The sequence below is a fragment of the Telopea speciosissima genome, chromosome 9, assembly GCF_018873765.1.
Source record: "Telopea speciosissima isolate NSW1024214 ecotype Mountain lineage chromosome 9, Tspe_v1, whole genome shotgun sequence".
NCBI classification, from domain to species: domain Eukaryota; kingdom Viridiplantae; phylum Streptophyta; class Magnoliopsida; order Proteales; family Proteaceae; genus Telopea; species Telopea speciosissima.
Window position 1 is genome coordinate 58,262,429 of NC_057924.1, and position 144,179 is coordinate 58,406,607.

General features: G+C 40.4%; 9 protein-coding genes across 10 annotated transcripts; 1 reads left to right on the plus strand and 8 right to left on the minus strand.

Annotated features, from left to right (window-relative positions):
* Window positions 1-2,156: 2,156 nt before the first annotated feature.
* Window positions 2,157-9,101, minus strand: LOC122640594 (probable transcription factor KAN3). 2 transcript variants are annotated; one of them, XM_043833815.1, is made up of 5 exons: window positions 8,639-9,101; window positions 8,312-8,388; window positions 6,099-6,268; window positions 2,988-3,111; window positions 2,157-2,531 (listed from the first exon to the last, which is right to left on the minus strand). In XM_043833815.1, exons 1-5 carry the CDS (start codon window positions 8,760-8,762, stop codon window positions 2,265-2,267), a joined length of 762 nt encoding a protein of 253 aa, XP_043689750.1. In that variant the 5' UTR covers window positions 8,763-9,101; the 3' UTR covers window positions 2,157-2,264. The 2 variants fall into 2 exon arrangements, with proteins under 2 accessions (XP_043689750.1, XP_043689751.1); XM_043833816.1 differs by having other exon boundaries at window positions 6,099-6,265; window positions 8,639-9,093.
* Window positions 9,102-17,054: 7,953 nt separating this feature from the next.
* LOC122639183 (probable receptor-like protein kinase At1g30570) lies at window positions 17,055-21,045 on the minus strand. The gene is made up of 4 exons (XM_043832006.1): window positions 19,347-21,045; window positions 19,116-19,295; window positions 17,275-17,371; window positions 17,055-17,179 (listed from the first exon to the last, which is right to left on the minus strand). Exons 1-4 carry the CDS (start codon window positions 20,763-20,765, stop codon window positions 17,055-17,057), a joined length of 1,821 nt encoding a protein of 606 aa, XP_043687941.1. The 5' UTR covers window positions 20,766-21,045.
* A 6,706-nt stretch (window positions 21,046-27,751) lies between these two features.
* Window positions 27,752-28,258, minus strand: LOC122639184 (disease resistance protein L6-like). The gene has a single exon (XM_043832007.1). It carries the CDS (start codon window positions 28,256-28,258, stop codon window positions 27,752-27,754), a length of 507 nt encoding a protein of 168 aa, XP_043687942.1.
* Window positions 28,259-28,571: 313 nt separating this feature from the next.
* On the plus strand, window positions 28,572-32,872 carry LOC122639185 (ubiquitin-like). The gene is made up of 2 exons (XM_043832008.1): window positions 28,572-28,648; window positions 32,536-32,872. Exons 1-2 carry the CDS (start codon window positions 28,572-28,574, stop codon window positions 32,870-32,872), a joined length of 414 nt encoding a protein of 137 aa, XP_043687943.1.
* Window positions 32,873-37,758: 4,886 nt separating this feature from the next.
* LOC122639187 (LRR receptor-like serine/threonine-protein kinase SIK1) lies at window positions 37,759-102,173 on the minus strand. The gene is made up of 2 exons (XM_043832009.1): window positions 101,636-102,173; window positions 37,759-40,009 (listed from the first exon to the last, which is right to left on the minus strand). The coding sequence occupies exons 1-2, from the start codon at window positions 102,124-102,126 to the stop codon at window positions 37,759-37,761; spliced, it is 2,742 nt and encodes a 913-aa protein (XP_043687944.1). The 5' UTR covers window positions 102,127-102,173.
* On the minus strand, window positions 56,800-57,324 carry LOC122639490. Its single transcript, XM_043832357.1, has 2 exons — window positions 57,181-57,324; window positions 56,800-57,143 (listed from the first exon to the last, which is right to left on the minus strand). The coding sequence occupies exons 1-2, from the start codon at window positions 57,305-57,307 to the stop codon at window positions 56,851-56,853; spliced, it is 420 nt and encodes a 139-aa protein (XP_043688292.1). The 5' UTR covers window positions 57,308-57,324; the 3' UTR covers window positions 56,800-56,850.
* LOC122639489 (toll/interleukin-1 receptor-like protein) lies at window positions 82,215-87,811 on the minus strand. Its single transcript, XM_043832356.1, has 2 exons — window positions 87,274-87,811; window positions 82,215-82,653 (listed from the first exon to the last, which is right to left on the minus strand). The coding sequence occupies exons 1-2, from the start codon at window positions 87,762-87,764 to the stop codon at window positions 82,233-82,235; spliced, it is 912 nt and encodes a 303-aa protein (XP_043688291.1). The 5' UTR covers window positions 87,765-87,811; the 3' UTR covers window positions 82,215-82,232.
* A 17,040-nt stretch (window positions 102,174-119,213) lies between the features above and the next one.
* Window positions 119,214-137,366, minus strand: LOC122639188 (probable receptor-like protein kinase At1g30570). The gene is made up of 4 exons (XM_043832010.1): window positions 137,019-137,366; window positions 134,186-134,190; window positions 121,688-121,826; window positions 119,214-121,265 (listed from the first exon to the last, which is right to left on the minus strand). The coding sequence occupies exon 4, from the start codon at window positions 120,528-120,530 to the stop codon at window positions 119,214-119,216; it is 1,317 nt and encodes a 438-aa protein (XP_043687945.1). The 5' UTR covers window positions 120,531-121,265; window positions 121,688-121,826; window positions 134,186-134,190; window positions 137,019-137,366.
* On the minus strand, window positions 120,881-122,188 carry LOC122639189 (disease resistance protein L6-like). Its single transcript, XM_043832011.1, has 3 exons — window positions 122,019-122,188; window positions 121,688-121,921; window positions 120,881-121,265 (listed from the first exon to the last, which is right to left on the minus strand). The coding sequence occupies exons 1-3, from the start codon at window positions 122,186-122,188 to the stop codon at window positions 120,881-120,883; spliced, it is 789 nt and encodes a 262-aa protein (XP_043687946.1).
* Window positions 137,367-144,179: the final 6,813 nt, after the last annotated feature.

Consider the following 144,179-nt stretch of genomic DNA (forward strand, 5'->3'; position numbering starts at 1 on the left):
GGTCATGGCTTATAGATATAGTCTGTTTGCACTCTATACAATGAAAGCATATAGTCTATCAGGGTCAGGGTCAGGGTCAGGGTCAGGGTCAGGGTCAGGACCAGGGCCAGGGCCAGGGTCAGGGCCAGAGCCAGGGTGAATAGGCCAAGCCTGGCCCAATCAGGGCCAATCAAGGTGGGCTTGGGCTGGGCTTGGCCCGTCAGGGTCAGGGTCAGGATTTTTAGGCTCTGAGTCAAGGTCAGGGCGGGTCTGGGCCGAGCTAAGGGGACTCAGGGTTGGGCTAGGGTTTTAAAAAGCCCGACCCAACCCGACCCTGTTGCAGCCCTATGTGCAAGCATCCCCTGGGTGGGATTTCCATCTTTCCATGGGTTAGTGCACTTCTGTGTTTAGGTGCAGGAGCCACACATACCACACAACCAGGTAACGTTCTTTCCATCCCCATATTTATATATAGAGCCAACATTCTCTATGGGGGGAGTGTGGTCCCTACATATATGCGGGGACCAATGAGAGTGCACGAGTTAGCATCATAGGGGTATATATTTAAGGGATTTAGGTCTTGTTCAACACATATATCGGATTAATAATCTGATATTTGGTTATTAATTAATCGGATTAGGATATGAAGTGGTACTGTGGTAGCATGTGAATCAGGTAGATATTTAATAGGATACAAATATGTTAAATTCCTTAATGGACCAAACACGTAGACTTGCATATCCATTTTGTAGTCGAGCTGTTTACAGTTGCAAGATTTGCCACATGTCAAATTTCAGATTTCGACCAGTTGAATCATATAACCTTTCAAGTATTATCATGCACTCTTTCAATGGTTTTGAATTTTTTTACTACGTTGCTTTGCCAATTGGTTGACTCCATTTGAGCTGAAATTTCACATGTGAATAGGAGACCTTAGGCCTATCTATCCCTTAATTTGCATAATCCAAAGATATTTAGATTGCACGAATCCAAGATACAATTCCATTAGGCTGTGTTTGGTTTGTATTCTCAAACTATATTTTAAGTCTAGAATATATTATGAAGCAAGAATATAGAAAAGAATCGGATTTCAGAATGCATTCTAAACTTAGAATCTGTTCTGAGAATGCAAACCATCAAAAACATTCTTGGTAAATATGAAAAATGAGTACTGTTAAGGGTATTATTTGTTATGTGTGTCTCGAATTCTTGTACGCCTCCTTTTGAAGTTTGCCTTGCTTTGATCTTTTTTGGTGGGGACTTGAAAATGATTTTTTTTGTGATCTTGTATGGGGGTGTGGGGGCTTTGCCCTGCGATACGGTACGACCCGACTAGATGGATCAAACTGACTTGGTTGCTGAGTTCTAGTGCCTCGTTGTGTAAGCAAAAGAGAAAAAGTGAGATTTTGGGATCTTCGTATTAGGGTTTTGAGAAAAGAGTTCTTGCTGCGACTTTTGGTGTTCTTGAGAGATTTCTATTGTATTTTCTTCTGTTACGTAGTGAATCTTTTCAGCTTCCTCCATGGATGTAGCACATCACATTGGTATTTGAACCACGTTAAATCTCTCTGTCATCTTTGCTCTATTTTGTTTTTTTTTCCTTCGTGTGTCTTGGTGTTTGCGTTAACATTATTTGTAAAGTGCTACATAGTAAAATGCAAGAGGCAATGATGCTGACAAGGCTAAGATCGTTGTACAAGTGGGCTAACTTGGCCACCCCCCCCCCCACAGGAAACATGCAAACCTCTATGTCACAAAAATATTTCGAATATATGTGAGGCCTCAAAGCCTGTTCATTGTTAAAGAAAATGCTCACCCTAGAAGAAGTTAAGATTACATATCAATCTTTAACATTGTTGGTTTTAGTTAAGAACAGGTTCTCTAATCATTTCTAAGTAGGAAATAAATATGAAAAAACAGATCAAGAAAACCAAAAAGTAGATGAGAACAGGTTTTTCCAATTATCACAACCCAAGTAATAAACAGTTTTGGTTCAGATTGGCATTTCTGAGTCTAATTATAGACAATCTAAAACCAACCCAATATGACACTTTACAAACTACCCAGCTGATCCACCTAGTATTTCAAGGTTCAGGTTGGTATTCTCAACCTAATTACTAAAGGGGTCCTAGAGAGTTTTCCAAATCACAATTCCCTGTTGTCACTCTCCATGCTTATGCTGTAATTTCAATTAAATTGTAATAGTGATAAGAGAGAACAAAATTTATGAGGAGTGCCAGTAGCAAATTACAGTATACAAGTGCACAAATTTATAGTTTCAGTTTCTAGTTAGAGTTGGAGATGGCTATTGAGATGTTTAGGTCTAAGTTTATACAGCTTTCCTCAAGGGATTTAAAGTCCATAATATCTCTCTCTTTACTACTATTGAACTGAGGTATATTTTCTTCCAAAGGCCACATTTCTCCTTCTTTTTCACTTCTTTCCAATGGGGAGGGAGTGAAAGATAAGGTCATTTCATAGTTTTGATCATCAATTGGGTGACCAATATCTTCTCTCTTGGATATCCCACCAACTGAGATCATTTGTGCAAGCTGCCACAAAATTTATACATATATAAGAAACAGTAGTAGGAAAATTTCAAAATCCTGTGAAGCTTAACAAGCAATTAAGAAATTCAGGTGGGACTTCCAATCATAAAAATTATAGACATAAGGTCTTTGCAGGGGCAGTTTCATATTTTCTTTTTCTTTCCCAAGGAAGTTAGGCTATGTTTGGATACCAAGAAAAGAAAAGAAAAATTCAAAAAACTTTAAATTTGAGGAGAGAGAGATAGACACAAAAATCAATTTGAATCATGTTTTTTGTTTCATTATGTTTTTTCTTTTCTTGGCATCCAAACATAGCCTTAGGTAATGGGAATTCCATCATATCCCTACATTGCTGTTCAAAGAGTGTCTCCATCATTTTGTCCCTAATAGCTTGTTTATGTGTGTGGTTCTTTTGATATTTTCATTACAATCAGCAATTTTAATTGTTGATTTAAGTACCTGATTTTCATCTTTTTCTATTTCTTTTCTTGTCAGGAGAACTTCATTGCTTTCTGTCGAAAAGCTTTCATGTCCAGAAGCTGCCCTTTCAGATTCCCATGTCATCAATTGAACTCCTAAGGGCCTGCAAAACAATGAAAGCTCAAAGTTCAATCAAAGTGGGATGAAGTGAGACGTTGTTACTTTCTTTTCATTAACCCCTTATTTTATTTTTAAAAGTTCTTTAAGTCGAGTAAAAAAAGTTTTCAAAAGAATAGAAAATGACTTATTATTATGTCATCCATATGAGATGTCATCATCCTGCATATGTTTTGGGTACATATGAAGCGACTTTGATTGTATCCTCCTCACAATTTTTTTGTTCACTTACTTTGATTACAACAAGATTTTCTTACTTTTTAAAAGACAAATATTGATTTCACAATCCACTAAGAGAAGCTTTTGTTTGCGGGAAAAAAAAATATTCTATCCCTTTTTGCATTTATTGATTTACCCTAAAATGTTGCAACAAAAAAAAAAACAAAAAAAACAAAAAACCCTAGAATAAACCATGGCTATCCATTGAACATGAAACCTTAACTCCTTACATCTTTGATTTTTTCTTCATCATCTTTGGCCAGCAAAACTTTGACTTTAAAAGTGAGTCTTTAAATTGAAACCATAAAATTAATTAAACCAGAATAGAGAAAAGAAAGTACCATGAGAGAGAGAGAGAGAGAGAGAGAGAGAGAGAGAGAGAGAGAGAGAGCTATGTATTTGGGTGAGATAAATGTGCAAGGAGAGAAAGCGGGAGGGAATTGCTATAGGGAAGAGGATACCTGTTTGGCATTGGATCATGGGATCACGGGTATTGCTGTTCAAATCATGCCTTATATAGTATCATAGACTTAAACTTTTTTTTTTTTTGGCAAACAGATGTAAATTAGTTATGAGCTGAAATCTTATGGAGGAAAATTGCCAGACGTTGGACCAAGAGGCTGGAGTGGTCCAGGGAATTTTGTATGTGGTTAATGTAAAGGATGCCTTCTGATGATAGGGATGACCTGAGCCTCATATGATAGCTCTTCCTGTGGCAACATGAAGAAAAAATTTCCCTAAAATATTTTCAGCCATTCAGCCATTATGAGAGTCTTACATTGGATGAGTTAATAAAATCCAGCGATTGAATTTTCGGCTGCATAGCATATGCTAGCGTCTCCCTGTATTTATATCTCTCCTCCCACAATAGAAGGCTGATATGCCATTTTATACAAGGTATGAAAGATAGATACAAGGAGATGCTAGCGTACACTACGTAGACTGACAGCATTTTTTTTCTCAATCCTAGATGATTTGTATCTGCATAGATTTACAAGTGTTTTTGGAAGCTTGTGTTGTTGATTTTCTTGTTAAATTTCGTATGTTAAAGTCATTTTAAAAATAGGAAGAACAAAAAGAGTAGGTAACAATTTTTTTACTTTCCCAATTTCATTGAAATGAGTCCATAGCATATTACAACAACCCCCCCAAAAAAAAAAAAAAAAAAAAAAACAAGTCCATAGCTGATTCTTTTATTAGGAAAAACTTATTTGAATGGTCCGGCCTTGATAATTTTATCAAGGCAGCCTTGTGAAATAATGATGTGTTAATTCTGATCATTGGATAGATAGTACATACGTTGAATTAGTCATGTGTCTAACTTTAGAGTCGAATTCAATCAATTAAATACACTCCTATGTATTGACATGCATCTGGATGTATGTCATGCAAGCTTATGGTACTCCAATCATTACTATGTACTCTCCCATAGTCCTGATTTGATTTTGAAGTCTCTATTCTACCAATTAACTCTCTTTGGGCTGAAAGTTTAGATGTGAGCAAGGAATCTTAGGATCTACTAGTCCACAAAATTTTTCCCCATCAGATCTGAGACGAAAAAAATATATGGAATGCCTTGATAAGGCCATAATTTTTGACAATTCTATCATCATGGCAGTCATAATTTCAGTAATTACAAGCATATTTGAAAAGGTATCCTCTTTAAATGATTCACTAATGAATTGAAATCCCAAATTATGCAAATGGTGAAAGTTTTCATTTATCTGTAGAGTAGGGTTCACCCACCCATCTAGTAGGGTTCCCTCCACTCGGACCTATGCAAACTAGGGGACTCAAGATTTATCCAGTTGCAAAAATCTATCCATCACATATATAATTGTGGGGAAAAAGAACTCTGTCCGCGAGTGTGGCCCAGCACTCTCATGAGTCTATCTCTCTCCTCTCCATATGAAAAGACACCTTGCCTCCTTGTGTTGAGGAAGAGAGAGGTAGAAACATAGAAGTGTTGGCATAGGCCACACTCCTAGATAAAAAACTACTTCCCATAATTGTATTAGCAATTTAGTGAAATATCTATTAATTTTGAATGCTTTGTTTAGTAGATGCCTGCAATGAATAGATTATTGCCTAACATACCCCCAAGAAACTTGATCTTGATAGAGAATGCAAAAAGGTCCATTTTATCTTTCTACTTATTTTATAGCCTTCACATAAAAGCTACCTACTTTCCTAGTGTCAGTATGCCTCTCAGCCCCGAACTGCACCACACTGTACTTTTAGGGAATTTGAGAGGATTTTTTTTTCCACAACCAACTGGTAAGTGGTTACTTACTAGATAAAGTAAAGGAGTTCATTTGGGAAATCTACCAGCTCTCCACAAGTTGCTCAATTAAATAAAAAAGGTATTGTTTTAAAACAAGAAATTACAAGGTAAACCAAAAGGCAATTTAAAAAAAAAGGGGTTTGTCAGAAACCCTAACCTTGAATGAATACACATAGGAGATTTGCACTAGAACCAGTAAAATTTTCAGAAAACTCACAACCAAGGAATTATCTATATATCCATTAACAACTTGAAATCCATTTATATTTTTAAATCCTTATTAAAAAAAAAAAAAAAAAGTGGCCTGCAAGGTGGACAAATGTATAACTTGTTTGTGGATTTGCAGCAAAACTCAATAGAGCATTTAGAGTTATTAGTTTCGATCAAAGTAATAGATATCATATTTTCTGCACAAACACACAAAACTTTACATTTGATTTACACTAAAATTAAGGATGTCTATTGGTTACCTTTGTAGAGAGAAGCATTGTGTATGCTTGGGGCTGGAGTGAGTGTTTTCCACAACATTTTGTTGATAAAAGCTGTTGAGATCACTAAAATCTGTCCTTCCATTACTTGGTGGTCGCCTAGATAAAAGAGACTTAATGTTTGTTCCTTTCTTCATGCTTCTGTACATCTGCTGATAAGGAAGAAGTTTAATAAGAAAAATAATGAATACTAAGTTGCAGTAAATATCATCTTTATGTAATTGCAATATATTTATTGACAGATTATTTAATGAGGTGGCTCAGAAAAATTTTCAGGTGGACTATGGAGTACACTAAATAATAAGTAATTTGTTGTTGTATATGTTTGAAAATTGAAGAACATTTCATCCTAGAAGACTTGAAATTTTTTACTTCACTTGCATCCCAGAAGAGTTGCAAGACTTCGTTGGAGATGCAATCATCCTAGAAGAGTTGAATTTCAACCCCATATCTATCCATATTCATATTTTTGAGTTTCAGAATCTGTCTAGTGCATATGCCTCTACTTCAAATAAATATTTGGAGATCCTACATTGGTTTTCTGAAGAAGAGTTTGTTAGTAAAGTTGTAGATCCAAGGGTCCTCAAATTTTTGGTTTTGGAATCACCCCAAACAATCTATATTCAATAAGTTATCCTCATTTTACTGAAGTCACGTATTTCCAGAAATTTCTGTATCCAAGTTGTGCTTTCTTGGAAACTTGTTTGATCACTTGATTCAAGTTCGACAATCTCCTTTGGGGGCTTGCATCATTAATGATGCAAGGTACACCCATTCTCATGTGGCCGACGCTTGACCAACTCTCTATGCAATTGGGTCAGCCACATGCTCTTCGGAGGTGTGGCCCAACAAGTACATTCCAAGGCCATGCCCTTAAGTTCTTTTGACTTTGGGGCCACACCTTGGGGTTGGTCTTTAGAATGTACTTGTTGGGCTTGAAGTTAGGCTGGTCTCCAAAGAGCATGTGGTTGGCCCATTTGAGTAGAGGGCTGGTCGGGGTCGACCACATGGGTATGGGCATGGCCTTGGTCTGCATCAGAAATGCATGATAATTCTTCTTGTTTATTATTTAAGGAAGTTGGCTTTATCTTTGGGATTCAATGTGAACTACCAAATACCAACTATATTCTCTTCTCCACCTCCAATCCCCACCCCCTCGCCCCCAAAAAAAAATAATAATAATAATTAAAAGGGAAAAAGGAGCCTGTTCCTGTGTCTTGGCCAATGGGTGAGCGCACATGGGCATAAACCAAGAGGGGATTAGGGGGCACAATGGTCATTTTATGCATCCCAGTGTCTGAGCATAGGGCCATGCTCTCCCCAAAAAAATTTGTTGCGAATATATAGAGTGATAAATTTCAAAATTTAAGTAAAAATAGTGAATGGTCTAGGCCTAAGCAAATTTTAGAGGTGAATTGCCATTTCTGGCCGGAGCTTCAACAATGTAGACTAGCTAGCTCCACTATGTTCACGCATTGTGTATTATTTGCTTTTATTTTTCTCAAGGTAATTAATTAATCTTTGATCATGTTATGTATAAACTATGCAGAAATATGCCAAGGAGTTTTTATTTTATGTAGTTAATTTTCCTTTTGAGGGGTAAAGCTTCTATGTCACCCACCCCCTCTTCAGTTTTTTATTTTTATTTTGATATACTCTAATCAAACAATATCTTTGTTCCTCTAGAAAAGCCATTTCAAGTTTGATCAAATTCAACTAAAACCATTTTTTGGTGGAAGGTATTGAGATTGGTAAGAAGTGGTTTGGAACAATTTCTCTTGAAATTCTTAAATTTGTTCATCTATTTTTGGTCAGATTAAAAAACTTTTAGTGCCTTTTAGATAAATATATCCTGTATTTAACATATTAATACACCTTCAACTATATATTATCATTTGTACCTCTAAATCTACAAGGTTTGGCCATCTTCTAATTTATAGCCAAAATGCATGATATAAAAAAGAAAAGATATATCCCTTTTTAAGTTTTGTCCCCTCTCTCTCTCTCTCTCTGCCCTTTTGTTCTTTTCCTTTCTTTCTTGGGGGGTGGGTGGATAAGGGAAGAGGGACAAACAAATTTCCTTGATATCAAACACAGAAGAAATTTAGCATCTTTTAACAGTTGTGAAGTTTCTTAAAATCTCTAAGAACACTCATAATTTTATTTTTCTTAGTAAAGAAAATTGGAAAATGTACCTGAAGATGGCTCTTTACATGAGATATCACCAATCCTTTCACACCCATCAACTGTATAATTCTCTTTGGTGTAGCTCCTGCAAAAAACCACAGTTCATCAGCCATCCATCAATGGAGATTTAATTGATCCAAGCTTCAATTAATTCCTTTTCTTTTTCCTGTTTGCTCATGCTAAGTAAAAAGCCTTCTAAGCTACATATTAAAATTTTTATACATATATTTTTTTTCCTTCCTTAAAAATTAGACACTCTCATTAGATTGCACTCAGGAGAGATCTTCTCTGTAAAACTTCATCCTATTCAATCATCTACTGCAACTGAAACTTACTATGTTTTCCGCCGAGTCTTTCGACAGCTTCCTCAAAGGATTCATGAAGATCTGGTGTCCATCGCAGCCTAGGAGCTTCAGATTTCTTGTAGTGTCTAACTCCAATTCTTGAAGAGTCTCTCATTATTTCTTGTTCAAAAAAAATGAGAATAGTGTTTCATTACAACAGTTTAGATAATCATATATGTTTGGTTGTCCTTTTTCCAGTATGAACACAAGGAAGCTAAAAGCCATACAAAGGAATAAAAGTGTTGGGTGTCTAAGTCTATGGAATTTTATGAGTAGGGACAGTCAAAACATACCCAGTTGCTTGACAACAGAGAAAAAGTTAAATAAAACCCTAATGGAGACATGTACTCTTGCTCATGTTGAAGTCTTTAAGTCATAAATTGCTCTGTCAAATATCTAACTCATTATCTCTATTTGGACCACAAAACCACCCTTTTCTCTTCTTTGAAACCTTTCTAGCAATTTGAGCTCAACTATACTACCTTAGATGACTCTTACAAACCTAAAAAATCTCTTGGTTTGGGATTCTAGGTCTCATTGAAAGGTTTAATGGTGCAAAATATAGGACTCATGAAACCCTAACTAGACTTGTAATTGCTATTGTTCAAACTAGAAAGAGCAAGAGGGAATGAGAAGAGGAAGTGCTGTGAAAATTGCTATGGGGGGTTTTAGGCAGATTGCTCATCTTAATCACCCTATATATTGGTTTAGTTGAATTTAGATCTGTGTATGGACTAGATTTTATACTTTCCCAAACCTAAAATATTCCAAAAAGCTTTGGCATGCGCTTGACATTCTATTTAATCAAAAGAAGTGTGAAATAGATGGTTCTGTACCTAATCTTCCAAACAATGGGGACTTTATGGCAAGTATTCCTTTGTTCTTCTCCAAAAAAGCACTAGAATTTGAGCTTCATGAGTTAAAAATACATACCCTATCCAAAAGTAGAAATAAAAAAATAAAAATAATAACAGTAGATCAGGAAGCAAAGCCAGGAGTCCATTAAATTAGACTGAAAAGTGAATGATATAGTCAAAATAAAAAAAGAATTTTACATTGAGAATTAGTTTTCCATGTGTTTGGATAATGCAATTCTTTTAAGGTCCAAGGGTCCATCATTTATTGTTTCTCTGGAGAAACTTGGAGAAATTTTATTTGAACTGATCTTTTTAACATTTTCCTCTGAAATATTAAATAAATATTTTTTAGAACAAAAATTGTTTTTCATTTCAATGACAGTTTTATTACATCAAGATATTATAATAAAAATTTTTGGAAAAGTTTTCCTTTCACCAATTGTTTGGAAAACTCGGATTTTGATCCTCTACGGCAGGGTAAGGGAGCGGCCATTGTGCGGCCCACACACAGGCAGGGGCAATATGACCGTCCTATCCACTGCCCGAGCACCCTGTCCAGGTGGGGTCCATGCCTTGCCTGTGTAAGCTTCCCTGCCCAGCCGTAGATGATCCAAATTGAAAAAACTCCCTTACTCACTGGTGATGTGACCAACAAAATCTCATCCCCTATTAAGTCGAAAATATTCTTCTCTTGATCATCTGATGGTACCGATGGCCATGGCAAAAGATTTTCATAATAAAGGAAAACTTGATCCAAAATTTTTTATATCAGGAACTGTTTAAGTCCATAAGTTCTCTTATTTTGGAATACAATCCACTTTTTAATATTGTAAATTTGGTTCTTAGAGCCAGCAAATTTCCATAAACTTTGTTTCTTGGTGAAATCTTTATCCGTTATTCAAGTTCACAGTGAATTAATTGGTCAGTAAACGTCAACCCATTCAGATAACTAACGTGAGACACGACTCATGCTGAGGCATTATTGGTACAATTTTCAAATTCTTTCTGTAAGGTTCTAGAACACCTGTAGTAGTTGAGCTCAATGGATTATTTCCTTTTGCAACATCATCAACTTTTTTTTTATTTCTTGCTTAATTAGTTCCTCCACCCCTTAACTCAAACCCATTTCCCTGCCCGGTCAGATGTGCAGGTTCCTCTCATAGAAGGGACGGAAATGATGACCTCACCCCCTGCCCAAACACACAGCCTAGGTGGGGTGAGGTCATCATTTTCGCCCCTCCTATGAGAAAAACCTACGCACCTGACCGGACAGGAAACCTCAGAGGAGAAAAATTCAAACCGATTATCCTAACAAGCACCATTGACTTTACCAGTTGTTTAACTATCACCTTCCAAAGAAGCCCTTTGAAGCACTATCAATATGGTTAGAGAAGCTTAAGCATCTAAATAATCCAATAATATTATTAGGTTTTTTAAATGTGGGTTAGAAAGTTAATAATATTAGTTGGTTATTACTAATATAAAGGAACTGTCAAAATGACTCTTTACATGCGTATTTAGAACTTGACGTGTTCTTTTGATTGTCCCTTGTTTTCTTCTGAAAAGAATTATTTAAGTTAGAGAAAAAAAAGTTTTCAAAATGTCATTATGAAAAAATATCATTATTTTACATATTTTTTGAATATATATGTGAACTGATAGGATTTATGCTCATTTTGAAAGAAAAAAAAATATTTTACTAAAAGAAAAAAAAATGCTTACAAACTATTTGATACTTTAAAAGATGGCAATAAGAAAACCACTGATATAAATAACTACCTTAATACTAAGGGTATTTTAGTCATTTCAATGCGACTAACCTAATGATTAGGTAATATGCTCACACATCTATGATTATAGGGGTGCACAATTTGCTAAACCTGGATATAATCCGTTTTTGCTTTATGTCCTAATGGGCTAAGTAGAGAGGCCTAATAGTTAGTCAAGGAAAGAATTTATAGAAACAGTGGAACCTCCTTTTTTTATAGATCTCATGTCAACAAAAGACGGTGCCTACTTTTGGACCCATCTTTGCTTTGTTGCCGTGTTCAACACTACACTACATTCTTCCATCCGTGTTTAACACAACACTTCCCCATCTTTGAATGAGTAAGAAAAAGGAAACCCTAGAATTTCATGGCAAAAAAGAGCAAACAATCAAAGCACAATTAAAAAAGGTTGCCATGCAATTAAGGTGCAGGTCCCCCACCTTTCACATCATAAGTAAATGCCGCATACGAACAACTTTTTGACAAGCAAGGCAGTATATTAATTGATGGAAAAGCATTATTCATAAATCATTTGTTTATCTTACCTCAACCGGATTTGGTCTAGTTTGGTTGTTGGGCCGGTTTGATCGAACGGTTTGAGCTCCATCATTTTGGTTGAATTTGAAAAGGGCATCACTTTAGTAATATCGTGAGCAGCAGAACCGTGATGGTTTGTTATGTGTCTAATGGGGTTCATTCTAGTGTATAGGCGTTAAATTGTGGTAGCCTCTAGTATGTAATAAATTAAAGGACTTGATTTAATTAACGTGTTTCATCAGTTTTGAAGTTTTTGACGTATCAGTCAAGTACCTAATATTTGGTATCTGAACCAAACACCACGTCATGGGTTCGAGTTACGGAAAGGGTTACCTGGAGTAGAGTGAAAGCTGTCAAGAAAGAGTTATTTGCTGATAAATAAAAACCCTAGAACAGAGTGGAGTCTCTTGGAAAGGGCTATACCTACCGCTAGAGTAGAAGCTACCTAGAGTGAGAGACACCATTGAGAACGTTGGCTGCAAAAGCATAGTGGTCTATTTTGTGCCTAATGGGGTTCACTCTAGTGTATGAGCGCTAGATTGGACCAGCCTAGTATGGTATAGGTTAAAGGGCTTGATTTAACGTGCTCCATCAGCTCTGGAGCTTTTGACGTATCGGTCAGCTGTTATCAATCCTTATTTGGGTTAGTTCCTTATTCCTATTTCAGGGTTAAGGCCCTCTTTCCCTCTACAATTTTTTCTTCCTCTTTAAATAGATTTGATGTCCGATGTAGCAAGTTCTACCATCTGGAATGAAGAAAAGAAGAAACTCCATGAGCGAACAAGCAATGAATGATCTTAGTTTATTGCTTATGCTCGGATCCCTTCCGTTTCATAAACTCTTTTGATGCACTTTTCAGGAGTCAAACACTTGACCTCCCTGTTCTAATACCATGTTGGCTAGCATTTTACCCAAAACCTCGAAGCATTAAGAAAGGGCAACGTCAATATATACATCAACAACTAGAGCCATTATGATGTATGCATGACGAGTGGCGGTCCAACTGGTTTGACCAAACTGTCTGGTTTAATTCGGGTCTAATGAACATCAATACAATGAATTCATTTTGCGATGCACCCATTAAATATTCTTGAAAGGTTAGGTTCAACCACTTAGATTTGGCAGAAAAACACAAAAACAAAAAACCTAAATTGTGAACAATGAAGTAATAGAGGATCCCATCGTCTTCATGCACGTAAGCCTAGAAGACTACTATATAGGGTCTTCAAATACGGCACTGGTGTTTTTTTTGTCTTTTTGTTTTTGTTTTTGTTTTTGTTTATATTTTAAGCACGTGATTTTTTGTTTTTGGAGAAAATGAAGATGAACGAACCTGGCTTCTTTTCTATGTACCATTTTTTAACTCTTTAGCTAAAGAAGAAGCTCGTAAAATAGTGGCTGTTCTTGATCTTCATTCTTTCTTTTATTCCATTCCTTTAGAAAGCGATAAGGATAATGTTGTTAATTAACTAAAGTCTGTTAAACTGATAAAGATTCCACTTTGTCTGCTAATCTTTCTTCTTATCTCTTTATAATTTCGACTGTGCAGTGACTCTTTGTCACAAATTGGGCATCTTAAGTCATATCCCACTAATAACTGTTGTTCATCATTTTAAATTGTAGTGCTTTCATGTTTAAGTCTTTAAAAGTAAGGGAAAATTAACTTTTATTACCTAATCATTTTGCTGAGCTTAACAACACTCGAACAACAGGGATTTACTTCATGCACGTACGGTATCGGTACCGGTATCAGTCACTAGTGAAATCGGTATTAGCCGGTAATGGACAATTTTGCATTCAAAGAGACCGATACCAATATTATTTTGACCAATTTAGTCTCTGACTGTACTGTACCACCAATTTGTATTGATCAGGTATTGGTATCGGACATGGCCGATATGCCTAATCTAATATCGATTCCTAAAACCGGACTGGAGTCACATGTAAATGGTTGATCTTGCCAAGTTAACGGTTTGGATGGATAGTAACACAGTAGAATATATGTAGGCTAGATATCGTTCAAGCACAAACGACCCTCGAATTCACAAGATAAAAGATAAGGATGAAAATATCAATTTTCAATAGATTTCAAGTTGAAGATTATAAACAGTAAAGAGTTCTTAGTCAAATACAATTCAAAATTCGAAAAAATGCACTTAAGTTCAAAATCCAAATATTGCATCAAAATTCCAATTTCAAAACTTCGACAGGCTTTTTCGCCTTCGAAACACGCCTTAATACTTCTAACCCCTCTAGGTGGACTTCTGCTAGTCCAATCGGCTCAAATACTCATTTAATATCTCCTCTACATCAGATATTATCCTTACAAAGCTAGAGTGGCCAACTATAAAATTTGGTCAACCATATTAGAGAGGGTCGGCATTCTCTGTGTGCATGCGACACTAATGAGAGCACGGGCGTTGGCATCTTGGAGGATGAGATTTCTGTCTTTTATGGGCACGGGATGATAATTTCGCCTTCCTCTGTCTAGGCGTGGGCAGTACACCACCCCAAAAGGAACTTTCTTCTTTAGTGATTAATTGGATTCAAGTAATTTTCCAGCCACTTATTGCCCAAAAGAAAACTTTCCCAACCACTTTACTTTTCATTAATTTCTATCTTAGAACAAAATTCTTAGTTTGACTTTGTTATAATTGTACAATCTGTTTGTGCAGAAAAAGGATGGGACCATTTTTTTTTTGGGTAAGAAAATGATGGGACCTATTTACAATTTTACAGTTTACACACCAAATTTGATTGCCATTCATGAATTACTAATTAAGAGAAAAAAAAAAGCCCCCTTAAAAGGGCTTCAAATAAAAGGTGTTGGTATGATGAGATTGGGTTGGAAAGTCGTCCATTGTAACCAAACCGGTTAATAAGAGTTGGGCTTTGATTAACCAAATAAAACATGAAGAGATACTTCAGGAAGGGATGGATTTTTTTTAATAGCAATAAATATTTATTAGATGAATTTTTTTTCTAAATTGTAAAAAAAAAATTAATAATACGAAGGCTATGTTGGGTTGGATAGAAAAGAAAAATAGGGCGGGGACTTATGTTTCTTTGGAGGAACCATTGGGTTGCAATGGAGCAATCTTACTGTTGCATCAAAATGTGCTATCCATTGGAGGAGAAGTGCATGTCTTGATTTTTTGAACAGTACTTTTGCTCCAAAATTATGAGAGAATTATGAGATTTCTCCATCTATAATTTATTCGTGGACAAGAGATTGCTGCTTGATCGTGTAGTCCCTGCACTAGTGTGGAGCTAATGAGAGTGCATGTAGGGGCATCAACACAGATGATATTTTTTATTTTAGGAGGAGCTGGTCGGTAATTTTGTGCATTCCTGTGTCTAGGCACAGGAGCCATGTGATCAAGCCGAGTTCTTTTGCACTTTATTTAAAATTTAGGAGAAAGAATGCCACCCGGTCGCACAACGCCACCCCTATGCCTAAACACAAGGGTGTGCAAAATGACCGTCGCATCCCCTGGAAAGATTGAAATGACCAGGAGTGCGACGATCACCTCAGGCCCCTATGTCTAAACGCAGGGGTGGCGTGTGCTACACGACCAGGTGGCGTTCTTTATCCCTTAAAATTTATGGAAAAAGTTCTTTTAAGACATTGGGTAGGGTACACTAGAACCTCTGCGTCTATCGCTCTCCTCCTCACATGAAATGACATCCCTGTCTTCCTATAGTGGATACCTTTTTGTTGCAACCCATTGGTGTGCTCTCCTATGCCATTTGCTCAGATTACCCTCTCCCTAAAATGTGATTTTATTTTCTTTTGATGGTTTTCTTATCTTCTACTTTTGTAGATCCTTCTTTCCTTTAAGTTTCCATTGTTGTGGGACACTTAAATGGGCTGGGCTCAGGCAAACCAAACCCTTTGCCTACTTAGTAAACAGAATCGCCCAGGCCCGGTAAACACCCCAAACCTTCAATTTCACATGAACATGTCCAGTTACCACCCCTATATGGATACATTACAATGTGGCAGTCATCATGACACAAGAAAGTCTGAATTTAGCTCGTCTCTAGGGAGGCATTCGCCCAAGGTGCTGCCAGGGGGAATCCAGCTGTTGAGCTATGCCGCACACATCTCGATGCACGCCTAGGGATGTGTGCGGTACAGCCCGACAGCTGGCAGCGCCCTGGGCGTTCCCTGTTCCCTGGAGACGATCCTGATCCATATAAGGAACCATGGAAATGGGCTGATAACCATGGTCCAGAAAATTTCGACCATATAATGTCTATTGCCTAAACAGAGTTTTGTTCCCTTGAAAAGAAGCGCTGTTCCAGATTGCACTAGTAGAGAGCAGTGAATTTTCCCTTTCCTTTCCCATTATTGAAATTACAAATACAGCTTTCCAATTGAAAGCCAAGTAGTGTTTGTCTTTCTACAATTAAATGAAACTGGGAATTTACAAAAAAAATTAGCTTTTTGTGCAGCAGAAGAAATTTTGAACTCATGTTCCTTCCAGACCAACCATTTTAGATGGTCCCAATAGTGCTCTGGTGTAGGTTAGCTTCAATTGCATCTAATATTTGCCAATATAGCAACAAGGATATGCCCAAATCTGAAAATCCAGTTTGATGAAACACATAAACAAGGTGTTATGGGAATTTAGTTCTTCTATCATATTAACGAAAGATTTACTTCATACAGGCCATCCACTTGTTGGGTTCAACTCAGAAACACCCGTCTCAGTTTTGTTAGAAAAACAACGTCCAAAAATGGGGATTTTGCAGAAGAAACGAAGATATAGAGAAGAACAAACACACAAACACACAACACCAAGGATTTTACATGGTTCACCCCCAAGAAGGTAGGCTACATCCACGGCCGACGATAGAACTGATTTCACTACTTGTTTGAAGAAAAATTACAAATCTCTCCTATCTCTCTCACACCCTCTCACAAAGATAAGAACACTTTATAAGATAACCCTAACCTAGAAAGTACAGAAATGCCTTTGAAAGCTCAAAAGATCCATCTGGTCTAGTTCGGATTTGAACCTAACATATGTCGATATACATATCATTTTGAAGGTCTCGACGAGCTCTAGAGGAATCAGCGCTTATGACACTGTTATATGTACTTTTAGGCCTTTCTAGCACATTTCGAAGGTGAAACGGTCCTTTGAAGATTCCCCACAGCACTTTCTGGGCTGAGATCAAGCTTCACCAAAGAACATTATTGCTTGTCATTGCTCATAAAATTCCTCCACTTCTCAGTCACTTTCCCATGGAATTGTCATCCTCGGAGAGATCAGCACATTCCAACTCGTCATAAGGAAGGTAAATTCTTTCCTTCCTTGCACTGATGCAAGGGAAACAGAGGAAAACCATGCGAGTAAATACTGTAAATTGTTCCAAGATGATTCAACAATCATAGAGAACAGAGGAATGAAAGCAACCAGAGGATGAAACACAAAATATTTTAATCTTACATCACAACTAACAACCACTTTTCCCAAATACCCAGAATTCATGTTTTGCAAGTTATCAAACAACAAAATTCCAATAGAATGATCAAAAAGCAAGAAACATTTCTGCACCAAAAATTGAATCAGCAATACAAGAATAAAGATTTATTAGTGAACTCTTCAGCAGGAATTAGAACCCAAAATAAATAGAATATAAATAAAATCCTCCATTAACTCAAAAAAGGGACATTACCAATGTACAGTGCTCCTCTCGCCTATGTGGGATTCTGGGAGGGATGAGTTTGGCCGGAGTCAGTCTCAACCTCAAGCATTTTTATGCAAATTGGCCGTCTTCTAGACTTCAACCCGGGCTTTTGCCTCGGCAGCTCGAACCTTTATCCAAGCTCCATTAATTACATTGGACATTATTAGGAGCTTTTTCATGGTTGTCTCTCTCAATTGCGTAATATGTACATAGTAACAAACTTCAAAAGTTCCCATGAGTTTAGTGGAAGAAAATTTTTAACAATGTAAACATCTGAATCCAGTGATTGAAAATTGTGCCTCGTTCCTACCTGCCTTCATGACCCAACTATATCAACCAATCCAGTACTGGTGGATTCTTCACTAGCATTGCTTCTTAACCAAGCTTCATGCAGCTGCAAGATATACTCCAAGTCTCACAACACTTCCCCCATTGTAGGTAATTAAGTTACTTTCTTACAGTTTATTAACTAACAAATATTATAAAACAGGGTAATGTAAACAATGGTTCTCAGGAAAAAAGAAACTAAGAAAAAACGATGAACATGAATGCAAAACTGTTTTTCTTTTCTAGGATATGTAGGAAACTTTAAAAATTTAATGTTAACAGATATATCCATGCCGAAGGGGTTGAGGTTTATTCATGCTGTGTATTGGTGTATATGATAAGATCTAAATGCCAATAGACCTCTAATAAATTTTATTATTTTATTTATTTTTTGGTTCGAGACCTCTAATAAAATTTGTATGATGTTGTTCAGCTACATATAAGCATATAGGGTATGATCCTTAGTCACTAGACAATTATCTTGTCATTTTGGCAAAGATTATCAAGATCTATTAAACCAGAAGCAAGCTCTATTTCAAAAGCTGCATCAGTAGTACTTTGTAGATGTTTCACCTAAACTCGTAGGTTGCTATCATTCTTAGTAACAATTAATCCCTTAATTAAATTCGGACTTGTAAATTAACAATCTATTGACGGTCATTTTTACCCACTCTCCGAATAGATTCAGCAAAAACCTAAAACACCAAAGACGTAGCCCTTTCTATCCATTTTAAAACCCTTTTTGAATCACCCCTTTCTAATACTCCAGTGAAAAGTTATCATCAAAATACTAACCGGATGTCAATCTGCTAAAATTTTTGGTTTTTATTTAAAAAGAGTACTCTCCCGATTTGTCTTCAAGCAATCCCGTAGGGCTAATTGCATCAGATTTCAAATTTACATTCTTATTTTCATTGTCATAGTCTTTTGAGTTGTTGTTCGTAAGGTGTTTGTAAAAAAGTCTAAAAAGAAGTAGGTACTCATAGTTGGGGGTTATGAGTGATTTGGGTAGTTGCCCCTTATCTTTGTACGATCAAGGACCGAAGCCATAATTGTTGTTGCAGTGATGGAGAGTATTGTGCAAATACAAAACCCAATATGAGTATTACACCGTGGATATAGGTTTATTGTCGAACCACGTATATTTGTGTGTTGTGGATTGAGTGCTTGTGATATTTGATAAGTTGTAGTGTGTACAGAGTGCATGCGTTATTCCAGGTAGGCCTAACCAATCTTGGTGGTTAGTGGGAGAATACACAAACTGCTTATTAACCAAACTTCATGCAGTTGCAAGACATACTCTAAATCCAACAGCACTTCCCCCATTGTGGGTCGATTCTCACCCTTCTCGGCAAGACATTTCTTTATGATCTTCCCAAATTTCTTCAATGATTTTGGAGAGTAATTCCCTTCAAGCCGTCGGTCCACAATGGTTTCAAGTGATCTCCATCTTCGGCACTGGAGTGCAAAATTTATAGGATTGTACTAAAAAATTTCTCCATCTTCAACCTGTCGACCGAGAACAATCTCAAACAGTACTACACCAAAAGAGTAGACATCTGACCCTTTAGACAACTGCCCCCTACAAATGTATTCTGGAGCCATGTATTCAAAGGTTCCTGTTATAATAGAAATAAAAATGGTATCATCTAATGTTAATGATAATCCAAAATCAGATATTTTTGCTACAAAGTTCTCATCCAATAGTATGTTGGATGGCTTAACATCCCTATGGATTATACCATACTCTGACCCTGTGTGGAGGTAATGGAGCCCTCGTGCAACACCTATGCAAATCTCTAGTCTCTGCTTCCATGTTAATGGTGGGAGGTCACTCCTAAAAAGATGATTCCTGAGATTCCCATTTGCCATATACTCATATACCAAAATCATCTCATTCTTTTCCTCACAGAACCCAATCATGGAAACCACATCTCTATGCTTGAGCTTCGATAGCATCCCAACCTCTATCACAAATTCTGCTGGGCCTCGTATAGATTGCGGTTTGGCACGCTTGAATGCTGCCAGAGTCCCGTCATCCATTACACCCTTGTAAACTCTGCCAAAGCCACCAACTCCGATCACCAATGATTCATCAAAATTCTTTGTTGCAGCACGGATCTCTGCTATTCTGAACCGCTTATCGACTCTATCAGTAACTGTAGAGTCATTTGGATTCAAATATCCTCCGGTGAATTTAGATATTCCAGCTCGAATCTCTACTGTTGTGAAGCACTTATTACCGACTATATCACTAGCTATGAAGCCATTTAGATCCAGACATCCTTCGAGGACTTTAGATACTCTAGCAACCGTGTTGCTAATTCCAATGGTTCCATGAAGTTGTGGGCGCCAACCAAGAGGATTGTCTTTTATAGGACATGTGTTCTTTCTCTTGCTGCGTAGAGACGCAAGACTAGAGATAGAGGTTTGACCTGTTTTCAATTTTCGCAATGTACTTTTCCACTCTTCTTTGTTACTTATATCCAATAGGTAAGACCCCAACACCTCTAGAATTGAAGGCAACCCTCCCGAATAGAGTACCATATCATGTGAAAGTTTCACATACTCTAAAGGAGGTTCATCCATTGAGAAGGCATGCAAGCTAAATAGTTGAAGAGATTCCGCACAGTTTAGAACTTGAGGCCAATAGATTTTATCTTTATCAACTTTAGCCACATTCAAGATATGTTCATCTCTGGTTATTATTATGACTCTACTTCCTGCACCAAACCAACTGTGCTTATTGGCCAAAGCATCTACCTGTTCCTTACTATCCACATCATCAAGAACAAGAAGAACATTTTCTTTGCAAAGCATGCGTTTAATCAATTTTTTCCCTCTATGATAATGATTTATGTCAAAGTCTACTTTGAAGATATCTTTAAGAAGTCGCTTCTGCAAAGACGCAAGACCCGTGCAATGCATTGCTTGTTTGTTGACATCTGAAATAAAACTATGCCTATTGAAGGTTGAAAGGATGCGATTATAGGCAGCCTCAACAATTTTTGTCTTCCCGATGCCACTAGGACCACAAATTCCTACGAATTGAACATCACTGGAACCAATATTTAATAAAGATAATAGATTTTTTACACAAGAATCTATACCAATAGGATATTTGCATTCATCCAAGTGTGTGCTACTGACTAGTTCATCCAAAATCCTTTTGACAACTAATTCAATTATCTTTGCCTGATCCCTGCCATCATTTCACATAAAAAAGAAAATCATAACTAATGAGATGAAAATATCTAAAATAAAAAAAAACATAAAAAGTTTAAGTTCTTATAGAATGAAAAACAATAAGAAATAAACACTAGCGAGAATTTGCTATGAATAAAAATTAAAAATATTCATTGTTACCCACCAAGTAGGGGTGTGGCGGCTTAAACACAATATTTAATGCACAGTGCAGATGGAAATGTTTGTGTGTTGGTTGTCATTGTTGTCAACATAGTGCATCTTGGTGCAGTTCAGTTAGTAAAGCAGCAGTTCAAGGAAGTTACAATGATCACTACAACGCATGCAACCTTCTGGTTGAGTTGGCGGACTTATGGCAATGCAAACAGTGACTAGATAGTTTCCCAGCATCCCCAGTAGTTCTTAAACAGTTCACAGTGATAGTGATAGTATTACATGGGTTTGGCAGTGCATATAGAGAGTGATTGTGAGTCAACTAGGGGCATTTCTGTCATTTGCAAGCATCCCTAGTAGTTCTTAGACATGTCGCAGTGGTACTGATAGTGTTACATGGGTTTGGCAGTATATACAGAGGTTTGACAGTGTATACATGGATAGTGTTATAGGGGCATTTTTATATTTTTACAGGGTACAAATGGCTTAGATGGATTAGAGTCAGCATATAGGGTTTATTTGGTGTGTCGATCACAAAGGTCTGTTGAATATTGACACAGCTCACAGGGGTATTTTAGACATTTGATAGTGATGTGGCATTATTTTAAGGTTTTTGTCAAATGCCCCCTTCAAAATACTCATTTGTCTAAATGCACCCTTACAACTTTACAATTTACATGTACCCCCTACTTTCAAAACATTGCAACATTTTAGTTCAGTCCGTTAGTCTGGGACGTTAGACGTTAATTTCAAGGAACCTAATGACCAAAATGCCCTTGTGATAAAAACCCACCAAAATTAAAGAGTAAAGTGGCCAAATTGCCCACATCTTCCCCAAATCGTGTAGGGTTTGAAACTGAAAATCAAACCCTAAAACATTTGGGGAAGATGAACCCTAAAATCAATGGAGTATTAACAAAGGGCATTAAACAGGCTCATAAATTTGATCTACAGCCGAAAGAAATTGGAGCTGAAGCAAGGATTTACTACTTTTTGTCCCTCAACCCAAAAGAGATGCTTGGCCGTGGACTAAACTCCTTTTACTTCTTGAACTTAATACAATTGTACAGGACGAAACAAAATTTCTGTTAACCGAGTATAGTTCCATAATTTTTTGGTTGACCAACTTTGCTAATTGGTTTTATAATATATTTTTTTCTTTTCTGCATAAAAAAAAGCAGAGCTGCAAATTCATTCGGGGAAAGAGAGGGCGAGAAACAAGCAATAAAAGCGCTGCAAATGAAACCCAACTACTTTAATTATCCTTCTTTGTCCGTTCTTCTTCTATTGTCTATAGTGTTTTTCTTCTCCTCGTGTTGTGACTTAGGGTCTTACAGTGACGATAATCTGTGATCAAAATGGAGGAGGAGATCATCGTGGGTGGAATTCGTGAAGTTAAGGGGTTTCAGAACAGTTTGGAGATCGATGAACTCAGCCGTTTCACTATGGATGACCACAACAAGAGAGAAGTATTTTCATTTTCGCTGAAAAATCTTTCCATGCCCTCTCATTCTTTTGTTTTTTTGGATGAATCCTTCTCATTCTTTATTCATTTGCATTTTCTGGGTTGTTATGAACTCTGTTCTTGATTTCTGGGTTTGTTTACTCATGGAGAAAATCCTCATCTTTCTAGCCCTAATTCAGTCTGTTCCTTTTTCATTTGATTCTTCTCTTGTTTTTGGATTAAATTTGCATAAAATTTCTTCTAAATAAAATATCGTCTTTGTTAATTTCTTTAAATACTCCATTGATTTTAGGGTTCATCTTCTCCAAATGGTTTAGGGTTTGATTTTCAGTTTCAAACCCTAAGCGATTTGGGGAAGATAAGGGCAATTTGATCACTTTACTCTTTAATTTTGTTTGTTATAAGGGCATTTTGGTCATTAGATTCCCTGAAACCAATATCTAACGTCCCAGACTAATGGACTGGACTAAAGTGTTACAATATTTTGAAAGTAAGGGGTAAGTGTAAATTGTAAAGTTGTAAGGGTGCATTTGGACAAATAGGCGGAGCCATTTGACAAAAACCCTTTTTCTTATTGCATGGTTTCTCAATGTTAGGCAGACTTGGACAGCCTCAGGTTAAAGCTAGATGCCTCCAGAATAATGGTTTCATAGGATCTCGCACTGGCAAGGGGTGGTTGGTATTTTCTGAGAGGTAAGTGGCAGAACTGAGCAAAGTATTCTGTAGGAGAAATGTAGTTCATTGAGTCGCCTTTCCAATGCAAATGGAAGTGCATCGTTTCGATGTCGGATGGAGGAGATACTGTAGTTTCCATATAGTCGAGTAGATTAGAAGCCTCTCTAAGGAGAGAGGAAGTGAGGTGGGCCCCACACTGCCACGTGGCATAGAAAAGAGGATGATCCGCACCGCCATGAGGGCAACACAACAAGGCAACAAGCTTGCTAGGTTGGTCAAGTGTTGGGGCCTCGTCCCTAGCAAGTGCATTCTGGCCTGCACCATGGTGCAGCCATGGCTGCAAGTAGTGTGGGCGTGGCCACAACATGTCCTGGTCTGTGCACGCAGTATTCCATGACCCCTTGGTCCTTGGCACATGGCTTGGCTGAGGCCTTTCGTCGAACAGATAGAGCATGAACTTTAAAGTCAGGGACTTGATTACAATTTGAGAAAAGTTGAAGTTCTACGACTGAGATTGGTTGACCATTGAACATGTTCGTAAGATTCCATTTCTCGTATTATAATTGGTATGCATAGAGATCCTGTCGTGCACGACTTACACACTTCTAGAGCCCTATGAAGTACCTTAACTCGGTGTTATGCCTGTGCACTCAAACGAGCCTCGGGATGCTGTTACATTCAACCTCATTCGCGCAAGACATTATGTCAAAAGATCAATCCAGATCCATGGGCGGAGAGATTTCCTACCCTCACTGACACATCTGACGATGCGTAGGCCACCGTACGATAAGACCAATGGCAAGACAAAATGCCATCTGCCATGTCAGGGTCATTACGCCTCGACCATCACGAGGTCCTAACTTGATGTGACGCCCGTGTTGTTACGTGTTTGATTTGATTTCTCCTATCGCATTGTTGGTTTGTTGACCAAACCCCAGATTCAGTTAGATTGACCATCTAACACCGGTCGGATGGGATATTAAATGCCACGTCCCCTGATACTCATCTAACAGCTCCCATTAATCTATGATATGTGCACCCTTGTAGTCCGCAGGTAATGATGCTACATGCGTACTAGTACATCTGTACCGGTACATCTGCGGTATAGATTCCCTTTTGAGCTTTCTGGTTGGTCCAACTTCAAATGGGCATATCTCCCTCATCCTAGCTCGGATTTGGGTGTTCCAACATGCAAAAATCTCAGTGAAGAGAGCACTACACACTAGGAATACAAGAACACACTAGATGCAGCCAATGTGGTGAAAAAAAATGGAAAAATACCTTTTCCACTTCTTTATGAGCATTGAGCCCATCCCCATTTGTCCCTGTGCATATGTACAACTTCATTGAAGTTGCTGGAACTGTGGGAGAAGCCTGAATTGTTGTTTTTATAAGGTACATTGCATAATAAGAGAAGAAAAGGATAGGGGAAGAAGAAGGAAAAAAGAGGACAAAAAAAAAAAAAAAAAAAGCAAGAAGGAAGAAAAGAAGGGAGAAAGGAAGAAGGAGAAAGAAAGACAAAATGAAAGGCGAAGAAAAAGGGAGAAAGAAAAGAAAGGAGAAGGAAGAAAAAAGAAAGAAAAGAAGGTGGTGTGTGCACTAAAGGTGTTTGTGAAAACACTAAGGCAACAAAAGAGAGAGAAGGGAACAAGAAGAAGAAGGATTCCATTGACGGGATGCCTTCATAGAAATTTTTACAACCACTTAGGAGCTTCTCTGGATACCAGGAACAATGACATATAGTGTTGTGAGCAGTTCTACTACTTACTCTTATCATTTGTATTTCTATGTCCATTTTTGTATATGCTAGCTAGGTTGAAATACTGCCAAAGACTTAGAGTAGATGTGATTTTATTGTAGGGCATTGTTATAAGCCCAATTTTGCATTTAGGTAACCAGTGGGTGTTGGGTACCTTTGGGGGTAACACCCTTGCCTCTATATTGATCAGTGGTTGAAGTAGGCAATGTGTCCTATATTATTGCATTGACATAAACATCATTGGGGTAGATTGACCTTGCTTTTGCATATCTGGAGTTAAAGTAGGTGTAGGACTTGAACTGTTGATTGCAGTTGAAGACCATTATTAAGTAAATGCTAAGGTGAATGTGAGCATTACTCTGTGTATGTAGGTAGGTAACTTGCCAAAGCATGTATATCTTATGTTGTTGTGTATGTCTGCATTGTAAATTGGACTATTGGAGTGCTTTTCTACAGGATGGGGATGCACACCGGGTAATTCTTACCATAGGAATTGTATGTCTGCCTGTGGTTGAGAGGAAAGATACGTCACCCGATTGTGTGCTAGTGACATTGCCAGTCTATGAAGGAAAATAATGGATAACATAGATATAACAACTCTTGGCAATCGGCAGATCCAAGGGTGGAGAGATTTTCCTGCCCTAACTGACAGATCTAACGGTGCAAGACACTGTACGATACGACCAATAGTGAGGCAAAACGCCACCTGCCATGTCAGGGTTGTTACGCCCCGATCATCACAAGGTCCTAACTTGATGTGATGCCCGTACTGTTAGGCGTTTGACAATATTCCTCCTGTCATGCTCCCATTATCCATTGACCAAGCACTGGATTAGATCAGATTGACCATCTGACACCGAATGGATGGGATATTAAATGCCACATCCCTTGATACTCATCTGACGGTCCCCATTAATCAATGATATGTGCAGGCTATGGTGCAATGCGCGTACAAGTACATCTGCGGGATAGATTCCCTTTTGAGTTTTCTGGTTGGCCTAACTTCAATTTGGCATATCACCATCATCCTGGCTCGGATTTGGATGTTCCAACTAGAGGAATTCTCAGTGAAGAGATCTCTACATTTTATGAAGGCATATGGAAAAAATCCCTTTTCCCTTTTGTTATGAGCATTGAACCCATCCTTATTTCTCCCCTTTCATATGTACAACTTCATTGAAGTTGCCGGAACCATGGGAGAAGCCTACATTGTTGTTTTTACAAGGTTCATTGCATAGGAAAAAGAGGGGAAGAAGAAGAAAGAAAGACAAAAGAAAGGAGGAAGAAGAAAGAAAAGAAGGGAGAAAGTAAGAAGAAGAAAGAAAGAGAAAAGGAAAGGGGAAGAAGACGAGAGAAAGAAAAACAATGGAGAAGGAAGAAGGAAGAAAAGAAGGTGGTGTGTGTGCAATAAAGGTGTTTGTAAAAACACTAAGGAAGCGAAAGAGAGAGAAGGGAACAAGAAGAAGGATTCCACTGTCGGGAAGCCTTCACAGACATTCCACATCCACTTAGGAGCTTCTCTGGATACCAGGAACAATAACATATAGTGTATTGAGAATTTCTATTACTTACCCTTGTCATTAATTTGTATTTTTGTATTCATTTTGTATATGCTATCTAGGTTGAATTATCGCCAAAAACCTAGACTATATGTGATTTCATTGTAGGGTATTGTTATAAGCCCAATTCTGTATTTGGGTAACCAGTGGGTGCTGGGTACCTTTGGGGGTAACACCTTTGCCTCTGGGTGTCCTAGTTATTGCATTGACAGAAACATCATTGGGGTAGATTGTCCTTGTTTCTGTATATCAGGAGTTTGAAGCAAGTGCAAGAACTGAACTGTTGATTGCAGTTGAAGACCAGTATTGAATAAATGTCGAGGTCAAAATGACCATTACTTTGTGCATGTAGGCAATTTTTCGAAGCACGTTTTTCTTGTGTTGTGGTTGTATATGTCTACATTGTCTATTTGAGTGTTTGTCTGCAGGTTGGATGTGCACACTCAGTAGTCCTTGCTACAGGAATTCTATGTTTGTCTGCAGGTTGATTGTGTGTCACTTATAATGTTGATCTGTGAGGGGCAGTAGTGGGCAATATAGATATACCAGCTCTTGAAAACATGTGTATCAACTCCAGGCAACAGTGTGAGGTTGAGCAGTGTTAATTGACTTGTGCTACCTAAGTAGGAACAATCTTTGTGAGAACCAACGGTGTTGGAAATTTGGGGAACACCAAAGGGAGTGTTGGAAATTGTTTGAATCGTTTTTATTGACCCTGATTCACCCCTGGTGTCAATATGGGAACAATGCACAAATATCATTGGAGTAGTAATAAAGCATCAAGATAATCTAATTTACTACTTTATTCCGATACTAAGTGACTTTGAGCTATTAAATATCCTACATCATAAGAGGAAAGTTGAATCTCTATGATCAACCTAACAACTTTGGGCTTCAAACAATGTAGAAAACCCATGATAATATGTTAAAATGGGTTTGAAATGTCCTATTTCTTGAAAAATATTGAACCACTTGATGAGGTATGTAATTCAGTTGAATATATTATGAAAGATTAAGAATCGAACTACACATAGGGATGGGGTAACGAAACAATAGATAATTTATAAAGTATAAGATACGATAATGGGACTATTGAGACTTACCTATTTTTGTCAATAACTTCTCCTTTCAAACTTCCAATTTCTTTCAAAGCTTTCCTCCAACTCTCAGTGGTATGAGGCTCAAAATTCTTCTCGTGCTCCCCAAATGCTTCTTCAAAATTTCCGGTCTGATTCCGAACATGCGACGGCTCAATGTTGAAGAATATGGGCAAGACCAGTTGACGGTTGGATTCGTGGCACTCATAAATCTGAGCGAGTTCCAGCAGGCACCATTTGCTGTCTGCATATCCTTGGGAGAAGACAGGGATCGAGATTTTAGACCCATCGATTGCTCTACCCAAAGCTGGGTCAATTGCTTCTCCAGTCCACAACTTTTCACTATCAATAAACACATCGATTCCTTTGTCTATCAAAATCAAATTAAGGAATCCAGTGAAATTATTACGAATATCTTCGCCCCTGAAGTTGAGGAACACATCGTAACTAGACCATCCGGTTGTGAAGGCAGTGGAGGTGGAGGAAGCACAATCTAGTGCTGCTGCCATAACTTAATTACTTACAGTTTAGAAGATAAGATGCTCAAAGTGCTCTTTTCTCTCAAAGAACTCTCTTCATTTTTTCTTTGTCAGATTTGGAGACTACTCATCATCTAATATAGACTTTGGTAGCTTTCTTTAGTGTCCAATTTGATTGCTAAAGGAAATAGTATTAGACAGCTTCCGTGTGCCTCGCAAGAAATAACCACGGAAGTTCGTCGCTCCACCATGGAAAAGGAGACCTGACCTTCGAGGTCGTGTGGATAGAATTATATTAGGGGTAGCTTTCTGTGTCGGGCCCGTTTGGAGTCAATTGGTAGACATGGCTGCGTTGGAACCACAAGGACAAAACTGTACTGTCATTTATTGTCATTTGTATGGCTCCTATACTGAGAGAAGGTATACATCTCAATGGGCCGGACCCTGGACAGATAGTAGATCCTCTGAAGAAGCTAATGGGATCAGCTTCTATGTTGGTTAAATCTACAGTTTTTAGACTGCATGGCAGTAATAATATGGTAATGAAGAAATCCTTTTTTCGTAAGCAAAGTGTGAATGTAAACACTATGAAACATGAAAACACAAATACAAAGTAAAAATGACACAGAGATTTAACATGATTCACACACCAGTATGATATGCTAAATCTGCCGGAACAATGATCACCCTATCCCGTTATGAACACTCTACTCGAGTGGGGTCCACCCCTTTTTATTAGAGGAGATCTTGACCAATTCCACCATGGGCATGTGATTATAACTTGGACCAAAAATGTGGAATCATATATAGTGTATCACAATAAGAAAATAGTGTGAAACATGGTAAGGCTGGACTCACATGACCAGACTTTATAGTTTTTGGGGCAACGTTCTCTATGGGGTGATTAGAGGTCATGCGTGCACGATAGTCAGTGGGAGAGTTCATATGCATTGTGGGGGCAAGGTGATCATTTTGCCGCTACTGTGTTTGGGTGTGGCCCCTCTGTCCCCCATAGAGAATTTTTCTCCACTACACTGGGCTTGCACAAATTATTTTATCCTCTCACATTATAAATAACAAATAGTGAGATCCACACTGATATTTCTCTCTCTATTTCTAACCATGTGGGCCCTACGTATCCTCATATGAATGATACAATTTTCCAACTCTTATCAGTTATAGTGTGCATATTCCTTACTGACTTTGTAGGAAACCCTCTCCCCAAAAAAATCTCATCTAGAATGGGTTCCCTCTATCTAAGGGTCTTTTTGGTATAATTTTTCATTTTCTTTTTCTAACACGAATATTTTTACAAGTGTTTGGTACAATTTATGGACCCTATTTCTATTTACAAAATATTAAAGTCCCAATATAAAAATAATAGAACAACTATAATAGAGTTGATACCTTATTATGGATTTTGGCCAAAATGGATTTCCCTAATTTTTTCGCTCAAGTTTAATGAGCTACCCAAATATGAAAATAGATATCTGCTCTTATTTTAGAAGGGTAAGCGCCCCTCCTCCTTTTTTTTCTTCTATCTCCTCCTTCAACCAGCCTCACCGATCTATAGATTTGGATCCTCTGTGGCCTGGGATTGAGCGGAATCGGGGTCCCAAAAATTAAATCAAAACCCCACAAAAAGCGAAGACACCAAAAAATCATGATTTGGTTTCTCAACTACCTACCCTGCTGATCCATGAAGATCTTGGCCTATCGCAATCAAGTTATACGGATTTCTGCTATCAACTACATTCTGGAAATTTTTTTTGAAGAGATCGATATCTGCAAATTACTTTTCATCTAGCCACTTGGTGCTGCTCAATTTTAAAAGGCTACTTACTACTGGTGGGAGGTACCCTCGATCCAATTTGTGGGCCATCTCTATCTCCCTAGTTGTTGCAGTTTGATTTCTCCAAAACAGTAGGCGATACTCTGTTTTTTTATAAAGAAATCTCCTCACATCGATTTCTTAATTACTCAAGATCTCACCAGCAAATCTGTTCAGGCTGTAAGGGCATCATTGCCCTTTATTGGAAGAGCACTCGACAATTATTTGGGGTCCATCGACCACTTGTTTTTTGATGGTGAAAAATCACATTTTCAGAGTTAGCTGTAGAGAGAAGAAGGAGAGAGAGAGAAGACGCTTTTGATGGTGAAAAATCCCATTTTCCCATCCTTACGGTTTAGAGTTGATTTATGGGTGGGAAAGATGGGTGTATATATGGGTTTTTGGCCAATTTTTTTAAAACCATTCACACATAAGTAGTTATCAAATTTATTTCTCATTTTACAATCTATTGTGTTTAGTAGTTATCAAACAATTTTTTATTTTTTATTTTTCAATCAACATGATTTTCAGTAATGATTTTTTTAGGAAAAATTACATTTACTACCTTTGTTACTTGTAGTTTGAATCTATTATGTCTACCACTCTTGTAAATTAATGTAGGGAAGCAGTTTTCTGTACGGGAGTGTGATCTACGCCAGCACTACCATGTGTCTATCTATCTCCTCCTTAAAATAAGGGGGTAGAGGTGTCTTTTCACATGGAAAGGAGAGAGAGACTCATGGGAATGCTGGCGTAGGCCACAATCACAGACAGAGAACTTTTTCCCATTAATGTATTATAATAAGGGAAAATTTCTTAGATCTACTAGATTAAAAAAAGAATTACAAAATAAGTGTATTTTAAATTTGTTTTACATCCATAAAGTTAAATATTAAAAAGATTTACCCAATCTCCAAATCATTTAGTTTCCATCCCACTCAAATTATAAACTTCCTAATATACCCTTTGACTCAATTTTTTCCTTAAAAAAAAGCTAAAGATAATGCCTTAATAGTGTAACTGTTTGCATTAAAAACAAAAAAGAAAAAAGAAAAAAAGAAAAACCAAACCGTTTGCATTTTAAAATTAAAAAAAAAAAAAAAAACCCCATCGTTTGCACAACTTATTGAATTCCCTTTTCTATAGAGAAACTTGAAAGATTAATAGAAGTCGGTTAGATGCTTCTTTATCTCTATCTCCTTATCCCTCTTTCACTAATCATCTTTACTTATCTCTATCTCGTTATCCGTCTTCCGCTCGTTAATCATCTTTATTAGTCCCGATGAGTATTGGTTCTCTCACTTTCTTTGTCCCTGTTGCAATTTTTTTTTTTTTCCGTTGTAGAGGTTGCGGGGAGAGGGATGCATTCACAGACAACTAGAGATAAGAATTTTCTTTGTTGTAGATGTTTGCGGGGAGAGGGATGCATTCATAGATAACTAGAGATAAGAAGAAGAGGAGTCCATGAAGAACAGGGAATTCAATAAGTTGTGCGGTGGTTTTTTTTTTTTAAATGCAAACGGTTTGGTTTTTTGTTTTATTTTTTTTTTAAATACAAACGGTTACACGCATTATCTTTAGCCTTTTTTTTTGGGAAAAAATTGAGTCAAAGGGTACATTAGGAAGTTTGTAGTTTGGACAGGACGGAAACTAACTGATTTGGGGATTGGGTAAACTTTTTTAAAATATAATTTTATAGATGTAAAACAAATTAAAATACACTTATTTGTAATTCTTTTTTTAATCTAGTAGATCTAAGAAATTTTCCCTTATAATAACCTCCCGTGTATTTTGAAAAAACCTTACATCCGTAACCCTACCGTTAGATTAGAATAGTTAGGTGATGATGTCATCACCCAATTTTAATCTAAATGCCTATATTACCCTTAATTAAACCTCATTCCTTCTTTACCGCACTTGAAATAAGTAATATTATTTTCTTACCCCAAAAACACTATCTTCTCAAATCTCAAAATGGAAAAAAATAAAAATCAGAGGAGAACCTTCATCACTCTAACAGAGGAGAATGACAACATCTCCATCACATGGAAAATAGTCTTTTTGGTTTCTATTCTGATTTCGTTGCAATTAAAAAATAAATAAATAACGTAGTAGAAACCGGACCGAATTTTTGTTTGTTTTGACAATTTTTTTATTCAGATTATCTTCATTCTTTAGTTGTTCCTGCGTTTTGCTAGGGTTTGGGGGGGAAAATTATCACCTCCAGTTTGCTGACCGGCCTAGTTCCCCAGTTCCTCTAATAGGGGGATGGTGGATCCCACCCGGGCAGAGTGTTTGGGCATGGGTAGAGAGGTCATTTCAGCCCCCCTTTGTTAGAGGAACTGGGGAACTGGGCCGGGCAGCCAACAAGAGGTGATAAAGATCCGATTTGGGGTTAAAATTTTGTGGATCTAGTTCTTCTGCAGGGATTACAAATTTATTTGAATAGGCCAATAATTTGGTGTATCAATTGCAGATTGATCTCTTACATCTCCCATTGGAATTCACAGATGCAGATCTTCGTTAAGACCCTCACAGGTAAGACCATCATCTTGGAGGTTGAGTGTTTAGATACGATCCACAATGTCAAAGACAAGATTCAAGACAAGGAGGCCATCTCCCCAAACCAGCAAATGTTTATCTTTGCTGGGAAGCAGCTTGAGGACGGTTGCACTTTGGCAAAGTACAACATTCAGAAGGAGTCGACCCTTCACTTGGTGCTCCGTCTCAGGGGAGGAATGCAGATCTTGGTGAAGACCCTCACTGGCAAGACTATTACATTGGAGGTAGAGAGCTCGTATATAGGGGTGTAAATGAAAAGCCGAAATCCGGTTCCGTATCCGTGTCCGTATCTGTTTAGCACTATCCGAATCCGCCCGAAAGCTAAACGGATGTGGATACGGATAGACTATAGCTATCCGAAAAGCAATATTTACATGTAAACGGATAAAATTTCCAATCCAAATCCGTGTCCGTATCTGTTTAGCACTATCCGAACCCGTCCGAGAGTTAATCGGATGTGGATGCGGATATAGCACAATCCGAGCCAAATCCGATCCGTTTACATCCCTACTCGTATACAATCGATAACTCATAAGGGCGCCGACGACCGTAGCTTTAGGTTTACTTTGGAATTAATACATCAAATCAAGAATCAAGATTAATTGTGTTGTGTTATTATTATTGGATTTGAATGAAGAAGAGGAAGAAGAGAAGAAGAAGGGTAAAACTAACTTTTCAAATTAATAGGGAAAATGAGAAGGGCAAAACTGTATTTTTAATTTAAAACTAACAGAACTAACACTCAGGGGTACGAACATAATTAATTAATTTATAGAGATGGTAGACGTAATAGATTCAAACTACAAGGATGGTAAATGTAATTTATCTTTTTTTTTTAAATAAGCCCAAAACAAAATAAAAAAATGATAGCAAAAAGACCCTAAATTTTGTATTAATCAAAACAAGAGATGTTTGTATCTTTTTTTTTTTTTTTTTTTGGTAAACAGGGAATTTATTGATAAGAGGGGAGGGTACAGATGGTAGCGTCAATCACACAGAGATCCTGAAGCCACCGAATGGAATTTGGCCAATCTATCACGCACCCTAGTGATAGACAGGGCCTTCCTAGCCCGGGCATCTGAAACACTATTCATAACCCTAGGAGCAAAAGAAAAATCAATATTGGAAAAAGAAGAAGCCAGCCTAAGGACGTCTGAAACAAGATCTTCCACCTCCCACATCGGGGCTTGCTCTCCATCAACCATCAGAACTGCTTCTTTACAATCTGATTCAACGATCAAGCTGTCCAAACCCAACTCCAAAGCCCCAAGCAAAGCACTACTAATGGCTAACACTTCACCTTGGATAATCGAACCAAACTAAAGAGGGAGGGATCGAGCCAACAAAATCGCCCCTGTACGGTCTCTGCAAATCACACCCAAACCACCTTTCAACGAGTTCATAGTCAAAGCTGCATCACAGTTTATCTTTAAAATACCCACTGGAGGTGGGTTCCAACGCACACAACAATGAGGCAAATCACCAGCTACAAAAGGAGTATGAGCACCTGGACCTTTAAAAGCGTTTGAGAATTCCAGATAAGCACTGTCAACCATTTGAATAACCTCAAGAGGAGTCCATGCCTTATCATTGAAGACCAGCTCATTCCGAGCACGCCAGAGATACCAACAAAGGAAGGAAGCACGAGAGAGAGCGTCTCGAGCTAGCCTCTTGTCTTGTTTGAACCAAACGTCCCAACTCCGGATCCAGCTAGATAAACTTGGTGAATCACTCGAGGGGGGGGGGGGGAACTGCAAGGGGCTACCAAACCACACATTCCGCGCAAAAAGGCAGTCGAAAAGAATATGATCACCGGATTCAGGAGAAGTGCCACACCTCAAGCAACTCGGATCCAACTTAACCTGCCTAGAGTGCAAACTAGCCCCAATAGCCACTGCTCCATTACAAACTCTCCAGATAAAAGCTTTAATCTTTGGGAGGGTTTGAATGGACCAAATGCGATTCCACACCACATTTGGAATTTGCTCCCACAGAGGTTTCCGGTACTCCGTGTGTCATCATCACCAGGAAAGGATGACAAAAATCAGGTATTTACACTACCCTTCCTTCATCTTCAACCCTTTCTTTTTTCTTCCATCTTCTTCTTCCACCCATCCCTCCGCTACCCCGAAGTTCGTGTCACGGTCACTACCACCACTGCCATCACCTAAAACTCCGAGTTGCAGAACCTCTCCATCGCTCCACATTCGGGAGAATCTAGATTGCTTTTCTCCAAAGAGCAGAAGTGATTACTAAGCCGGTGCAGGGCTCTTGCAGCCTTGCAACAGTTCAGGTCCTTTTAAACTTGTAGAAGAATAAGCTAATGAAGAAATAAACCCCATTATCTCACCCTAGTAGTCCAAACTCCAAATTCCAAACCCAGATAGAGAAATGTATATCATTTCATTTCTTACTTAATAGTAATTCATGAAATTAAAAAAAAAAGAATTAGAGCCCACTTTCTCTTTCTTTCCAGAAACATACTTGAGCTACACTACTTTTCTCCTCTTTCCAAAATCTACAAACTACAATGACAGAGATTAAGCTAAAAAACAAATAGATCTCGATTGTAGAGAACGAATTTTGAATTCAACAGCTAACAGAGTAAAATTAAAGAAGAAAGAAAGAAATCCCAAAAAGGATTTTACAAAATGAAAAAAGTCAAAGGCGGAATTCAAAAGTGTGGTGGTGGTGGTGGTGGTTGTTGTTGTCTGGTGGTTGGGGCCCAAATCAAATCCGAAGAGAGATTGCAGCCATAGATTGATACCCCACATGACTCTGCTGGTGGAGCAGGGTGGCTATGTGTTATGATCATAGGTAGATGGGCTATTGTGTTGGGTTAGTCTATTTGGGGTAGATGGGTAATTTGGTAGAATGTGATTATATAATGTAAAGCACGAGATTGTGAAGGGCAATGAAGAATTAACTCTACTTCTCTCTTTGTCTCTGTCAATCTGCTTTCTCTCTCCGTCTTCTTCTTCTTCTTCTCTCGTCTTCCTGGTTCCGTTGTCGGGAATAGAAGAAGGGGGGAGTCAGAGACAGAGGAAGAAGACAAAGAATAAGAAGAAGAAGAAGAAGCAAAAGAACAGAGTTTGATTAATTTTGATGCCTCTACATGACCCTCGTTCCTCAATTTATAACAATCATTTACCCTTTAATTATCTAATTATCCTTAGTAGACTAATCCAACACAAAATTACCCATCTACCCCAAATAGACTAACCCAACACAATAACCCATCTACCTATGATCATAACACTATGGCTTCCTCGCTACCACCACCACCGCCTCCGGAACCTGACGGAGAGTGACCAACGTTACCCGAGCCAGAACTCTGCAACTCATCTTCAGCTGGCAACCGGTGATAAGATGGGTCAGTAAATGCAACAACGACGATATAAAGAGTGTCGGCAGCGAGTAGAGAACCAGCAACGGAACCTCCAACAAGCGATGGAGAGGTTCTGCAACTCAGAGTTTTAGGGCTTTTCGTTCAAAATGAAATGGGGATATGTGAAATGGAGATGGGTTTAGTTTGAGGGATTCACATTGGTTCATTTAGAAGTGGGTTTAGTTTGATTGAACCGATCAGGGTGTAATTTTCATGGAAAATTTCTTGTTTGTTCAGAGTGAAGGTCTTGACCTCAAGCACTGTTTGGAACATGAGTTGCAGAGGTGGGATTTGAATCAGGGTAGTTCAAATCACTACAGAAGGGTTAACATCTAGGATGCTCGATCACTGTGACCCCTCCATTAATGACCTCTGCTGTGAGCTCCTCCACACGTCCCTCTACCTCCTCACCGTGACCCTTCCATTAATGACCTTCGTCGTGAGTTCTTCTACACACAGTTGCAGGTCATATGAGGAAGATGATCAATTTTAAGATTATTAGTTAGAAGGGCAAAATCAAAAATTAACGCCGTTCAAGGGTAGTTTAAGGATTTAAATTTATTTAATTGGCTGACATCATCACTTAACAGCATAAAACTAATGTTAGGGATTAATTTGACATTTTGGGGTCTAAATCAGAGGATGATTTGAGTTTTTTTCAAAAATCAGGAGGTGATCTGAGTTTCGATTGAAAACCAGGGGGTGATCTATAATTCACCCTTTTATATTCTCTCCAATGGTATCACTTAAAGTCTTAAACTCACTTTTAATCACTTAATGTACTTCTCTCTAGGCTCTAACAAGTGGCGCCAAAGTGTGACTTTTGAGTTTTGTCACAAAAACAATTTGCACAGTTTTTCCTTGTTCACCAATTTCAACAGTGTCAAAAAACCTAGCTCATCATGCAGTCTCTTAAATACAAGACACCCATCTTGGGCAAAGATGATTTGAGTACCAAAATTGAGCTTGGGCCCAAAGGATTTTTGCCCCAGGTGGCATAATCACTCCCTCTTTTGGACTAGAACTTCAGAGTTCACCTAAGCAATTCTGATGCTTTGCGCTACTTATACTCAGGGTAGAAGAAGAAGCCCAGAGAGTTTCAACTTTCAAAAAATATCAGATGGCTCTGTTGCAGTACACAATATTCAGCAATTCTAGTCTACTCACAAGTCAAATTTAATTGTGCACTAGTTCAAGGAAATGAGAACAAGCTGAAAAGGTCAAAATAGATTTTCAATGGAGAATTTCCTCAAACACTCTTTGATCGCTATTCAAGAATCATTGAAATATCACACACTGAAGAAACGACAACTATATGCAAAATAAAATTGAAAATATATTCAGGGAAAACATCATCTCCCCCCGCCCCCCTCTAAACTTTAGAATAAAGATAACCTACTGTGCCATTGGAATTTGGAAATAAGAATTCATTCATAGTATTTATCCTGATCCAAATATCACTTCATTGCAACCGTATAGAATGAACGTCACTTGTGGGTTCTAAGATCAAGAGACACAGAATAACAGATTAGTACAAAGCAAATCTGTAAAAAATGGTGAAGAGCTTACAAATTGGACCCAACTGTACCAGGAAAAAATCCCCTCCAATTCCCTTTAAGTGTAGTGAATATAGAAAAAGATAAATGTAGAGGTGCAGCTCAGCCCTTTGGATGTCGCGCCTGCCAGGTGTCGATCTCTTCACCCCCCCGATCTTCATCGCACTGCACCATGGGAGAATTAGAGAGGATTTTAATCCACTGTACCATCAGATGAGGAGCTGTTGGAATCATCTTCTTCCCCAGCAGTAGTAGTACTGCTTATTAACCAAGCTTCATGCAGCTGCAAGACAAACTCCAAATCCCGCAACACTTGCCCCATTGTGGGTCGGGTCATATCCTCCTTGGCAAGGCATTCCTTTATGATCTTCCCATATTTCTTCAATGATTTGGGAGAGTAATTCCCTACAATCCGTTGGTCCACAATGGTTTCAAGTGATCTCCTTTTATGCAACTGAAGTGCCAATTCTGTAATATTGTTGACCTCTGAACCTTGTTGAAAGCGTGATCGACCGCTAACAACCTCAAACAGTACTACACCAAAAGAGAAAACATCAGATTTTAGACTAAATGCCCCACGCATTATGTATTCTGGAGCCATATATCCATAGGTTCCTATTACATGATTTGTAACAAAGGTGTCATCGAATGCTGGACCTTTTCTTGATATTCCAAAATCAGATATCTTCGCTACAAAGTTCTCATCCAATAGTATGTTGGCTGTCTTAACATCCCTATGGACTATACCACTTTTCCCCCATGTTTGGAGGTAGTGGAGCCCACGTGCAACGCCTATGCAAATCTCTAACCTCTGCTTCCATGTCAATGCTGGGAGATCACTCTGGCCAAAGAGATGCTTCCCCAGATTCTCATTTCCCATATACTCATACACCAAAACCAGCTCTTTCTTTTCCTCGCAGAACCCAATCATGGAAATCACATGTCTATGTTTGAGCTTCTGTAGAATCTTAATCTCTGTTACAAATTCTGCCAGGCCTCCATTTCTAGATTGTGGATGATGGCAACGCTTGAATGCTGCTAGAGTGCCATCATCTAGTACACCCTTGTAAACTGTTCCAAAGCCACCAACTCCAATCACCATCGATTTATTAAAATTCCTTGTTGCAGTTCGGATCTCTGCTAATTTGAACCGCTTTTTATCATCACTATCAATAGCTGTGGAGCCATTTGGATTCAGAGATCCTATAGCGTATTTAGCTAATTCATCTTTGTTTTTTTGGCTGAATAATTTAACTAATTCATCGTGGTCCTTCGCTGTTATGAACCCCTTAACAAGTCTATCTCTAGCTGTGGAGCCATGTGGATTCAAAGATCCTCCAGTGAGTTTGGGTAATTCATCTTGATTCTTTGCTGTTGTGAGCGGCTTACCAACTCTATTTGTAGCTGTGGAGCCATTTGGATTCAGAGTTCCTCCAATGAATTTAGATAATTCATCTTGGTTCTTTGCTGTTGTGAACTGATTACCAACTTTATCTGTAGCTATGGAACCATTTGGATCAAGACATCCTACGAGGACTTGAGATACTCTAGCAACAGTGTTGCTGATTCCAATGGTTACATTAAGTTGTGGGCGGCAACCAAGGGGATTGTCTTTCATACGACATGTGCTCTTTCTCTCCCTACGTAGAGATGCAAGACTGGAGATAGAGGTTTTACCTGCTTTCAATTTTCGCAATGTACTTTTCCACTCTTCTTTGTTACTTATATCCAATAGGTAAGACCCCAACACCTCTAGAATTGAAGGCAACCCTCCCGAATAGCATACTATATCATGTGAAAGTTTCACATACTCTTCAGGAGGTTCATCCATTGAGAAGGCATGCAAGCTAAATAGTTGAAGAGATTCCTGATGGTTCAGAACTTGAGGCCAATAGATGTTATCTTTATCAACTTTAGCCACATTCAAGATATGTTCATCTCTGGTTATTATTATGACTCTACTTCCTTCACCAAACCAATTGACCTCATTGGCCAAAGCATCTACCTGTTCCTTACTATCCACATCATCAAGAACAAGAAGAACATTTTCTTTGCAAAGCATGCGTTTAATCAATTTTTTCCCTCTATGATAATGATTTATGTCAAAGTCTGCTTTGAAGATATCTTTAAGAAGTCGCTTCTGCAAAGACGCAAGACCCGTGCATTGCATTGCTTGTTTGTTGACATCTGAAATAAAACTATGCCTGTTGAAGTTTGAAAGGATGTGATTATAGGCAACCTCAGCAATGGTTGTCTTCCCAATGCCACGGGAACCGCAGATTCCAATGATTTGAACATCTTTAGAACCAATACTTAATAAAGATAGTAGATCTTTTACACGGGAGTCTATACCAATAGGGTATTTACATTCATCCAAGTGTGTGCTACTAACTAATTCATCCAGGACCCTTTTGACAACTAATTCAACCATCTTTGCTTGATCCCTGTAATAATTTCATATAAAAAAAATCACAACAATTAACGAGATGAAAACATGTAGTAAAAATAAGAACATATAAACTTTATTCGAAAATTGCTTTCACCATGGTTAAGGAAATCAATAACCATCATAGCAATAAATGTCTATCCCATGACGATGGCTGCTACTCTCAAGGCCTCACACTCTCACGCACAGGAATAGAAGTGAAGAGCATTCCAACCGCCACCATAACCAGTAACTATCTTGGTAACCGCCTCTACTTTATATAACAAAGCAGGGACCTAGGTAAAGGCTAGAGATCAAACATTGTTTTTAATTTTTACTGCTCTCTCCCTACTCTCATCTCATTACAGTTGGACGAAATCTAACTTAGGCATCGGAGAGTCCCTTTTCGGAATCCGCTCTAGATCTCTTATATGTCTTCCATCTTTTGCAGGACGGCCATGTCATCCACTCGGATTTTGATCGCAACATTAAACAACAATGTAAAGAAATGAATGGCAGCATTCCTATGTAGACAAATAAATATTACCCATGTTTAAAGATTTTGAGTCTATTAACAATTTTTAATGATAACATTTGATTTTGATAAGGTATGTATTTCAGTTGAATGTATTACAAAAATTTAAGAATCGAACTATATATAGGCTGGGGGAGTGGTGAACTCGGAAAGTAATAGAGGATGAAAAATAGATAATCTATATAGTTTAAGATACGATAATGATAATGGGACTATTGAGACTTACCTATTTTGGTCAATAACTTCTCCTTTCAAACTTCCTATTTCTTTCAAAGCTTTCCTCCAATTCTCAACAGTATGAGGCTCAAAATTCTTCTCGTGCTCCCGAAATGCTTCTTCAAAACTTCCGGTCTGATTCCGAACATGCGACGGCTCAACATTGAAGAATATGGGCAAGACCAGTTGACGGTTGGATTTGTGGCACTCATAAATCTGAGCAAGTTCCAGCAGGCACCATTTGCTGTCTGCATATCCTTTGGAAAATACAGGGATCGAGATTTTAGACCCATCGATTGCTCTACACAAAGCTGGGCCAATTGCTTCTCCAATCCACAACTTTTCACTATCAATAAACACATCGATTCCTTTGTCTTTCAAAATCAAGTTAAGGAATCCAGTGAAATTATTACGAGTATCTTCACCTCTGAAGTTGAGGAACACATCGAAACTAGAACATCCAGTTGTGAAGGCAGTGGAGGTGGAGGTGGAGGAAGCCCAATCTAGTGCTGCTGCCATAACTTTATTACTTAATGTTGAGAAGATAAGATGCTCAAAGTGCTCTTTTCTCTCTAGGAATGACTTGATTAAAAACAAAAAAAAATGGTTTTTAATAGGAATTTTTGGATTGATTCTACTGCTTTCCACGAAATCACCTAAACGAGTGGTAGGCAAGAGTGCTGAATGAAGTGATCATCTATCTATAGCTAGATGGAAAAGGTTAAAGGAGTAATCGTTTTTTCTTGGTCAAATTTGGTGGACTACTCAACATCTAGTATAGACTTTTGTAGCTTTCTTTAGTGTTAAAGTTGATTGCCAATGGAAATTTTGTCTCATTATACAACATGGTTTTCGGTAGGAAGTATTGGACAGACTAACTGCCTTCCTCTAATTGTCTTCCACATATTAACATTGTTGACCTCTCAGAGATTAATAAACCTGCTCTGTAGAAGGTCACATTAGAATCGAAAATTATTGAAAAATCTTAGAGGGCTCCACCATGGGCATGTGATTATAACTTGACCGAAAATGAGGAATCATATACAGTGTATCACAATAAGAAAGTAATGTCAAACATGGTTGGGTTGGACTAACATGTCCAGACTTTATATTTTTTGGGGAAACCCTCATTATTTATAATGTGCATACTGTTTCATACAATGCCCTTTAGGAAACCCTCCCCCAAAAAAACTCTCATCTAGAATTGGTTTCCTCTATCTAAGAGTCATTTTTTGGTGTAATTTTTCATTTTGTTTTTCTGACAGATAAACGTTTGAACCTTATTATGGATTTTGGCCAAATACAGTTTCCCTCATGTTTTTTCACTCAAGTTTAATGAGCGTGTGATCATAAGACCCAAATATGAGGGGTAAAATAAAGATTTGCTCTTATTTTGGAAGAGTAAGCCCCCTCCACCTCCTTCTTGTTCTTCAGTCTCACCAATCTATGGATTTGGATCCTCTAGGGCCTGGGATTGATCAGAATCGGGGTCCCAAAAATCAAATCAAAACCCCACAAAAAAGACATCAAAAAGTCTTGATTTGGCTTCTCAACAACCTACCCTGGGGATCCATGAAGATTTCGACCTACCGCAATCAAGTTATATGAAGATTTCTGCTATCAATTTACATTCTGGAAATTTTTTTTGAAGAGATCGATATCTACAAACTACTTTTCATCTAACCACTTGGTGCTACTCAATTTTTAAGGGCTACTTACTACTGGTGGGAGGTACCCTCGATCCAATTTGTGGGCTATCTCTATCCCCTAAGTTGTTGCAGTTTTATTTCTCCAAAACAGTAGGCGATACTCTGTTTTAATAAAGAAATCTCCCCACATCGATTTCTTAATTACTCAAGATCTAGCCAGCAGATCTGTTCAGGCTTTAAGGGCATCATTGCCCTCTATTGGAAGAGCACTCAACAATTATTTGGGGTCCATCTGACCACCTGTTTTTTTGTGATGAAAAATCACATTTTCACAGTTAGCTGTAAAGAGAGAAGACGCTTTTGGTGGTAAAAAATCACAGTTTTTCATTCTTACGGTTTAGAGTTGATTTGGGAAAGAAGATGAGTGATGGGAGAATTTTTTCACCAACTACTAAAATATATATAGGTTTTTGATTTATTTTTCTAGAACTATTCACATAGGTAGTTATAAAATTTATTTTTCATTCTATAATCTGTTGTGTTTAATAGTTACAAAACAGTAATTACCAAAAGAAAAATAATTAGGACACCGTTTTTACTTTTTGATCAACGTGGTTTTCAGTAATTATATATTTATACGTCAAAAACAAATTTAAAAAATGATACCAAAAAGTGACTAAATTTTGTATGGGAAAAAGATGTCTGTCTGGGTGTACGGCCTATGCCAGCACTCCATTGAGTCTGTCTCTCCCCTCCCCAGTCTCTTCTTCTTTCTCTTACACTTACCTTCTTCTTCGCTTCCGTCTGTTTCTCTGTTTCAGTTGTAGAGAAACCCAAAACCTTCATAGTTCGCGTCCAACACAACGCCAAACCCTCGGTTTTCTCCACTCACAAACACTGGTACAAGTCTTCCCTCGAATCCATCTCTCTCTACTGTCGACCCCACCACCTCTATTGCTTCTGATGTGGGAAGCCGTATCATCCATACCTACCGAACCGTCTTCCACGGTTTCTCTGCAAAGCTCTCTCCTTCCGAGCCTCAGAGGCTCCAAGACGTCACTGGATTACTTGCCATCATTCCTGAACAGGTCCGCCATCTCCAAACCATGCGATCCCCTTAGTTCCTGCAAATACCAGCGTTTCCCGTGTACCTGGTTTGATTGGGTTGGATATGTTTAAGGTTTGGGTTTCTATGGCGTGAGAGTCAGCAGATTCCATTCTACCGCCCTTGCCGTAAAGACCCAATTAAAGCCAACTGCCTTCATGCTCGCTCTTCCTGCCTCAAAAGCGACTGCTCTCCTTCTCACCACAAACCAAATCAATCTCCCTCTTTCTCTCTCGCAAACAGATACACAGGCAGGGGAGACAGAGCTCGACCACGACCATCATGGCAGGAAAAAAAATTGATGTTATTTACTTTCGATTTTTATCAAATGATACCCACTAAAACCAAGCTCAACAAAAAAAATTTCCACATTAGGAGGAGGAAGAGGAGGTCCCAAAAAACCCCCACCCAAAAAAAAATAAAAACGATAATAAGCATAGGAAGGTACATTTGAATTTAAAAAAAAAAAAAGAAACAGAACATAGACGCAGAAGTGGAAAACTATTCACAGTTTTGTCTCTTTAAAGAGAGGTCCATATATCATCATTCATATGGGATCTCGGTGCTTTTGCTTTGTTTCCTTTCATCTTCTTCATCATCAACTTGGCCGGTTCACCGACCCAAACAGAGAGCAGCCTTAACGTCCAGCCTCCATGCAAAGCCTCCACCGTCCATTCTCCACACATCACCACCGCCACCACAACCCCTGGAGCTTGAGCCAGGGCTTCGATAAGGCTACTGGTTCTGGACTAGTCTTCGGCCATGTGATTGTGACCAATCTCAATCCCAATCCCAATCCCAACCAGATCGGATCCTATGCACGTCTCGCTACAAGGGTCATGATATTGATCAAACTCCGCCGCTGCTATTTGACTGATGATAAGACGATCAAAGCTCTCATCATCCGTATGCGTTGCACAAGAGTCACCATAAGCGCCACCACCACCAGCACAAGAGGCCCGTGTGGCTCTTGTTCGGCCTGGTTTATATGCGAAGATCCCCCGTCGATGGAATAGAATATGGACCCTCTCGGTGCATCTTTCAGATCCTTGTAGTCTTATTTTATTATTTCTCTTGGGTGAGCGAGTGGCTTGTTGTCCTTGCCAATATGTTTTAGGATTGAGTTCCCTTTTTTAGCTTTCACTTTCTTTGCCTTTAGTCTGTCTTTAGGATGTTTGCCTCCTTTTTAATCTTTCAATAAATTTCTATTCAAAAAAAAAAAACGAAAAAGAAGAAAGACTTTTTTTCCCCCAATATTTCATTGGAATTAAATGTGTAGGATCAAAAATGATTAATGACCCATGTATCTGATGCATAAATGCATAGGTTTGCTAGTGAATATAGTAAAACTGAAATTCATTAAGATTATAAATGAAACTGGCTGGGAATTTACAAAATTTAGCTTTTCGTGCAGCAGGGGGCCCTTCATTTGGAAGGAAAATTTTGAACAAATCTTCCTTCCAGACCAATCATTTTTTATTGTGCCAATAGTGCTCTGGTGCAGGCCACTGGCAATGAGAGTAACTTATTCGCTTCAATTGCATCTAATATTTGCCAATATGGCAACAAGGATATGCCCAAATTTGAAAATCCAGTTTGATGAAACACATAAACAAGGTCTTATGGGAACAATCAATCTTGCATGTTTAATCTGACTCATAAAATTCTTCCACTTGTCAGTCACTTTCCCATGGAAGATGTCAGCCTTGGAGAGATCGGCACATTCCAACTCATCCTGAGGAAGGTAAATTCTTCCCTTCCTAGCACTGATGCAAGGGAAACAGAGGAAAACCATGTGAGTAACACTGTACATTGTTCCAAGATGATTCAACAATCATAGAGAACAGAGGAAAGAAAGCAACCAGAGGATGAAACACAAAATATTTTAATCCTACATCACAACCAACATCCCAAAAAAGGTTTGTAAGCTGATTAGCGATCCCTAGAGATAATGCAGCATTATAAACACTCTCTATAGATAGAGATGCCTATGATCCTGGAGAAATCCACATTAACTGAACGCGTCTGATGTATGAACAGGTTCAAGAATTTAACAATTAAGATTAAAAATAACCATTAAACAGCATCAGTGAGCAAAGGATAGAACAGAGATTCTGTAATGATCAGAGAATAGATATATAGAACAGCTAAATATATATATCAGATGGTTCTTTTGCAGTACACAATCAACAATCTAATCTTTTCAACTGCACGACGATCACCAAAAAGGGAGATTCTATATTGCTCAGCAGAAAATGAAATAGACCTGAAATACAAGATTTATTAGTGAACGCTTCAGCAGGAATTAGGACCCAAAATAAATAGGATATAAATTAAAACCTCCATTAACTAAAAAAATGGCCATTACCATTACACAATGCTCGTCTCGCCTATGTGGGATTCTAGGAGGGATGAGTTTGGCCGGAGTCGGTCTCAACCTTAAGCATTTTTATGCAAATTGGCCGTCCTCTAGACTTCAAACCAGGCTTTTAGCCCCGGCAGCTCGGACCTTTAACCAAGCTCCATTAATTACATTGGACATTATTAGGAGCTTTTTCATGGTTGTCTCTCTCAATTGCATAATATGTACATTATCAAATGACTCTTTCAGCAAACAACCACTATCTCGGTTGGTTGGTGGCATTGCAAGTTGGTGCATGCCCCCCCCAGGAGGTCAAGGGATCGATTCTCTTGGATTGCATATTGTGCCAAAAAAGGCTCCTTTCCCCCCCCCCCCCCCCCCCTCCCCCCCTTAGTCGTAGATTGTGGGCTTGTCTTAGCCTTCCCCTTAGCTTGTAGTTGGCCTATGGACCTTTGAGTAGGATAGACCAAATAAAAAAAATGACTCTTTCACAGTACACTAAGCAAGCTATAGAACAGAGAATCTATAATATTGAACAGAGCGGATAGACCAAATAAAAAAATTTGACTCTTTCACATAAAAAAAAAAAAATTTTTTAAAAAAAAAAAAAACCAATAAAAAAAACCCTTCTCCCCCCCCTTGAGTACACTAAGCAAACTATAGAACAGAGAATCTATAATATTGAACAGAGCAGAGACATACAGAATGGCTAAAAAATATCAAATAGTTCTTTCACAGTACAGAATCAGCAATCGAGTAGAAGAAATTTTTTAAGAATGTAAACATCTGAATCCAGTGATTGAAAATTGTCCCTCTTTCTAACCCAACTTGAGGATTGGCCACCTCAGAGAACTCATCACAGCCAACTATACCAACCAATGAGGAACAAGTGGAATAATCTTCCCCAGTAGAATCATCAAATCTAACCAATGTCGATCTGATTCCGATTTGAGGATCTGTGGACCCAACTATATCAACCAATGAGGAGCAGATGAAATATTCGTCCCCAGCATCAGAGGACTCATCACAGCCAACTGTACCAACCAATGAGGAACAAGGGGAATAATCTTCCCCAGCAGAATCATCAAATCTAACCAATGCTGATCTGATTCCGATTTGAGGATCTGTGGATCCAACTGTACCAACCAATGAGGAGCAGATAAAATATTCATCCCCAGCATCGTCTCGTAACCTAGCTTCATGCAGCTGAAATTTATTAAGATTAAGATTAATCAGTTTTAAATGGTTCTTTTACAATAATACACAATTATATAAAATATTTAAAATGTTATTTTGATTAGTGCAACCACAAACAGGACAAGAAACATATAAAGTTGAAAGAAAAGATGGCAAAACAATCAATTTGATTCCACAATCAACATGGTAGTGGCATTTTGATCATTCTAAAATGAACTCAACATAGATATCATTATGTGTTTATATTTTTTGGAACTATCTAAAAATACTCATCAACAAAAGAATTATATTTAAAACACCCATAAACCCATAAGAGATAAAACCTATCTCCTAACACATTCTTAAAGAATTTTAACTATTCACATGTATAAAAAGGATAAAAATATTCCAACTCAAGGAAGGGCGGCCAGGGGTGTGTGTGTGTGTGTTTTTTTTTTTTTTTTTTTTTTTTGGGGGGGGGGGGGGGAGGTGGTGGGGAATAACAGGACAGGATGTTAAACATCCGATTGGAAGGGGGGGGGGAGGGGGGAGAGTCGAACAAGCGACCTCTCCATGGACTTAGGCCAGGGCTCTATTGCACTGGCAACCACTACCACGCTAAGAGGTGCTTCCCCATCCAAGTATAGAATAAGGTTTTCCTCTCACTTGCAAAAAAAAGAAACTTATTAGCATAAAAAATGAAGGAACCTGAAATCTCCCCCTTGTTCTTCTTAAAGTTAAGATCAACAATAATACAAAAACAATATTAGGACATCCCAATGGCTCCCACAACAGGTCAGAAAGGAGAAGAAATCCCAAATGAGATAATTCATTCTTAAGACCCGAGAGAGTCAAAGCCATAGCCCTCCTTGCAATACAAATCAGATTTGGTCAGGAAACAATTAAGATCAATCTAATTTAGGCCTCCCAAATTACCCAACATATGGAAGAAAATAAAGCTTGATTATCCAATGAGGAACCATTCCCGGGGAATAAGTATAACGACCATTTCACACATTCCTGATTAAATAATCACTCATTAGATCCAGCCGATCAGATCAAATGGATGATATGATTTTGATTAACTCCTACTAAAGCTTTTATTTCACTGATGCATGCTATAAAATAAGAAAGTGTGGGTTGTATTCTCATTAATTATATCCTTTTTTAGAGTAATTAAGTTACTTTCTTACAGCTTATTAACTAATAAATATTATAAAACAAAGTACTGTAAAGGATATTTCTCCGAAAAAATTAATAATAATAAACAAACAAACAAACAATGATGAACCTTTAAAAATTAAATGTTAACAGATATATTCAAAGGGGTTGAGGTTTATTCATGCCGTGTGTGAGGTGTATATGATAAGATCTAAATGCCAATAGAGATCTCTTATAAAAGTTGTGATTTTGCATGTTCAGCTACGTAAGGATAGGGTATGATCCCTAGCTAGTCACTAAACAATTACCTGGTCATACAACTTTGTCAAAGAATCAAGATCTTTTGCAACTTCCTTCATTGTAGGCCTATATTCCCTTCTATCCTGTAGGCAGTTTCTTGCAATCTCAGCAACTATCAATAATTGCTGTCTGTTCCCATCGTCGTATACTATTCCATCATCAAGAATACGAAAAAGATTCCCATCTTCCATTGAAGATACAAAGTCCCATGCAAGGGCTTTCCGTTCCCCAGATTCATCGATATAAATCGGATTTTTCCCAGTCAAAAGCTCTGCTAGAACAACTCCAAAACTATAAACATCGCTCTTATCAGTAAGTTGTCCTGTAGGAAAACATTCTGGGTCCAGGTACCCACAAGTCCCCTGAATAACTGTCATTTTTGGATCTTGATCTAGAGGAACCAATCTTGAAGCTCCAAAATCACATACTTTAGCCTTGTATTTATCATCCAGTAGTATATTAGAAGACTTGACATCCCTATGAAGGATAGGCACTGAATGAAAAGAGTGCAAATAGGCCAATGCATTGGCAGTTTCTGCAACAATTCTTAAACGATTTTCCCATGAAAGAGGACCTGCTTTATTCTCACTATGGATATGTTGGTAGAGGGTTCCATTGGAGACAAATTCATAAACTATCAAAGGTACCTCTGTCTCTAGGCAACAACCGAAAAGCTTCACCACGTGCCTATGATTGATTTGTGAGAGGATATCAACTTCATTTATAAACTGTATAATCTGGCTTTTGTCCATAAATTTGGATTTCTTAATGGCAACAACTTTGCCACCAGATAAGATTCCCCTATAAACTGTACCAAACCCTCCTTTGCCGATTATTTGACTCTCATGGAAGTTCTCGGTTGCCCTCTTTAGCTCTTCTATGGTAAAAATCTGGGCAATATTTTTGAACATGTCATTTTGCTGAGGCAGTTGTACCATCAATAGCTTACCTCCATTTTGCTGAAAATGCTTTGTAGCTTTTCTGTTTGCTATTCCGAACCACTTAGCAACTCTATCAATAGCTGTGGAGACATTTTGATTCAGATTTACTGTGGTGAGCTGATTACCAACTCTATCAGGAGATGGGGAACCATTTAGATTCAGACATCCTCCGAGGGCTTTAGATACTCTAGCAACAGTGGTGTTGTATCCAATGGTTCCACGAAGTGGTGGGTGACAACCAAGGGGATTATCTTTCATACGACATATGTTCTTTCTCTGTCTGTGTAAAGATGCAAGCTTGGAGATAGAAGCTTTACCTATTTTCAATTTTCGCAATGTAATTTTCCATTCTTCTTTATTTCTGATGTCTGAAAAGTAAACTCTCAACACCTCTAGAGCTGAAGGCAATCCTCTCGAATAGCGTACCATATCATATGAAAGTTGCATATAATCTTGAGGTGGTTCATCCTTTGAAAAGGCATGCAAACTAAATAGTCGAAGAGATTCCTTTTGGTCTAGCTCTTGAGGACAATAAATTTTATCTCTGTGAATTTGAGCCACATTCAAGATATGTTCATCTTTGCTTGTTATTATAACTCGACTTCCTTGACCAAACCATTTGAGCTCACTAGCCAAAGCATCTAGCTGTTCTTTATCGTCAACATCATCAAGAACAAGAAGAACATTTTCTGTACAAAGTCTTTCTTCTATCACTTTTTTTCCTCTATGATGATTACCTATGTCAAAGTCTGTTTTGAAGATATCTTTAAGAAGTCGTTTCTGCAAAGAAGCAAGACCCATGCATTGTTCTGCTTGTTTACTAACATCTGAAATAAAACTATGCCTCTCGAAGTCTGAACGAATGTGATTATAAACAGCCTTAGCAATGGTTGTCTTCCCAATGCCACTCCAACCACAAATTCCTATGAATTGAACATCATTGGAACCAGTACTTAATAAAGATACTAGATCGTTTACACGGGAATCTATACCAATAGGGTATTCACATTCAGCCAAGTACGTACTACTAACCACTACATCCAGAACCCTTTTGGCAACTAATTCAACTATCTCTGCTTGATCCCTGCAATCAATTCATATAAAAAAGAAAATCACAAAAAATAAGTGATGAACATATCTAGTGAAAAAATATATATATTATCTTTAAGTTTCTATGGAATGTAAAGCAATAAAAAATAAACACTAGTGAGAATTTAGTACGAGTAAAAATTGAAAATATGCATCCTTAAATACGAAGTAGGGGTGTGGAGGTTTAAACGCAAATATCATTGGAGTGACAACAGGGCATCAAAATAATCTAATTTACTACTTTATTCCAACATTAAGCGACTTTGAACTATTAAATATCCTACAACATAAGAGGAACATTGCATTTCTAAGATCAACCTAACAGCCTTGCGCTTCGAACAAGACAGAAAATCCGTGATGATATGTTAAATATGGTTTAAAATGTCCTATTTCTTGAAAAATCTTGAACCACTTGAGATAATACATGTTCAACCATAGATATTGCACCAAATTATGAATATGGTCATTTGAACCAAATTTTCCATGTCTGCTGAACAAGTAGGGATATTAGTGTCCTTGTAAATATTTATTCTTTACACTATGAACTTGTGTTCTTATATCTCATTCACCTTGCTTAGAAACACTCATTATAAACAAATGAAAATGGATACAAATGAGTGGCAACATTCAAAAATAAATTGGGTGTTTTTTAAAATACTCATCCATCCCTTTCTATAGTAACGGTGTTAGTTTGCTATTAGTTATTGGTGTGAAAGGATTATTTTACCCTTGTACTAAAACATTAGAATTAAATTTACAATACTACCCTTCCTTCATCTTCAACCTAAATTACCCCACCCCTTTCCTACAACTCCGCTGACAGCACCGCCACCGCCACCGCCGAGCAGAACCAAAATTCACACTTCTCGCATAACAAAGAACCAATCGCTGTTGTCAAGAAGTCCGTCGTTGTCCGTGTATGTCGTTCGTTGCAGATGCAAACACTTAACTTCGACCAGTGGAAGCACAGATGTACTGAACCAAAACACCATTCACGGCATGAACAAGTAATACTTATTTTCTCTTTCTCCACCAAACATTGGTGCCGTGCACTAAATGATTCTTTAGACTTCCACTCTTCTCTGTTCTCTCTTTTTCTTTTTGTTTTCAATGAAGAGTGACCGATGGCGACTGCCGCGTCCGGTGGCATGGTTCGGAAGCGAACATGATTGCTTCCTTGGATTGCACAGTAACCTAAACAATGTCGCATTTCTTCACGGTTCTTCTCTTTTTTCTAAATTTGTTGGCGGTAATTAAACAGTTACGTGTTTGTATAGCCAAACAAAAATTATTTTGGATAGTTAAGATTTGTCACCGAGAAAGACAGGTGAGATGTCCGTTAAGATTTCGATCTAACAGTCAAAGAGCAAAGACGTAGCAACTAATTTATGGCACATGAGTTATTTCATTATATCAGAAAAAAGAAGAAGAGTAAGAAGAAATATTTTGCCATAAAATTGGATATGAGGAAGGCCTATAATAGACTTGAGTGGGAGTTTATTGAAAAGTTGCTTTTGCGTATGGGCTTTTGCCATCATCTGGTCCGGATGAGTATGGGTTGTTTGCATTCTGTTTCTTACCATATATTGGTAAATGGTGCCTTAAGGGGTTCTTTTACACCAAGCCGTAGAATTCGGTAAGGCGATCCATTATCTCCGGCATTATTTATTTTGTGTAGCCATGCTCTAAGTTGTCTACTTTTGAAAGCTGAATTTGATTCTCTCATACATGGCATCAGGGTTCGGAAGAAGGCTCCTCCTATTACTGACTTATTGTTTGCAGATGATAGCCATATTTTTTCTGAAGTGAAGGTAGATGAGATTTATCATTTGAAGGATATTCTAACTACCTACTGTAAAGCTTCTGGCCAATCTATTAATTTGTCTAAATCGTATTTGACTTTTACATAAAATACTCACCAAAGTTGAAGAGATGGTTTTCTCGCATCCTCAAGATTTCTTATGGTTCTGCCCCTAAGAAGTATTTAGGACTGCCTACTGACTTTGGTGTCTCTAAAGCTTCTCTTATTAAGGACATTACTTCAAAAATTGAAGGGAGGATTCAAGGTTGGAAATCAAAGCTTTTATCTCATGCGGGAAAGGTGGTCCTACTTAAATCTGTGGTTTTCTCTATGGGTAATTATGCTGGTATGCATTTTACTTCTCATCATCTTTATGTAAAGAAGATTGCTTCAAATTTCTTTTGGGGTGATAATTAAGGAGGGACATCCCAAAATTAATTCGATGTCATGGGATCGATTATGTAAGTCTAAGGAGAAGGGAGGACTTGGTTTCCAAAATCCTACTCTTCATAACCGTGCTTTACTTTCTAAGACAGCTTACAGGCTTTGGTCTGATCTGAAGTATTTGTTTTCATGGTTTATGAAGGCTATTTATTTTCCTCGTATTGATTTTCTCAAATCTAAGGGTGAAAATGATCCAAGTTGGGGATGACGTAGTGATGAGCACATTTATGTGTGAAATCTTAGGGCATAAAGCATACATTTTACCACAATGGACAGAGTTACTCGGTGCTTTCTTGTGCTTTTCAGGTTTTAGGTGAATTCTTGTGAAAATGGAGGAGATGATGCTAAGAAAATGTTTTTAAGCTGTTTAAAGGTGTTAATGGCTTGGATGCGTAGGCCCATCGAGTCACTTCGCAACGGTTCAAACGGCACTTGATTCCGAGTTGAAACGAAGAAGTTACGGCCGCTTTCCGTAACGGCTACACGAAAATGGTCTATAGGGGTTTATTTGTAATTATTGACAGTCGACCGGGGACAAAGTGAAGCAAAAGTTTGGATTCTAGGGGCTCTGGACAGTCCAACTTCAACTTGAGATATCTTGGGCTCCCAAACTCCAAATTGGACGAAATTTGGGTCTATTTTGGGTGATTTTTTGCAAGGAACACAATGGTGAGGCCTATATAAACACCCCATGCTCCACGTTTTCTGAAGGACAGTAATGGATATTTTATTTATTCTCAAGGAATCCTAGTCATCACCTTTACTCTCTCTCTCCTCCAACTTCTCAAAGGCACTTGGAATTCTACTTGGGATAGATTTATTTTGAAAGATATTCTCTCACATATGGAAAGTTGAAAAGTCAAAGATGCTTTGATTTTATTGCTTGGAGAAGATATCTACAAAGAAAAGGAAACACAAGTTAGAATTAGAAATTTACTTTTCTAAAAATAGAAGGTCTATGTAAATAATCTTCTCTTCTTCTTCTTTCTATTTTTTCTTTTTTCTTAGGATTCAAGGCATTGTAAAAGAGGAAGGAGAAGAGAATATTCTCTTTTCTTAGGGAATATTTCTCCTACACTTCCCCCTTCTCTCTTCTCCTCTCTTCCCCTATAAATACCCCTTGCCCTTTGGGTTGTAAGAAGTTAGTTTTTTAGTTTAGTTTTTAGTTAGTTTCTAGTTCAATTTTAATTCAGTTTTTTAGTGTAATTTTTATTTCATTCATTTAGTGAAATTTTCTCTTCTTTTCCTATTTTTGGCTTAAGTTCTTAGTTTTGATTTCAAGTTCTTAATTTTGATTTCATAAGTCTAGTTTAATGGTTGTAATAGTTTTACTTTAAAGCTTCCTAGTCTAAGTTCCTATGTTGATGACAAGACATGGAGATTTAGAAGAGGAAACCATGGTGAGTTTATTCAAGTATTCAAGCACATCAAGGTATCTCATTCTCTAAACCCTTAATCTCATTCTCCCTTTCCTCTATCTCTCTCTATCTTCTTCTTCTTCTCCCTCTATTTCTTTTATTTTTTTTATATGGTTGTGGTAGGTGGATGCACTTTTATTCTCTTATTTCTTTTTATGTGATTATGAAGTGTGGCTGCGTTTTTGTTATTCCTTTCAATTCGCTTTAGTTTGATAGGTTAGATGCTCATGTGTTAGGACGCCAATTTAATCCTTTAATTTTGTTAGATGCTTATGAGTTAGGATGCATTAATTTTCATTAGTTTAATTAGTTTAATTTAACATTTTAATTTGGTTCACTTTGCATTACTTTTAAGTTAATTAAATAGGGTGGCATATATCTCCTCGTGTTCGACCCGTAGATACGATTGACCCGTACGCTTGCGGTATTATTTTAACTCAAACACGTAGTATTCTGTTGGGTAAATAAGTTCTTCTTGAAGGTTTGGGATGGTGTATTGGAAGGGATTTCTCTATTGATCCTTGGAATGACAAATGGATTCCTATCGATGGAGGTACGAAATCTAGTTTACCTAAAATTATCCAACCAGATATTACTTGCTTGGCTGACTTTATTGATCAAGGATCTATGGTTTGGAAAAATGATTTATTGGATCTCTATTTTTTTTCGGATGATGTGGATCGACTTTTAAAGATTAATCTCCATTTATTTCCCATTGATGATAAGCGCATTTGGACGGCTTCTCGCACTGGGGTCTTCTTTGTGAAGAGTGCGTATCACTTGTTATCTAATAAGAAGGATGAGTTGGATCACCAAAGGGCATAAAAAATTCTTCTTCATTATCTAATAGTAGAGTCCTTGATGAGGTGTGGCGGGTTGTTTGGCAGTGTAAAACGCTGCGTAAGATACAACGTTTCTTATGGCGGAGTTGTGTTTCTGGGCTTGCTTCAAGGGAGTCTCTACATCACAAGAATATTGCTATTGACCCTACTTGCTGTCCCTGTGATCAATTTGAAACAACTACTCATGTTCTTCTTTCTTGTGACTTTGCAAAGACTGTGTGGTTTGGGTGCAGTATCGATTATTCTTATTCAGCCTTGGATGTTCCTGATCTTTCTTCTTTCATTGTTTTGTGGAAAGCTTTTTATATACATGGGAAGGAATTTGGTCGACGTATCTCCTCTCTTGCATCTTTTATCCTATGGCATATATGGCTGGCTAGGTGTGATATGATTTTTAGCCGTCAAATGAAGTCCCCAGATGAGGTGATTCGATCTGCTACATATGCTTTAGAAGATTTTCAAAGCAATTTATTACATGATCAAAGGGATGCAATTGTTGGTATTTTCATTCGTCTACAAATCATGTTTGGGAATGCCCTCGAGTAGATGTTATTAAAGTAAACTATGGTGCTAGTTTACTTCTTTCTAAAAACAAAAGTGGATTGGGTTTTGTTTTTCGGAATCATCAAGGTTTTCCAGTTTTAGCGGTTTCAATTCCAATTGTTTTTTCCAATATCATGGTGGAGAAGGCATTGGCTATCCACTCGACTTTACTGGAAGGCTTATTTGATGGCTATACTACTCTCATGGTGGAAACTGATCATATGGGTATTGTTAATTATCTACAACATGGCGGTGGATCAATGGTGTTGGAGGTTAAACCTATTTTGGAAGATATTCTTTATATTGCTACCTCTTTTGAATCTTGTTCTTTTGCTTATATTCCAAGGAAGATAAATAGCTTTACTGACTCCCTAGCTAGGAGGGCTCTGTCGGTTACGTGTGCAACAGTATGGCCTAATTCCGATCCATGGATTGTGGAGTTTGTCACTTCTCCTCCCATGTGTACTACCCGTTAGATAAATAACATTTGCTCTTTCTATCAAAAAACAAAATTATCTCAGTAATTGTATAAAACGGTAACTAAATGTGGGTTTTAAAGTCTTTTAGAGTCACTCTTCTTCACTTCTCTTCTCAGTCACCGCTATATAAGTGAAGATTTTCTTCTTTTGTTCTTAAGATACCAAAGATTCTATTTTTTATGAAAAAGGAAGTAAGGATAAAATTGGTCAAGGGTAGTTTAGGGATTTAAATTTATTTAACTGGCAACATTATCACTTAACAGCATAAAACTGACGATAGGGACTAATTTGTCATATTGCTGTCTAATACAGGGGGTGATTTGAGTATTTTAAAAAACCAGGGGATAATTTGAGTTTTGTTTGAAAATTAGGGGGTGGTGTGTAATTTACCCAAATAAATATTATCCTTCATGTTTAAAGATTTTGTAGCTATAAAAATTTTGGTGATTTCTACCACAAAAAAAAAAAATTTGGTGATAAAATTTGATTTTTTTTTTTTTTTTTTTTTTGGGTAGAAGTGATAAAATTTGATTTGTGATAAGGTACGTAATTCAGATGAATAAATATAATAGATTATTCTACCAAAAAAATATATATGATAGATTAAGAATCAAACTACATATTGGGAGTTTCAACAAAAAAAAAAAAAAACTACATATTGAGAGTGGGAGGGGTGAATTGGAAAAGTAATAAAGGATGTAATAAATAGATAATTTAATAAGTTTAAGATATGATAATGAGACTATTAAGACTTACTTGTTCTTATCAATAACTTCTCCTTTCAAACCTCCAATTTCTTTCAAAGCTTTCCTCCAACTCTCAACGGTTTGTGGTTCAAAATTCTTCCCGTGCTGCCGAAATGCTTCTTCAAAACTTCCGGTCTGATTCCGAACATGCGACGGCTCAACGTTGAAGAATATAGGAAAGACCAGTTGACGGTTGGATTTGTGGCACTCATAAATCTGAGCAAGTTCCAGCAGGCACCATTTGCTGTCTGCATATCCTTGGGAGAATACAGGGATGGAGATTTTGGACCCATCGATTGCTCTACACAAAGCTGGGCAGATAGCTTCTCCAATCCACAACTTTTCACTATCAAGAAACACATCGATTCCTCTGTGTTTCAAACCTGAGTTAAGGAAGCCAGTTAAGTTATTACGAGTATCTTCTCCCCTGAAGTTGAGGAACACATCGTAACTAGAACATCCAGTTGTGAAGGTGAAAGTGGAGAAAGCACAATCTAGTGCTGCTGCCATATTAATTTGCAATTGTAGAGAAGATACGATGATCAGAGTGATCAGAGTGCTCTTTTCTCTCTCTCAAGGAATTCTCTTTGTTTACAAATTGGGTTTTAGGCTTTTAGCTAGTGGGAAGTTTTGGAAATGCAAAAAAGTTGAAAAATCTTATGAGGAGACCTTGACCCATTATTCCACCATGAAATTACGCGATTCTTTTGCTTTTTTATAAAGGGCCTGTGACCTTGACTTTATGGGTAAAGTTGTGATCGTGGTAATGAGGAATTGATAATTCAGACGGATTAGTTGGATCTACAGGATTAAAATCCTCACCGTTGCCCAGATCTATCATTATTAGTGCGATGTAATATGAGTATTGGAGCTCGACACTTGGCGGATACCAAATCCAACAGTATCAAACTCGAGTTATCAGTTTTTTTTCTCTTCTAAGCATGGCACCGTTGGATTTTACATTTGTCAAGTGTCGAGCTACAGTAGCTGCACTGCACGGTCCACATCTTAATGCGGGCACTAGAGAGAATCTTTTTCCGATACCACTACATAAAATAACACGTACAGCACAGGTATGAACGTTTGAAAATTTTTCAAAAGGCATCTGGCTTCTTTTTTTTTTTATTTTATGAGAAAAACAAAAAACAACTACCACATATCACCGATATGGGCAGAGATAATATTCTTAGCTAGGGTTATACAAAACCGGTCACCATCCTTTACAAAAGTCATATCCTGAGTACGATCAGATATATATAAACAGTCTATAAACAAGGTCCACGGTCATAAGCATTTGGTAGGGGATGGTAGCGTATCAGCAACAAAGCTGTTGATACTCCAAACCGCTTTAATCTGCAACCCACTTCTAGCAGCATGGTCGATACTTCTTCGGATCGCAAAAAGGATAGCAGTTAACTCGTCAGCAGCTTGCAAAGTTCCTGCATCAAAAATCTTACGTCTGCCATCTATCAAAAAGAAATGGGACCATCCTGCTTGGTTTAACCCCGGTAAACAGTATCCTGCACAAATCAGAACAGTGAAATTGAGCACTGGCAGTTTAAAGTCAAAAGAAGTAAGAGAGATAGATTCAATATAATCTATTACAGGCTGGGACGAAAGCGGGGGAGGATGTAAATTGTGATCTATGATCCAGTTTTGCGTGCATCGAAGCACCCATCGGGGATCGGGGGGATGTGCACCATAGATACATCGATTCCTTGTCATCCAAATAAAATAATAGGTAATTAAAATGACACCAAAAACCCAAGAGGCCAAGTGTTTATCCAACCGGAGAAGAGAATAAAAAAATAAAGAAAAGGCTTTAAGACTGTCAAACCCCAATGAGTCAATTCTTAATCCCAGAGGTCCTGCAGCCCAGATGCGTCTGACCCAATTACAAGATAAGAAAAGGTGCCACGAAGATTCAACATCAATTCCATAACGAACACATGAAGAGTCAATCTGGATCCATTTCGAAAGGGTGGCCTTTGTAGGAATTCCTGCATTTAGTAAACGCCAGAAGAAAATCTTAAATTTTGGATGAACTGGAATTTTCCAAAAGAATTTCCACCAATCAAACTCAATAGAAGAACATCTACAAGTATTAGAACTAAGATAACGAGCAGCAATTTTAGTTGTGAGAATACCATTTTTGGCTTTTAAACACCACCACTTATCTTCTGAATCAGAGATAATCAAAGAGTGAACATGGGATGATAATAATGAAGGAATAAAGGTATTAAGAAGGTCAGAATTCCAATTACGCCCTTGTAGGAGAGAGCAAACCCGAAGTTGTCTATCAGAGAGAGTAAGATTGGATTTACAAACAGTAGAGAGGTTACCTGAGAAGGGAGATATCCACCTATCAAACCAGAAGAAAGTTGAGGTACCATTACCAATCTTCTTGATAACCAGCTGTTCCAGGGCAGGGATGACCTTCGAGATGCTATTCCAGGTCCATGAACCTTTCCTGTTCCTAGTAGAAGGATCGAAGAATGATAACTTAGGAAAATATTTAGCTTTAAGCACTCAGCTCCACAAAGAATTAGGCTCGTTAATCAATCTCCAACTGAGCTTTAACAGAAACGCATTGTTGTGGATCTCCGCTTTATGAAACCCCAGTCCCCCCTTGAATTTAGGGACACACACTCGATCCCAAGAGAAAAGAGAGGTTTTTTTTCTCTGCCCGCCCCCACAATTACCCAACCAGAAATTAATACAGATTGAGTCAATTTTATTACAGATTTTAATTGGAAATTTAAAAAAGTTTATAAGGTAGGAAGGGGTTGAGGCAAGAACAGATTTAATAAGTACACTTCTCCCTGCATAAGATAAATGAGAAATTTTCCAAGAAGCGAGCTTGCTTTGCATCCGAGCAATCACACCCTCCAACTCTTTAACCTTTGACCTGGCATGGAACAGATTAGTACCCAGATAACAGGAATCTTGCTTCATTTCGTTAATCCCAATAAGAGAGCAAAGGGATCGTTTAGGCTCCCGAGGCACATTCTGCTGAAGTGAATAGAACTTTTAGAAAGATTAATTTGTTGACCTGAAAGGTCAGAGAAAAGATCCAAGACAGCCTTAATAGTTAAAAGATCATTAGAAGTAGCTCGGCAAAAAATAAAAATATCATCAGCAAACAAAAGGTATGAGATTTCGGGTGCAGATCTAGAAATTTTGATCCCTCGAAACATTTCCAAATCACAATAGACAGTTAAAAGCCGAGACAGTGCCTCCATAGCAACCAAAAAAAGGTAGGGACTAAGAGGGCAACCTTGACGGATACCCTTGGAGGTAGAGAAATACTTAAACGGACTGCCATCAAGCTTGATAGAGAAAGTAGGCGAAGAGATAAGAGCAAAAATCAAGCTAACCCATTTCTCATTAAAACCCAAAAACTTCAGAATTGAAGTGACAAGGCTCCATTCCACCCTATCATAAGCCTTCGACATATCAATTTTGATAGCAACAAACCCCTGTTTGCCCCTGCAGTAGTTAAGAAAGTGAAAAATTTCCTGGGCAATAATAACATTATCGCCAATTTGACGCCCAGGAATAAAAGCGGCCTAGAAAGGGGATATGAACGAAGGGAGAGTGCCCTTGAGTCTAGTGGCCAATAGCTTAGCAATGATTTTATAAGAAACATTACATAAACTAATGGGTCTAAAATCAGCAACATATGAAGCATTTTCCAGTTTAGGAATTAAACAAATATGAGTGTGATTAAGACCAGGGGGAAGAAACCCCGAATTGAAAAAATCAACAACTAACTGAAGCAAATCATCTCCAACAATAGACCAGAACTTTTGAAAAAAACCGGCATTAAATCTATCGAAACCAAGTGCTTTAAAGGGCCCAATGGAGAATACCACATTTTTTACCTCCTTCAAGGAGGGCAAAGCCACCAGAGAGTCCAACTGCCCCTCAGAGAAGATAAAAGGAAAAAGACTTTCAATAAAATTAGCATCCAAAGGGTTCGAAGTTGTAAACAACTCTTGAAGAAAACCAGTAAAAACGTGAGCAATGGCTTTACGGTCAGAAAACTTAGTACCTTGATCATCACAGATAAACTCAATTCTTCTTTTACGTAGATTGGATCTTGTGATGGAGTGATAATACTTGGTGTTACGATCCCCATGACGAATGTAGATATGTCTAGATTTCAGCAGCCAAAAAATCTCTTCAGCGTCGAAAATCCAACCCACCTTTTTACCAATATTCCTAAGCAAATCAGGATCAAGTGAAGAGCCGTTAGCATTGGTCAAGTAAGCAGAAAATAACTGATCCTTCAAGAGGGGCACGTGGCCGAAAACATCTTTATTCCACTTTTTAAGGGAAAAGGAAAAAGAAGAAAGTTTGCAAGCAAGGTTTGAGGGTGGCATTGATTTCCAGGTGGAAAGGCAAAAAGTGGAGAAAGAAGGGTGATGCAACCAAGCTTGTTGAAAGTGAAAGAGTTTTTTATACGGAGGGCGATTTCCAGCAGTGGATAGAAGAATGGGATTATGGTTCGACCCAACAGGGTAAAGTTTAGCCAGTAAAGGTAATGGGAAGACATCAAACCAATTGCGAGTGGCAAAGACCCTGTCTAGGCATTCTTTAATGAGCCCGGGTGGTTTCTGTTTGTTTGACCATGTAAATTTAGATCCAGATAAAGGAATCTCCTCAAGAAAAAAGGTATTAATTATATTATGGAGAGCCAACCCAGAAGTGGTAGTACGAAATTGAGATCCACCAAGCTTGTCCGAGGCGTGGAGAGTTTCATTAAAATCCCCCAAAACGCAAAATGGAATCTCCAATCCGTCTAGGAATTTTGAGAGTCGATTCCAAGATTCAAGACGAGCAGAAGGTTGAGGTGGTGCATAAATGCAAATATACCAAACAGCCACCAAATTACAATCGGAGATTAACAGTGCAATAAAGTTTTCCTCAGAGACACATGATTCAATTCGAACATGATGTTGAGCCAGAATCCAAAGTCCCCCCTTTTTCCCATGCAAACCTGAACTATTTTGGTATTGCACAGAGACATACTGAGAAAAAGGATGACGATGCAACATGCTCTCATGGTTCATGCACTTCGTTTCACAAAGAAAAATGATGTCAGGTTTGGATTTTTTCAAATGAAATTCCAGACATTTGCATGAAAACTTATTATTCAAACCACGAATATTCCAAGCAAGAAGCAACATATTTGAGAGAAAAACCAAAGAAAAGCAGAACATATAGAAACGGAAAATTCTAGTGGCAACCAATGGGTAGCTACAAGCACGGTGATTGGAACCCCAGAGAGTGAAGGCAGTACACAGCAGGATTAGAACAGAACACAATAAGTATCGAAGAGAAAGCAGGTCAGAATAGGAAGACTTACTGGATTAAGTGATATCGGAGGCACTGTGGAACCAGGATCAAGGCCATATCCAATACTCTGCTGTGGGACACGAGCCGGAGAACCAGAGGGAACGTCATTCCTTCGTTCAAGCAGCCATTCCAGAACCAGAAAAAAGAAGGCAGTAGGATCGCAGGACCAAGATAAAGCAGAAACAAGAGCCAAGCGGAATTCCGAGCCAGAGAGGGAAATACTCGTGAAGGGGAGGACTTGCGTTATTTGAGGGGAGGGCCGTCCACTGGATTCTCATCGAAGATACTAGGCTGGTCGACATGCCCTACCGAAGCAATTGGGTTAGACGCAACACCAGAGAAGGATCCACATCCAATGCGGGATGAGAAACAAGCTGATGGAAGGAATCAAGTTTCAGCAAGCCGTCCTTGGGAATAGAAAACAGAGAGAGATCCACGTTGAGCTCATCCGGGTTGGGATCTTCAATCACCGATGAAAGAAACTCCTCAGAAAGTGAAATACTATTACGGTCATGCAGCTCCTCCTACACCTCCCAGTCCATCTCAATAACCACCAAACCCTGGTATAAGCCAAAGGAACACCATCATTGGCCACATCAGTAAGGACTGGTGCAGAGGGAGTGTCTTGAAACGATCCGACAGTGATACACAATGTACCCGACGAGCAAGCGCCCCATGGAGGAGACAAGTCCTCAAAACCAGTAGCGTTCCTCAGCAATGGAGTTGTGATAGCCCGTTCAAATTGGCCGGCCAGTGAATCATCAATGATCAAGATCATCCCAGCCACGAAGGGCCAGACCGAACTGTTACAGCTAAACCGACCACAAAGGCCACAGATTTGAAAAACTTCATAAGATCGAGAGACCGGCAACAGATCACCCCTGTTATTTCTGATTTTAGAGTGAGGGCAGACGGCCATATCCACTTCAGACTGGCACTTAACACGGTCACTCATGAGACTGCATGCTTGATAGGCTCGTAAGAGAAAACGTCGACCGGCACCAGGCTAACTTGAAACCAAACCGATAAAAACTCACGTACTGGTAAAGAGAGCATCATCAAGGGCATGAGGTACCAAGTGAATCAAATCATATTCACACCACCAAGGACACAGGGAGAACAGAAAGTCCTTAGCAGGCATTCAGGAAACATGAACCACAAACATTCCCTCCGCAACCCAGTTGATTTCAGTTAATTTCAGTGACACCCAGGAGAACCCAAAAGCGTTAAAACTGAATGCAAAGCACAGCATCAGCAGGCTTGGGCAACCCGACCGAGAATCCAAGGTGTAGAAGCCGGTCAACGACATGCCATTCATTCCCGCAGCAAGAACTTCAGAGTTGACAACCCAATTGGAGTTAAAAGGAACTTCTTCAGCAGGTCGATTCCGAGAAGGAGAAGCACGCCAGCTTGTGTCGAAATCTAGCCTGCGACGACTTCGGTAAGGACGTCGAACATAAGGTCCAGCCGATCCGCGACGAGAGCTGTGAGGCAACATGGAGACAGAAACCAAAGACAACACAAGCAAAAGAGAAGTCAGAAGAGAAAGACCCCTGAAACAGGGATCAAGCAAAATAACAAACGAAAGAAGCAAGAAGGGTAAAACCCAGCTTATCAGGGCACTCCTCAAGCAAGTGAATCAGAAAAAAACACCCATCCACAAAGGGAATGAAAGAGCGCAAAACCCCGGGAACAGGGATCAAGCAATGAAAAGGAAGTAACCACAAAGAAAGAAAGTGTGCAAAACCCCAGGAACAGGGATCAAGCAAAATAGAAAGCCAAGCTAGCAAGAAGAGTAAAACCCAGACAAACAGGGCGCTCCTCAAGCAAGTGAAAACAGAAAAAACAACCATCCAACAGGAAACGAATAAAAACACAGGAAAAACCGAGAGAGGAAACGAGAGCGACTGCAGAAGCTCTGAAGTCCCACACAGCAGCTCAAAGCTCGAAAGGCCCTGACCCAGTTCTCACAGCGTCCAATCTCACTTAATCCATCCAAGAGAAAGAGAAAGGGGAATAAATGTGGTCGGTGATGGGTTGGAAAGAACTAAAGAAAAAGCAACGATAGATTAATGAGATGGCATCAAGAGGAAACGAAGCGCGACCCGAGAGAGCATCGTGCACCTGCATCTGGCTTCTTCTAAGCAGTAAGAAGAGGATAAATTTGTATTAATCATGGAGCAGTCATCATAATGGAATGGCAAATTCGAGGCACATGAAAAAACGTAGGGATAATTTCATGGACACCCCCTAAAAGTATCCAATATCTCATAAACTTACCATACTTGATCGAAATGTCATAGGCACCCCAAACGTTAAGCACAGTTAGTACCCAAAGGTGAAATATCCATTTTATCCCTTTGTTATTTAAATAAAAGGATAAAACTATCATTTTATCTTCTTCTCTAAATATCCATTTTACCCCTTAGTTATTTAAATGAAAGGACAAAACTGTCATTTCATCTTTTTCCCTCTATGGCTGCAGTTCCGGCGACCATCACCTGCTTCGGCTACAACGACCATTACCAATGGCAAGGAGAAAAAATCTGAAATAGGGATGGATTTCCCTAAGCTAGGAAAAACCAAGAGCCGATCCTCCTTAGATTTTCATGCAAGTCGTCAAAATCGAAACCTCGGCCTGCTCTTCCTCTGCAACTCCGATGGAAACATATCCCAGCTCCTCCTCAATTACTTTTGAGATGGACCCGCATCCCAGATTGTCTCACTTTGTTTTCTTTCTCCCTGCCTTCTCTCTCTCTCTTACAAAGCTTCTGTGCACTGAACGGCCCTGCGGCGCTGCACTGATGCCTTTTTTTCCCCCTCCTTTCGTGTGCGCCGGGTTCTGTGGTAGGCGGTGGTGGCCGTAATCACTAATCAGTGGTTAATGGGAGAGATACGAGAAAGAAGAAGAAAAGAAGTAGAAGTTGATGCGAAGGGACGGAACTATATATAAGTTTCGCTCATATATGGTGAATCAAGTTCTTGGATATGAAAGTGGAGATAGATTAATTAATTATCCATTTTCAATCATCAAAACAAGATCAACTTTCTACAATAGAAACTGAAAACTCATAAAAATTTCTAAAACTGGGCATTCTATGAGTATGATTCAGATTACAGATCTCACATTCTAAAACTAAGCAAGGTAGGGTTCATCATTTCGAATCCTTGGAACAGTCATTCAAAATACAACAAGACCAACGAAACAAGAATCCTTTGGAAGAGTTTAAGATCCAGCAGATTCAGAATATTTGACGAGGGAGATGGTCACCCCCACTGTAGTGTTCGTGGATGGAGATCTTGTCTTCGTTCATTTTCGAATGGAATCAAAACTAGGGTTCAAGAAGAATAGGAAGAAAGACAAAAACAGACCAACCAAAAAAAGGGGGTGGCGGGGTTGTAGGGGAAGACTGGAGAGGGTGGTGGCGGGGTTGCAGGGGAGCAAGAGAAAGAGGGCTGGAGGGGGTGGCGGCGGCGGAAGAAACAGCTGAAGGAGAAGAGGGAGAAGAAGAAGGGGAGAAAAAAGGAATTAAAAAAAAAGTATTGAATAAAAATAAGGGCAAAATTGTCTTTTTATAAAAACTAACTTTTAACATCATTAATTCATCATTAAGGGTATTATAGAGATTTCATTGTGGTAAGGGTAATTTCGCCATTTAACAAGAGTTAACAGACACTTAATTGCATAGACTAACGGAGTGGACTAAATTGAAAGAAATTCATAAAAATAGAGGGTGCCTGTGATATTTTGACTAAATATGATAAGTTTATGAGATATTGAATACTTTTAGGGGGTGTTCGTGAAATTTTCCCAAAAAAGTATAAAGGTGTCTCCCACGATAAAAAGAAAGAAAAGTTTGGAAAACAAAACGGGTGAGTGATTGCAGTGCTTTTACTTAAAAAAAAAAGGGCAATTTTATGGACACCTCTGTAAGTATTCAATATGTCACGAACATCTTAAACTCGCTTGATACAGCACTAGCATTATTTTTCTTAAGCGCGACACTAAACACAAAGGTTGAATCTCAACCGTTTATTTTTTTACTTTTTAATCGTAACCATTGAATAAAAAAAGGCATTAACCTGCTCACCGCCAGAGCAGGTGTCTTCTCTTTCCTATTCTTTTTCAGGGGAGTGTTTCAGGTGGGTGGTGGAGGCAAGTTGGTGACCACCGATGGTGGCCGCGCATACATCATTTCTTCGAACCGTTCGTTCCGTTGGAGCTTTGCTGGTTCATCTACAAGGATTGTTCCCTCCACTGCCATTCCCATTATTGTTACTCTTTTTCCATCTCTTCCGCTGTTCCAACAAAAAAGGGGCAAAAACAGCTTTCGTGAGAGATAGGGTTCCAGGTGATTGCAGAGATCTATCATGGAGATGCCCATTGCAAGCAGATATCGATGGAGGGTCATTCAGATTAAGTCCTTTTAGTTTTTTATTTTTTTATACACAAATTACGTCTTTTTCCTTCATCAATTTCTTCTTCTCTTTCTCTGAATCAATTCGAACTTCAAACTGAGGCAAGTAGTAGATGATCTTCAATTTTCCGGGTTTCATTCAATGTTAAATTTGATGGACTTGTACCATTTTTGTCTTCGGTTTTCTCTGATATAAGGATTCTGGAAGGCTGTTCTTTGCCAAATAGAAGGAGAAGGCGACGTTGCAGGGGGTTTGGGCGTGCGAGGAAGACGAAGAAGAAAATGAGAGAAATTTTAAAAAAAAAGTAAACGGTACCCCCTAACCCGAACTTTCGCTGCTCTTCTTTCTCTTCCGTCCTCTTTCCATCTTGTCGTTTTTTCCCCTCTCATCAAAGAAATCGAAATTCGAAACTCGAGAACATAAAAAAATCAATGAACGCCTGAGAACTGAGAAGACATAACCCCCAAGAAACGGTGGGGAAAAAAACCAGAATCCGAAGCTCGTCTGAGCCGCTGTTGGGCTGTGATGAGACTGATTAGCCCCCAGGGCTTCGAAACTTGGTGAATTCCTCCAGATTTCGACTTCCTAATGATCTTAAGAGATCAAAGACTCCAAAACACAAGCCCAATGCTTCATTAATGAATCCAAAACCCTAAAAACTTCCCTCAGCTCCATTGAAATTGACTAGAAACGCAATGTTTCCCAAAAAATTATCAGAAATCAAATGAAAAAGTGAGTTGGATAAGCAGGTGGCAGGTTGAATCGTTTTAGATGAAGAGGTAGAAAACGCAGAGGTGGATTTTGAGTTGCAGGAGTGGGTTTTTTTTTTTTAATATATATTCTCTCTGGGTTTGCAGAGAATTGGTTTACAGGAGAAGACAGATTTACAGGGGATTGCTTCAATATGGGTTTTGGGTTGCAGGTGGTGATTCTTGGTTGTCTTTGGGGTTGCAGGTGGTGGTTCATTGGTTGGCTCTGAAGATGGGTTTTGGGTTGCAGGTCGGTACCTGAAGAAGACGACGTGGGAGAGCCAGTTGCAGGTTAGAAAATCAACGGTTAAGATAGATCGGTTAATTCTAAACGGTTGAGATTTAAGCGTTGAGTTTAGTGGTGCGTCTAATTACTTATACACCCACGCTGCGACTTTCTACTATCCTTATTTTATGATTATATTTTAACTTAGTTCACTCCATTAAGTCTTAGCAATTAAGTCTCTGTTAACATTTTTATAATGGTGAAATGACCCTTCCAATAGGGTAAAGTCCCCCCCAATAGGGTAAAGTCCCCATAATACCCTTAACGGTAAAACCCCCAAAACAAACACCATTCTCTGTCTTCATCGTTTTCACAGGGCTGAAGGCATACCTGGAGGAAGACAGAGAGGGAGAGAAATGGATCTTGTCGATGGCGAAGGTTGTAAATCGTATGGAGGATGCAGGTCCGACCTTGCAGGAGGAGGAGGCAGGTTCTTCAGAGAGGTTCTCTTCAGCCAGATGATCTTAAAAGAACAAAAGCCTCACATATTAAAACATTGCTCCCGATAACTACTGCTAGAGTGAAAAAACGAAGGAAGAAAAAAGACTGGACTTCGCCACTCCAGCGGACTGCAACTCTCCATCGCCACTCCAAATCTCATCTTACCGCTTTGAGTACAAGTACCTGCAACTCTGTTCTATGCTCGGCAACCTCTCACACAGTAGGTACATGAAGACTCCTTCTTATGTACCCTGCTAGTGTTCTTCATCTTCATAATCTCGGTTTCTTCTTTATAAACATTAACCAGCAATTCTTTTTACCCAAAATTTATTACTCTTCTTCTTCTTCTGTAATCTGCTTTTTGAACAGTGATGGCCACTGAGAGGGGGGTGAATCAGTGGACTATAAAAATCTTTTTCCCTTAACAGTTTCACTTCCTGTTCATCTGTTGAGATCTTTAACACTCACTACAACCAATCACACAGTCTTCTCAAAAGGCACACAGGCACATAACCACACTCTAACTAGCAATCCTAACACAGTCACATACAACCACAATCACTGATACTGCTGCCAAGAGCTGCTAAACAAAATGCTGCCAAGAGCTGCTATGTCAACTGTTGGAGATCCCTCACTCCAGCACACTGACTCAATCACAAATGGAGGACCTCACTGATGGCATACATATACACACATACACACTCCAGCCTGACTGTCAAAGGCTCTACCAGGTGTGTACACCCATCCTGCAAAAAAACACTTCTAACCAAAGCAAGCAAGCATCCACAATACAGAGAAATACGTGCTTCGGCAAGTTACCTACATGCACGGAGTAATGGTCACTTGAACCTCAGCATCTACTCATCACTAATTTTCCCAACATGAAACTGAGAGGCCGCACCCACGGAAGATGATGTTTTACTCACACCTATGACTCAGGACATCTGATCTGCTTCTATCTCTAAGTATAGAGACAAGGGTGTTACCCTCGATGGTTTCTCCAGCACCCACTGGTAACTAACACTGTGTCCAGATGCAACTGGACAACTCAACAAAAATAATTGGGCTTATACAAATGCCCGACAATGAAATCCACATAGCATAGGTCTATGGCAATATAACCTAGCTAGCATATGCATTGGAAATACAGTACATCAAACATAACAAGCAACAAAGTGTAGAGAATCTCACAACCATGCACCGTCTCTGATCATTGATGTCCGGTGATGGAGTTTGGCAATTCTGGTAGCTCACTGGAATCTTCAACTTCTTCCAATTTGATGGAGAATTGGAATCTTCAAGTGTGCTAAATCACTTATGCTCTAAAGTAGTTCTTGGCAATGGAGAAATCACTTTCTTCCTCCCTTCTCCTTTCTTTTCTCTTCTTTTCCCTTCTATTCCTTTCCTTTCCTTTTCTCTTTCTTTTCTTTTCTTTTCCCCTTTCCTTTCTTCTTTCTTTCTCCACCAAATTTGAGATGGAGCTTCAAATTTCTTCTTCCCTTTTTTCTTTCTTTCTTCCTTCAATTCCTTCTTTCTTCCTTTCTCCTTCTTCTTTCTTCTTCCTTTTCTCCTTTTTTTTACTTCTCTTTCTTGACTGCAACCACGAAATAGAGGCTCTGGTTCTATGATTTCAAATTTTCAATGGCATCAAGAAAAGCTGAAGACATGAGGTAGAGAGGGAGACACAAACCATAGATGCATACAACACCTATTTAGGGCTGCAACCCTTCTTCCGGCGACCTCTCCTTCTCTTCTCTCTTCTCTCTTCTCTCAGCACAGCAATAGATAGATCTCGAAAAATCACCCAAAATCAAAAAAAGTTCACCTCATTTGGCCATTGGATGAGTGAGATATCGGGTTTAGAAGTTGGGCCATTCGTGTAGCTTGAAATGGAATCTTGAGGGAGAGTCATGCGTGCACGTGCAACACTTTATCACCGTTTGATTTCGTGTAGCACACGTGCAGTATATTACGCACAGAAGGAACCACTGGATCAGAATCGAGTAACTTGAGACCGTCAAATCGCTTCAGATCGTGTCAGCAAGTCAATCGTCAATGGCTGACATAGCAGGCGCTGTATCGCACTCCTATTGGCTGTCTCGTACGGTGGACTGCGACCCGTCAGATCTGTCGGTGAAGGCGGGAATACTTCTCAGCCATTGGATAATCATCCATTTCATCTTGAAATGGTAGGGCGTATGAAATCCTTCTAAACAGAATCTTTCTTGGGTGCTTTGTATGTAGGCGCTACACTCAATCAGGGACCAAAAGGTCTACAGATCTGAATTAATCTGGACCGCACATTCAAATTTCAAAAAATCCGGTTGAACCTTGTCTTATCGATTAGAATCTTCTGCACTTTCAACCAACCAGAGAACCCGAAATGGAATCTAGGCCATAACTTCTTCATTTTAGCTCCGATTTGAGCGCCGTTTGCAGCCACGTGTCCGTGACTATGAACACTACCAATAAAAATTAGCCACATCAGCAAAATCCTTACTAATTTTCTCAGGAAACCCAAAAACAATTTGGATTGACTAAAATGCCTTTCATTTTAGGTGACCAAACAGGAATTGATGTAACTTCGCTGTCCGAACTCGGAATTGCGCGATTCCAGTTGCATTTCGAAGAGAACTCAACGAACTAAAATATTCATGCAGAATACTCCACCCAGTTCCACCATTACATCCTCCAAAAATGCCAACGAACACACTGTCAGTGCAAAAATCTATGAAATCAACATTCTTAATGCACCAAGCCTTCACCCAAGGCTGTTTAAGGCTTCCAAACACTGCAATGAACAATCTTATGCTGCCACATAATTCCCGGATGCTCCAACATCATTGCCAACATGTCACCACTGTCAAATGACCAAAATGCCCCTGTGAGCTGTGTCAACACTTCATAGACATATGTGACTGACTAAATCACCAACATACTATTAGATGCTCTCTGTCACCTGTTTGGGCCATTTGTACTCCGCAAAATTACATAAATACCCCTGAATGTTGTCCATGCCTAAAATGACAGAAATACCCTTGGATGACTCCCAACCACTATGGGACCTCTATATACACTGCCAAACCCCTATAATGATATCACTGCAGTTGTGAATACTGTAAGAACTACTGGGGATGGTGGGGACACTATCCAGTCACTGCCTGCACTGCCATAAGCATGTCTACTTAACCAGAATGCTGCTTGAACTGGCCTGAGCGCTGTCACTGCACCAAGATGCATTGTGTTGACCACAACAACACACATGCACTATGTTGACAATAATGACAACCAACACACAGTCACTGCCATCTGCATTGTGTGTTCAACAATATTCTTCTTCATCTTCATAATCTCGGTTTCTTCTTTATAAAACAGTAACCATCAATTCCTTGTCCTCCAAAATTTTTGACATGGAACTTAAGGTTCTAAAATCGAACCTAGGGTTCTAAAATCCCCAAATTTTTGGATGAGAAATATATAAACAGTAACCATCAATTCTTTATCCTCCAAAATTTATGACATTGAACTTAAGGTTATAAAATCGAACCTAGGGTTCTAAAATCCCCAAATTTTTGGATGAGAAATTTATTGTGTTTACTACTACTACACCGCTTAGCTCTGCCTCCACCCATCAACGCTCATAATCCAAGGTATTTCCCCAAGACTAATGGGGAAACCAACTGTTATTACAATTAAAAAAAAAAAAAAAGAGGAAAAAAAACTTGATTATTCACAAATTCCACTCAATTTCTCCGGCACTATGGGGTTTGTGGCTTAATCATCACTCCCACAAATTAGGCTTAAACGCAGGGCTTCAGTTCAGATTCGTTGTTGATCTTTCCCAACTAGGGCAATAAGCTAAAAGGGTAGGAAGAAAAGAATTTATAGGTAACCGTGGCGTCCTTCATTACAGAGCATCTCCGAGATGCCACAAGCTGAACGCAGATGATGGTACTTCAAAATCTTTCCTCCCTCCATCTTAAACGACTGCGGCCAGAAACCAGAGGAATTGAAAACAAAAGTTGATTTTTGCTCAAGTCGATTGTTCGCCCAAAATCGTTTTGCAGAAGTTCTCCAACGGTTTACCCCAAAAAACAAAAAAGAAGTTCTCCAACGGGAAGGAGAGGGAAGAAGGGGAAGGTTGATATTTTAGGGATAAAATGGCCATTTCAACTTTGGGGTTAAAATGGACATTACATCTTGTTTTTTAAATAACTAAGGGGTTAAAATGGATATTTCAACTTTGGCTGTTAACTGTGCTTAACGTCAAGGGGAAGGTGCCATTTTGACTAAGTTTAAGTAAGTCCGTGACATATTGAATACTTAAAGGGGTGTTCGTGAAATTTGTCCCCCCCCACCCCTCAAAAAAAAAGAAAAAAATTTCATAGACACCCCTTATAAGTATATCAAATATTACGGACATCTCAAAAAATGTCAAAATTTCAACCTTCCACCTGACGTTAAGCACAGTTAGCAGCCAAAGTTGAAATATCCATTTTAACCCCTTAGTTATTTAAAAAACAAGATGTAATGTCCATTTTAACCCCAAAGTTGAAATGCCCATTTTATCCCTAAAATATCAACCTTCCCCTTCTTCCCTCTCCTTCCCGTTGGAGAACTTCTTTTTTGTTTTTTGGGGTAAACCGTTGGAGAACTTCTGCAAAACGATTTTGGGCGAACAATCGACTTGAGCAAAAATCAACTTTTGTTTTCAATTCCTCTGGTTTCTGGCCGCAGTCGTTTAACGTCACAATTAACACTAGAGTTGAAATGTCTATTTTAAACCCATTAGTTATTTAAATAATAACCTCTTATTCCATCTTCGCTATTCTGACCATTGGAGCATTTTCTTCCCTGTTTGTGCTCCAAAACCATTCCTGGGCGGTCATCATCTGCACCAACTCTAGCTCCAGCGACAATCAAGTGCGGCAACTCCATCTCCAGCGACCATCACCTACGGCTACTCATCACGAAACACTAAATCAAGGGCCTGTTTAACAAAAGATACCCTTTCATAAAAAAAAGTAAGAAAAAAAGAGAGAAAGATACCATCATTATCACCTCCAATTCTGACACCCTCCAATTCCCTCCAATCCCTCACATAGTAGCGGAAATGACTACCTACTCACTATCTGAACACACTGCCCAAAGTGGAGTAGGGTGGTAATTTCAGCTCCAATGTAAGGGATTGGAGGGAATTGGACGGTGTCAGAATTGGAGGAGATAAAAATTCACCCTCCATGAGCCCATCAAAAGAAAAGTCAACAACATGGGGGTGGAAATTTTGAGGCGATAATTTATTATTGGGTTTTTTACAATTACCATCTCAAAATCTTTACTATCTACTGTTACCACCTCAAAAATTTTCAAACAACTATTACCCTCCTCTGATGCATACTAACCACTAATTGACCTCCACCATTACATTTCCGTAACGGTGGGGGTTAGTCGTGACAGTGTACCGTTGTCACGAATTTTCTAAGACCAAAATGCCCTTTTGGGTGGTAATTGTTAAAAAAAAAACCCATCAGCGTCCGTCTCCTCCTCCTTCTTCTCCTTCTTCTTCTTCTTCCTCCTCTGCAACCCCAAAATGTGGTTGCCATCAAACCAAAATCAAAAACCTTGGATGGAATGAAACCACGCCACGAGGAGGAACTGAAGAGAATCGAGAGAATAAAACCTAACATGAGTACCACTAACATAATTATTACTCCAACCAACAACACCAGCACCACCTGCAACACAGATGATCGACCTGCAAAGCCAGCAATGGGAGCAAAGCTACCGGCGACTGATCAGGAACAAAGGGAAGAACAAATCGAACAAAGGGGATGGGGGATTTAATTACAAACCATTACATGAAGAATAAATGAAAAGAATAATAAAATAAAAATAAAACCAGATACAAGTTCTCCAACGTAATCTGCAGCAGCACCAACGTTGATTTTTCTGACTGTGCTAGGTGTGATCGAAGATGGAGCATCTGCAGAATCCTTCACCAAAAATCACAATCGAGCGTGATGAACCAAGACTAGGATTCGGTTATAGACGATGGGAGCTGGGATTTCGGTTGGGGAAAAGAAGAAAAGAAATAGAAGAGGAATAAGGAAATAGGTTATTCCGAAGAAGAAGTTTACAAATGGGGTAGGAACGGTGGTTTCAGATGGGTTTTGGAAGATGGTTTTTTGAAGAGGAAGTGGGTTGTGGTGAATGGGTTTCAGGTGATTGAAAGGAGAATGAAAAAAATAAAAACGAAATGGAAGAAAGAGGGGTTTCAGGGATTGATGGGAAATGGAAAGAAGAAATGGAGCTCGCAATAGGAACGGAGGTTTCGGTTGGGAAAAAGAAGAAAAGAAATAGAAGAGGAATAAGGAAATAGGTTATTCCGAAGAAGAAGAAGTTTACAAATGGGGTAGGAACGGTGGTTTCAGATGGGTATTGGAAGATGGTTTTTTGAAGAGGAAGTGGGTTGTGGTGAATGGGTTTTAGGTGATTGAAAGGAGAATCAAAAAAATAAAAACGAAATGGAAGAAAGAGGGGTTTAAGAGATTGATGGGAAATGGAAAGAAGAAATGGAGCTCGCAATAGGGAAGAACAAGAGAAAGAAAACAACAGGGGATGGTATGATGCTGCTGCTGGTTAGTCATGGCTGGAGTTAAGCAAAATAAATTAAAAGTAAAGTGGAAAAGAAGAAGAAGAAGACGAGGGAAGAAGCTGGTTATCTCCCAAGAGAATATAATCAGGTTTGGGGTTGCAGAGGAGGAAGAAGAAGAAGTAGAAGGAGGAGGAGGACGGTGATGGGGTTTTTTTTTTTTTTTTTTTACAATTACCACCCCAAAAGGGCATTTTGGTCCTAGAAAATTTGTGACAACGGCACACTGTCACGACTAACCCCTACCGTTACAGAAATGTAACGGTGGGAGTCAGTTAGTGGTTAGTATGCATCAGAGGAGGGTAACAGTTGTTTGAAAGTTTTTGGGGCGGGTAATAGTAGATAGTAAAGATTTTGGGGTGGTAATTGTAAAAAAACCCTTTATTATTTTGATCATGACCATCCCAAGATTACGAATCATGCATGGACCTGGATTGTCTACTATCGAGCTGCCCGACAGGACCGTGCTGCCTAGACACGGGGCTACCCCCAGTTACCGCCTTGCCCCCGACTCGAACAAGGCATTTGGGTAGGGGTAAGGCGGAGATTGCACGCAGTCCCGTGTCAAGGCAGCACAGTCCTCCCGGGCAACTCGACAGTAGACGATCCAAATTCAATCATGCATAGGATCGAATATCATGAGTTAGACTCACGTTCATGTACGTGAGCGTACGAGAATGGGTCACATCCATTTAGATAGAATCCACCCTATATGGGTCCCACAGGGTGGATTCCATCTGAACGGATATGACCCGTTCTCGTACGCTCACGTACATGAACATGAGAACCTCTCTCGCATATCATCTAGGTTTGATAGATACCATACAAATGGAATCCAAAAGAGTGATTGGATTCCATTTGTGTGCCATCTGGCATACTAAATGGTTCTTGTACGATCTAGCCTCTCCCACCTGCACACTACCTTGTGGGTCCAACCCAGCCTTGCTCACGGATCCAGATCCTCTACGGTGCACTGCCTGTAGTGGCCTAAGCTCTGCAAACTTAGCCGGGCATGCAAAGACCACCTTACCCCGCCCAAACGCCTTGCCCAAGTGAGAGTAAGACGGTCATTATGCACGCGGCCCACTCAGCACTGAACCGACCGCTACGGGCAGCTGCGCCGAAGAGGATCTGTGTTGCTCACAGTACCTTGCTATATGCGCATATATATATATATAGCGTGAGTCCACGGCCCACGCAGTCCCCATATGGAAAATATGACTACTCCTTAAAGAAAGAAGTATAGATAGAGAGGAATCTCTTGATCACCTCATGCAGTAGTCAGCACTCTTGCCTTCCACTCGTTTTTCCTATTAAAGAACCAATTTGTGAATCAAGAGAGAGTTCCTTGAGAAAAAAGAGCACTTTCTAGTTTCAACATTTTATTTTCTCTGCAACAATTGCAATTCAGTTCATGGCGGCACTAGATGGGGCTTCCTCCATCTCCACCTCCACCTCCACCTCCACCTTCAAAACTGGATTTTCTAGTCACGATGTGTTCCTCAACTTCAGGGGTGTAGATACTCGTAATAACTTCACCGGCTTCCTTAACTTAGTTATGAAAGACAACGGAATCGATGTGTTTATTGATAGCGAGAAGTTGTGGATTGGAGAAGCCATTGGCCCAGCTTTGCTTACAGCAATTGAGGGATCCAAAATCTCGATCCCTGTTTTCTCTGAAGGTTATGCAAACAGCAAATGGTGCCTGCTCGAACTAGCTCAGATTTTTCAATGCTATATATCCAACTCTCAACTGGTCTTTCCTATATTCTTCAACGTTGAGCCGTCTCATGTTCGGAATCAGACCGGAAGTTTTGAAAAAGCATTTCGGAAGCACCAGAAGAATTTTGAGCCCCATATCGTTAAGAGTTGGAGGAATGCTTTGAGAGTGATAGGAAATTTGAAAGGAGAAGTTATTGACAAAAATAAGTAAGTCTCTCTCAATCCCACAAAATTATCGTATCTTCAATTTGTTTTTTTTCTTTTTTTAACACAAAATCTTTAAACTTTTTTTTTGGTAAACAAAAAACACTTTAAACTTAAGGGTAAGTAATATTTATGTGTCTAAATAAGAATGTTGTGATTCATTGCTATCCATTATGGTTTATATGAACTTTTCTAAGCATGGTAAAGGGGATATATGAATACAAAGCTCATAGTGTAAAGAAAAAATAATTACAAGAAGGAAATATACCTACTTATTTGGTAGACATGCATGGTGGAAAATTTGGTACAGCGGTTAGATTAGGGGTATCGTGTTGATCATCAACATATTCATAATTTGGTGCAACATCTATGGCTGACCATGTATTAGACCCTTAGCCTTGTATCTCAAATGATTAAATTTTTTTAAAGAAATAGGATGTTACAAGACTTTAGGAGAGCCCAGCCCAAAAGCTAACTTGAGAGGAGGGAGAGCCCAAAGTCTTATAACCACACATCAAGTTACCAGGACAACCGATGTGGGACTCAAGAGTGTAACATAGGACATTTTAAACTCATCTTAAAATATTATGATTGATTTTCTACTTTGTTTGAAACCCAAGGTTGTCACGTTGATAAAAGAGATTTAATTTCCTTTTATGATATAGGATATTAATTTAGTCATCAATGTCGCTTACTTTTGGAATAAAGTAGTAAATTAGGTTATCTTAATGCTCTGTTATCACTTCAATGATGTTTGCCTTTAAACCGTCATACTATGTCGTATGTAAAGATGCATATTTCCAATTTTTACTCATACTAAATTCTCAACTAGTTTATATTTCTGATTGCTTTCCATTTCAAGAAAACTTAAAATTATATGTTCTAAATTTTTTTAATAAATAAATTCATCTTATTACTTCTTGTGATCTTTTTATATGAAATGATTGCAGGAATCAAGCAGATATAATTGAATTGGTTGTCAAAAGGGTTTTGGATGTACTGGTCAGTAGCACACACTTGGCTGAATGTAAATACCCTATTGGCCTAGATTCTCGTATAAAATATCTGTTATCTTTATTAAGTATTGGTTCCAATGATGTTCAGTTCATAGGAATCTGTGGTCCCCCTAGCATTGGGAAGACAACCATTGTTGAGGCTGTCTATAATCACATCCTTTCAACATTCAATAGACATAGTTTTATTTCAGATGTTAGCAAACAAGCAATGCAATGCATGGGTCTTGCATCTTAAAGATATGTTCACAACAGACTTTGACATTGGTCATTATCGTAAGGGAAAGAAATTGATAGAACATCGACTTTGTAGAGAAAAAGTGCTTCTTGTTCTTGATGATGTGGACAATAAAGAACAAGTCGATGCTTTGGCCGGTGAATTGTATTGGTTTGGCCAAGGAAGTAGGATTATAATAACCACCAATTCTGAACATATCTTGAATATGGTCAAAGTTGACAAAGATAAAATCTATTGGCCTCAAGAGCTGGACCATGAGGAATCTCTTCAACTATTTAGTTTGCATGCCTTTTCAATGGATGAACCTCCTCAATATTATATGCAACTTTCACATGATATGGTACGCTATTTGAGAGGATTGCCTTCAATTCTAGAGACATTGGGGTCTTACCTATCGGACATAAGTAGCAAAGAAGAGTGGAAAAGTACATTGTGAAAATTGAAAGCAGGTAAGGTTTCTATCTCTAGTCTTGAATCTCTACCATACAAGGAGAGAAAGAACACATTTCCTATAAAGGACAATCCCCTTGGTTGGCGTCTACCACTTCATGGAACCATTGGAATCAGCAACACTATTGCTAGAGTATCTAAAATACTTACCCTCGGAGGATGTCTGGATCTAAATGGCTCCACTACAGCTGCTGCTAATAAAGTTGGTAACCGGTACACAACTGCAGCCAAGAACCAAGCTGCAATATTATCTAATTTCACCGGAGGAAATTTGAATCCAGAGAGCTCTACAGCTACTATTGATAGAGTTGGTAATAAGTTGTTCACAATAGCAGAGATTCGAGGTGCAACAAAGAATTTTGACACATCATTGATGGTCGGAGTTGGTGGATTTGGCAAAGTTTACAAAGGTGTACTCGATGACGGTGCCACTCTGGCAGCAATCAAGCGTGCTATTCCAGAATCTTTACAAGGCCGGGCAGAATTTGAGAAAGAGATTGAGATGCTATCAAAGCTCAGGCATAGAAATGTAGTTTCTATGATTGGGTTTTGCGAGGAAATGGATGAGATGATTTTGGTGTACGAGTATATGGCAAATGGGGATCTTACGAAGCATCTCTTTGGCCAGAGTCCTGATCTCCCACCATTATTGACATGGAAGCAGAGATTAGAGATTTGCATAGGTGTTGCTCGTGGGCTCCACTACCTCCACACATGGGGAGAGAGGGGTATAATCCATAGGGATATTAAGTCATCCAACATACTACTGGATGAGAAGTTCGTAGCAAAGATAACTGATTTTGGAATATCAAAAACAGGTCCTGAATTAGATCATACCCATGTCACTACTTGTGTAATGGGAACTTATGGATATGCTGATCCACAATACGTGGCACTTGGCCAATTGACTAAAAAGTCTGATGTTTACTCTTTTGGTGTAGTACTGATTGAGGTTATTTGTGGGCGACCAGTTTTTGATAGAAGCTTGCCAAAAGATAAGGTCTCTCTTATGGAATGGGCACTCCCGTTTCTAACAAGTAGAAGACCTAAAACCATTGTGGACCCACGGCTTAAAGGGAACTACTCTCGAAAATCATTGAAGAAATTTGCGGACATCGCAGTGAAACGTGTTGCCCAGGAGGCCAAGAACCGACCCACAATGGAGGAAGTGTTGCGGGATTTGGAGTTCTGTCTTGCAGCTGCATGAAGCTTGCTGAATCGGCGGCCTTGGTTAGATATGATGATGATATATGCTGATTCTATTCTCCTGGGGAAGAATATTCCACATGCATGGGATGAGCTTTTGAAGTTTCTTTTACTGTCTATATGTTATACAATTGAAGAAGAAGCTCCTGATAATGTCAAATACAGTTAATGGAGAGATTCTTATTTATTTGGTTTGTTTTAATAGATGATAAACAAAAACATAAATAATACCAGAGAGAGCCTTGACTTACACCAATCATGTGCTTGACAGAGAGGGTAATATGGGTATTGAAAAATAGGTCATGAAAGTGTTTTTGTAACCTACCTTGGCTACAAGTGTCTTTCCTTATAGAGTGATTCCAAATGAGTTGTAGGTTTTTTCAAACCCTAAACGATTTGGTGAAGATGAGGGTATTTTGGTCAATTAAAACATAATTTTAACGTTTAACATCTATAGTTAACGAACTGAGTGTTTTTGTTACTTAGTTTAGAAAGCAAGGGAGGAAACGTGAAATTTTCCAAATCTCATGGGTGAAAGTGTAATTAAGGCAAATCTCAGGGAAGGTACGTGAAAATTTCCAAATCTTATGGGTGAAAGTGAGATTAAGGTAAGTCTCAGGGGAGGTACGTGAAATTTTCCCTTAAATGGCTATGATCAATAATGATTAATGACCCATGTATATGATGCATTAATGTATAGGTTTGCTAGTGAATGTAGTAAAACTGAAATTCATTAAGATTACGATTAAAATTAAGACTATCAAATAGCATTTTGAGCAAAAGGTTGAACAGAGATTCTATATTGAATAGAGAAGAGACATACTCAGTGGCTAAAAATCAATTTGGATCCTCTACTGCCGAGCTGTCCGGTAGGACCGTGATATCAAGACACGGTAAGATGCGCAATGACCGCCTTACCCCCACTCGAGCAAGGCGCTTGGGCAGGGGTAAGGCAGTCATTGAAGGCCTCACCATGTCTTGGTAGCACGATCCTGCAGGGCAGCTCGATAGCAGAGGATCTGAATCCGGCTAAAATTATCAAATGGTTCTTGCACAAGTCACAATAATCACTAAATCCAGTGGAAGAAATTTCTTAAGAATGTACATATCTGAATCCAATTATGGAAAATTGTCCCTGTTTCTAACCCACCTTGAGGTGCAGGAGGATTATATATTCTTCCCTAGTAGAATCATCATATCTAACCAAGCCATCAAGGTCGATCTGATTACGATTCTTCATTAATCCCCAGAACAACTGTACCAACCAATGAGGACGAATAAGTGGTATATTCTCTCTCAATAGAATCTTCATCATCATATCTAACCAAGGCGATTCCTGTTGAATCTCAAAACCCAACTGTACCAACCAGTGAAGAGCATGTGGAATATTCTACCCACCATTGTTTCTTAACCAAGCTTCATGCAGCCGCAAGACATACTCTAAATCCTGCAACACTTGCTCCATTGTAGGTCGATCCTTACCCATAAAATCCCAACCCTTACGCATAAAACCCGTGCATTTGTCTGCAATCTCCTTAAATTTCTCAAATGATTCTGGGCAGTAATTCCCTTCTTCGTTCACACAGAAATTAAGTGATCTCTTCAACCTAAATAAATGTAATGGACATTCTAGTCTTGTAGGGATGTAAAATTCTTCTTCTGACAAGTTGGAATTGAAAAGTGGGTGAGAATTGACAACCTCAAGCAGTAATACACCAAAAGAGTAGACATCAGATTTTTTAGTCAATTCCCCACCTCCCATGTAATCTGGATCAAGATATCCAGTGGTTCCCATTACACTATGAACATGATGATGAGTATGATGTGATAATGCAGGAGGATATGTTAGTGATATTCCAAAATCAGATATTTTTGCTACAAACTTTTCATCCAATAGTATGTTGGATGGCTTAACATCCCTATGGATTATACCATTCTCTCCCCATGTGTGGAGGTAGTGGAATCTCTAATTTCTACTTCCATGTCAAGTAATTCCGGCGAAAGAGATGATTCTTGAGATTCCCATTTGCATTATACTCATACACCAAAATCATCTCAGTCTCTTCATCGCAAAAACCAATCATCAAAACCACATGTTCATGCCTGATCTTCGATAGCATCTCAATCTCTTTCAAAAATTCTGCCCGGCCTTGTCCAGAATTAGATTGCAGATGGGCACGCTTGATTGCTGCCATAGTGTCGTCTTTTAGTTCACCCTTGTAAACTTTGCCAAAGCCACCAACTCCGATTACCAACGATTCATCAAAATTCTTTGTTGCAGTTTTGATCTCTTCAATTTTGAACCGCTTATTATCATCACTACCAAGCCTGTGGATAGAATCTTTATCAGTTTTCAATTTCCGCCAAGTAAATTGCCACTCTTCTTTGCTACTTTTGTCCGATAGGTAACACCCCAACACCTCTAGACTTGAAGGCAGCCCTCCCAAATATCTTACCATATCACGTGAAAGTTGCATATAATCTCGAGGAGGTTCATCCATTGAAAAGGCATGCAAACTAAATAGTTGAAGAGATTCCTCATGGTTGAGTTCTTTAACCCAGTACACTTTGTCTTTATCAACTTTAGTAACCTTCAAGATATGTTCATCTATGGTTGTTATTATCACCCTACTTCCTGGACCAAACCAATTGAATTCACCGGCCAAAGCATCTACCTGTTCTTTGTTGTCCACATCATCGAGAACAAGAAGAACTTTTTCTTTGCAAAGTCGGTGTTTTATCAATTTTTTTCCCTTTACCACAATGACGTACGTCAGAATCTCTGTTGAACATATCTTTGAGAAGTCTGTTCTGCAAAGAAACAAGACCCATGCATTGCTTTGCTTGTTTACTAACATCTGAAATAAAACTATGCTTATTGAAGGATGAAAGGATGCGATTATAGATTGCCTCACCAATGGTTGTCTTCCCAATTCCACTTACGTCACACATTCCTATGAATTGAACTTCATTGGAACCACTACTTAATAAAGATAATAGATCTTGTACACTAGAATCTATGCCAATACGATGTTTACATTCAGCCAAGTGCATGTCACTGTCCAGTTTATCCAGAACTCTTTTGACAACTAATTCAACTACCTCTGCTTGATCCCTACAATCATTTATATCAAAAATAAAATCACAACAATTGAGGAGAAAAAAAGATCTAGTAAAAATTTAACATATAAATTTTAAGTTTTTCTGGAATGGAAAGCAATCAGAAATAAACACTAGTAGTGAGAATTTAGTACAAGCAAAAATTGAAAGTATGCATCCTTATATACAAAGTAGGGGTGTAGGGATTGGGGGCATTTGCTGCTCGGGCTGCCCCAAGGGCCCTGCTGTGCAGACACAAGGCTGCGCACAATGACTACCTTACCCCTGCCCAAGTGCCTTGCCTGAGTGGGGGTAAGACGATCATTGCGCGTGGCCCTGTGTCTGCACAACACAACACAATTGGGGCAACGCACCGTAGAGGAGCCGGATCCGGGGTGTAGTGGTTTAAACACAAATATCATTAGGGGTGATAATAGAGCATCAAGACAACGTAATTTACTAGTTTATTACAATACTAAGTGACTTTGAGCTATTAAGAGGAAGAATGAATCTCTATGATCAACCAAACAAATTGGGCTTCAAACAAGGTCGAAAATCCCCGAGGATATGTTAAAATGGATTTGAAATTTCCTATGTCTTGAAAAATCTTTAACCTCTTGAGATACAAAGATAAGGGTCTAATGCAAGGCCAACACTGAGAGGGGTGGTGAATCAATGTATACAAATTTCCCCCTTAATTCAAACTCTGTGTGCTAGTGTCACTGTGCTACTGTCATTGTCTAGTCTGTGCCTGAACCAATACTGTGCAAAATGGCTAGGGCAATCCAAATTTTACCAGCTACATTCTGTATGCCCTCTTGTACTGCAACCAAGATTGGCCATGCCTACTAGGAGAGACACACGCACTATGCACATACAAATGTCATCAAAGCAATTTACACATTCCACAACATAAAGTTCACGTGGTTCGACAATTTGCTTACATTCATGGAACAATACCACTTAGGGTCTCGTATTTGCCTAATACTCATCAAGTATCAACTGCTCCTACAGTCCAGGATTCCTCTTACTTTGGTCCTTGATTTACAAAGACATGCAATGGCTACAATCCCAACTACTCACAACCAAAACTATGAGTGTTTATCTTTAGCTACAACTAGACAACTTGTCAAACACCTATTGGGAACCCACTCAATAGCCCGTTACAATGATAAAAACAATTCAAAATCATATTCCTCAACCTTTATACATCATAACTAAGACAATTTAACACTCAACACTTGTAGCTAATTACAATGGAAAATTGACAAGAGTTTTACCAAAGTGGATCAACCACTTGAAGGCCACAGTTCTCCACCATCTGCACAATCTTCCTCGGGCTTTGGGAAGTCCAATTGATGTAGTCCAATCAATTACAAGTTTTCGTAATCCAAATGTATCCAATCCATAGAACAAAATAGAACTCAAACTAGGGCATCTAGGGCTCTCTCTAGCTTCCACTCTCAGTTCCACAGTATTCTTCTCATTTTTTAAAGCATATAAGAATAATTATCCCTTGCAATTTGCGGGCACCTCCAAGTCCTCCAATTCCTCTAATAGAGGGGAGTGGATCCCACTTTAGGTAGTGTTTTCAGGCAGGGGGTAGGGTGGTCATTTCTACCCCCATGTGAGGAATTGGAGGAATTGGAGGGAGCAGCAAATTGGAGGGAATAACGATTCAACATATAACACCATCAATTACCAAAATTGAACTTCAAATGGCCAAGTTATGGCCAAAACAAGATCCAGGGGCAAAACTATTTTTTCAGTGGCATTTCGTGAAATGAGAAATGTCACTAATTATTGTTGCGATAAAACTGAGTGTAAAGATTCTTTCGACTTAGATTTTGACCGCTCGATTAAGTTAAAAAACATGTTTCAAATGAGGTTTGTCAAATCAGTTGTTTGCACTTGACAGAAACACCAAAACACAAGGAGCTTCAAGGTCTCTGTATTAGGATCTTTCACTCAAGTGTGGTATATGCGTGAAGCATCCTAACATGGCGAGCTTACCCTACTTCGCATCACATGAATCCTCGTACACCCAGCCAATCCAAGAAAGTGCGGGTGAATCTTTGATATTGAGTCTGGTGCGTATTTGTTCATTCTTCCAATCCGAATCTCAGCCCTGGAGTCTCATCAGATGGCTAGGAAGACTCTTGAACCGAAAATATATTAACCAAAACCTAGAGATCCACTTTGCTTTCCAAGAGCTCACTTAAACACCCCTTCATTGGCATAGCTTTCATGCTTTGGCCATTTTTTTACCAAAAGAACTAATTGGCCTTATGGCTTGAGGACTTGGCTTTTGTGCACACTAGCCATAGTTGGGATCCCACAGACAAGGGTCTCTATGAGCATCTGCCATGGCTAAGGGGCCTTTCCAAGCTACTGGTGCGAACCACACGACTTGGTGGCATGTGGCCATGGCATTGTGTAGCCTTTGCTGGCTTGCCTATGCGGCAACTATGGCTTGCTAGGCTAGGTTGACTGGTTGTCACAACTATGCCACTATACACTATTGAGCTGCTATGTTATCTCAACCTTACCCACGTCATCATACCTGGCCCAACACATGTTGCCACACCACCACAAACGGCCATGTCATACCTAGATCTTCCGTATTAGCATACCATGCATATCACCATAACCATGCATGCCATATAATGCACCCATGCATCTCACATGCATATTACTCTGATTACATGCCATATCATCAGGCTCACATCATTTGTCATATCACATACATTGGTATGTGCCTAATGGGGCCCACTCTAGTGTATGGGCGCTAGATTGGGCGAGCATAGTATGGGATAGGTTAAAGGGTTTGATTTAACACGTTCCATTAGCTTTAGAGTTTTTGGCGTATAGGTTAAGTAACTAACATTTGATATCAGAGCTGGACACCACGTCACAGGTTCGAGTTATGGAAAGGGCTACCTAGGAGAGGGCTACCTTGAGTAGAGTGAAAGCCGTTAAGAAAGGACTACCTGCCGTTAGACAAAAATCTTGGAGCAGAGTGGAACCACTTGAAAATGACTACCTACCACCAGAGTAAAAGCTACCTAAAGTGAGAGCCACTGAGGACAACGGTTGCAAAAGCATAGTGGTCTGTTATGTGCCTAATGGGGCCCACTCTGGTGTATGGGCACAAGATTGGGCCAGCCTAGTATGTGATAGGTTAAAGGGCTTGATCTAACGTGTTCCATCAACTTCGGAGCTTATGGCGTATCGGTCAAGTACCTAACATACATGACCATCACATTATGTCTTGTGCCATGCATCTCATGTGCATCATCTCTCATGCCATCATACACCTACATGCATCACACACATGTCACATCATCTCACATGCATGTACACATCACCATCATGCTCCTAACATGCCATCCACATCCTGAACATGCCATACCATGTTGTGCACATAACATACACATGTCAAACCATACCAAACACCGATTCTTTCAAACGATCCACAAGAGATTCCCACCGCAAGGTGTCAATCAGATCAAATACCGATTCTTTCAAATGATCCACCCTAGCTTCCCACTTAAAGGTGTTATTCGGATCAAACACCGATTCCTTCAGTCTTGATCAAACACAAAACAAAAATTTTCAATGGAGAAACAGAGTAGTAAAAGGCTTTTCATTATTCAAAATTCTCCTCCGATGCTAGCCCTCCTTACAACCTTATGTAAAAGACTCAAAAAATAGACTCTTATACTAACAAGGAAATACTTAACCTAATCCTTAACCTATATTAAAGGAAATAGACTCAAAACATGGCTGGGATTGTAGAATCATCATCCAACCCAACTTACAAAACAATTAAATATTCATATGACCATTTAAGTTGTCACATGACCACTTAACCAAGTCACATGAGCATTAGTTACATAAAAATAAACTAAGGAATTAAAACAGTTAATCCCATATGCAACCCTATTACCCATACTTTAAGTCTATAAAATTGACCTATTACATTGGAAACCCATGGGATCATAGTTAAGCCTAACATGTATATAACCCAGCCCTAGACTTATTCCTAAGCAAAGAAGCCCAGTATGGTTATAAATTTACATCATCATATGCATGCCACATCGTCTCAAATGTATCTACACATCACCATCATGCTCCCAACATGCCATCCACATACTAAACACATCCTAAACATGTCATACCATATTGTACACATACCATACACATGTCAAACCATACCAAACACATCCCACACATCAGCCACTGCCTGTACATATCATCAGACATTGTATACATCATCACCAGCCCGTTGCCAACAATGACAATACATCCACACACTATACACACTGGCAACTGCCAAAATGCCATAACTCTAACACAAGATATCCCTAATCCTACCATTGCACCAAATTTTCCATGTCAGTGAAACAAGTAGGGATATTTCCTTCTTATAATTATTTGTTCTTTACAATATGAGTTTGTATTCTTATATCACATTCGCCATACTTAGAAAAAAACTCATCATAAACAATAATGCATAGAAGTGAATGGCGACATTCTTATCTAGACAAATAAAATATTACCCTTATGTTTAAAGGGCTAATAAAATAAACAGATAATCAATTAAGTTTAAGAATTTTGTGGGATTGAGACTTACCTGTTTTTATCAATAACTTCTCCTTTCAGTTTTCCTATCTCTCTCAAAGCTTTCCTCCAACTCTCTACCATATGAGGCTCAAAATTCTTCTCGTGCTCCTTAAATGCTTCTTCAAAACTTCCGGTTTGGTTCCGAACTTGCGACGGATCAACGTAGAAGAATATGGGCAAGACCAGTTGATCGTCGGATGTGTAGCATTCAAAAATCTGAGCAAGTTCCAGCAGACACCATTTGCTGTTTGCATAATCTTTAGAGAAGATAGGGATGGAGATTTTGGACCTCTGAATTGCTGAAAGGCATGCTGGGCCAATGGCTTCTCCGGTCCACAACTCTTTGCTATCAATAAACACATCGATTCCTTTGTCTTTTAGAACTAAGTTAAGGAATCCAGTGAAGTTATTTCGAGTATCTTCTCCCCTGAAGTTGAGGAACACATCGTAACTAGAAGATCTAATTGTGACGGTTGTGGAAACCAAATCAAGTGCCGCCATAACTTACAGAGTTGCAGAGAAAAGATAAGATGCTCTGAGTGCTCTTTTCTCTCAAATAAGGATCTCCTGGGTTTTACAAAACAAATTGGGGTTTTTTTTTTTTTTTTGTAATGGGAAATAGAAGACATCTTCTACTACTTTCCATTTGACAAACGAGTGGAAGGCATGTTGCCGACTCTGCCGACTGACTTGCTTCCTCTGCTTTTTCATTGCTAATAATTCTCAAGTAATTCTCTGTATATATTTACCTTCTTGGGACCTCTCAAAGATGATTAAATCTATCATATCATATGGCATGTCATGGAACTGAAAAAAGAAAATTTGAAAAATCTTAAGAGGAGGCCTTGAACCTTGACTCATTATTGCACCATGAAATTAATTATGGTTTTTTGGCTTTTTATGATGGGGGCCAATGACTTTAACATTATTATGGGCAATTGTTGTCTGGAAATTTCCATGGTTTACAATAAGTAAGACCGTTCATTCATTTTGCATGGACTCAGAAATGGAGGTCTGTCCTTGAACGTATCCCAGATTTCCAGGGGCAGTGGAGGGAGGAAAGAGAGAAAGCCGATGTGGAAGGAAGGAGGAGAGGTGCAATGGCGCCGGTCAATTGCAGGCTTGCAGTAGGTGGGCACAAGGGTGGGTAGGTTGACAGAGAGCAGGAGTGGTTGAGTGGTTGGGATGCCTTCCATTTCATCTAAAGGTCTAAAAGATGCTAGTGTGTATAGGGTATTTTAGTTATTTTCATTGCACTCAGTTAAACCCGTTAGTTTTTGGGCAAAAATTGATATTGGCCCGTACAGAGGTGGCATTAATTTAACTGTCCATCGGAGGGGGTGTTGATGAAAATTTTCCTAAAGTCAATTGATTCAAAGTGGGGTGGCCTCTTATGGCTCTTATAATTGATAGTTGGAGCATCCATAACCAATGTGGGATTACCACAATACTCCCCCACGTTAGAAAAACAACACCCAGAAATGAAGATTTTGCAAAAAAACAATGATAAAGAAAAGATCACACTAACACATAAGACCAGATTTTACGTGGTTCACCCCCAAGTAGCTAGGTAGACGACATCCACAGCTGGCGATAGAAAATGGTTTCACTACTTCTCTGAAGCAACAGTTACAATACCCTCAGATCTAACACACCCTCACAAAGATAAGAACACTTTATAAGAGAACCCTAACCCAGAAAAGTACAGAAATGCCCCTAAAAGCCCATAAGACCCACCCAGTCTAGTTCGGACCTAAACCCAACATATGTCGATATACATCATTTTGAAGGTCTCGATGAGCTTTGTAGGGGTCAATGCCCACGACGCTGATGTATGCACTTTTAGGTCATTCTGACACGTTTTAAAAGTGAAACGACCTGTTAAAGAATCCGCACAACACTTTCTGGACTGAGATTAGGCTTCACCAATAAACACCCCTTATATGCAGGCCTTCTTGTGGATTCCGTATTCATGTTTGAAATAAGACCCATCATCGATGGAGGCCCAACTTATTCGCTCTGATACTATATTAATTTTCTCTCTTAAAACCAATTGGTTCAAAGAGCACCCACAATTGATGTGGGATTGCCTATTATTCCATAGGCAAAGTAAGCATAGTTTTCTGATGTAATGGGAAAAATTAATTGCGGGTGAATTTGAAATTTCCGGAAAGGTTTGATAGGAAGTATTGGACAAACTCAGTAGCTTTCAATGAAATCATAATTTATATGACATTTCGTGGAAGGTGGCAAGCAGACTGACTTTCTGAGTTGCTTTTTTTATTTTTTTAAGGAAATTTTCTTAGATCTACTAGATAACAACAAAATTTATAAAACTGGTAGATGTAAAATATGTTTTATAATTACAAGATACCACCTTGAAAAGATTTACCAAATCTTCATATGTCTAAAAAAATCAAAATGAACTACCTAAAATACCCTTACATTCTTTCTTTCGCTGCGTTTTTGTTTCTTTATTCAATCTTTTTATTTTAATTTTTTATTAACCCCACCCTTTTTCTTCCTCAACTATGAACTTTCAATTTTTAACTCTCGCCAGAAAGCTCAACTTGTGATCCACTCTCCTGAAAACCAGCTTCTCTGGATGCAATCACCATGGTCCCACGCGGAGGTTTCACCGTCACTTGATATACCGATTTGGCATCCTCCACCTTGGTCATCTTCCTTTTGAAGTGTGTCGACATCTTCCTCCACCCTTCCTCCAACGGCTTCTGCTCCTCACCGTCATCGAACTACTAGAAAACCGTCATCAACCATGGGTAGTTGAGATTGCCTACGTGTCCCAACCGGCATGCTCCCCTGAAATCGATGTTCTTCTTGGTGACAAGTCGGATGTTTTTCTCCGAGTATTTTGGAGTTGCAGAGGAAATCCACATAGTCCTAGTTGGAGATGTCGTAGACCAAACCAGGTTCCATGGTCTTTTGCGGGTCTACGTGCCTTGCTCCGTAATCCATCACCGTTGAGGTAGTTGCTTTCAACACCGCCGCCAGCACAGACACATGTGGACGTCCTCGCTTGTCCGACGGCCCCATCCCCTCCGGCCACGCTGCCACTATGTTCAATGCTCGGGCTATCACGCCCTCTGGCCAAGAAGGATGGCACCACTGAGGCCTGGCAGATCCATAGACGGGTTCCCCTGGAGACTATTGACGTGGAAGGAGGTTCCTTTTCTAGACGGTGTGGGTTGCAGGGAGAGGGAGAAGCGGGTGGTTGTTGGTGTTCCTTAGTCCGAGGAAGAAGAAGGGAGCAGTTAATAAAAAATAAAAAAATAAAAAAATAAAAAAGATTGAATAAAAAAACAAAAACGAAGTGAAGGAAAGAAAGAAGCTAAGGGTATTTTAGGTAGTTTATTTAAATTTTTTTAATCATATGGAGATTTGGTAAATCTTTTGAATGTGGTATCTTGTAATTGTATAACATATTTTATATCTACTAGTTTTCTAATTTTGTTGTTATCTAGTAGATCTAAGAAATTTTCCTTTTTTTAATTCCTAAAAATTGTCATTCATGCTTAAGATTGTTGATTTTACAAAGGTTTCTACAAAAAAAAAAAAAAACGAAAAAGAAAAAAAAAAAAGGGGGGGGGGTAAATTATGTGTACACCCCTGTACTTTGCCTTAAATATAAAACGACCCAAGGTTTCAAAAAGTGAGCGAGTACACCCCCTGTAATTTCAAAACCATAGTTAGCAAAAATGGGAACGGCAAAAAAACAGAGTTCTATTGTACAGGTTTTAAACGGTAAAAAATTACAAACGAACAGTCAAATAAGACAAAGAACGATAAAAAACAGAAAAAGGATGGTATGGGTTTTTTTTTTTTTTTTTTTTAACCCGAACTTCACATGAGACCCAGGGCAGCCCCTGAGATGGTATGGTTTTTAAGCGTTTATATTTCAAAAAAATGGCACTAATCTCATATAAATTGAGGAATTTTTTTATTTGAAATATATGCTTCTATTTTCGGTATCCGTGCATTGACCTTGAGTTGAAGGTGATATCATGAAAAATGTAGCCCTTTCGAATCATCTTTACATCGGTGAAAAAATCAGGCCGATCTGAGTTCTGGAGAGAGACATGGTCAGTTAAGTCCAAATAGGGGTGTCAATGGATCGGGTTGGGCCGGGCCTGCCTAACCCTGACCCAGACCCAGACCCTAGAGGCCTTAACCTAAACCCTGACCCTAACCTAACCCTGGCAGGGCCAAGAAACCCTCAACCCTGACCCGACCCTGCCAGGGTTTTCCCTAACCCGGTCCGGCCCGACCCGGCAGGGTCGGGTTGGCCCTGATTGACCCCGAGCTTGACTTTAAATTTTTTCAAAAAATGAAACGTTGAAGGGTTTTACCTTGCCCATCAGTTTAGAACTCAAAAAAAAACTCCTCTGCAATGGAATTATATTGAGCCTTAGCTCTTGGTAGACAATCACAGAGATGAATCCTCAACATAAACCCAAAATTTAAGAGCTTAGCAAGCTCAAATCGATCCTCCAGAACTGAGAACAAAGATCCAATAATGCAGGAATAGAGAAGAATCAGCCATAGCCAGCGAAAATAGAGTGAACCTCTCTCAAATTTCAGAAAGAAGAACTCCCACTCATCTCTCTGAAAAATTCACTCTGAAACCCTAGAAAAAAAAACCCCAAATCGAAATTGTCAAACTCTATAAGAACCCAGATTTTTCTCTCCACCTCAATTCTTCTCCCATCCCAGATGTTCCAACCCCTAGGGGTTCTTCTTGCCTTCAATTTATAGCCTCTTACCGTGCGCTGTGCGCCGGTCTCGATCTTTGAATCTTTGATGGTGATTATCAACAGTTTTTGCACTGAAATCACCATAAAAAAAACAAAAACAAAACAGAGAGAAAGAGAGAGAGAGAGGACAGAAAGAAAGAAACAAAACAAAACAAAACACTGTTTTTGGGGCCAAATCTTCTTGTAGTAAAAAAGACCAAGCCCCAAAAAACCTAGAAATTCCCAAAAATCTCAACAGGACCGAAAAAGTGCTAATAGCTATGACCCATGGAAATTGGTCAAATTACAAACAAATATTAACAGAAGATGACCCTAGGTACTAGATGCAGCCCTTTTTCTCGTCTCTAATTCACTTGGCACCTATATCCCTTCAGCCACATGTAATGTAAAATCAGAGGTCACTAATCCAGCCAGTTCAACAAAGATTTGGAAGTGAAGCTGACTGATGAAATGAACTAGATCTTCATTCTTACTTGTCATAAGCCTAACAGTGTGTCAAGTAGCACTTGCAGAGAACTCAAAACCTCATAAGAACAGGAAGATGAACACATCTTGTTCGCCACCACCACCATCATCATCAACCACACCCATGTGTGTGTGCGTACACATCCTTTTCACCACCATCATTATCATCTTCGAGGGAATATAAGTGTGTACCTGGAGGCCGTAGCGATTGATCGTCAAGGGAATCGATTCATCGAAGCAGCTAAAAGAAAGTGAAGGAAACTCATTACTCAGGGAAGGAGACTGAGGGAACTCAGGGAAAGTGAAAATGAAAAGGAAGCTTGATAGCAGAGAAGGAGGAAGATGGAGGCACGAGCGTCGAGCGGCGGCTTTTCGGATCTGGATAAGTGAAAATGAAAAGGGATTTAGGTTTTAGGGTTTACTATTGGCTTTTTATCTTTTTCTTTATAATATATACATTAATATATAATATTATATACCTATAACTAATACAAGGTCGGGTCTGGGCCGGGCCGGGCTAAACCCAAGGTCTTATCCCAGACCCAACCAGACTCAACCGTGCCAGGGTCAGCCAAAAACTCAACTCTAACCCGCCCTTCGAGCTGGTAGATCAGGGTCGGGTCCGGGCCGGGCTCAGGGCGGGTTCTTCGGGCCAACTGGGCATTATTGACACCCCTAAGTCCAAGGTCTTAAAAAACGCCAAAAAAAGGGGAACGTGTTTTAAACGCGTTTAAAATGGGAATGTTTGTCGTGTGCCATTTTTTACCATATGTTTGGGTAACATACGGCAAAACGTGTTTAAAACGGTAAAAAAATAAAACGTGTAATAGATTTTTAAAGGCATTTTTGCTAACAGTGTTCAAAACCATGCTAAACTAACTAACCGTTAGCCATCCAACGTTAAATGATGATGTGGCATTTAGAGTGGATATGAAAATACACTTTTACCCTTTCATAACAAGGAGTGGGTGAAGAGATTCCTCCTTCCATCTTCCTTCCCAAATCTGGAGGTTTCACTCTCTCTTTGGGTCAAAGTTTTGAAAGGAAGATATTTTTGTAATACCTATATCTTTGATCCAAAAGTTATTACCAAGAGAGGCTCATGGACTTGGAGTAGCATTGCCAATATCCTCCCCACCCTCAAGGACATTGTTCTTATTAACATTGGTAATAGGATTAGTTCTTTTTTTTTTTTTTTTTTGACCCTTGTATTCTCTCAGTTCCTTGGTTTCGTTATGTTCTGGGTTACATCCCATAAACCATAGACTTATGGTTTGTGATGTGGTTTCACATCAACAAGGGAACAAACATTTGTTTAATTCCTTGCTCCCCCTAGTTTTTGTTGATGAGATTTTCTTTATCCATCTATCATGTAATGAGGATCGATGGTGGTGCACTTTATCTCAAGATGGTCATTTCTCTACCAGATTAGCTGTTAAATTTCTTTCTCAAGCTGTTGGCCCTACTAGAGATGCCAATCTCTCAAAGTGGTGGCGTTTCCTTTAGAAGATGAAATTACAAACAAAATTTAAACTATTTTTTTGACGTGTTAAACATGTAGGACTTTCAGTTAAAGCAACTCTCTTAAAATGGATATCGATTGAGCCACACTGTGTTCTTTGTGGTTCCTGTGCAGAATCAATCTGGCATCTCTTCCTCTCTTGCGAATGGTCTAAACATATTTGGATTGCAGGCCCTATGGGACTGAGAATGGAATGCATCTCACTTGCCTCAATGGCAAATCACTGTGTTTCTTTCCTCTCCAACAGAATTCTTAACTCATCAAGAGCGTTCTCAATCTCCTTTCTTCACGCGATGGCACGATTGGTACTCTCCACTTGTTCTTCATACTTTCGCTAGAGCTCAACCAGGGTTCTTTCCACCCAATCCTTTTGAACGGCGAGTTGTTATGCACTCTCCACATGCTCCATATATTTCTTTTCATACAAGCTCAAAGCCCTTTCCACTTCAGTCTGTCGCTCTCGAGCTTGCTCAACTCCCTTTTCCTGATCTGCAAAATTCTTCTTATCCTCCTCAGAACGCTTCTCCAACCTTTCAAGACGCTTCTTAGACGAATGAAGGTCTTTCTCCGCCACCTCACAAGTATGACGTGTCAAGGTCAACTCCACCTCCAGAAGCGAGACTTGTTTCTTCAACTCTACAATCTCATCTTGATACGCCCTCCGTCCAACCACCCGATTTTGGATATCAGATCTTGCTACATCAAACGAAGCACGCAAACCCTTTATTTCCTCCTGCTGAAGCCTAACTACTTCAGCCACGAGCATCGAACCCTGTGACGACCAACATGATGAAAAGAAACATAATAAAAATAAAATTACCGGAGGTACTGCGCAATGTAAAAATGCAAAAAGAAAGAACAACACTTCCAGAACCAAGTTGAGATACGACTGAGCAAGAGAAAGAATCCAGACACCCCTTGGCCATTAGCTGAGCATCCGTCGGCAGCAATACGCGCCGCAAAATCTCTCCCGCTACATGAATATTTCCTAGAACAGAATCTTCCACCATAACGCTCCCATCTGGAACGAAGCGCGAAGGGCCCCCACTAGGGCAATCCCTCTCCAAATCATTGACAGAATGCCTCGAGCTAACCCAGCCACCCCCTCATCGAAACCCACATTAGGGCCCTGCGTCTCCCTAGGAAGCTCATCTCCCAACAACCCAACAACAACAGAATCCAACTCACCGAGCTCGCTCGCTGGTTTCGCAGGAGTCCGCTCATCATCAAAATATGGCAAAATAGCTGCTACCTTGCCAAAGTGCTCGACTGAACTCGGGGAAATGCCAGAATCATTCCTAACCTCTAGACCCTGTTCATAAGCACCACCCGAGGAACCGACGATAGTCTCCAACTGCTTACCTACCTCGACCGACTGCGACACAACAGGAATAGAAGTAGGAACAAAAGCTGGACAGACCACATCGAAGCCTTAACCAACCTCCTCCTCTTCTTCTTCCTCAGTTCGACCTTGGGGGAACTCAAGCCACCCCCTCTTCCTCCCAGCAAAAAAAGCATTAGTGATTAACATAAGACAGGCCTTGCTCTTTCGAACAATTGGCCTCTTACCAGCCCCATCACCAACAAGAAACCCCTTTCATTTTCTATCGATCGATGACCTCGACCCACTGCCACCTTCAACAGCTTACCCTATTAAAAACAACATGCGATTATTTTCAATGATGAACTTTATAAAGAAAAGCACAACAATCACCAAGCCAGAGCTAACCTCTGATGAGGCCGGCCTCGAGCAACATATGATCGTTAGTCAGAGAAGCGTGCAACACCACCTCCGCCACATATGGTCTTCATGTCAACCTCCTCAGACTCGGTCAATGCATTAGCCTTATTCACTCGATTTATCGAGACCCCCTCCATCCAGTACATAGCAAAACGAAAAGATCCCTCTACCCAAAAGAATTTATTCCTCCAACCATCAGTTGCCCGATTAGGGAGCTGAACTATCTTCACATCTTTCCTGATTGATGTGACAAAAGTAATACCACGACAGTGCCTCCCCCTGTGATTTTAGAATAAAACAGTGGGGAAAAATCCTAATTGAGGGCACGACCTTACTTCGTTGACTACCCACAATAAAACCGGCAATACAATTCTAAGCATTCAGAGAAAGTTGAACAGGATCAATCCCATAACGACAGAGGACGTCAACAAACAAAGAATGAAGAGGAAGACGCACACGAGACATGAACATGTCTTCATAGAAAATAGCAGCCTCGTGCATCCTCGATAATGCAGTTTCATTCTTGTTCGTAAGAGATAACTTAAAAGAGGCTAGAATATGGTACTTCGACATGATGTTCTCCAAATCCCCCTCCTTAAGAATCGAATAAAAATCCCTGGGATCCTTACTATGAGATCGCCCTTCAGATACCTCTAACTTCCTACTCTTGGGACTCCAACGCGCCATCCTAGATACAGGAGACAACGTATGGCTAGAAGAATCATTGAAGCCACCACAGTTAGAAGACGAGCCACTGTCCTCATCAACAGATGCGTCGCCCCTCCTATTAGACTTTGAAGCATCCCCCTCACTATCTTTTCAGCAAAAAAAGTGGACAACAAGCAACCCACTAAAAGACTAACAAGACATCCTGCAGAAAGAAAAGAAGCTCCAAAAGAACGGCACTAAAGAAACACTCAGGAAGTAACTTGCAATAGAAGAAACACCCATAGAAGAAGAAGCATACATATATACGTTTCTCAAAGAAAGCAACCACCAAATCTGACGATACCAAATCCCTACAACGTATGGTCAGGATCATTACCCTTCTCAAATAAAAATAAAAAAAAGAAACGTAAACTTTTATTATGGACAAGACTCAACTCGTCCGTACCGCCACAACTATCAATAAAGTTAAGAAACTTTCCAAAAATCTGGCAATAGACAAAAAAGAAGATTCACTACAGAATCAAGTGTAAATGACCCACACCATAAGATGGGAATATCATACTCCATCGACCCCCTGAAAGCAACTCGATGGATTAGGAGACTTATATGATACATATGCTATGTGCCAAGTCACAACCTCGAGCTCCTACAACTTTTTCAAAAACTTTATCTTACTCCATTGACTCTTCATAAAGACTCAAAGGATTGGGGGACCTATGATATAGGTCATATTCTACCTCCAATGCCAATCAAACATGTGTAGTAAGGCCAAACCGGGGACCGGCCCAAGGAAGAAAACATCCACAACCTGATTGGGTTCCCTATCACGACCTCACGTTGTGGGAACCTATAAGCGAACTTTACATGTGGACTACTAAAGGCATAATCACTGACAAATATTGGCAATTTCGTTAATGGATTTCGATCAGATCAGCAACCTGCCTTGAAGACTACGCAACCCTAAAGAGCAGGAAGACATTTTGGGAACAAGGAGCAGAAGAGCATTTTGGGGAACAAAGGCAGAGATATATAAGAGAAATAGAGGTAAAGAAGGTAAGGACTCTAAGGACTAAACCATTGGTTTTGAGAGAGAAAAGACTTTGCAACCAAATTATCCATCTCCAATCCTTTTAATTGCTATTTAGCCCCGAGATCTGACTTAGGCATCGAAGGGATCTCCCCAAGAATACATTCCGTGGTGCTAACTCTCTTTGTCTTTTGGTTCTATTGTTGGGCAGGATCATGCAAGACCAGACCAGATCACGGTAGGGAAGACCTCGACAACAGTGTTTGGTGCGTATTTGTTCATTCTTCCAATCCGAATCTCAGCCCTGGAGTCTCATCAGATGGCTAAGAAGACTCTTGAACCGAAAACATATTAACCAAAACCCAAAGATCCACTTTGCTTTCCAAGAGCTCACTTAAACACCCCTTTATTGGCATAGCTTTCATGCTTTGGCCATTTTTTACCGAAAGAACTAATTGGCCTTATGGCCTAAGGACTTGGCTTTTGAGCACGCTGGCCATAGTTGGGATCCCCCAGACAAGGGTCTCTATGAGCATCTGCCACGGCTAAGGGGCCTTTCGTTGCTACTGGTGCGAACCACACGACTTGGTGGCATGTGACCATGGCATTGTGTAGCCTTTGCTAGCTTGCCTATGCGGCAACTGTGGCTTGCTAGGCTAGGCTGAGTGGTTGTCACAACTATGCCACTATGCACTATTGAGTTGCTATGTTATCTCAACCTTACCCGCGTCATCATACCTGGCCCAACACATGTTGCCACACCACCACAAACCGCCATGTCATACCTAGATCTTCAACATTAGCATACCATGCATATCACCATATCCATGCATGTCATATAATGCACCCATGCATCTCACATGCATATTACTCTGATCACTACCATATCATCAGGCTCACATCATTTGTCATATCACATACATTGTTATGTGCCTAATGGGGCCCACTCTAGTGTATGGGCGCTAGATTGGGCCAGCATAGTTTGGGATAGGTTAAAGGGTTTGATTTAACGCGTTCCATCAGCTTTAGAGTTTTTGGCATATCGGTCAAGTACCTAACATTTGACATCAGAGCTGGACACCACGTCACAGATTCGAGTCATGGAAAGGGCTACCTAGGAGAGGGCTACCTGGAGTAGAGTGAAAGCTATCAAGAAAGGGCAACCTGCCGCCAGACAAAAACCTTGAAGCAGAGTGGAGCCACTTGAAAAGGGCTACCTACCACCAGAGTGAAAGCTACCTAAAGTGAGAGCCACCGAGGACGACGGTTGCGGAAGCGTAGTGGTCTATTATGTGCCTAATGGGGCGGCCCACTTTGGTGTATGGGCGCTAGATTTGGCCAGCCTAGCATGTGATAGGTTAAAGGGTTTGATCTAACGCATTCCATCAGCTTCGAAGCTTATGGCGTATCAGTCAAGTACCTAACATACATGACCATCACATTATGTCTTGTGCCATGCATCTTATGTGCATCATCTGTCATGCCATCATGCACCTACATGCATCATACACATGTCACATCATCTCACATGCATGTACACATCACCATCATGCTAACATGCCATCCACATGCTAAACACATCCTGAACATGCCATACCATGTTGTACACATAACATACACATGTCAAACCATACCAAACACCGATTCTTTCAAAAGATCCTCACGGGCTTCCTACCGCAAGGTGTCAATCAAATCAAATACCGATTCTTTCAAATGATCCACCAGAGCTTCCCACTTAAAGGTGTTATTCGGATCAAACACCGATTCCTTCAGCCTTGATCAAACACAAGACAAACATTTTCAATGGAGAAACAGAGTAGTAAAAGGCTTTTCATTATTCAAAATTCTCCTCCAATGCTTGCCCCCCTTACAACCTTATGTAAAAGACTCAAAAAATAGACTCTTACACTAAAAAGGAAATACCTAACCTAATCATTAACCTATAATAAAGGAAATAGACTCAAAACATGGTTAAACTTATAGAATCCTAATCCAACCCAACTTACAAAACAATTAAATAGTCATATGACCATTTAAGTTGTCACATGACTACTTAACCAAGTCACATGAGCACTAGTTACATAAAAATAAACTAAGGAATTAAAAGAGTTATTCCCATATGCAACCCTATTACCCATACTTTAAGTCCATAAAATTGACCTATTACATTCGAAACCCATGGGATAATAGCTAGGCCCAACATGTGTATAACCTAGCCCTAGATTTATTCCTAAGCAAAGAAGCCTAGTTTGGTTATAAGTTTACATCATCATATGCATGCCACATCGTCTCAAATATATCTACACATCACCATCATGCTCCCAACATGCCATCCACATACTAAACACATCCTAAACATGTCATACCATGTTGTACACATACCATACACATGTCAAACCATACCAAACACATCCCACACATCAGCCATTGCTTGCACACATCACCAGACATTGTATACATCATCACTAGCATGTTGCCAACAATGACAATACATCCACACACTAGACACATTGTCAATTGCTAAAATGCCATAACTCTAACTCAAGATATCCCTAATCCTACCACTGCACCAAATTTTCCATGTGAGTCAAACAAGTACTGATATTTCCTTCTTATAATTATGGGTAATTTACACATACCACCCCCGAGGTTTAACGAAAGTATAATTTTGCCCCCCAGTTTTGGATAATTTTGCGTACCCCCTGAGGTTTACAAACGATAACAAATACACCCATTCCGTTAGTTCATGACTAACCGTGTTAAAATTATGATGTGAACTGACAAAATTGCCCTTGCAAAAAAATAAAAAAAAAACCATGCAACTCATCTTCCCTAAATCAATTGGGGAAGTTGAGTTGCAGGTATCCCTTTTGCTCCTCCGTGTTCTCTCTCTCTCTCTCTCTTAAGAGCTGTGAAAGTTCTGATTAGATACTCTGTATGTGATTCTGTAGACATTGATTATATAACTTTGTTCTGCTTTTTTTGGGTTTTTTCTTCTCTGTAATAACCCTGAAATAAAAGAAATCACTCATCCTCATCATAAAAAACTAAAGATATTACATAAACAAAATAACAGGGCAGCTTGGGAAATCAGAAAATAAGGAATCAAACCCTAGTAGAGATAGGAAGCTTTTACCCACATCAATCCATTACCTGCAGCTCTTACTCCATATACTCCATATTCTTGACCAATTTTCCCAGACCCAACTTGACAAAGTGAGCCCAAAACTATAAATTAACATGAGTTGGGATAAATCCCAAATCTGAGAATGAACAGGCGGAAGGTCAGTCGGTTTGCAAGGTTCAGGCAGTACGGTTAAACCAGGGTACGGTGGAATAGGGTTTCGACCCTGGGATTGCATCAGGGGGATGTAAACTTGGAGTTTGAATTGCCCTAGGGAGATGATGTAACTCTCAAAGTTTCAGTCCCAATCGATTGGGTCTTAGGGAGTTCAAACTCCAATTTCAGGCTGCTTTTACCGCTAGACATAACAGGAATAGAAGAAGGAACGGGGATGGAAACAAAAAAGGAAAGGAGGATTAGTACCTGAGTTGAGAAGAGATCAATCAAGAGCAGGAAAGAGAGAGAAGCAACAATCAAACCACCTTCGACTTTTCACAAGGACCAGTGTAAGCTAAAAATTTCATCCAATTCTCTAAAAACTGAAACTCTCGATGGACTCGCTTACAAACATAACAGAGAAAGAGAAAGGAGCAGAGAAAGGAATACTTGAAACTCATCTTCCCCAATCTATTTGGGGAAGATGAGTTGTAGGGTTTTTTATTTTTTCTTAGCAAAGGGCAATTCTGTTAGTTTACATCACAATTTTAATACTGTTAGTCATGAACTAACGAAATGGATGTATTTGTTAACGTTTGTAAACCTCAGGGGATACACAGAATTATCCAAAACTGGAAGGTAAAATTATACTTTCGTTAAACCTCAGGGGTGGTATGTGTAAATTATCCTTTAATTATTTGTTCTTCACCATATGAGATTTTATTCTTATATCACATTCGCCATGCTTAGAAAAAAACTCATCATTAACAATAATGCATAGAAGTGAATGGCGACATTCTTATCTAGACAAATAAATATTACCCTTATGTTCAAAGGGCTAATGAGATAAACAGATAATCAATTAAGTTTACGAATTTTGTGGGATTGAGACTTACCTGTTTTTGTCAATAACTTCTCCTTTCAGTTTTCCTATCTCTCTCAAAGCTTTCCTCCAACTCTCAACTATATGAGGCTCAAAATTCTTCTCTTGCTCCTTGAATGCTTCTTCAAAACTTCCGGTTTGGTTCCGAACTTGTGACGGATCAACGTAGAAGAATATGGGCAAGACCAGTTGATCGTCGGAAGTGTAGCATTCAAAAATCTGAGCAAGTTCCAGCAGACACCATTTGCTGTTTGCATAATCTTTAGAGAAGATAGGGATGGATATTTTGGACCTCTGAATTGCTGAAAGGCATGCTGGGCCAATGGCTTCTCCGGTCCACAACTCTTTGCTATCAATAAACACATCGATTCCTTTGTCTTTTAGAACTAAGTTAAGGAATCCAGTGAAGTTATTTCGAGTATCTTCTCCCCTGAAGTTGAGGAACACATCGTAACCAGAAGATCTAATTGTGACGGTTGTGGAAACCAAATCAAGTGCCGCCATAACTTACAGAGTTGCAGAGAAAAGATAAGATGCTCAGAGTGCTCTTTTCTCTCAAATAAGGATCTCCTGGATTTTACAAAACAAATTGGGTAGTTTTTTTTTCTTTTTTAATGGGAAATAGAAGACATCTTCAACTACTTTCCATTTGATTTGATAAACGAGTGGAACTGTGGAAGGCGTGTTGCCGACTCTGCCGACTGACTTGCTTCCTCTACTTTTTCATTCTTAATAATTGTCAAGTAATTCTCTGTACATATTTACCTTCTTGACCTCGCACAGCAGATTAAATCTATCATATCATATGGCATGTAATGGAACTGAAAAAAGAAAATTTGAAAAATCTTAAGTGGCGGCCTTGGCCCTTGACTCATTATTGCACCATGAAATTAATTATGGTTTTCTGGCTTTTTATGAGGGGGGCCTATGACGTTAACATTATTGTGGGTAATTGTTGTCTGGAAATTTCCATGGTTTACAATAAATAAGACCGTTCATTCATGGTGCATGGACTCTGCAATGGAGGTCTGTCCTTGAACGTATCCCAGATTTCCAGTGGCAGTGGCGGTGGAGGGAGGAAAGAGAGGAAGCCGATATGGGAGGAAGGAGGAGAGGTGCAATGGCGCCGGTTAGAGGGCAGGAGTGGTTGAATGGTTGGGATGCTTTCCATTTCATCCAAAGGTCTAAAAGATGCTAGTGGGTATAGGGTATTTAAGTCATTTTCATTGCACTCAGTTATACCCTTTAATTTTTAAGCAAAAATTGATATCTTGGCCCTTACAGAGGTGGCATTAATTTAACGGACGGTCCATCGGAGTGGGTGTCGATGAAAATTTTCCTAAAATCAATTGATTCAAAGTGGGGTGGCCTCTTGTGGCTCTTATAATCCATAGTTGGAGCATCCATAGCCAATGTGGGATTACCACAATACCCCCCTAGTTAGAAATACAAAACCTAGAAATGAGGATTTTGCAGAAAAACATAGATAAAGAGAAGATCACACTAACACACAAGACGAGATTTTACGTGGTTCACCCCCAAGTAGCTAGGTAGGCTACATCCACAGCTGGCGATAGAAAATGTTTCACTACTTCTCTGAAGCAACAATTACAATCCCCCAGATCTAACACACCCTCACAAAGATAAGAACACTTTATAAGAGAACCCTCACCTAGAAAAGTACATAAATGCCCCTAGAAGCCCAAAAGACCCACCTAGTCTAGTTCAGACCTGAACCCGACATATGTCAATATACATATCATTTTGAAGGTCTCAATGAGCTTTGCAAGGGTCAACGCCCACAGCGCTGATGTATGCACTTTTAGGCCATTCTGCCGTGTTTCAAAAGCGAAACGACCTGTTGAAGAATCTGCACAACACTTTCTAGACTGAGATCGAGCTTCACCAATAAACACCCCTTACGTGCAGGCCTTCTTGTGGGCTGCGTATTCATGTTTGGAATAGGCTCATCATCAACGAACTCGGCACCGTTGGATGTCGTGCCTGTCAAGTGTCGAACTCTCCACCCCAAACTGCACCGCACTACGCCATGGGGGAATTGGATAGGATTTACAGGTGCATGGTTGTAGCTAATAAAAGTGCCTAGATAGAAAAATAGAGATGTAGGATACAAATGCCCAAGGCCCCCAATAATTGCTAATCCATGCTTCTGATGTATGAAGGGTTAAGAGTTTGTACTCGACTTTATAGTCATCAGAAGGGGTGGGAGGGGAGGGGGAGGGGGAGGGGGAAGATTAGTTAAATGTAGATTAAGACCATGTTTTAATCTTTCTCTAGAATTAAATGTCTCGGATCAATAATGATCAATGACTCATATATATGATAAATAAATGTACAGGTTTGCTAGTAAAGTATAGTAAAACTTGAATTTAATAAGATTAAGATTAAAAATTACTATTAGATAGAATCAGTGAGCAAAAGACAGAAAAAAAGATTCCATATTGAACAGAGAACAATGATAGTAGCAGTGCACAGTGAAGTACAGAAGATTAGTTAAATGTAGATTAACACTATTTTTTAATCTTTTTCGTGCACAATAACACAGAGCATGTGTGCTACTGCCTCTAAACCATATATGTTTACAACAGTTATGATTGGCGAAGCAACGACAATTCTGATGGGCATCTTTCAAGTTACTGAAGATAATTTTGACCATCTAATTGTCGAATTTATTGACAATAAAATACTGATCTCTATCCTCATCGATGAACATTACACACTGATCCACCAATTTCAATGATTCTTATTATCCAAGATATTATTTATTTGGCATCTGTTGCGTCAAGAAATCGCCGAGCGGTCCTGCGAGTTCCGTCACCTGCAAGTGGACCAAGGGATCAACAGAGAGAACCGGTGTGGTTCCGGCCTAGGGCTCTCCGATGCCAAAGTTAGATCTCCTGGCGCAAACAGATGAATAGTGATTATTCAATATGAGTTTAGATGTCCCCGATGGGGTTGTGTACCTTGCCTTTTATAGTAGCATATGGCGGTGTGGAGAGTCCCAGTTTGATGGCGATTGTGCCGTTGAGTGGATAGAGGCCCTGGGTAACGGGGCTCTATCCTGATTGGCCATCTCCCCGTGGGAGGGAGTGTCCTGGTGGCATCAGGATCCTTGGTGGATAGATACCCGCGTGTGGTGATAACGTCCTTGGTGCTTGAATCCGTGCGGGTGACGTGACCTCTAAGCGGCGGTCGAGTCCCGATAGTGGCATGAGTCTTAGCGATACGATCGGATCGTAGATGGGTAGCCCCCACCTCACGTGCCCACGATCTTGTGCCTGGGTGGTGGCCGCGCCTGGGTGAGGCCGCGCCCTGATGTGTGGCCGCGCCTAGGTGAGGCCGCGCCCGGGTGCTGGGATCCGGTTCGTTCTCCTTGGCTATGGAATGGGTCACTTGTGACACGTGGCGATCGTTGATTGGCCCGGTGAATATTGGATGTATCATTTGCCCCCCACTCTCTTGGGATAGGATGTCCAAGAGAGTAAGTGCCTTTGCATAGTAAGGGGTCTGCTGCGATTAGACTTTCCTTGTGGGGTTTGTCTGTAAATCCACTAATGAGGTAGGAGAGGTTGGGGGTTCAAACCTTTCCTCCTACACTTTTTCTTTTTTTTTTGTTTTTTGTAGGTATATGTTCCTTCCTCTCACTTTCTCTTCTTTCACTTCTCATTTCTCTTTCTTACTTTTTGTCTCCCCTTTTGCTCTCCTTTAATTCCCCCTTTGCATTCCCCTTTTTGTCTTTTGTCTTCTCTTTGGTGCCCACCATGTGCTTGTTTTTGGGTCACCTCCACTAGTATCCACTTTGCTTGATTTTGGTGCTTGGCTTGAGTGCCTTGCCTCTTGTGACCTCTATCCCTTGATTGTGCCTCGTGGTGTGGCTACGTCATCGCCGTGTGCTTGTCCTTCCGCGCGGTCGCCTTTTTTCTGAGGTAAATCGATCCCTTTTTTTTTTTTTTTTTTTTTTTGTAGGATGGCTCCTCAGTGAGGCAGCGCCTGCGGGGTGTGGCCGCGGTGAGGCCGCGCCCTGCGGGTGTAGCCGCGGTGAGGCCGCGCCTGCTGGTGTGGCCGCGGTGAGGCCGCGCCTTGCGGGTGTAGCCGCGGTGAGGCCGCGCTTGCGGGTGTGGCCGCGGTGAGGCGGCGCCTGCGGGTGTGGCCGCTCCTCGGTGAGGCCGCGGTGAGGCCGCGCCCGCCTGCGGGGGTGGCCGCGCCTCAGTGAGGCCGCGGTGAGGCCGGGCCTGGGGGTGTGGCCGCCTGGCGGCGCTGGTGTCACGCCCCCATCCCAACAAGGGATAAAATACATTATAAGGGGTGACTAGGACGACGCTTGTCATCCTACTAAGCTGCCAGGATCACTGACACAGTGTCCTAACGCACAGTCATAACTAATATTAAAATAATATAATATCAGAGTGCGAAAAGGAAAATATTACATTCCAAAATATCAATAATTTTGCGGAAGCGTATAAAATCAATAGTTACAAGATGATCAAAGCCTAGATGATAAATACTGTAGTTAATCCATTTTTCATTACCATCTAATAATGATCAACAAGGGTATAACAGTAAATGTTTATACATGGGCCTACGCCCTAAAATAACCAAAAGGGGAACAAGTCCCTAGAATTCTCACGGCCCGTAGGCACAATCGTCACAAGGACACCCGTTGCCATGTTCCTCTAACACGCCTTCCGCTCCTCCCACTGTGATCATAATCTAAAAATTGTGTACACGAAGGGGTTAGCTCTCCACCGAGCCAGTGAGGGGATGGGGATGCACAAACACACAATTCACATAGTCCAATGATGCATGCATATGTTAAGTAAATTTTCCACCTAACATCACAACTAAGTCGAGGTATATGCTCTCGTGACAACTCGGAGACACTGTGGGTCACTTAACTTATCGCCACAATGAAACCTCAATTGTCACCTGGGACCTACGCCGATCGAAGCCTCCAAGACCACTCAGTGGCAGACCCCTGATAACCAATATTACCATGACTGGTCTCTCCCACCTCCACAGAATCCGGTGTACTGATTACCCAACACATAAATCCCTGTTGGTAAGGGTCGTAGCATAAGGGTGTAAAATCCTAGCCACAGCTACATGCAAGTCCTATCGTCCCGAGAGGTAATCCGGGCGCATCAACTTTTCATCTGGTTTAGTGCCCGGTTACCAGCACGGCACGGCGCATACAGTTCAACATGACATTCAACATAATTTCTTCATAAATATATATAGTATCCAGGGTTTTGGCACCGGCACTGAGACCCATCAAAGTAAAGCATCTCCAATTAACATCATAACATTCATATATAAAAGTATGCAATATGCGCAAGCATGCTTAATAATTTATAATGATGACATAATATACAATGCAATAATAATATCAAGCCCAAACAACCAAACCCACTCACATATAAGTTAATGTTCCGATGTTATGAGTTGTCGCCGCAATTAAGTAACACGTCGCAAGATGAAAACTTTAAACCTAAACAAAGAGTGAAATAAGGTTAAACGAGCGAAGGGAAAGGATCCCCAAAAGGTCTCCCATAATCACTTAAGTATAAGGTTTCAGAAACAAAGTGGTTGTAGGAGTGGTTTCATGCCCAAATTCTGCAACCACATGTAAATCCTAGGAAACCAGGGGCTCAGGACAGTTTCAGTCAAGGTCGGTTGCAGATGTGGTTTCAGAAAAATGAAACCGCCCATAAATCCGAGCTTCCCAGGGGCCTTCTCAGGGAGGTAATTTCAGGGTGATTTCTTGCAGGTCTGAAACCACATGTAAATCCTAGCTAACCAGGGGCTTAGGAAGGTCTCTGCCAAGGGTGGTTGCAGGTGTGGTTTCTCAGGTCCGAAACCACATGTAAATCCTAGCTAACCAGGGGCTTAGGAAGGTCTCTCGCTAAGGGTGGTTGCGGTGTGGTTTCTCGTGTCCGAAACCACATGTAAATCCTAGCTAACCGGGGCTTAGGAAGGTCTCTGCCAAGGGTGGTTGCGGTGTGGTTTCTCGTGTGCTGAAACCACATGTAAAACCACATACCTGCAGAACCGAAAATTGAAAGGTTTCTCACTAGGGATTCATTTTTTAAGGGGTTTAAAGGTAGAGAGGCTTCAAGAAAGCTCCCTCCTAGGTCCATTAGGGTTCTAAGACCTCATTAGGTCCATGTAATCCCATGGATTTAAGAGGAAAAATAAAGAGAACCTAAATTAGGACATAATAGGGTAGAAACCTTAAATTTCTTAAATGGAAAGAGATTACTTAGGCTTAGGGCTTGTAATGGAGTGAAATAACTCCACCATAGTCTAGGTTTAGAGGTTCCATCGATTCCTTGGGTTCCAAGAGAACCCTAGGTCGAATCTCTCCCATTTTCCAAACCTCAAAACTCAAAATAGATGAAGAGATATGGGTTTCAATGGCTTACCTTCCCCAATGTAGAAAAGCTCCACGTAGAGGACTCCACAAGGTGAGGTTCCAAGCCTTCAACCAAGCTTTTCCATTCCTCCTTCTCCTTTTCTCCTTCCTTCTTTCTTCTTTCCTTCTTTCTTCTTTCTTCTCTCCTCTTTCTCTCCTCTTTCTCTCCTCCACGATTTAGGTTAGATGGGAGAAGAAATGAAAATGAATGCTTCTCCCCCCCCCCTTTGTCTTATTTAGAAAATGGACCTTGGGTCCTCTAAGTTAAATGGGTCAAATAGCTAAATAGGTACTTTAAGTTAAATGGGTCAAGAGTTAAATGGGTGGATCCAAGATAAATGGGTCATTAGGCCAAATGGGTAGTTTAAGTTAAATGGGTCAAGAGGGCTTAATGGGTTGACCCATGGTCTTATTTAGGGTAAAGGAATGGGTTAACCAATCTTTGGGTCAAATAGAGTCAAATGGGCCCTCAAGTTGAATGGGTCTCTTAACTAAATGGGCCTGCCCATAGGTTTCAAAATAGAAAAGAACCCACTTGGGGATGGGTCCATCCACCATGGGATTATAAGCCCATCACACGCTCCCTTAAATAAGTGGGACCCACAAATAGAATATTCCCAACTCAACTAAAATAGCCCGGACGGTCCAAATCTTGACCCGCACTTTTAGGGCATCGAGGGAAAGGATAAATAAATAAAATTAAGGGCTAGAACTTACTATTTCCTTGTCATGGTTCGTCACCCATGACCCCGAATAGTTTTCTCCACAGGTAAACCCGCACTATGGTCAATAATTTTGTAGCTGGGTTTAACCACCAGTGAGAACAGCTCACTAGCATACGTGGCAGTGATAACTACACATCACGGGGAAGAAATAACAATTAATTATGATCCGGGGTGCGGGTATAACAGCTGGGGTGGCCGCGCCTAGGGTGGCCGCACTGGGGCGGTCGCGCTTGGGGTGGCCACGCCTGGGTGTGGCTGCGCCTTGCGAGGGTGGCCACGCCTGGGTGGCCGTGCCTGGGTGTGGCCCGCGCCTTGCCGGTGATGCCGCCGCCTATGGTGGCCGCGGCGTGGGTGTGATGGACCCTCGCTCTTCTTCCCTGTTCTTCCTCTTGTATGTGATGGATCTGCTGTTTATATTTTGCAGGTGACATTCCTTTCATTTTTCTTGCCAGCTTCGGGGAGATTGCTTTCTCGAGTAAGTAGTTCGTTCCCCTCTTGTCCTTCATGTCATTCCCGGGTGACCTTGGCCCTGCTTCAGTCGGGGTTGGATCTTCAGAGGAGCGTTCCCCCGGATCGCCTTCTTCTGTGGGTACTCCCTCCTCTATACCCTCCCCTAGTGATACTGATGGAGGAGTGGGACCTTCTAGTGTCTCCGGTCCCCGTAGGGATCGTCAGCCCTCTGGGGCGGCATCCTCAGCCGTCGGTCCTACTGATAGGTTAGGCCCTGTTGCTAGCATCTTGTCACCTTCTGACTTGGTCTCCTTCCGTGAGGAGTTCCACATTCCCGCTGAGGTCATGTTGCGTGCTCCTGGGCCTGGCGAGTATGCCTTCTCTCACCGTGCAGGTGAGATCTATCTTTACCGTTCATTTTTTCTCTAGGGCCTTTGCCTTCCTATCCCTTGCTTTGTCGAGTTAGTGTTAGAGCATTGGCACCTCACCCCGGCAGTGTGTTGCCCAACTCTTGGAGGGTGATTTTGGGTTTCTATGTCTTCTTCGCTCGCTTTGGGCGTGCACGCCACTGTTCCCCTTTTCTCCCACTTTTATCTGTTGAAGAAGGGGAACCATGGATGCTATCACTTTGCTCGCCGCGTGCTCAAGGGGCCCTATGCCTCTATAGAGCTTCTCACGAGGATCACTAGTCACGTGAAGTATTGGAGGGATCGCTTCTTTTTTGCCACGGTCCCCCGATGCCCATTACGGACCGTTAGGGAAGTTATTGACCTTAAGAGGGTCAATCAGGGGCTTGAGTTGAGTGATTTTGAGGGTGACTCCCTCAAGCTGTGCCTGGGTCGCGATCCGTTCCACGTCCAGGAGTTGGACTCGGAGGCCTTCCTGTCTCTTTGGAAGCTGAGTCCTGGTAAGAGCATTGTCTTTTGTACTTGATTGGCATGTTGATATTTGAATGTATATGTCATCCGATTGGTTGGGCGGTCTATGCAGTGGATACGCGTCCAGACTTCAGTTTGCTTCGCGGCAATCTACGGAGGAAGGCCGCTTCTCAGGGTGGTCCGTCTGCTAGAGTGACCGACGTTAGTGGTGCCCCTGCGCCTGTGGTTGTTGGAGCGAAGTGGAAGGGGGGACCAGGACATGCCCGCGTGACGAGCTCTGGCGTGCGGGTCCTCCTTCCCCGTACTTCTCCTGGTGACGATGGCGTTTCAGGCTCTGTGCCTCTGCCTCCCTCTGTTGTTCCTTCCGGATCTTCTGTATTGCCCCTTTCTAAGGGGAAAATTGTGGGTTCCTCTGGCGGCACTGCCACTGATCTTCCCACGCTGGGTGAGTCCCTGGTGATCACCTTAGGCGTGCCGGAGGGCTCGACCTTGGCCGAAGCCGGCGTGTCGCGGGAGTGGGTGGATAGGGGCAGGCTCCCTACCATGAGGATGGCCTTGCAGAGGCTTAGCGATGCTTGTCTGGCTCAGACCCTCTACCATGATATGGCTTCGGTGAGTTATTCCTTTTCTGTCTCATCATGTCCATTGCTCCATTTATTTTTATAATGTTTTATCGCTTGTCATGTTGATTGTCATGTCATGTTTTATCGCTTGTCATGGTCACGCTTCTCGTGAGGTGCAGATACAGCGCACCCTGCGTGACGTGGAGAGGGAGCTCCAGGGTCAGATCGATGCTCGTGAGAGGGCCGAGGCTGACGCGCAGAGGGTATCGGGGGAGCTCGCGATGGCGTCCGGGAAGCTCCTAGAGGTGTCCGAGGAGTTGCGTGTGACCTCTGCTGGTGCGGCCAAGAGCTCGGCTAGGGTTCTTGCTTTAGAGGAGGAGCTTCATTCATTGAGGGGAAGGCATGAGGCGAAGCTGGCATCTGCAGGTGAGCGAGCTATGGCTGAGTTCTAGGCATCCTTTGCGTTCTCGACGCTGTATCAGGTGCAGCTTCAGCCCGCCTATGAGGGAGGGGTCCGGGACTTAGCCGCTTGTGTCCTGAAGGTGACCCCCGATTATGACTTCTCTGTTTTGGGATTCTCTGAGTTTGCTGCGGCACTTCCGGGTGTAGCTGTGGTGGAGAGCGTCCCGATGTCAGAGGTGGAGGCTGTCCTGCCTGAGGGGGGTGCTGCTGCGTGTCCTCTTGAGGTGGACATGATGTCCCCTGCTGGGTCGGAGGTGACCCATCCCTCTGTGATCCCTTGACCCCACGGCTGTACGGATCCTGTAGACGTCTCAACTTTTTCCTTTTTTGAACTTGAATTTGTAAATACTATGACTTTTTTATGTGATCGCTTTTGATTTTCTTTGACTGCATTGTCTCTTGGTGGTTGTTTGCGCGTTGATACTCTCTGACCCTTGGTAGTCATAGGATTTTGTTAGTGGCGTCGTGCCTTGGTGATCCTCGGACCTTGGTTGGTTATCGCCTTAGGCGTAGAGCCTCAGTGTTGGCATCTCGCCTTAGGCATGAAGCCTCGATGTTGGCATGTTGCCTTAGGCGTAAAGCCTCGATGTTGGCATGTTGTCTTAGGCATAAAGCCTCAGTATTGGCATATTGCCTTAGGCATAAAGCCTTAGTGTTGGCATATTGCCTTAGGCAGGAAGCCTCAATGTTGGCATGTCGCCTTAGGCATGAAGCCTCGATGTTGGCATGTTGCCTTAGGCATAAAGCCTCGATGTCGGCATGTTGCCTTAGGCATAAAGCCTCAGTGTTGGCATATCGCCTTAGGCATGAAGCCTCGATGTTGGCATGTTGCCTTAGGCATAAAGCCTCAGTGTTGGCATATCGCCTTAGGCATGAAGCCTCAGTGTTGGCATATCGCCTTAGGCATGAAGCCTCAGTGTTGGCATCTCGCCTTAGGCATAAAGCCTCAGTGTTGGCATGTCGCCTTAGGCATAAAGTCTCAGTGTTGGCATATCGCCTTAGGCATGAAGCCTCAGTGTTAGCATGTCGCCTTAGGCATGAAGCCTCGATGTTAGCATGTTGTCTTAGGCATAAAGCCTCAGTGTTGGCATATCGCCTTAGGCATGAAGCCTCCGTGTTGGCATGTCGCCTTAGGCATGAAGCCTCAGTGTTGGCATCTCGCCTTAATGTAGTGGCCGTGATTCGATTGAGTGGTAGAAGAAGACAAGCATTCTTGCAACATTTCTTTATTTTGAATGAAATTCACATTGTCCTTGATGTCGTCTTCATCGCTACTCCTCACGCTTCGCTATGCTTCTACTTGGTAGTACTTCTTCAGGATGTTCGAGTTCCAGGTACGGTCTACCTTCTTGCCCCTGGAGTTTTCAAGCGGTAAGTCCCGGGCGTATCGCTTGGAGACTATGTAGGGTCCTTCCCAGATTGGGTGACTTCCTTGCCTTCGTGGGCTGTGATGCACTTGCCCTCCGTAGTACTAAATCTCCCTGGTGGAATAGCCTTTCCTTGACCCTGGCATTATAGTACCTGGCGAAGACGTTGTCGGTAGGCGACGTTCCTTAGTAGTGCTCTCTCGCAGACCTCATCTATAAAGTCTAGGTTCGCCCGCGATCCGTCGACATAGGTACGTTCGTTGAAGTGCGAGAACCCTATGGGACATGGCGTGCACCTCTACCGGCGCCAATGCTTGATGCCATATGCTAGGCGAAATGGGCTCTCTCCTGTGGGCGTCCGTGATGTAGTTCGGTATGCCCACGGGGACGCTTGGTAGCTCTTCTACCCACTTGCCTTTGGCTCCTTCTAGCCTTTTCTTGACTCCTTCCGGAGCGTTACATTGGTGACCTCCACCGACCATTGGCCTATGGGTATGCTATCGACACAGGCCGATAGTCGATGTTGTAGCTGTGATAAAATGCTTGGAATTTAGGGTTCTTGAATTGTTTTCCATTGTCTGAGACGAGGATCCGTGGTACCCCGAACCTGTAGATGACGTCGTCGCGGATGAACTTCTCCATCTCTGTCTCTATTATCTTGGCCAAGGGTTTAGCTTTAACCCACTTGGTGAAGTAGTCAATTGCGATGACCAGGTACTTTCTGTTTCCCGGTGCTGCGGTGAAGTTGCCTAAGATGTCTAGTCCCCACATGGCAAAAGGTATGGGGTTGAGGATTGATGTCAGCTTGGTGGCGGGTAGATGGGGTACTGGGGCGAACAACTGACATTGCTCACACTTCTTGGCATATTGGATGGCCTCCTCTTGCATTCGTGGCCAGTATAGTCCCTGGCGGAGGATTTTGTAGGCTAGGGCTCGTCCCCCCATAAGGCTTCCACATATCCCCTCATGGACTTCGGCTAGGGCGTACTCTGCCCCCTTAGGTCCTAGGCACCAGAGTAGTGGTGCTGTTGCCCCCCGCTTGTACAGTACCCCATCTTGGACGGTGTACTTTGTAGCTCTCATCCTGATCTTCCTTGCTTCGGCCTTGTCTTCTGGTAAGACATCGTTCTGGAGGTAGTTGAGTAGAGGGTCCATCCAGCTAGGTCCCTCCATGATCTCGTTTACCTGCTTTTCCTTATACGTTGGCTCATGCACGATCTCAACATAGACTGCGCTGGCCAAATTTTGGAGTTCCTCATTGGCTAGCCTGGATAGGGCGTCAGCGGCAGCGTTCTCCTCCCTGGGAACTCGAACCATCTCAAACTTCACGAAACCCTCGATCAATGCTTGAGCACGTGCTAGGTATGATGCCATCCTTTCATCTTTCGCCTCATACTCTCCATTCACCTGATTCACCACGAGCTGGGAGTTGCTCCAGGTGGATAGGTGTGTGACTTGGATGGCTTTGGCCACCCGGAGTCCAGCTAGCAATGCCTCGTACTCTGCCTCATTATTGGATGCTTGGAAGGTGAATCGAAGAGCATATTGGATACGAAATCCCTCGGGGCTGGTTAATATGAGACCCGCGCCGCTTCTTGCCGCATTGCTCGACCCGTCCACGAACATGTCCCATGATCCGTGATCCTTCTCTTCCGGCTCCCCTGTTTCTGACTCGATCTCAGACAGGGTACACTCTGCAATGAAATCTGCAAGAGCCTGGCCTTTGATGGCTGTCCTTGGTTGGAACCTGATGTCATGCTCACTTAACTCCACCGCCCATGCTATCAATCTCCCGGAGACGTCCGGCTTGTGCAGTATCTTCTTCAGGGGTAGGTCTGTGAGGACTATGATGGTATGGGCTTGGAAGTATGGTCGTAGCTTCCTGGTTGCCATTACCAATGCATAGGCTACCTTCTCGATCCTAGTGTACCTGGTCTCGCATCGATCGGACATGGCGACGTAATAGATGGGCCTCTGGACTTTGTCTTCTTCCTTCAAGATCTATGGCCCGCACAGGGTGGCGGCCAGGTAGAGCTGCAACTCTTCGTTAGGTTCTGGTGGCCCAAGCGGTGGTGGGCTCTCTAGGTACTCCTTCAATTCTTGAACATATCGGCACTCTTCCATCCATGTGAAATCTTTAGGGCTTGGAGGTTCTTCAATGTTTTGAAGAATGGTAAGCACTTATCACCTGATCGTGACACGAACCTGGAAAGGGCGGCGACCCTTCCATTCAACCTCTGCACTTCCCTGATCGTTCGAGGAGGTGCCATTTCTTGGATGGCCTTGATCTTGGATGGGTTGGCTTCTATTCCACGGGCTGAGACCATGAACCCCAGGAATTTTCCGACGTTACGCCAAGGCGCACTTTGCGAGGTTTAGCTTCATCCGGTTCCTCCTCGATCACGCAAATGCCTCCTCTAGGTGGTCGGTGTTGGCTGGCGTGGATGCTTTTTACGAGCATGTCATCCACATATACCTCCATGTTGCACCCGATCTGCTCCTCGAACATCTTGTTGACCATCCTCTGATAGGTGGCCCCTGCATTCTTTAACCCGAACGGCATGACGTGGTAGCAGTAGTTTTCTTTGTCCGTCCGGAATGCGGTGTAAGACTCATCATCCTCACACATGAGGATCTGGTTGTATCCGGAGTAGGCGTCCATGAAACTCAGCATCTCATGGCCGGCGGTGGCGTCGATCAATAGGTCGATCCTGGGCAGTGGGTACTCATCTTTTGGGCATGCCCTGCTCAGGTCGGTATAGTCGACACACATCCTCCACTTCCCATTTGGCTTTGGTACCATGACCACGTTGGCAAGCCAGGTTGGGAACTTCTCCTTTCTGATGAACCCTGATCGGCTTAACTTCTCGACCTCCTCCTTGATTGCTGCTTGTTGGTTGAGGGCGAAGTTACGCCACTTCTGTTGAACAGGCTTCCTAGTTGGGTCGACATGTAGTCGGTGTTCCGCTATGGAATGTGATATTCCCGGCATGTCAGAGGTCGACCATGCGAAGACATCCATGTTCGCTTGGAGGAGGTGTCCAAGCCCTTCTTTCTGTTCCTTATTTAGCAGCGAGCCAACTTGAACGACCTTGGAGGGGTCTTCTTGGGTGAGGGGCCAGGTGATGAGGTCTTCCACTGGCCTTCCCCTTCTCTCTGTCAGTTCATCTCTCCAGTCATCGACCATGCTCTCTAGGCGAGTGCCATTCCACGGGTGTTGCCATTATTCTTTTTCATGAAGGTGGCATAGCACTCCCTTGCTTTCTTCTGATCTCCTCGGACTTCGCCTACCCCATTCTCGGTGGGGAACTTCATCTTCAGGTGAAGTGGTGATATGACTCCTCTAAGGGCTGTCAATGATGGTCGCCCTAAGAGGCCATTGAAGGACACCACGGACTTGACTACCATGAAATTCACCATGATGGTTACTTGTTGAGGGTGTACCCCGAAGGTGACGGGTAGCTCTATGGTACCTCTGATGGAGGCGGTGGCACCTGAGAATCCATGGAGATAAGTGGCTCTGGTTTGAGCTGGTCGTCCCCGAACCCGAACTGTCGATAGGCGTCCAAGGAGAGTACATCAACAGACGCCCCTGTGTCTATCAGTACCCTGTGTACAGGTCGATTGACTACCTCCACCTGTACTACCAGAGCATCTTCATGCGGGAAGTTTAGTCCTTCCAGGTCTTCATCCGAGAAGGAGATCACCGCCTCGGTCCTAGCTATCTTGCTGGGCTTCTCTGCCACTCCCACGAACCTGGCATGAGCTTTAGCTTTTCTTGTGGACTCTTGTCCCGATCCTCCAAGTATGGTGAGGACAGGAGGTCCCTTGGTGCCACTAGGTTCTGTTGCATCTCTCCGCTCTTCTGGGCGGTCTCTCTCTCGATCTGTTCTTCTTTCTTATCGTCTCGGTTCCATTCTGTCTCCGCTGCGACCTCTATCTCCTTGACCTGAGTGGTTGTCATGTCTCCCCTTCACATACTTGTTCAGGCTTCCTGCTCTTACCAGTTGCTCTATCTCTCTCTTCAATTGATAGCACTCCTCTGTGTCGTGCCCATTCTCTTTGTGGAAGAGGCAGTATTTGTTAGGGTTCCGCTTCTCTGGTCCTGCTAGCATGGGTCGTGGCCAATGGAGTAAGTCACGATCCTGGATCTGCATGAGTATCTGGGACCTGGTGGTGTTCAGTGGTGTGAACTCAGGGGTGCTTGCCCTCTCGCTTCTCTCTAGGCGGCGGTCTGTCCTCCTAGACGGGCGATCGCTCTTCTCTTGTCGACGCTCTGTCCTCGACCTCTTACCCTCTTTGCGGTCATCAGGTGCTGACCTCTTGTTGTCATATGGCTTGGCCTCGATTATTTTCGTTCTAGCTTGTAGTGCCTCGGCCATATTTGCAAACTCGTTGCACCGCTCCAAGAGTTCTTTCATAGTCCTGGTCTCATGACGTGCCAGGTCCTTGATCAGGTCCAGGTCCCTAATACCTCCTGCTAGGGCTACATGTTGTGTCTGGTCATCCAAGTCTCGAACCTCTAGGGACTCTTTGGTGAACCTGGTAACGTATTCCCTGAGAGATTCCCCAGGATTCTATACCACGTTCAGTAGATTGACGGTGGTCTTCTTCTACTTGACGCTGCTTTGGAAGCTGGTGACGAACTGTTCGCATAGCTCTGCGAACGAGCCTATAGATTTCAGTCGTAGCCTGGAGAACCATGATGTGGCTGCTCCCTTGAGGGATGCTGGGAATGCCCGACAGGAGACCACGTCCGACCCCCCATACAGCGTCATCATGCCATTAAAGTAGTTGATGTGGTCATTGGGGTCAGTGGTACCACTGTAGAGTTCAAAGGTGGGTAGTCGAAACCTGGAAGGTAGTGTGGCTGACATGATCTCTGCCGAGAAGGGGTGTTGCCCAGGTATGGAATGCGTCTCGCCTTTGGTCTGCTTCTTCAACCCTTCCAGCTTCTCATCCAGGTCGCGGAGTCTTTGATCGAGCTCCTCTTCCTGTGTCTGCCCCCCACGCCTGGCCGAACGTTCGCTGCGACCCCGTTCATGCTCTCTCCTGGAAGTCCCCTCCCGCCTTGAGTGTTGGTGGGATGGGGAATGGTCACGCTGTGATGAATCTTGTCGTGAAGGTGAGGGCTTTCTTCTCTGTGAGGGTCCGGCCGTCGTGGTATGTGACTTTCTTCCCGGTCGTCCATCGAACACGAGACCTCGGACCGATCTCTGCGGGCTAGACACCCTCGCCTCAGGTGTTGGCGTCCTCCCACGTTCGGCCGTGGCGAGAGGTCCCTTGTTCTCCTGGGATCTTTGGAAGGCTCCCCCCGCTGCGGAGTGGGGGTCGCTCGTTGCGCTAGTCTCTCTGATCTCACTCCCCTGGGAAATGATCTCCTAGGGTTCGGCTCTTGTCGAGGTACGGACTCCACCCTTGTTGATGGTGAAGTCCTTCGACGGTGAGACATCGCACGCTGCGTCAAGTATTCTCGAAAGAGTCGTTGTTCATCGAGGATCTGTCGTTGTAGGTCGTTGATCTGACCCACAGTGGCTGGAGCATTGGGGTCAGGTGTCACCTCCACCACCACATCGTCGGCCTCATCATTGTTGGGCTCGGCGATCACGAACTGGTCATTAAGGGGGATCTCTTCCTCCAGAGGGACATGGTCCTGGTCGTTGGCTCTGCGGCGAGAGCACTCTAGGGGTGGTGATCCATTCCTTGCTCCGTTGTTGGTGGTGGTAGTCTTCCTTCGTGCCATTGAATGAGTATGGAAGCGAGCTAGTAGCTGTAATGGCTAGCGTCGTTCCCACAGACGGCGCCAATCTATTGCGTCAAGAAATCACCAAGCGGTCCTGCGAGTGCTGTCACCTGCAAGTGGACCAAGGAGTCAACAGAGAGAACCGGTGTGGTTCCGGCCTAGGGCTCTCTGATGCCAAAGTTAGATCTCCTGGCGCAAATAGATGAATAGTGATTATTCAATATGAGTTTAGATGTCCCCGATGGGGTTGTGTACCTTGCCTTTTATAGTAGCATATGGCGGTGTGGAGAGTCCCAGTTTGATGGCGATTGTGCCGTTGAGTGGATAGAGGCCCTGGGTAACGGGGCTCTATCCTGATTGGCCATCTCCCCATGGGAGGGAGTGTTATGGTGGCATCAGGATCCTTGGTGGATAGATTCCCGCGTGTGGTGATAACGTCCTTGGTGCTTGAATCCGTCTGGGTAACGTGACCTCTAAGCGGCGGTCCAGAGTCCTGATAGTGGCATGAGTCTTAGCGATACGATCGGATCGTAGATGGGTAGCCCCCACCTCACGTGCCCACGATGCTGTGCCTGGGTGGTGGCCGCACCTGGGTGAGGCCGTGCCCGTGGGGTGGCTGCGCCTGGGTGAGGCCGCGCCCGAGTGGTGGCTGCGCCTGGGTGAGGTCACGCCCGGGTGCTGGGATCCGGTTCGTTCTCCTTGGCTATGGAATGGGTCACCTGTGACACGTGGCGATCGTTGATTGGCTCGGTGAATATTGGATGTATCAGCATCGATCTTAGAATTATGTACCTCAAACAAACACAAATCCAATTAGAATGAGCAAAAAGCAAGCAATAAAAAAGATTTATCAGGGAGCCCATACCCATTAATACATTGTAAAAAGTTCCAATGGGCTTCTTGATCGAGTGGAAGAAATTTTTCCAGGAACGTAACATCAGAATCTCTGATTGAAAATTGTGTCACGTTCTCACCGACCTTGAGGTTCATTAACTAGATCAGGGAACTCATCACAGTTAACTGTATCAACCAATGAGAAGCATGTGGAGGAATATTCTTCCTCAATGGAAATATCATATCTAACCAAGTCCAACTCGATTCCTATTCTTGAATCATTAAACCGAATTGTACCAACCGATGAGGAAGTAGTCGATTTTTTTCCAGCATTGTTTCTTAACCAAGCTTCATGCAGCTGCAAGACATACTTCAAATCCTGCAATACTTCCCCCATTGTGGGTCGATTCTTACCCTCATCAGCAACGCATTTCTCTGCAATCTCCACAAATTTCTTCAATGATTTTGGACAGTAATTCCCTTCAAGCCGTTGGTCCACAATGAATTCAAGTGATCCCTGTCTTTGCCACCGGAGTGCCCATTCTTTAAGGTTGACCTCATCTTCTGGCAAGCGTCCATCAAAATTTGGTCGCGCGCAAACAACCTCAAGCAGTATTACCCCAAAAGAGTAAACATCACATTTTTTAGTCAATTCCCCACATCGCATGTTTTCTGGAGCCATATATCCATAGGTTCCCTTTATCATTTTACTAACCTGGTCATGACCTAATGAATGAACTGTTTTTGATACTCCAAAATCAGCAATCTTTGCTACAAAATTCTCATCCAATAGTATGTTGGATCTCTTAACATCCCTATGGAGTATACCAAGCTCTGCCCATGTGTGGAGGTAATCGAGCCCACTTGCAGTACCTATGCATATCTCTAGTCTCTGCTTCCATGTCAATGGTGGGAGATTACTCCCAAAGAGATGATTCCTGAGAGTCCCATTTGCCATATACTCATAAACCAAAATCTTCTCATTCTCTTCCTTGCAGAACCCAATCATGGAAACAACATGTCTATGCCTGAGCTTTGATAGCATCTTAATCTCATTCTCAAATTCTGCCAGGCCTCGTTCAGATCTAGATAACATATTGGCACGCTTGAATGCTACTAGAGTGAGGTCATCGATTACACCCTTGTAAACTATGCCAAAGCTACCAACTCCAATCACCAATGATTCATCAAAATTCGTTGTTGCAGCTCGGATTTGTTTTATTCTGAACCACTTACCAACTCTATCAGAAGTTGTGGAGGCATTTGGATCCAAAAATCCTCCTAGTAATTTAGATACCCTAGCAAAAGTGTTGATGTTTCCAATGGTTTCATGAGGAAGTAGTGGGCTCCAACTAGGGGAATGACATGTTTTCTTTCTCTGTCTGCGTAGAGATGCAAGCCTGGAGATAGAAGCTTTACCTGTTTTCAATTTTCGCAATGTACTTTTTTCCATTCTTCTTTGTTGCTTATGTTGGATAGGTAAGACCCCAGCACCTCTAGAGTTGAAGGCGACCCTTCCGAATAGCGTACCACATCATGTGACAGTTGTATATAATCTTGAGGAGGTTTATCCATTGAAAAGGCGTGTAAACTAAATAGTTGAAGAGATTCCTCATGGTCCAGCTCTTTAGGCCAATAGATTTTATCTTTTTCAACTTTAGCCACATTCAAGATGTGTTCATCTCTGGTTGTTATTATCACCCTACTTCCTGGACCAAACCAATTGAGTTCACTGGCCAAAGCATCTACCTGTTCTTTACTATCTACATCATCAAGAACAAGAACAACTTTTTCTTTGCAAAGTCAGTGTTTTATCAAATTTTTCCCTTGACCTAAATGACCAATGTCAGAGTCTATTTTGAAGATATCTTTAAGAAGTCGTTTTTGCAAAGACACAAGACCCATACATTGCATTGCTTGTTTGCTAACATCTAATATAAAACTATACCTATTGAAGGTTGAAAGGATGCGATTATAGACAGCCTCAACAATGGTTGTCTTCCCAATGCCACTATAACCACATATTCCTATGAATTGAACATCATTGGAATCGATACTTAATAAAGATAAGAGACATTGTACACGAGAATCTATACCAATAGGATATTTACATTCAGCCAAGGTTGTGCTACTGACCAGTACATCCAAAACCCTTTTGACAACTAATTCAACTATCTCTGCTTGATTCCTGCAATAATTTCATATCGAAAAGAAAACAACAACAATTAATGAGATGAAAATACATAATTAAAAAAGAACATTTAGATTTTAAGTTTTTATGGAATGGAAAACAATCAGAAATACATACTAGTGAGAATTTAGTATGAGTAAAAAGTGGAAATATGGATCCTTATACATCATAAGAAGAAATTGAATTTCTATGATCAACCTCACAATCTTGGATTTCAAACAATGTAGAAAATCCCTGATGGTTATTGTACCAAATTTTCCCTGAATTTATTGTAAAAAATGTTAAAAAGAATCAAACTATATATTGTGAGGGGAGGGGGAGTGGGGAAGTAGTAGAGGATAAATCTATCAAGTTTAAGATGCGATATCAAAATGAAGCTATAGCTTCAGAAGAATTCTATGGGATTGAGAGTGACTTACTTATTTTTGTCAATAACTTCTCCTTTCAAACTTCCTATTTCTCTCAAAGCTTTCTTCCAACTCTCTACGATTTGGGGATCAAAATTCTTCTCATGCTCCCGAAATGCTTCTTCAAAACTTCCAGTCTGATTTCGAACATCTGACGGATCAACATCAAAGAATATGGGCAAGACCAGTTGATGATCTGAAACATAGGATTGAAAAATCTGAGCGAGTTCCAGCAGGCACCATTTGCTGTGTACATATCCTTTAGAGAAGACAGGAATTGAGATTTTAGAGCCCTCAATCGCTCCAAGCAAGGCTGGGCCAATGGATTCTCAAAGTCCACAACCTTTCACTATCAATAAACACATCGATTCCTCTGTCTTTCATAACTAAGTTAAGGAAGGCAGTGAAATTATTGCGAGTATCTTCACCACTGAAATTCAGGAATACATCGTAACAAGAAAATCCAGTTGTGAAGGCAGCGAAGTCGGAGGAAGCCCCATCTAGTGCCGCCATAAACTTGCAGTTGCAGAGAATGAAGATACGATAGGTTCAAATACCCTTTTTTTCTCCTCTCTCAAAGAACTCTCTTGATTCCTTCACAAATTGGTTTTTTTTTTTTTTTTTTTTGGATGAGTCACAAATTGGTTTTTTATTAGGAAATTTTTTAATTGATTCAGCAGCCTTCCTCGAAAACATTTAAACGCCTAGAAGGCAGGATGCTGACTCCACTATGGAAATGAGGCCTCCAATGACTTTCTGAGTTGCTTCTTTTATTTTTTAATTCCTAAAAATTGTCATACAAACTTACGATTGTTGACTTTACAAAGATGATTTAAACTTATGGGTAATTAGAGAGATGTCTCAAGACTCTCTCGTCCTTGGATCTAGGTTATTTCACTCAAGATCCGAAGTCAAGGAGCATGATTTCATTGTTATAGAGTCAAAATCAGACTCATCTCTGATTGGATGATATCCAAGCTTTTATCCTTTGTAGGTCGTAGAATTCTCATTCAATCTGTGTTGGCCTGGATTCCATCTTACCTTATGTCTTGTTTTCTTTTCCTGCTTAAAATTTTCAAAGTCTAAATTCTATTTGTTTAAACTTTTGGAATGGCAACTTTGGAAATTCAAAAAAGGCTCACTTAATTGGATGGGATAGAATCTCCATTCTCATTTCTTAAGGAAGCCTGGGACTACAAAAATCTTCTTTCCATAAAAGGACCTTATTATTGAAACTGTAATGGAGCTTACTTCATGCATGCAATATTCTTTGGGTCAAAGTTAAGTTCTGAAAGCAAGATTTTTCTGTAATACCTCTATCTTTGATCTAAAAGTTATTACCAAGAGAGACTCATGGACTTGGAGTAGCATTGGCAATATCCTCCCCACCCTCAAGGACATTGTTCATATTAATATTGGTAATGGGATCAATTCTCTTTTTTTTCGACCCTTTGATTCTCTTTGTCCCTGAGTTTTCGTTATGTACTGGGTTACATCCCATAAACCATAAACTTATGGTTTGCGATGTGGTTTCACATCAACAATGGAACAAACATTTGCTTAATTCCTTGCTCCCCCCCCGCTTTTGTTGATGAGATTGTCCTTATCCATCTATTAGGTAATGAGAATCGATGGTGGTGCACTTTATCTTAGGATGATCGTTTCTCCACTAGATTAGCTGCTAAATTTCTTTCTCAAGCTGTTGGCCCTACTAAAGATGTCAATCTCTCAAAGTGATTGTGTTTCCTTTGGAAGATGAAATTACATCCAAAATTTAAACTATTTTTTTTTGGCGTGTTTTACATGCACGACTTCTATTTAAAGCCACTCTCTCAAAATGGATATCAATTGAGCCACACTGTGTTCTTTGTGGTTCTTGTGCAAAATCAATCTGGCATCTCTTCCTCTTAAGGGTGTTAAACGATGCGGTTCTGGTTAGATGCATATTTTGCAAGGTAGAAATCAAAACTGCATCAGATAAGAATCACCCAAAATCAGAATCGTTTTATATGCGGTGCAGCTTTAGCAGTTTCTATTTGGTTTTCATTAGCCAATTTACATCTGTTTTGTAATACCAGTTTCACCTTTGTATCCTTTAATTTTATTTTCCATATCCTTGTTATGTGGGAGAAATTATTTTGTTTCATATACATCTATCTTTAGGCAAAGTTCACTTAGACATGCTAGTTGCAATGATAATTTTAAGTGATTACTCAATGCCGCAAAGTACCGCAAGGGAAACCAACCTGAGGACATCACCAATTCATACCCCATATAATTCATTAACAAAGTCCACTAAGACATGCTCGTACTAAAACCTTCCATCAACGATTGTAGTTTTCTTTAGGAAGTCCCATAGCTATGAGGCTTAACAGATAAAGAAAACGGTGGATATTTCTGCGTAGAAGGTGACGACCCTAATGAATCGACTATGAAGGTGGCTGTTAGCTACATTAGCGCTCAAATTCCTTCATCGTTATTGCCCTGGCTTCGATGATCAACCCCTGGCACATTTAGGTTTTGATCTTCTCCTTCGGACCCGCAGGACCCAACACAACTATGAATCCTTTAAAATATGCAAAAGGTGTTGATACGTCCTATCCACATAGAAAGCTTACCTTCATGATATTGGCACTCAAACTGAAATTTAAAAAAATCTCAGTAAGGAGTCCTAATATATTAGAGTGCTTAACCCCATTTTTAAATAAATAAGAATATTCCTAATCTCAGTTTTCTACTTGGTTTCTATTCGGTTAACCGACGGTTTTTCGATTTTGAATGAAACCTAACTAGTAATGAAACCTATGAAATCAAAATCGCATTGTTTTTACATGATGCGGTTCGGTTCGATCGTAAACGGTCGGTTCCGGGTTCGACAATCGGTTTCGGTTCCATTTTGACACCCTTACTTCCTCTCTTGCGAATGGTCTAAACGTATTTGGACTACAGACCCTCTGGAACTGAGAACAGAATGCATCTGCTGACATTCCTGAATGGCAAATCTCTGTGTTTCTTTCCTCTACAACAGAATTCTTAACAAATAATCTCTCCCATGGTCTTTCCTGTGTTTATTATAACTTGTTATTTTATTTGGCATATTTGGAACAAAGTCCTTAAAGGGTTAGCTAAGCCCGACCCATATTTGGTTCTTAATTTTGTTTTTCGATGGATCTTAATATATCCACCCCCTATGGTATCCACCCCTTATGCATTTTCTCAGAATCTATCTAATGATTTGTTTTGTACTCCTATTGGGCTCATCCCCTTTTTGACTTATCCTATCTTAATTTGGGTAGGAATTGCTAACCCAGCCCTAAATACCTTTCCTTGGGCTAATTGCATTTTGGTAGAAGGAAATTTTGTTTTGATAGTTGCAGGATTTTTTAAAACATAGAACTGCTTGGAAGTTGAACGGGTTGGTATTTTGGAAAGAATTGTTCAAGCCACCAAAAAAAAAAAAAAACCATATCTAGTATTACAAAAAATCTGGTATAGTGATGAGAAGATTTACCAATTGTTTCTGATTCCTTCTAATGAATTTTGGCCTAGACTTCTCCGGTCCACAACTCTTTACTATCAATAAAAACACCGATTCCTTTGTCTTTTAGAACTAAGTTAAGGAACCCAGTGAAATTATTACGAGTATCTTCTCTCCTAAAATTGAGGGACACATCGTAACTAGAAGATCTAATTGTGACAGTAGTGGAAACAAAATCTAGTGCGGCCATAACTTATAGAGTTGCAGAAAAGATAAGATGCTCAAAGTGTTCTTAGAAACTGTTTCTAGTGTTTTTTTTATTCTGAGAAACACAAAAACACCTAAAAAATGCTTGATAAATAGTATTCCATATAAATTGTTCTCAGTGAATAAATAGAAATTTCTACTTCCCAGAAGACTTTTGACAGAACATGTTGCTTGCTGAGCACAACTTTAAACACTTGTTCCCGATAAATCGATCGTCCAAAAACCCCCCAAACCTAAACACTCTTTGACTGCTTTCACTCTCTCACTCTCTGGCCGCGAAGCTCTCTGGTTTCACTCTCTCGTTCCCTCGCTGTGTCGCTCTCTGGCTCGACGATCTGAAGGGAGAAGTATCTCCGGCAACCTGCAACTCTCACAAGGTACCTCATCTCTTTCGCTATCTCTCACTCTCTCTGTAACTATCTCGCTTTCTCTCGGTCACTCTCTTTGTGTCAATCTGGTGTTTTTTTATGCAACCTGCAACTTCCCTCCACCCTCTTGAGACTCCCTCAGAGCGGTGGCGCCACCAGCAGTGATGCGGCCTCCAACGTCTCTGCTCGGTTGAGTAGTTGCGGTGCCAAGGCTGTGGGTGTCAACAATACGGACTTGATTCTTTACTCCATTGTATGACCCAATAGCATAGGAAAAACCAGAGAGGGAAAGAAATCATTGTTTGTGAGGAGTTTAATCAAACTGATTTTTACCCCTCTTCTTCCATATCAAATCATACACTATTTATTGTTCAATAAAAATCTGATTTTTGGGTCATATTTTGAGCCATTGAATGTGATTTCTAGTTTTCCTTGTTCAAATCTTATGGGCAAACTTTGAATTTAATTCGTTTATGGATTTCTAGGTTATGGGGAGGTCAGTAGTTTGTATAAGACAATACCATCAAAAGTAAAACAAAATGTTTGAGAAGGGTTTATTGCAGTTTTTTTTAATCCTTCTCTTCTCTGCTCTTTTTATTAGATCTTACTATCATCTATTCATTAAAAATTGGATTTTTAGAATCGATCCTTTAAGTAATTTCCAGTTCTTCTGCAAATCTTCTCTTCTAGGTTACTGGGTTTTTGGGTTATGAGTGGATGGTAATATTGATACTGATGACAATCCATTTATCTCTGAAAATGGATTTTACTTCTGGAACTCTGCTTTAGGAATTCGGAGTAAAAAAGAGACGAAGAAAGCAACAATTGTTGGGGAATTACAGTGTCTTCCAGGGGGATTCAACAAAGATTTGGAGAGACCCTAAATCAAAGATTCTACCCCCACAGTTCATGGTGGGTGGTGGACTGAGCTGGCCCTAAGTAGAGTGGAACGTTGAATCATTTGTTAGTTGTAGGTAACTCACACATACACCAAAAAAAAAATTTGTTATCAAGCGGATAAAAAACAATTTCTCTGTAAAAAAAAATGAAATAAATTTTGTTGAGAAAAAAAAATGCTTTGGTATTTTCCAGCACATTTCTAGAACAGAAAAACCGGATAAGATTATCAAGCAGTGAAGTATCTGTTGGGTTTTACAAAACAAATTAGTTTGTGTTTTTTAGTGGGAAGTAGAAGACATCTTCAACTACTTTCCACGAGTGGAAGGCGTGGTGCCGACTACAGACTTTCTGAGTCGCTTCCTTTACTTTTCCATTCCTAATAAGTAATAATTGTCAAGTGATTCTCTATATTTACTTTCTTGACCACGTAAAGCTGATTAAGCTACCATATCATACCGTATGTCATATGGAATTGAAAAAAAACAATTGAAAAATCTTAAGAGGCGGCCTTGATCCTTGATCCTTGACCCTTGACCTGTTATTCCACCATGAAATTACGGTTTCATGATGATATACATAAAAATATATTTGTGCAGGTGGCAGTATAATAGAAAAGTCTTCTGACAATATACGACCATATGGATTTCCCATGATTAATATGCTTAAAATATCATGTCTTCTACTCTTTCTCATGACTATTCAATGCGATCGATCTAACTCAGTTGGTTATAACAGTTCATCATCCACTCAGTCGGATCATAATACAAATCGATTTGGATTATATAAGGAATAGTGTCTGGCAGAGGTTGATATACACATTTATTACTCTTACTGTATTTCACACATATTTATCGTTGCCTAGTTCTGATTGAATCGTCGGAGTTACCACGAGTTAACCTCGGATTCATCCGACCATTCTTTATCTTTCTTATGGGTCATCCACCTCAGCCTGATCAGAATTAAGCGGCAACACATAGAAATGTAGAGTTGTATTTCACATAGATCGATCAGTAGGACCCACTGCATTATAATTTTAGATCCTATGACGGTGGATGACCTTTCATCTATGTTTCGCAAGGTTGAAGGATGTCCCAGTCTATCTGGGTGAGGTGACGAGGTTTTTCAATACTTTAGTTTGGTGTTTTGAAGTATACCATAATAAATTAAATGGAAGAGAGAACGTTGCTTGGTTCATGGCCCTGTACCCATGTGGAGGTCAATGGGATGAGCACACACCCAAGCATCCAACATGCGGGTCAGGGTTGTCATTTAACCACCCTTGGTGTCTAGGCTTAGGAGCATGCAACCAAGCAACATTATAGGGGGCAAAAGTTTCCATGCACTCTCATGCATGTGCACAACCTGCATGAAATGCAGTCAGATTGGCATAAATTTCCATTCCAAGGGACATTAACACCCTTGCCCCCATTATTTGATGGAATCGATGGGAGAATCTCATGTGTATGAATACCTTCCCCTAAATTTAATTGTGAAGGACTGCAGATAACATTTGTTAACCGAGGACAAGTATGAGCCACCAATCCATACAGATCGACGGTTTGCAAGTTTTCAAACAACGCAAATCCAATAGAATTAATGATCAAAAAGTAAGAAATAGTTCTGCTACAAAAAATTGAATCATCAATACAATTATAAAGAATTTTTTTTTTAAAATCGAATATTCACTAGGACTCGGGCCAGTCCTTAAACTTTTATTAATAAAGAACTCAAATAAAAGATGAATACAAGGGGAGACATTCCCGCCTTACCCCAGCCCAGGAGTACAAATATTTAATCACTGCTCAAAAGAAGAACTCACATCTCGATTCCTAAAAATAAAAAATAAAAGGAAAAATTACACTGCCACCCCCTAAGGTTTGTACTAAATACAAAATGATCCCCTGTGTTTCTAAATTATATAGTCACACCCCCTAAATTTTCATTCCGTTAGTTTAGTGTTACGATATTGGTTAAGTTTTCCCTCAAATGACTATTATACCCTTAAGGGCATCCCTAATACCTTAATGAAGGTATTTGACCCACCCCATCACGGTTTCTCCTCCCTCTTCTACTTCTTCTTCTTCTTCCTACTCTGCAAACCCCACTGGCCCCACCACCTGCTGCATCCCAACTCCACCCGCCGCTACGCCCTTCTGCAATCCAACCCCACCACGTCTATCTGGATCTCCATTTTTAATCTGGTCAACCTCGATCATCAAACTCTGAAACCCTTAAATTCATCACTGACTTAATTATCTCTTTCTTAATTCATTCTCATGGATTACCACGAGGAAAGCATCAGCAACCATGGGAATCGAGCTCTCGCCCGCTGCAGCTCCAAGCTCCGGTGGGTCACACAAAGGAAGGTTTTAATTAGAAGGAGACGGAAGCTACCGACGGTGAGATTGGGAGGGAAGAAGCGCCACCACAGAGGGTTGTTCATAGTGAAACTTGTGAAGCGCATCCGGCTTCGATGGTTGAAGCTCAAGTACTCCCTTTTGTTGAAGAAACTCAAAACACTTTTATTATTCTTTGGTCAAAGAACTCCTCGAAGGAGGTGCCACTCTCGAAGCTGCTCAGCAACGGATCTTCATGGAGTCTTATTTAACGGTCCCTGTTCTCGGCCTTTATTCCTTCTCCACCTGATCTCATTCTTAACCCCTCTCTCTCTCTTGATTATCTTCTTCCTTTTTCATTTTTTTCTTGTTTCTGTTTGATGTTTTTTCTTCTTCTTCCGTTTAGTATGTTTATGCGGATGGGATTGACTTGCAGCAGGTGGTGGGGCCAGTGGGGTTGTAGAGTAGGAAGAAGAAGAAGAAGAAGAAGAAGAAGAAGAAGAAGAAGAAAAGAAGAAGAAGAAGACGAGGGAGGAGGGATCGTGATTAGGTGGGCCAAACACCTTATTTATGGTATTAGGGATGCCCTATGGGCAAAATAGTAAACTCACATTCTCAAGGGTATATTAGTCATTTGAGGAAAAACTTCACCATTACCGTAACACTTAACTAACGGAATGAAAATTTAAGAAGTATGGCTGTATAATTTAGAAACATAGGGACACTTTGTATTTAGTACAAACCTTGGAGGGTGGCAGTGTGATTTTCCCAATACAAAATACAACTTATTTCCTTAACACAGGAAAACCCATCGCATCTTTTCAATTAATTAATACAAGTATAAAGATTTATTGAACCCTTGAGTAGGAAAGGATCCAAAACAAATAGAATATAAAATAAAAACTTCCATTAACTACAATAGATGTATATTATCAGGAAAAGGGAATTTTCTCTGCCACCCCCCCCTCTGATGGACCGTAATCTTAATGTCACACCACTAAAGTCTAAAATTTCAATTTTGACCTAAAAATTAACGGGGTTAACTGTGTATAAGTCAAATGACCAAAATACGCTTTAAAAGACCCCGCCCTTGTCCTGAGCTCCTCTGCCGCTGCTGCCATTTGCACCTAGCAAATCCAACACCATTGCTGCTGCAAACGCATTCCCAACCCCAGGGGAAGAACCATGGCTGAAACAATGGGGCTCGGTGATGTGGAGCTGAAACAATGGAGGTCAGTCCACTCTGAGCTAGCCATCTCCGGTAAGGTTGGATTCCCCCCTCGCCCGGATGCCTTTCCTCTCTCTCTGATTTTCTTCTCTGATCTGTGGGCGAGGGCCAGTTGGCATCGACAGCCAGAATCTCAAATCGCTGCAATGATGCCTGGCGGCGACAATGCCTATGCTCATCTCCTTCTCATTGATAATGCCGATGACCTCCCGGATGGGTGTCTGTCCTACATCTTCAAGTCCCTTGGTTCCCTAGATTGCGAAAGCTGCTCTCTGTCTACCACCGTTAGCTCCGTGTAGAGAGTCAGTGTCGACATCGCCTCTTCCTCAAGGCTGAATCCAATCTCCTCACCAGCATCACTTCTCTCTTCACTTGCTACGACGCCGTCACCACACTCGTCCTCAAATGTGTTCGCAAAAGTAGACCCATCCACATCAGCGACGACGCTCTTATCCTCATCTCTCTCCACTGCCGTAACCTCAGTACCCTCAAGCTCCATTCTTGCCGCAAGTTAACCGATGTAGGCATGGCCGCTGTCATCGTCAATTGCAAGGGATTGAAGAAGTTCTATTATAATTCCTGCAAATTTGGTGCCAAGGGCATGAACGCTGTCCTCTATCATTCTTCTTCCCTCGAAGAGCTCTCCGTCGTGAGTCTAGGCAAGCTCTATTATAATTCCTCCATTGGTAAGTTCTTCTCCTGATTTTTCCCTTTCTCTTCTTTATTCTTCTGCTGTTTCCCTGGGCCTTTATTGGCTTGATGTCTGCATTTTCTATTTTTTTGGCTGTAAAATCAATCCGATGGTAGATGCCTCTTCTTTCAGCTGCAAGAGCTCAGAGATATGTGTTGAAAAAATTCTTGATTGCTTTTTTCTCAAGGCACAAATGGAGAGAAGTAGGGTCTGAGAAAAAAACAAGAAAGTTCAATGGGAGATGGGTTCGGTTAAGGTCGAGTAAAGCTATAGGTAAATACAGTGGTGGCTATGGTGGTTTCAATCGGTGGGTTTTGGATGTAGAAGAAAAGATATAGAAGAAGAAAAAGAAGAAACAGAAGATATAGAAGAATGAGAAGCCGGGTCTAGTTCTTCCTCGGCTCGGTGGAGGTCCGATGATGGTGTCTCAGCTTCTTTGTCTCCCCAAAACCCTTTTGCTATTTTTTTGTTTTTGAAATCTCTCTCTCAGTTGTAGAGAGGTGAGAGGTGCCTAAATGGGTGTCTGCAAGGTTGCAAAGGTGTGAGATGGCCGCGGTGACCAGTTGCCCGTTGCAGAGATGGGGAGTGAAGAAGAAGTAGGTTCAATCGTTTTTAGGGGAAAGGCAAAATAGTCTTTAACAAAAATTAATTTACTGACATCACTAATTAACAGAATAAATGTCAACCCTGTTGGGTCAAAATTGATATTTTGGTGCTTAGTGGGATGGCATTAATTTAACGGTCCAACAAAAGGGCGTCGGTGAAAATTTCCCTTGTAAAAAACTTCAAAAGTTTTCATACGTTTCTTTTGTTTGCAGGGGGAATTAAAAGGAAGGAAAGTAAAATTTTCATACTTAAAAAAGAATTTTTTTAATCATTACCCCATGTGACACTATGTGACAATATATCTAACTCCAAATCATTCCATATTTGAATATTAAATTTCACTTTACTTTGCATCCATTTTCCTTTGATTTAAAATGTAAAATAAATATTACATGTAAAATGTATCTTTATTAGATATGGTAAGAAATTTAAGTAATTTATACAATCACATGGAGTAATGATTACAAAAATTTTTTTTTTAGGTTTGAAAATTTTCTCTTCTCCTCACTTTAATTCCCCTTGCAACCAAACGTAGCCATAGGCTTTATGAGTAGAAGAAAATTTTTAAGAATGTAAACAACTGAATCCATCCAGTGATTGAAATCTATGTCGTTGTTCTGTTTTTTTTTTTTTTTTTTTTGGCTAAAAGATTTCAATAAGAAATTTAAAGAAAAAATATTGCAAAAAGAGAAAACTAGAGGATAAACAAACCCCACCAAACAGTCAAGTAGATCCCACCTTCGCCATTGCCATCAGGAGGGAAAGGAGACCGCACCTAATAAAACCGAAATCTCGGCCTAGACATGGCGTCCAAAACAACTTCGTCCACAATATGAGATGGGAAATTCTCCACAGCATCAGATACACTTGACTTTGCAGCGTTCCTAGCCAGAAAATCAACAATAGCATTAGGCTCTCTATAACAATGAGAGATCTTCTGGTTGATCCTGCTAAGGAATGTTAACCAGCTCAGAAAACCAAGCATTGCTTATTAACCAAGCTTCTTGCAGCTGTAAGGCCTTCTCCAAATAACACAACACTCTCCTCATTGTGGGCCGATTCTGATAGTCATCGGCGACGCATTTCTTTCCGATCTCCCCAAATTTCTTCAATGATTTTGGACAATAATTCCCTTCAAGCCGTCGGTCCACAATAGTTTCAATTAGTGATGATCCCCCTATAAGCCACTGAAATGCCCATCCTGTAACGTAGGTTGGTTGTGCTGACAAGTGAGAATTGAAAAATGGCCGACCACCGACAACCTCAAGCAGTACTACACCAAAAGAGTAAACATCACACTTTTTAGTTAATTTCCCACTTAGCATGTATTCTGGAGCCATATATCCATGGGTTCCTTTTAATCCAAAGAGATGATGATCCAATGTAGGATCTGTTGTTGATAATCCAAAATCAGATATCTTTGCAACAAAATTCTCATCCAATAATACGTTGGCTGTCTTAATATCCCTATGGATTATAGGACTCTCTGGCAATAATGTGTGGAGGTAGTGGAGCCCACGTGCAACACCTATGCAAATCTCTAATCTCTGCTTCCATGTCAATGATGGGAGATGATCAGTACTCTGGCCAAAGAGATGCTTCGTGAGATCCCCATTTGCTATATACTTATACACCAAAATCATTTCATTTTTTTCTTCGCAGAATCCAATCATCGAAACCACATTTTTATCCATGAGCTTCGGTAGCATCTCAATCTCTCTCTCAAATTCTTTCCGGCCTTGCAGAGATTGCGAATCAGCACGCTTGAATGCTGCCAGAGTGCCGTCATGGAGCACACCTTTGTAAACTGTGCCAAATCCACCACCTCCGATCACCAATGATTTATCAAAATTCTTTGTTGCTGCTCGAATCTCTGCAATTGTGAACAACTTATTACCAACTCTATCAATAGTAGCTGTGGAGCTATTTTCTGCTACTGTGGACAAATTATTACCAACTCTATCAGTGGTAGTTGTGGTGCCATTTTCTGCTATTGTGGACAAATTATTACCAACTCTATTGATAGTAGTTGTGGAGCCATTCGGATTCATATTGCCTCCACTGAATTTAGATGATTTAGCTCGGTTCTTTGCTTTTGTGAACATCTTATCAACTCTATCAGTAGCTATGGAGCCATTTATATCCAGCCATCCTCCGAGGCCAAGCACTTTAGATATTCTTGCAACGGTGTTGGTGATTCCAACGGTTCCATGAAGTTGTGGGAAACGACCGAGGGGATTGTCTTTCATATGGCATGTGTTATTTCTCTCCCTGCGTAGAGATGCAAGACTGGAGATAGAAGTTTTACCTGCTTTCAATTCTTGCAATGTACTTGTCCACTCTTCTTTGCTACTTATATCCGATAGGTGAGACCCCAACACCTCTAGAATTGAAGGAAACCCTTCCGAATAGCGTACCACATCATGTGAAAGTTGCATGTACTCTTCAGGCGGTTCATCCAGTGCAAAGGCATGCAAACTAAATAGTTGAAGAGATTCCTCATGGTCCAGCACTTGAAGCCAATAGATTTTATCTTTAGCAACTTTAGCCACATTCAAGATATGTTCAGAACTGGTTGTTAGTATGACCCTACTTCCTTCACCAAACCAATTGAGTTCACCAGCCAAAGCCTCTACCTGTTCTTTTTTGTCTACATCGTCAAGAACAAGAAGAAATTTTTCTTTACAAAATCGTTGTTTGATCAATTTTTTCCCTTTTTGATAATTATCTATGTTGTAGTCTATTTTGAAGAAATCTTTAAGAAGTCGCTTTTGCAAAGAAACAAGACCCATGAATTGCATTGCTTGTTTACTAACATCTGAAATAAAACTATGTCTATTGAAGTTTATAAGGATGCGATTATAAACAGCCTCAGCAAGGGTTGTCTTCCCAATGCCTTTGGAACCACATATTCCTATGAATTGAACATCATTGGAACCAATACTCAATAATGGTAATAGATCTCGTAAATGAGAATCTATACCAATAGGGTATCTACATTCAGCCAAGTGCGTGCTACTGACTAGTACGTCCAAAACCCTTTTGACAATAAATTCAACCATCTCTGCTTGATTCCTGCAATAATTTCATATTAAAAAAAAATCACTACAATTAATGAGATGAAAATATCTAATAAAAAAAGAACATATAGATTTTAAAATTGGAAAATTTACGAAACACCCCCTGAAAATGGGTCGAAACTCGGATCACCCCCTGAAATTTGAAAATACTCAGATCACCCCCTGGAATAGAGCCCAATACTCAGATTCAACCCTACCGTTAGTGGTACACCGTTAAATGATGGAGTCAGCCATTTAAATAATTTTTAAAACCCTCAACTACCCTTGTGCAATGTAAAATTACAATATTGCCCTTGCTGAGAAAAACCCCCCAAAGTCTAGTGTTATCTTTTTCGTTCTTCACTCTCTTCCCAAAAAACCTGCAACTCCAAAAGTGAACTTTGTCGGACTGAAGAAAGACAAGGAATTTGAAAAATGGGTTGCCGAGACTGCTTTGACTCACGCCCTTATGAATGTTTTACTATTTTTTTTTTTTAGGATGCGAATTAAGTAGATGGAATCCAAGAAATGTAATGAATATTGTGTTTTAAGTTAAAAACTTGACTGTAATGATCAATGGAATATTGGGTTTTTAGGTTATAATTTAATTATTGGGTTTTAAGTTCATTATTACATGTAATGTAATGAGATGCATGATTCCATTGAAAACCCTTCCCATGTATGCAAGCCATAAGCATAGGTTCAATGGAACATATAAAGAGGTGAAAATTTACTGAGACAGACTATTCGGTATATCGAATTTGGATCCGGTATACCGTTTCTGTCAATGTCTTCACATTAAAATGAACAAAAAGGGAAACGGTGTACGCCGGATCCAAATCCGGTATACCGTTTCAAAAAAATTTCAAATGTGAAATTACAGAGAGCAAAACGGCGTATGCCGGATCCAATCTCAGATTTGTTTCTGCAATTTTTTGTTTTTTTTTTTCTTTGTTATTTAACAATCGAAGAGAACGATCACTGAGATCAATCGAAATTTTTGCAAATCTACCCGATTCCAGGTATGATTCTCTATCATTCTTGGAATTTCTTGATCTATTTGATCTATTTGAGATTTTGAAGTTCGATAATCGACGGTGTCTCTCCGAAAAACTGATTTTTGCTCGATCAAACTCATAGACGACATTTCTGTGATTTTTGACAAAATTGTTTCAATTCCTCAAACCATCTACAATGGTTCCATTCTCGAATTTCGATCTGAGATCCACTTTTTGCAAGGATTGAAGTTGCTAAAGCACAAATCGATAGGAAAAACGTCAACTAGATTTTTGTTACCCAGTTCAATGCTTATTACGAATCCCCTGAGTTGCAGAAAACTCCGACAAAATTGCATTGGTGAGGTCGGAGTTGCAAAGTGAGGATTACGGGGAGAGGAGGAAGGGTGAAAGTGGGTATTTTAGGTTGAAGATGAAGGAAAGGGTCGTATTGTAAATTTGATTATAATGATTTAGTACAAGGGTAAAATAGTCTTTTTACACCAATAACTAATAGCAGACTAACACCGTTAGTGTAGAGGGGGTGATCTGAATATTTTCAAATTTCAGGGGGTGATCCGAGTTTCGACCCATTTTCAGGGGGTGTTTCGTAAATTTCCCTTTAAAATTTTTATGGAATGGAAAACAAAAGATAACCTAATTTACTACTTTATCCCAATACTAAGTAATTTTGAGGCATTAAATATCCTACATCATAAGAGGAAATTGAATCTCTACGATCAACTTCACAATCTTGGGCTTGAAATAATGTACAAAATCCCTAATGGTTGAAATTGAATTGAAATGTTCAATAATGCACACATTATGAATATGATTGCCAACAAGATACCCTAATCCAAAGTACAACACCAAAATTTTTATGTTTGTCAAACAAGTAGCCATATTTTCTTCTTGTAATTATTTATCCTTTCCTGTATTCTTATAAACCATCCAAGGAGTAAAATAACTCGATTATTATAAACAATAATGGATAGAAATGAATGACAATATTCTTATCTAGACATATAGATATTACCGTTATGCTTAAAGATTTTGTGGCAATAAATAAATTTTAGTGATAATACTTGATTTTGATAAGGTATTTAATTCAATTGAGTTTATTAAAAATGTTAAGAATCAAATTAACTATCGATTGGGAGGGGAAGGGGGAGGGGGGAGGGGCGAAGTAGTAAAGGATGAAAGTGGAATGGGCTAATGAGACTAATGAAACAAATAGAAAATCTATAAAGTGTAATGGGATTGAGACTTACTTGTTTTTATCAATAAAATCTCCTTTTAATTCTCCTATTTCCCTCAAAGCTTTCCTCCAACTCTCTACGACATGGGGTTCAAAATTCTTCTCGTGCTCTCGAAATGCTTCTTCAAAACTTCCGGTCTGATTCCGAACATGCGACGGCTCAACATCTAAGAAAATGGGCAAGACCACTTGACCATTGGATATGTAGCATTGATGGATCTGAGCAAGTTCTATCAGGCACCATTTGCTGTGTGCATAACCTTTAGAAAAGACAGGGATTGAGATTTTGGAGCCCTCAATTGCTCTAAGCAAAGTTGGGCCAATGGCTTCTCCAGTCCACAACCTTTCACTATCAATAAACACATCGATTCCTCTGACTTTCATAACTAAGTTAAGGAAGGAAGTGAAGTTATTGCGAGTATCTTCACCCCTGAAGTTCAGGAATACATCGTAGCTAGAAAATCCAGTTGTGAAGACAGTGGAGGAGGAGGAGGAGGAGGAGGAGGAGGAAGATCCATCTAGTGCCGCCATAAACTTACAGTTGCAGAGAATGAAGATAAGATATCTTCAAAGACCCCTTTTTTTTTTCTCTCAAGGAACTCTCTTGATTCACTCACAAATTGGTTTGCGGTAGGAAATCATTTGTAGTATGACCTTTTTTATAATTTGATTCAACTGCCTTCCACGAAATCATAGTTTACCCTAAACGCGTAGAAAGCAGCATGCTAATTGAGGTCATATAGCTGGATGGAAGAATCACTACTCCACTATGCAACTATAGAATCATATTGCGTCATAGTGACATGTATGGTTTGGACCCACAAGGTAAAACGGAAACATTTGTTGTTACCTTTGTCTAAGGGTGTTAAACGGTTTGGTTTGGTGTAAAAGATTTGGTTTGATATTTTAGTTGGATGCATGATTTTTTAATTAAAATTCAAATTCAAATCGTTTAGTAAACAGTTTCATCATTATGGTTTAAACGGTCTTGATTAAAAAAATAAATAGCTTTACATAATTTTATTAGATTTTTTTATTTAAATTACTTTTTTTTTATTTATTTATTGAAATGGATAGAAAATTAACATTGAATTGAATTGGTTATTGTTATAGTTTACCAAAAAGAAAAAGAAGAATTGGTTATTGTTTATGTTAAATCCGTGCCCAAAATCCAGTTTAAAACTCGGTCTGACCACCGGTCTGGTTTGAACCTTTTATGTAGAACCGGAAGCGGAGTACGCTTGTGAACTGTGGACCATGATACTCAAGCCATCCCACAAGATTGTTGACCGTGACTCTGGAGAAGTCATCGAGGATAGGTACATCGACAGAGGTAGGGAAAAGTTTATCTTCGAGGGTGCATTCCTAGCATTTCCTTATTTCGAGGATCCGCCCGGCCCTCGCCCGGTGTACCCGTTCCCACTTACAGATGATTGGAAGTAAGTTAATATCCTAATAACTCATGAGTATAAATACTAGAATGGGCTTAGGACCTGATGTTCATTCTAATCATATTATGGGCCTAGTAGTATAATGGGCCCAATAACTTAAAATTGACCTAAAGACCTAAGACAACCAAACATGACTTAAGACTAAAGTGAGGTAAATAGGGGTCAATCCACTATTCACCTCACAATAGAAAACCTAAATCGTGGAGAGGAAAGGAGAGAAGGAAAGAAAGAAGAAGAAGAAAAAGAAGAAGAAAAAGAAGAAGAAGAAGAAGGAAGAAGGAACGAAAGGTAGAAGAAGAAGAAGGAAGAGAGGTGGAACCCAAGCTTGCTCTCCTACATTGGTGAGCATTCTCTCTCTCTCTCTCTCTCTCTCTCTCTCTCTCTCACCTCCTAATTTATAGACCTAGGGTTTGGACTTATGAGCCATGAGTGCTTCATCTACCCTAATGGAAAGGCCATTAATGGCTAATCTTTGAAGCTTAGTTATAAAGACACCTAATCCTACCTTGAACCCCCTTTCACCCTTTCTCCATTTATGAACCCTAAGTTGGGGATTCACCTCCATTTATGGGTTTCACCAACCCTCATGGAAGACCATAGAGGTGTGGTTTGTGGGTTGTTAAATAACATTGATTAAAGACCCTTTCAAAACCCCAATACCCAAACCCATGAGTTTCCTTTCCATATGTATTTAATGGAGGAAAACCTAATCGATCATGGGGTTTACAAACCCATGTTGGGTGTGTGCTATGGCAGCTTGGTTGGGGTTGTTCTCATGGCCAAAGAGACCCCTAAAAACCCCTAAGAATACCCCATTTTAGCCCAAGACTTTGGGGCTGCAAAACCATTCTCGGAATGGCATTAACAGTAAGACTGGCACATGGACAGGCACATGCAAGTGCCAGTCCCTGAGAAACTAGATCTGCCGGTGGAAAGTCCGAGAGGGACAGGCACATGCAAGTGCTAGTCCCTGAGAAAGATCTACCGGTGTGAGGTCCGAGAGGGACAGGCACATGGACAGGCACATGCAAGTGCCAGTCCCTGAGAACCTAGATCTGCCGGTGGGAAAGTCCGAGAGGGACAGACACATGGACAGGCACATGGACAGGCACATGATATAGCCTTCTTTGTATGTGCGGTCCCCTATTTTAGCCTTGTTTGATAACTTATGGGGCCCAACTCTTCTAGCCCTAAGGCACTAATCTCTCCCACGTTGTACACTCTCTTTAGGTTGACCGACCTGGCTGGGGCGTATTAGTACGTGGGGACAGTGTACTTGGCATCGAACGCCGATTTGAAGAGCTCGTCATCGACGATTGACCGAGAATCAAGGTGAGTGAGTTAAGCAAACGTCTTAATTTATGGAATGTTTGTGTGTCATGTCTTGCGAATGTCATTCATGCATGTGTGCTATAATATATAATTATTAGTAAGATATAGGACGATATAAATGTTTAGATGTTGATAGGACTTTACATTCTTGTCTTGCGATATTATTTATTTTTTGCACTATGGTGCGAATGGTGTTGGATTTAGTTATGGGACTCGGTGCCGGTTGGTCTTGGACACGAGGATTCCATAATATGGACTCACTCATGGCATGTAGATCTAGGGCTTCGGAAGCGGGATCCAAGTGCCGGTGGGTCTTGGGCTTGAGATTGCCATACTTGAAATTGCATTAGAGTTGTCCATTGCATTAGGTGGAAACGGGATGGTGACCGATCGATCGCCTTCGGTATTCACATCTCGTACTTGTATACGTACGTATGGGCTAGAGGGGTGAGAGGATAGCCGGCCGACCGTATTTCGGTATCTATGGACTCGGCCTCGGCCTATGCACATGCGTACCTCACTCATACAATAGGTGAATCTGGCTAGGATAAATGTTTACCCAGTACTATGACCCTTACCGACGGGGGTTAGGTGTCGGTCAAATCCAGTGGGTTCCGAGCCGTTATTCGGGTATACCCACCCGGAAGTTCGGGCGCCAACCGTATTTTGGGCCGAACGCCGGGACGGGATTTGACTCGGGGTTTGCGTATATCTCTTGGTGGAGACCAGTGCAGAGGCTTCCAGGCGACTCGGGTTTGTCATCGCCGGTATACCATCCGTTTATGGTACCGATGTCGGGGATGCTACCTAAGGTGTTGCTATAGTACTATACCGACTTAGTTGTGTGTTAGGTGGATAACAATAAAACTATACATCATCATTCATTCATGTAGCATGATTGTAAATTGTATGTGATGTACGGTCTACCTTGGTGGTATGGGACACCTTGGTATCCGTCCATCATGTATGGTTTGCGATCAACCCCATTCATTATTATTATTGTGTATGCTTGTGTGGCTTAGCCACTCATTGGGCTCGATTGGAGCTCACTCCTCGAGGAAACATATTTTTTAGTTGATGCAGGTACATTCGAGCATGACGGCACGGAGTTCAAGACTCCTGATGAAGGTCATGAAGATTGGTGGACTTCGGAGTATGAGGATCATGGACCGGAGTGCTATCGTGAGATGTGTTCCACGAGGGAACAGTGATTCTTGGCTGGTGGCCATCTTTTGTTACACTTTGATAAACTATTTTCTGATTCAAAGGTGTATTCTTTTTATTCCTTTCTTGATAAGTGTATTTATTATACAGTGATAATACATAGATCTGATTAGAACCCATTGATATGAAGGGGTAAATTTGAATAGACAATATTTTATATGCTATCACCTAGCTTACGCTAACTCGATGTTATTAATATTAATCCTTTCCTTTTACCTATTATTTGTCGTTGTGAATGAGTTAGTCTTGGGTCGCTCAGTGATTCTGGTGGTTAGAGAGCGTATTGGTACACTCCAGTTGCATTCCCCGTGGTTCAGGGATGGGGGTGTGACAGCTTGGTATCAGAGCGCGATGCTCTACCTCCTGGACTAACTCAGTGTTCACACGACCCGATTTACTCTAAATTAGGGTTAAATATTAAAAACCTTATCCACAAACAAGAATCGATAGAACAAGGGAGAATATATAAATTTTACTGATAGAACATAAACCAGTTTAGAAATGAAGAAATGATGAGAAACTACATACTAAACCCTAGGAGTAAAAAATAAAAATAAAAATAAAAAAATAAAAAAAAAGGATATACACTTAAGTTTATGAGGGTAAAGTCATGAACAATGATGTAAAATATAATGATAATTGGGATTAGCCTAACCATAAAGAGCTATTGTATATATTAGAAAAATTTATACATCATAGGATTGTTGTTGCATAAGCCCAACGACTTCAAGATACACCAATACCAATCAAGAACTGGGGCTCTTGGTCTACCAAAAAAAAAATGTTGTGGTTAGGCACATTACGAATAACATTTTGAATAGAGAATCATACCATAAGCAAGTGTAGGAACGGGAAGAAGCTTACACATTGAGATGGATTAGCAAATAGCTAATTTATACAAAAGAAAAGCTCACCTGAGCCTTTTCACAAACACCTCAAACCCATCACCTAGGCATTCGTTGCTACAACTGCAACAAGCGGGGGCATATGTCCAAGACTTGCTCGTACAGTAAGCCCGTGTATGTGTCAAACCTGCAGGCCATCGGTCCCATGCAACCCAGGGGGTGTATTCAACATGCCTGCGAGATGAGGCGAGTCATCATCGGCGATGGCAAGTACCTTACCTAACTCACTAACGCTTAGCATTCATTATTTTTCTTACATTGTTAGCATGACAATAAGGTAAATTTCATTGCATCGGTACTTTATGTCTATACCTATCACTGTGCATGTATTATTGATTTTAGAGTTGACGACTCAATTTAGTCACCCACGGTTGTTAGTTGTAATTCCAACTTGCGTAAGCTAGTCGCGGTGAGAGACTCTCCACAGGACTTGTTACGTAGGCTAATGATTAGGTGGAAATTATCTTTCATTTTTCTCGTGGCCTCGTGGTGGCAGGGCTTTCTTTGGGAACCACCTAGAAATTTTGAGTATTGGTCCTAAGTACCCTTGGGTAAGCCTATGGCCCTACATGTCTCTCGGAGAGCCATTTTTAGGACTTGTTGGTAAATCTACAGGGAATGCTTGGGATTGGCTTGGTGTATGGGCTGGTACGTTCGGGGACCTTGTCAGAGGGAAACCCCAGAATTGTGTCTAGATTCGAAGGGACGGTGAAAAAAATATATATATAGGCACGTAGTTAAATCTTGATATGTCTATACACCCACGAACCGATGGATATCTAGAAAGGATAATTTAGGACGGATGCTAAGAGGTATGGATTATATCATGTAGTTGGAAGAGAATGATAGATCTAGCAATTTAAGTTGATGAACAGTACTATATCGGGTGTTAGTGTAGCCAAGTGCAGTCAAGAACAAAAAGGAATTGGAACTGAATGATTTGATAAAACTTTGCTCAACAATAGATATGAGTGGAGTAATGGGTCCCTGAATGTCCCCTCCGTTATTGGGAGTGAACAGTAGGGATTCCATCAATATTCCAATTCATTCTAAAGCTGAGTTAGGTATTGGAGGATCGGAAGTGAAAGTCCTCATAGAAAAAGCCAGGTAAGCAAAGTAGTACAGCCTTGTGTCATTCAACCCAAAATTTTAGGAGTACAGATATTGGACGAAGTATATGGAAATAGTTGCATCTCTCTATTTCTAGAAGTATAAGCTCGAGTTTGATTTTCACTTTGGGTCCTTATATACACTAGACTTTATATTAACTAAACCGGAATTGATTTATACCATTATGTAAGGTGGATACTATTAGAGGACAAATCAATACAACTTAGTTTAAGCTAAATAACTAAGCAGTCCCGGAGCGGAAGTTGAGCATAGTTTTAACCCCTCTATCCGGCACTATCCAATACCATTTAAGCAAAGCCAGTGTGGTGGCAGATGCACTTAGTAGGAAATCACAAACCCTTCCTTGCCAGCTCTAACAGTCAATGAGAGGCTTATAGAGGAAGCCAGAAGAATGGGGCTGGAAGTGTTAATTGATGATGCTACTATGTTATTTGCCGCTCTGACAGTACAACCCTCATTGGCGGAGAAGATTAAGGAAGTCCAACATACCGATGCGGAGTTACAGAAATTGATAGATGACATTCAGGAAGAGATGCAGGAGGAATCAGATTTTACCTTATACGGAAATAACATCCTTCGGTTCAAGGATAGGTTATGTGTACCCAATGGTGAGCGAGTTAAGGTGGCATGGAGAGGCAATGACCATATGGACTATTGTAATCACTTCCTATTCCCGAACGAGAGTGGAAATACATCATTATGGATTTTATCACTAAATTGCCCGGTATAGCTAAATGTATTGATGCTGTTTGGGTCATTGTTGACCGGCTTAGCAAGTTAGCACATTTATCCTAATAAAGGAGATCTATCCAATGGACAAGTTGAATAAGCTATACATGGATAATGTGACTCACTTACATGGAGATCCAGTGGATATCATTTCTAATCGTGATCCTGAGTTTGCATTGAAGTCCTGTGGCGGTTTTCAGAAGGCTATGGGTACACTGCTGAATTTTAGCATGGTTCTCCATCCACAAACTAATGGTAAGTCAGAGAGGACTATTCGGACCCTAGAGGACGTGCTCAGGGCTTGTGTCATTGATATGAAGGGTAGTCGGGATGAGCACATCTCACTCGTAGTGTTTGTTTACAACAACGGCTACCAAACTACTATAGGTATGACACCGTTCAAAGCACAGTACAATAGAAATTTCCGAACACCACTATATTGGGAGGAAGCTGATTAGCAAAGAATATTAGGGTCTGAATTGATACAAGCCACTTGTGGAAAAGTAGATTTGATAAGGGACCGAATCATGGCGGCTTAATCTAAAT

Excerpts from the sequence above, each read along its gene's own strand:
- LOC122639183 (XM_043832006.1), bottom strand. The coding sequence starts at position 20,765 with ATGCATTGCACGGGTCTTGCGTCTTTGCAGAAGCGACTTCTTAAAGAT. Across the intron at positions 17,372-19,115 it reads ATGTCTTGCAACTGCATGAA|AAATGTTTCTTGCTTTTTGA; the intron begins GTTTGGTTAATA and ends TTTTTGGTGCAG. Across the intron at positions 17,180-17,274 it reads GGGAAAAGTGGTTGTTAGTT|TATTTACTCGCATGGTTTTC; the intron begins GTGATGTAAGAT and ends AACAATTTACAG.
- LOC122639490 (XM_043832357.1), bottom strand. The coding sequence starts at position 57,307 with ATGGCAGCAGCACTAGATTGTGCTTTCTCCACTTTCACCTTCACAACT. Across the intron at positions 57,144-57,180 it reads AACTGGCTTCCTTAACTCAG|TGAAAAGTTGTGGATTGGAG; the intron begins GTTTGAAACACA and ends GTTTCTTGATAG.
- LOC122639489 (XM_043832356.1), bottom strand. The coding sequence starts at position 87,764 with ATGGCGGCACTTGATTTGGTTTCCACAACCGTCACAATTAGATCTTCT. Across the intron at positions 82,654-87,273 it reads GAAGTTATTGATAAAAACAG|GGATCAAGCAGAGGTAGTTG; the intron begins GTAAGTCTCAAT and ends AAATGATTGTAG.
- LOC122639188 (XM_043832010.1), bottom strand. The coding sequence starts at position 120,530 with ATGGAAAAAAGTACATTGCGAAAATTGAAAACAGGTAAAGCTTCTATC.
- LOC122639189 (XM_043832011.1), bottom strand. The coding sequence starts at position 122,188 with ATGGCGGCACTAGATGGGGCTTCCTCCGACTTCGCTGCCTTCACAACT. Across the intron at positions 121,922-122,018 it reads GTGTTTATTGATAGTGAAAG|CAAATGGTGCCTGCTGGAAC; the intron begins GTTGTGGACTTT and ends ATATGTACACAG. Across the intron at positions 121,266-121,687 it reads GAAGTTATTGACAAAAATAA|GAATCAAGCAGAGATAGTTG; the intron begins GTAAGTCACTCT and ends AAATTATTGCAG.
- LOC122640594 (XM_043833815.1), bottom strand. The coding sequence starts at position 8,762 with ATGAGAGACTCTTCAAGAATTGGAGTTAGACACTACAAGAAATCTGAA. Across the intron at positions 6,269-8,311 it reads ATGTAAAGAGCCATCTTCAG|CAGATGTACAGAAGCATGAA; the intron begins GTACATTTTCCA and ends CTTCCTTATCAG. Across the intron at positions 3,112-6,098 it reads CAATGCTTCTCTCTACAAAG|GCCCTTAGGAGTTCAATTGA; the intron begins GTAACCAATAGA and ends ATTGTTTTGCAG.
- LOC122639184 (XM_043832007.1), bottom strand. The coding sequence starts at position 28,258 with ATGGCAGCAGCACTAGATTGTGCTTCCTCCACCTCCACTGCCTTCACA.
- LOC122639185 (XM_043832008.1), top strand. The coding sequence starts at position 28,572 with ATGGCTGCGTTGGAACCACAAGGACAAAACTGTACTGTCATTTATTGT. Across the intron at positions 28,649-32,535 it reads GGCTCCTATACTGAGAGAAG|ATTGATCTCTTACATCTCCC; the intron begins GTATACATCTCA and ends TATCAATTGCAG.
- LOC122639187 (XM_043832009.1), bottom strand. The coding sequence starts at position 102,126 with ATGGCGGCACTTGATTTGGTTTCCACAACCGTCACAATTAGATCTTCT. Across the intron at positions 40,010-101,635 it reads GAAGTTATTGACAAAAACAG|GGATCAAGCAAAGATGGTTG; the intron begins GTAAGTCTCAAT and ends AAATTATTACAG.